Raw genomic sequence first — 111,975 nt, 5'->3', positions numbered from 1 at the left:
GAAAAATGCTAAAAATGCTCCTTAAGAGGACAATAATAATAATTATAAAAAGGTCCAGAAACACTGCCCTAAACGAAAAAATTAAAATGAAAGTTCAAGCACAGGGACGAGAAGGTGGGGGTAGCTTCCAGGGACCTGCCTTCTGCATCACCTGAGACTGACAGCTCAGGAGAGCACGGAAAGGAGAGAAGGAGAGACCAGGCAGCCTGTCCCCCAACACGTGGCCATGCGCTCCATGGTGTGGGCCACAGATGGTGCCAGTCTAGACACAGGCTCCCCGCAGGCAAATCCCAGCTCTGCCACATACAAGTTTAATGACCCTGACAAGGTACTCAGCCTTGCTGCCCTGCTGTGCTCCTCTGTAGGAGGAAGACGGGCTGTAACCACATAGGACAGTTGGGAAGATTAAAGAAGGTTACTTGTGCTAAATGGTGAAATCATGTCTGGTACCCAGTTATCTTACCTGGTTGTCCCATGCTCTCCCTCCTGGGCCGGATTGCCCACTTCTTGGTCCTTCCAATCTGATTGGTGTACATTGACCTTGTTGGAGTTGTGAGCTCAGGCAGAGCCCCTGCCAGGTGCTTCTAGAAGAGGATTTGGGGGAAAAGGCAGATTGTACTTGGGGTGCCTATTAGGGGGTCAAGAAGCTCCTGCCCATCTGTTCACAGTTCCATGGACTTTTCAGTTGCTAAAGTCACAAAGACTTGTGGCCTGAAGAGTGACTTGAACTCCATTTCTAACTAAATTCCTAACTCACACCAATTCTAACTCAATTCCTAATTCCTAAGGTTTATTCTCAACCTTAAGCACCAAATGTGCCCCTCCATCTGATCTAATCCCAAATCCTAACCTGGGGCCTCCCCTGAACTTCAGCTCTAACCCTCACCCTGATTCTAAGCCCACCCCATCCTTACCCCAGTTCTAACTTGGGCCCTATCCTTAGCTGTAGAGCTCACCCTAAGTCCACTGGTAACCCAGTATTTCCTCAAATTAACAGGCCATTCACTTTCACAGTCATAAGTTTTGCTCTACCTGCGTCCCTTCCGAGTGTGGAGTTACTTACTATTCGTCCTAAGTGGATCTTTAAAGAATTCCACTTCAGCGTCATTCTGAGCAACTAGATCCCAGAAATCACATTTTTTTTTTTTGAGATGGAGTCTCACTCTGTTGCCCAGGCTGGAGTGCAGTGGTGCGATCTCAGCTCACTGCAGCCTCTGCCTCTCAGGTTCAAACAATTCTCCTGCCTCAGCCTCCTGAGTAGCTGGGCCTACAGGTGCGCACCACCACACCTGGCTAATTTTTTGTATTTTTAGTAGAGAGAGGGTTTCACTGTGTTAGCCAGGATGATCTTGATCTCCCGACCTCATGATCCACCTGCCTCGGCCTCCCAAAGTGCTGGGATTACAAGCGTGAGCCATCACACCCGGCCAGAAATCACACTTTCGATGAGCTGCTTGTATTGTTTCTTTTTTTCTTTTTCCTTCTTTTTTTTTTTTTTTTTGAGACGGAATTTCACTCTTGTCACCTAGGCTGGAGTGCAGTGGCACAATCGCAGCTCACTGCAACCTCCTCTTCCCAGGTTCAAGCAATTCTCCTGCTTCAGAGCCTCCTGAATAGCTGCGATTGCAGGCACGGGCCACCACACCCAGCAAATTTTTGTATTTTTAGTAGAGACAGGTTTCACCATGTTGGCCAGGCTGGTCTCGAACTCCTGACTTCAAGTGATCCACCCGCCTCGGCCTCCCAAAGTGAGTGCTGGGATTACAGGTGTGAGCCACCGCGCATGGCCTGGTTGTATGGTTTCTAACAGATGTTAAAATAAATATAAAAGGTTTAACATTTTTAAAAAAATGTTTCTCCACGTGCCTCATATCTACAGTTATCTCCCATACCACAGGAAGCACGCACAGCACTTTAGAAAGGACTGAGCTGCCTGAGCTTAAACCGCCAGCACCACCAGCACCACCGTGGCCCACGCCTGTTGCCAGGCACCGTGGTGGGGGCTGCAGCGCCCTCTGCTGGCAGAGTCCGGGAGCAGCCCTAGCTCAGCTCCCCTTCTCACCAGGTAGAGTCCCCCCAGTGTCCTACCCCCTTTGACTTGACATTTGGTGCATCCCAGCCTGGGTGGTATGCACACTAGCCATGGAGTTTCCTTAATTGTGAGGAGTGAGGAAAGATGAGAAGGGAGCCCCTTACTCTAGGCTTAGGTGCTGGAGACACCTGGGGTGTGAGGTGGAGACAAGGCTGAGGTCAGAGGAGGAGATGGGGCCTGCTGGCAGGGCTGGGCTGAGGGTGAGACTCTGAGGCATGGAGAATGGTCAGGGTTGGGGCCAGGAGTCAGAGTGAGGCTGGGATAGGGAGAAGGGTGGACACGGGCCAGGACAAGGGGAAGTGGAGGGTGGGAGAACAGCCTGACCGGGCTCTGTGACAGCTGCTGGAGCTAAGAGCTAGGTTGGGGTTGGGGACAAAGCAGATTTTTAGATGACTTCAGGCCTCAGAAGGAGACCCTGGAGCAGGGCTTCGCTGAGCTGCCACACAGAAAGCTTGTTCTCTACTCCGGGCCCCAGTAACTGAAATGTCCCATCTGGGTGTACTGGGAGCACAGTGCCATCTCCTGCCCAGCCCCTCCATGGTTGGCCCCTTGATCTTGGCTCCCTCAGACCCCAGGACCCCCACAATTGTTTGTTCATCCCAGATCTTGTTCTTTACTACCCTGAAGACAAGCCCATGTTTTTTTGTTTTTTTCTAAGATCTAAAATGTGTTTATTTTCCTATAATTCATAAAGCACTTTATAAAAGCAGTAAGATCTTAAATTTGTACACTTTTAAAATATGCCCAAAAGCTATCTTCACACACATTTTCTCATTGGTTCCCACAAAGATCCCTTGAAGTCAAAAGGAGCCGCATTCTCCCGTTTGACAGAGGCGCAGCCTGAGGATCAAGGAGGGAGATAAATGTGCCAAAGAGGGCCACAGACTACTAAGTGAGGATTGAAACTCAGTGTCCTGACTTCTAATCCAGTAAGCTCCCATTAGTTGACATGTAAACACCTGAGATATAGTCCAAAGATGAAGCACAGGTGACACATTGGGACTGGATCTTCTTGGTCAAAGGATCAAGCTGAGAGAATAAAGCTCCAGGACTGGAATCTGGGCATCTGGGATGGTAGTTGGGGTCAAGGGTGGTGGCACTGATCAATTCTCATTGCCTGGCTGCTCACCCACGCCAGTGGTGGACTAATTCCTATAATGCTTGTGCCATGGGACTCCCTCGGGTTCTAACTGAAGTTCCATCTGTGATGGCCAAGACAACACTTTCATCACCTGTTACCAAAGTCCTGGGCCTCCCACACCTCCCTTTTTAAGGGTTTTACCACCTGTCACTCAAGGAACACAGAGAGAAGTATAGGATTAGCCAGTGAAGGGCAGTGGCAAAGTTCCTGCAGACTCTGGTCTCTAGTTCCTGACTTTCTCTAGGAAGTAATTCTTGAAATCAGTGCTTCTTTCCCTCCACGTGGCACTCCCATTTGGAGATGATCCAAAGGCAAGCCTACCCTGGGTCTCCCCACTTGTCATGTGGGGGGGTTCACATGCTTAAGGCTCACAGCATTGAGCAACAAAGGGCTCTCAGCTCTGCTAAGTCCTAAAAGATGCCCCACAAAACACAGTTGTGCTGGGCAAGTGGCCATAAGCCTATGCCTGGGAGAGCCCCCTCCTATTCAGGCAAAAGGCTTCTCAGTGGTTCCTCTGGGGGTGCTGAGCAGAGTCTGTGATTGGAGCATCAGGCTTTCAAGATTCACATCTTTATTAAAGGCTGTGACAGTGGAGGCAGGACAGAACACCCCTCAATCACATCTGAAAACAGCACACATGGTGGGGCTGGAAATCAGTGGGCCCAGTCTCCCTTCCTCCTTCCATCTGCATCAATCTGTTTCCATCGATGCTTCAGAACCAGCGCCTGCTTTAACAGTCTGGCATCAGAATCTTATTTTAAATGCATCAAAATTCACTGTGAGAGCCAGCACTCCGGTAGCGGGAACAAGACCCTACGGAATTCCTCAGTGGGTCTTCAGGGCCCCCATGGGATGGGGCTGCAGTATGGGTACACAGATTTCACCAGTGTGAAAGCTGAGGTCATCAGCCATGGAGGCTAGAGGCCTGGGCTGTTTGGGAAGCATCCCAGGAGCAGGGAGCCAATGAGAAGGGATGGGAAGGAGGGAGGAGGAGGAAGGGTCCGTCGTTCTGCTAATCAGAGCGGACAACCCTGACCTGCCTGTGTTCTGCTGTTGACCTCTGATGTGACCACAAGGTTGGGGACTAACAGTTTGGAATGGGAGTTAGAATTCAAGGATGAGAAATCTTCCTGTCCACTGCCTCAGAGGCCTGCTTTCCATTCCTAAAAATGCAGGATGGCACAGCCAGATGGCAGCTCTGACCATGGAGGCCAATCAGCCCATTTTACAGATGGGGACACGAGCTTAGGAAGGGGCCTGTTCCTAGGCCACACTCACTGCACAGTCAGAGATAGGGACGGGACTTTCTCTGCTGTTCCACACTGCTTCCCCTTGGACGAGCAGTCTATGAGAGCAGCGGTTCTCAAACTTGAGCATGCACCAGCATCACCGGGACCTGTTAAAACACAGGCTGCTGGGCTCCATCCTGAAGATTCTGATTCCAGAGGCCTGCGGTAGAGCCCACGGGTCTGCATTTCTAAGAAGCTCCCAGGGGATGCTGATGCTGCAGGTCCTAGACTACACGCTGAGTAGTGCTGGGCACTCCTTGGGACGGCTGAGGGTGAGGGCAGTGCAGGAAGAGCCAAGGGCCATGCTGTGAGGGGTCTGGTGGCCTGAGGACCAAAGAGCAAAGCTGTGGCCAAGCAGAGGTGTCTGTGCAGCCAGGAGGAAGGAAGCAAGCTTTGGAAGGTCAGGCTTTGGAAGCAGGGACATGCATGGAACATCAGTTTCTGTCTTTGCTGATGAGGCCCCTCTGGGATGAAAGGAGAAGGGAACAGAGTTGGCCTCTGGGCAGGTGGAGGGTGGGGGACCCTAACCTCATGAGGGGCAGTTTGGTTTGGAAGGCACTTTGAGTCGCCATGGGCTGCCAGGGCTGTAGCCAGCATCACCTCAGACTGTTCTGTGTGGGAGCTGTCAGCAGGTGTCCTGGGGCAGGGGCTGGGGTCAAGGCAGAGCTGTAAGGACACCCAAGGTAGTGGCAGGTGGGATGGATGGGGCAAGACCAGGGCCACCTAGAGAGCCCAGAGGTCATGCCTTCCTCATTCAGGACCTCCCTGGTTCTAGCTCCTGGAAGGAGGGGCTAATAGGGGTCTGGTGCGCACCTAGGGTGATGGGTGCTCAGCTTTAGAACCTTCTCTGTAGGATGTTTAGAGAAGGGAAATTTGGTCCCAGAGAAAGGGAACTGATTCTCAACCAAATGACAACTGAGGGCTGGGTACCAGGATCTGGGAATGCTGTGATGGGTGGGGCCTGGCTCAGGGACCCCATGCCTCTCTGCCCACCAGAGACTCCAAGCTGGTCACCCCCTCCTCTCAGCTCTGCTGGGAGGCCCTCTCTGCCAAGTCATGGCCAACAAGAGGGGTGGAGACTCCTTCTGCCCGTGCCAGCGCCGGACCCTCCAACAGGCCTTCGAAGTAGGTGCCCAGAGCCTGTAGGTTGAAAGCAGGCTGGGCAGGGGGCAACGCGGTGGTCTGCAGGCTTAGGTAGCGGCTGTACTTCTTCAGGCCCCCCTGCCGGTCACGGCGGTGTGCACTCAGCAGCTCCATGAAGCTCACGTTGTGTAGGGCCAGGAGGCGGGCCTCGGCCCGGGGCAGCACAGCCGCCTGCACCAGGGGCTGCAGAGAGGCAAAGCACTGCAGGCTACTGAAGGGGTAGACATGCTGGGCCAGCTGGGGGCCCGGGGAGACCTCGAGGAGGCGGCACAGGTCACGCATGGCCAGCACGGCAGCCATGGCGCTGCGCTCGCTCATGTTTCTCGCCAGGTAGGTCTGGGCCAGGTTCTTGAGTTTGAAGCTGCTGGCCCCGGGCACACGCTCCCGGATGAGAGGCAGGGCAGCCAGGAAGCCTGAGATGGCCTCCTGGAATTCCCACAGCCTGTTAATGTCCTCCAGGGCCCGGAAGAAGTTTGGGAGGCCAGGCCCCCACAGCTTGTAGCAAGCCAAGATAGGGCGCCGCATGGAGCTCAGAAAGCTGAGGAAGTGCTGCAGCCCCACCTCCAGGGACACAGCCTTGGAGTAGATGCTGAAGAAGGCTTCAGGCTGGATGACCACGCGGAACTTGCTTTCCCGGTTCACCGCAGCCAGCTGGCTAATCTTCTGGGCTGGGCAGGAGAGAAGGGCAGGGTGAGGACCCAGGGGCACAGAGAGCTCTGGGGTGGGAGCAGGGGGTCCTCTAGGGCTGCTGACCCACCATCTAGAGACTTCACCTTGGGGCCTGCTGGCAGTAGCCACACATCAGCCCCCAAATGCAGCTCTGACCCTGGTTGTGATGGGATAGCAGTCAGAAGGGGAGGCTCGGCTGCCCTCCAAACACTTTGTTCACCAGCTGGGGATCCAGCTCTCCCCTCCTTCACTACCAGCCCCAGAGTTGGCCAAACCCCATGGATACAGGTCCCTCCTGTCTTCTATCAGCCTCAGCCACCTGCACTAGAGATCCCAGGCTGTTTGAACTTAGCTCTCCATCCCATGCTCCTTCCTCCAATCCCCTCAAGGACTCCAGCCCAGTCAGAGCCCTGGGACATAGACAGCACTCCACTCAGAGCAAGGCCAAGAGCCTCCCACTGAGGTCTGAAAATGACTTTCCTGTGCCATGAAAACACTTGCTGTTTCTGTCTTGCTGGGCTAGCCCCAATGTTGAGTCCATGCCACAGGGTAGGGCCTGGGGCTCTGGCTCAAGGAGGGGCATTTGCAGAGCCAGGGCAAGTACTGGAGGAAGTCGAGGGGCTTCCAGGATAAGGGGTCTGATCCCTCTGTGACCTTGGATCTGTGGGCAGCCCTGTGCAGCCACCTGTGGGATTGGCCCTCTACTCAGAAACGTGTAGCACAGCCAGAGGCCTTACTCGGATGACAGGGCTCACAGCAATGAGCTCACGCATTGTGTTTCTGTCTAGGAGTGTGTTCCCCAGGCTCTCTGTCTAAGAGAAGAACTGGTCAGAGGTGCACTTGTGGAGGCATCTGCCTCCCTCGCACACTCAGGCACTGGATAAAGTGGACATCTTTATTCAAGCCAGCAAATGACACGCCAGGAGCCCAGGTGAGCCGGAGTGCTCTGCCCAGCCTGGCTGCAGTTGTTGGCCAGAGCTCAGAGCTCTCCTGGGCCTGGCAGATGGCTCTGCCTGCACTTCTTTCTGGGACTCAGAGACTAAGTTAGAAAGGGGTGGGGGTAGCCCCAGGAGAACCCACTTTCATTGTCAATCTTGAGGTCAAAGAAAACCAGAGGTCTGTCTTCTGCTCGGGGGTCAGCAAGGTTCTCGTCCAGGACCCTGAGGGTGCTGGGGCCTTCCAGCTGGAGGTCACTGGACTCACTGCTGCTGTCATCCAGCTCTCGGGAGGACTGCAACACAGAAAAACCAAGCGTCAGGGATTCAGAGGGCCAAGGCAAGCACCTGTGCAGAACACTAGCAAGCTGGTATAGCTGGGGGCATCTGCATGCACATGAAGGAGGGTGTACCACTGGGAAAGGGGACATGTGTGCACAAGAGAAGATATGTGTGCATGAATGGGTGTGAACTGGGTGTGTCACATGTGAGGGTTACATGTGTGAACCAGGGCATACACCCTCATGAGTAGGGGAGGGAGGGTGACACACACAGGTTGTGAACGTGCGTGCGTGGGAATGAATCCAAGTGCTAAGTTTGTGTGTGCATGCACAGTTGAGTGTGAGCTGTGAACCTGCGTTGACACAAGCGTATGGAAGTGTGAGAGAAAATGCCAGTGGGTGTGTGCATGAGTGTGTTGTGCTGCTTATGGAGGCTCAGGGAAGGAGCTATCTGCTATGGCAGGCAGGACCTGAGATGTCTGCTCCTAATTTCATCTTTCTGAGCAGACTCAGAAGAAACACCAAAAACTTGGGACGGGAGAAAGAAGCCTCATCTTGAACCCCAGATGATTCTTTGGAAGGGGTCGGGAGCCTGCCTTTTCTTGTCCCCGAAGTCAGCCGAGGTGCCAGTGTCCTACACAAAGGCGAGGGGAAGGACTGCTTGGCCTCCTGAAGGCCCCATCTAGGTGGACACCCAAGTCCTTGGCAGTGAGAGAGCAGTGGAGGCTCTTGGCAACTGACCCAGCAGCTTAGAGAAACCTGAGTTTTGGGAGTCCTTCAGGTGAGGCATTCTCTCCTGCCCCAAGGTCCTGGTGGGAACACTGTTCGAGAAGCCATGGGGTGGGGAGCCAGAGGATGAGGGAAGGGCTCCAGCTCTGAGATTTCCCCAAGGGACTGGGACTACAGAGGAAGGTGGAGCCTCTGATGGTAATACAGAGTTAATTACTTATCATCTGCTCAGCTGCCAAGCCCAGATGTTTAGTTTTTGGTGACCAACTTGGAACCTCCCGTGAATGCCACCTGTTAGCCAGAAACCAGCAAGGAAGAGACATGGCCAGGATCACAGGGCCAATTGGGAGCATGGCTGGGACAGAGTCCAGAGCAGGCCTTGGGTTTTTCCTCTTTATGGACTGCTTCTGGACACCAATGAAGCTGGTGTCACCTGGTGCTAAAGCCTCAGTTAATTCTGGCCTCTGGCTAATGTCCCTGGCCTAGGAGACAGCACATTTCCCCAGACCCTTCCAATGCCCAAGTGAAACATCTGCTTCCAACCAAGCTTCAACTGAGAGAAAAAGCATTTCCGCCCACGAGTAACCTAAGATGTGGTGGGTTTTCCTAGGAGTGGCTGGATTTCACTTGATTTGCATTTCACAGCCCTGCTCCAGGCTCGTTAACTTTCTGCCAGTTATTGTCAGAAGCAGACACGCACTATGAATCCCTCTAGAGCTGGCTTTGCCTCTTCGTATCCAGGGTTCTAGTCAGAGTCTGCCCAGTGCCTCGCATCTCCAGATCCTCATTCAGCCACGCTGTCAAAGGCTGATTTCACACGTCTTGCTCCGGGTGAGCCCACACTGCTGCCTCGCCTTTCCGACTTGGTTTCCTCCCTGTAAGGAGCCTTCTACAAGGTGTCTTCCTAGCTTGTAGCTGGGTGGCTGGAGACTCCACCTTCTCCCGCTTTGGGAGAATCCAGTTGTTTCCTCTCTCCAGGCTTCACCGGGCAGCAGCGCTCTCCCACAAGCTGGCGGAGGGGCTGGGCTCCCCTTCTGGGTCCTCCCTGGTTCAGATCCCTTGTGCCAATAGCTGAGGCTGAGTCCATGCTGCCACCCACTGACACAGCACACAGGACTTTCTCTTTTTCGTTCTTCTTCCTGCTCCAAACCCAACTGCAAATGCCCCTTTGTGTTCCTGAGTGCCTCCACAAAGCTCGGGGCAATGTCCTCGGCCTTAGAACCAGTCTTCTCGCCTTCAGATCTGCTCTTCCAAGAGGAGAGCTCCCTGGAGAGCCACAGTGCTGTCTCTTTAGGCGACCTCTCCCATCGACCTCCCATCGTTACAGCAGGGTCATTTATGGCAGCCACTAGAACCTCATTTTTAGAGCCTTCCATTGTCCCGGGGCCAGGGAAATGTCCTTTGTCCTAAACTTACTTGAGCTGCCTTCTCTAAGAAACCTCTCCTGGCTCCCTTAATAAAAGGACACCCCCTTTCCACCAAGCTTGTTAATGGAGGAGAGGCTGGATCTTTCAGCCCTGACTCACTTCCTCCAAAATTCCTCTTGCCCTTGGGGACTTCCATAAAGTATGGCCACCCATGGAGCTGGTCTCACTGGAACTCCAGCCAGCTGTAAACTCAGGATTCTCCCCTGCCCGGCCTTAAACTCCAACATCACAGCTGGGGAGTGCTGACGCATTTAAACAAGACTTTCCGAAAGACTCAAGTTTGCCAGCAGGGCCATCAGACATAGTGGCCTGGTGCAGGACATACATACTCCCCTCCCTGCTCACTAGGGGAGACTCTCCCATTCTGCCCCCAGGCCCCACACCTTGGCCTTATTCCGCAAATTAGGATAACTGGGTGTCGGGGGAGCATAGAGAGGGACAGTCACTGGAAAAGGCTTAGATTTGCTTGAAAGAGAAGAGGAAGGGGGACAGAAGAAAGAAGATGGGAAACAGAGCCTTGAGCCTGCGTGTGAGGACTGGGAATGAAGGGGGAAAGCTTTGCTATGCAGTGAGAGATGCCAGGTGCCAAAGAAAAGGGGAAGAAGGACTGAAGAGGTGCTGCTGGGGTTATGAGCTGGATTCCCTTTAACGTTCTTTTAAAAGATGCAAGTAAATACTGGGATTTATTTCTTTATTATACTTGGTTAATGGACATTGTTTCTTTGAATGCAAAACTGTGTTCAGGCTGAGCCTCGTGAGAGCCAGGATTTTTTCAGGATATACATGCAACTTGGATACACCTGCAATCTGGCTCATGAGCTACATCCATCTCACTCCCCTTCCTCATAGATCTCACGGCCTGAGCAGGTCAACTGCATTCTAACTCAACACAGCAGGTCTAACAGTCGTCCCAAGCATGCTCAGAGGAAGTGGCTGGATTGGCATTGTAATCACATTCCAAAAGTCCAGGAGGTGCATCAGGGAAGATCCAGCCTCTCCCCTCCTCTGCTGTATTACACTCCGGTATGAAAATGTCACCTGCATTCAAGGCTGCCACATCTATAAACAAATGAGCAGCATTCCTCTACCACACACATGCAATGAATCCCCCTATTCAGTGGTTCTTGACTTTGGCTAGGCATGCATAGCTTTAAGAGAAAACTCTTGAGGCCCAGGCTGCACCCAAGACTGATTCAATTAGAATCTCGGGGCGTGGGACCTAAGAATCTGTAGTTGGGAAAACTCCCCAATATACAGCCAGCTTGAGAACAATTGTCCTTATCGCTGATTCATTCCAGGTTTGCTCATCAGCCAAACACAAGCCAAACTCTGATAGTCAGCATCCAGCGTCTGGAAGATACAGAGCATCTGACATTCATGCTTATCAAGAGCCCTCAAGCTCCTGAAGAACTTTCTGAGCACTTAAGCATCAGCTACAGCTGGGATCAGTTTGGCAAGACACATGCATTGCTATCTTTCTGCAGACACAAACCCTCAGCTCTTGCAAAGCCTCAAAGACCCCAGGAATACTGCACATGTTATCAGTGAACTGGACCATAAACTCAGCCAGCCTGTGGCCTCTGTTGCCCTTCTGCCTAGCTCCAGCCTCTTGGCCAGCACCTCCATTTCATTCTCTCAGATGCACACTCACCAGTGCCATGGCCCCTCCCCTGGATCAGCCATTCCCCACAGGCCTCCCTTCCTCCGCCGTCACCACTGCCACTTCTGCCACAGGCTGCTCTCTCGCCTTGGCCCCCCCCGTTGCTGCTGCCACTAAGGCACCGGAGCCAGTAATCTATCACAAAAGTGGGTGACAACACCTATCTTTTCCACTTTGGATCCTAAAGCAGGGACCCCAGGGCAGGCGCATTGCTGACCCACTCTGGCAGTTTTTAAGCAAAGTCCTCACCCCAGGTACTCCACAACCAGGCCTAGGGGACTCACTGCTCCACCCCATGACTATGCCCTGCTGCCTCTCGCTCCTCCTTGCACAGTCTCTCATTGAATCCCTAGGACACAGCTGAAGCTCAAAGGAGGAGTCCCTAAATGCCCTGATACACTTGGAAAGTGTAATATTGTAGCAGACCAGTATTCTGAAACTTTCCTCACTGCAAGGCTGGATACAAGCTGCAGAGCTGGGGAGGATGGGTTAGGTGGGAGCCAGGATCACCTTGGGAATATCATCCCACCCCCTCCAAGCTGGGGAGTAGGAATGTGCAGTGGTGGTGCTGGGTGTACTCTAGGGGCACCAGGGATCTGGAAAGGGCCCAAAAGTTGGGTGAGAAATGCATAGGGGGGACCTAATTTGTTGGGGTTTTAAAATATATATTTTCTAAAGTTTGGGACTCCTCTAACAATTTTTAAAACCTGTGTCTTAAAGCTACATACACACAAGCAGCGGTCCTCTGGCTCTCTCCCCATGTCTCCAGGCCTGCTCTCTAATGTGAGCTCCTAGGTATTTAATTCATCGTCACCTGAAATGTGCTTTTACCCCCTCCCTTAATTCACTGGATAGCCCCTAATGACTCCTTGCTGCTAGGCGAGCATTACATACTCCCCACCCCACCCCCAATATTGCTGGGGTCCCTCTACTTGATTCTCCATGACATCTGGGGAGACTGTTGGCATTCTAAACCTGTTCTCCACCTTTCCTTCCCAGGCTTCTGCCTCTACCCAGGGTCAGTGGTAGCTTTAATTTTACCAAGATTATGGGATGCAAAGAAGTGCCCAGATTTCAGAGGAATTTACACCCTAGAAAGACAAGACTCAATAACTGGTTGGATGTGAGGAATAATCAAAAGGGGGGTGCCCTGGGTGGCTATGAGGTCTTGGCTTGTGCAACCGGGCAGAGAGTGGGGCGAGCCAGTGAGACGGGAGGAGAAGGTGCTGAGTTTGAGGTACCTATGGGCATCCATGCGGAGCTGTTGGAAGGTCACTGGCCATGCTGGTCTGGCAGGCAGGTGCGAGTGTTGGGTATCAGCTACCCCTGGGCGGTAACTGAAGTCAGGGGCATGGCTGAGAGCACCTGGGAGAATACACAGACTGAAAAGAGGACAGGGCCCAGCAGCAAAGCTGCAGGAGCACCACACCCAAGACAAAACAGAGCCTGCAGAGGAGAGGGAGGAGTGCCCAGAGCTGCATCCGAGCAGGTGATCTTTCCAGGAAAGACCGGGCCTGGCGCCGGTCAAGAATAATAACGACTAAACGCAACACTGCACCTAGAGGCACGGAGGCCACCCTGGTACTGGCGGGGAAGTGCAGGAGGTGGGGTGAAGAAGGGGCAAGGAGGGGGCTGAAGTGTAAACAAGGAGAGCAGAGGAAGGGGAGCCGACAGCTGGAGAGAGAAGTGGGTGGAGTTTTCTGAGATGAGAAAGACCTCATTCAGGGTGTTTAGTTCAGAAGGCAGTGGATACATTAGAAGATGCAAGAGAGATGAGGAGGAGGAGGAGTGAGGCTCCCAGGGGGTCAAGGGCTGGGGCCAGGACACAGGGTGAGTCCTGGAGGCAGGCGGACATCCCTTCCACCCTAATGAGGACAGGGAAGGGGTGCGATGGGGATCTGTAAATAGAGAGCAAGATGTCAACTGTCCCTATGCCATTGGAGAGCTCCTGTCTTCTCCCTGGAGCAGAAGGTGCTGCCATCAGCTGAGGGTGAGGCTGGGACAAGGGCCCAGTGAGGAAAGGCAGGCGGGGGCTGCCCTGCAGAGCGAAAGGACATGCTGGGCAGAGCACCAAGGAGCCCTTAGCAGTCACAGGTAACCATCATAGTTTTCCCAGGCCTTTCTCCTGCAGATCTCGGTCTCCAGGTGGCAGCACAGAGGCGACAAGCTCCTGAGTGCCTCCAGGATTTTCTGCTGGGCAGGGAGCTGCAATTCTGATGAAAGATGGGATGAAATGGGGAGTGCGCGGGGCTGGAGGGAGGCGAAGGTAGGACTGAGAGCTCAAGGAACAGGAGGCTGCGGTCAGAGTCTGAGAGGACCGGCTGAGGGACCGACAGTGCTCAGTGATGGCGAGGTGCAGGGCACGGCCATGGGGCAGGCAGCTGTCTGGGGGAATGGGGTGACGACCCCTGAGAGGTTAAGGAGTGGCGGGCAGGTCGGTGGATGTAGAAGTCACTCAGGAGGAAGGCAGGACCTGAGCAGGGAGAAGAAATCTGGGAGGTGAATGCTCACGTCTGCCCTCAGTGAGGGTGGGCAGGTGGGTGTCTATGAGATGAGCTGGGGAGCATGGGGCCCGCCCTGAGAGGGACAGAGGATCTTACCAGACGGCCAGGAGGGGGCTGGAACAGTCCAGGAAGCAGGGGGCCTTGACCCTACCTCCCACCTCTGATGCCCATGAGTGTGGGAGGAAGAGGGGACATGGTATCCCCAGAGGAGAACCAAGTTCCAGCGTGGGGAAGACAGAACAGCCTGCAGGGAGGAGCTGGATCCATCGGAGAACATGATGGTCGTGGAATAAGGGTTCGCAAGGGTGATGGTTCAACAAGTGTTTATTGAGCAGCCACATCTGCCAGGTCTTGGGATAGCCAGTCCCTGTGCTCATGGGCTTAGATCCTGGCAGAGGCCTGGTGGAGAGGCTTGGGGTGGGGGTCGGGGCATGGAAGGCTGTGCTATTGGCCAGGGACTCAGAACACAGGAGGGTGCCAAGGGTGACAGAAGTTTCTTTCTTGGGCAAAGAGGCCTGGAATGGTGGCTTGAATCTCAGCCATGCCTTAGCCTTCCCCTCTCAGCCAGAGAAGACCCAGGTCTCCCTACCCAGAGGTCCATGCATAGCCATTCATTCATTGATTCATTCCTTAACCAAGAATTAATGAGTGCCTACTCTGTGCAGGGCCTGTAAGAGCATGGGCTGGAGGAGGCAGCTCAGGGGCAGGGCAGGGGTGTACACGGCTGCAAGGTTACAGGAGAAGGGTAGCACTCTCAGAGGCCTGCTTGATGGGGGCCTGGGACTGGGCTGATGGGGGGCCTTTCTGGGGGACAGGGTGGTGGGAATGTAATTGGAGAGGCTTCCAGAGGCACTTGGACTTGAGAGGCCTCCATGGAGCCTCTGACAGAATCCCCAGGGGGAACACCTGCTCCAGGAGTCTGGGCTCTGCCTTCCCCTGCCCCCACCATGGAAGAGATGTCAAGCTGGGAGGCCATGGAGGAGAGGGGGAGGGTAAAAAAGTTGTTGAGCCACTGGGATAAATGGGAGGAGCCCCGGAGGGAGCGGCTGCGGGATCGCACAGCCCCTCGTATCCGGTGGGGTGGGCTGATGCCCCTTTGCAGGTGGCCAGGATGTTCCTGGGCATTGGCAGGATGGTTGAGGGGCCCTGTGGTGGCAGGAGTGCTGGCTTGGACCACGTGGGAAGACCAGGTCCGAATAGGGGCCCGATGCCATTGAGGGTGCAAGCGGAGGGCATGGCGAAGGCGGATGGCTCTCTGTGCTCTGTACAACAGGTAGCGGATCCCACGATGGACGGCAGGGCGCTCCTGGTGATCAGGAGGCTGGCTGTGAGGCTCAGCATCAGGGACGGCAGCCTGCTCAGCGGGCTGGTGGGGAGGCCAAGCTGGGGAGTGGTATGTGCCACGGGGCAGGCTGGAGGCTCCTTGTGCTCTCGGCAGAGACTGGGCTGGCGAGGAGTGGGCGGCCGAGGAGTGGGCTGGCGAGGACTGTGGCTCGGCGGTCTCCATGGGCTCCATGCACTTTCCAATACAGAACCTCAGACTGAGGGCTGGAAGAGACCTCAGGGGCCACCCAGTCCAACCTTTCACTCTATTCAGATCCCCTTTTCCCCTGGACAGGTGATAGTCCAGCCTCTAGTAATAAACCTCTAGGGACAGAAGGGTCACTACCCATGAGGCCACCTGTTTCACTGTGGAATGGATTTATAGTTCTTTCTACATGGATGGAGTCAAACCTCACTTGTTTGGCCCCTGTATAGCTGCCCCGTGGCCTCACACCCCTTCACTGACCCCCACTGGCTGCAATAAACCAAGGAATGGATTCTTGTCCAGCCCTTTTCACTGAGGACTTAGAGGACAGAAAATGCATAAGGAAGCTCCAGACAAAGGCCTTGGACATTCCAGAAAAGAGACAGGGCTCTGGACACATGCTATCAGCATTTCAGAAGAGTACATATGGCTACTGAAGGCTCCTGGCCCCGGTGTAGTGGGAGGGCTGGGGTGGTCCAGGCATGCAGCTGGCATTTGGAGACTGTCCTCAGCACAGCTTGGGACTCAATGCCTCACTGGAAAATTCCCCAGGCGCAAGGCAAGTCTGAGAGTCACCTGCTGTGGCTGTGCTCCCTGGGACCTGAAATGGGGGGAGGCAGGAGTCCTGGGCTGAACTTCTGGGCCACTCACCGAGTTTTCGGCATCTGAGTCTTCCGAGCTGCTGATCACCACAACGCGTTCCTCTGAAACGGGGAAGGGGAGATGCATTATGAACTACCTAGGATGCATGCTGGGAGGGGTGTGGGTGTGCGCCTATGGGAATCCTTGCAGGCCAGTCAGCTGGGGGCAACGGATGCCCTGCAGGGGGATGGGAACAGCCACTGTGTGTGCCAATGTGACTCTGCTTTGCATTTGGATTTGAGTAATTCACAAATGGGTTTCCATAATTTCTTGCTGTGCCTTATCTATGAATATTCAATTAAGTTATTTGCCCAGAATTCAGAATTTGCCCCCTGTACAGGAGGCCTGACAACCGCTACCTGGTCTGGAACCTTCTGCAATCCTAAAGAAGCACACTGTCCCCATTCTCAGCTCCATGAGCTGGGATGTCTAGAGTTAAAAGATGCTTCATTTAGTTAATCAAAACCCATCGATTACCAATAGCATTTGTGGGTAAGGAATATCAGTCAGTGCTCAGTGTGTGACCAGGGCTAGGGCTCAGTCAGAATGAAGAACAAAGCTGTACTCTGGGTGAAGCAGATCCTTAGAACAACTCTCTTGTTCCAGATTTCTCTGGGTTGACCTCAACTCCTGCCCAACTGACTACCTGCCTGGCAGTGTTCACAGAAGATAACTCTGACAAATGAGATACTTAGGTAGGTGGCCTTTGCAGAAACACTTGGGGAAATGATGGGTGTAGACTGAGAGAGCAGAGTTAAGGTCACAGGGAGTCCAGTTTCCTGTGATGGTATGCCCAAGCCCTCTCTGGGAGTATGCTAGGCATCAGCCAACAAACTTCTTGTGGAGACCTGCCCTGTGCAAAGGCACAGTAGTGTTTGGGAGAAAGGACGCAAAGAACTGTGCATTTTAGCCTGTCAGGCTCCCCACACCTCAATCATGGCAAAACACATGGTAAACTGTGTCCACTCTCACCCCCACGCACACTGTGAACTTTCCCTGTCTTATTCAGTGGGAATAAGGGACTCCTGTTGGCTTTGGGCTTTCTGGATGGGGCCAAAATACAGAAGAGGGGCCCCGCCCAGACCCTGGCGGGCAGCACCCAGACCACTGCCCTACCCACCTCCCTACCTGCCTCCCCGGCGCCACTGGCCACGTGGTTGCTGTTGGGCAGGAAGACCTCACTTCCTATGACGGGGCTCCTGGGGCTAGGCGGCCCATCCAGGTGGGGTGGTGAGACTGCCTTGGAGGTGCTGGGCCTGGGCTGCTCCGGGGAGCTCCGAGCCAACCTTGCCTCCTTCCCCTCCTCAGACTCCATCTTGATGACCTTCCTGGGGCACTGGGTCTGGCTGCACTTCCTCTTCTGGGCTGTGGTTGTATTGGAGACATCCTGCACAGAGGGAGTCACAGAGCCAGGTCAGGTGCCTCCAGGGGTGAGTGGGCAGAGCCTGCCCTGACTGCCAGGGACTTGTGGCCACCCTTTTGCTCCTGCTGTCCCCTCTCCTCTGCTCTCAACCACGCAGATTATGTCTCTCTTCAGACAGGAAGCCTTCCCAAGCTGGTACTGTCTGCTGTCCACCAGTCTCTGCTGGCCTCTGACAACCCTGGGTGTCTCAGCACCCCTGCTGGGCTGGGAGTGGGCCATGCTCATGGGGAGCTCCCTGACCATGCAGCCAAGCACAGGGGAGAGCACAGAGAAGGCGTCGAGCAAACACTTTCCCACAAAGAGCTGATCTGATGAAGGCCTGGATTCCCACCCCAGTGCCAGCTCACTTTCCTGGTGGAACTCAGGCCTTCAGGAGGGAAGGCTGGGGCTGGGGGGAACCTTACCTCTCCATAGGAAGGGCCTTTGATGGAGAAGGCGTACACTGGCACGGGGTGTGCCCCGGGCACTGACTGTACCACAGCCATAGGCTGGGCTTCAGCCAGCCCCAGGGCCTGAGCCTGAGCCTTCACTCTCTCTGCCTCCTCGGGCTGCAAAGTTGGGAAAATTGAGTCAGAAATGACTAGGCAGCAGCCCCAGGGCCAGGTACCCCAGACCTGTGGTTGGCCCAATCCCTGGGGCCTCACCAAGTCACAGGTCCGGGCTCCCTGACTCAAAGCTCAGAGCTCACTGGAGATAAGAAGTCCTCCAAACTCTCCATCACATCACCTCCTTTTTTTAAAAAAAATTTTTTTGTAGAGACAGGGTCTCACTATGTTGCCCAGGCTGGTCTTGAACTCCTGGGCTTGAGCAATTCTCCTGTTTCGGTCTCCCAGAGTGCTGGGATTACAGGCATGAGCCACCGTGCCTGGCATCACCTCCTTCTGACTCTGAGTTACTGGAGCCCAGGGACCACTTTGGTTCTTGTGTGTCCTAACAGGGCTGGAAGATACCCCAGGAATCACACTGCCCAACTCAGGACATGCTCAATAATTAGCCCAACTTATACACACACCTCCAGGGACAAAGTGCTCACTACTGGCGAAAGCAGCTCCTTTAACAGTGAGAAAATCCTCCCATTGAGCTGAAACTGGCCTCCCTGGGACCTCGCCTCTGCCCTCTCAGCCTTAACTCTACCTGGGTCAGCTACTACACAAGTTGGATGAATTGCTTAAAACTCCTCAGGCCTCAGTCCCCCTCTATAAAGTGGGAATAATAACATCTACCTCATATGGTAATGTGGATGAAATGTGTTAATACAAGTAAAATATAAAATACCTGGCACTTAGAAAATGTCATTGATGATTATAAATATTACTTATTTTATTACTACCCTGTGCCAGGCACAGTGCTAAGTGCTTCATGTACCTATCTCAAAATGAAATAGAGGCAGTTTCTTAAAAAATTAAATGTAGAATTACCATATGACCTAGCAATGCTACCCCAGGTGTGCACCCAAAAGAGGGGAAAACAGATGGTTAAACAAAAGCTTGCACGTGAATGTTCACAGCAGCACTATTCACAATAGCCAAAAGGTAAAACAAACTAAATGTGCATTAACTGATGAGTGAATAAACAAAATGTGGTATAGCCACATGATGGAATATTATTCAGCCATAAAAAGGAATGAGGACTGAGATGTACAACATGGATGAGCCTTGAATGTATTACATTAAATGAAAGAAGCCAGCCGGGCGTGGTGGTGCACACTTGTAGTCCCAGCTACTTGGGAGGCTGAGGCACGAGAATCGCTTGAGCCCCGAGGCAGACATTGCAGTGAGCCGAGATTGTGTCGCTGCACTCCAGCCTGGGGCACAGAGTGAGACTCTCTCTCAAACACTAATAATAATTATTATTTTTTTTAAAAAAAAGAAACCAGACACAGAATACACAGTGTATGATCCTATTTACATGCAATGCCCAGAATGGATAAATCCATAGACACAGAAAGCAGATTGGTGGTTGCCAGGAGATGGGGGAGGGGGAAATGGGACTGACTGCTTCATGGGTAAGGGGTTTCCTTTTGGGGGGATAAAAATATTCTGGGGCTAGATAGGTGGCAATGGCTGTGCAAGATTATGAAAGTACAGGAGGCTGAGGTGGGAGAATCGCCTGAGCCTCCCACCTAGACAACATAGCGAGACCTCATGTCTGAAAATTAAAAAGAAAAAAATTTAATCATTTGAGCTGGAGCTGCAAAGAAAAAAAAATTAAAAAATTTAAAAAATATTATGAATGTAATAAATACCACTAAATTGCACACTTCAAGAGTTAAAATGGTGAATTTTATATGAATTTTATCACCATAAAAATTATAGTTAAAAAAAAGTAGGTACCATACTATGATTATTGCCAATCTTCAGAGAAGGAGACGGAGGCAGAGAGAGGTGAAGTGATTTCCCAAGGTCCCATACCTCAGGACCCCTGGCCTGACTTGAATCTAGTGTTTTTTGTTCATTTGTTTGTTTGTTTTGAGACAGAGTCTTGCTCTGTTGCCCAGGATGGAGTGCAGTGGCACTATCTCGGCTCACTGCAACCTCCGCTTTCTGGGTTCAAGCGATTCTCCTGCCTCAGCCTCCCAAGCAGCTAGGATTACAGGCCCACACCCCCATGTCCAGCTAATTTTTGTATTTTTAGTAGAGATGGGATTTCACCATGTTGGCCAGGCTGGTCTCAAACTCCTGACCTCAGGTGATCCACCCATCTCGGCCTCCCAAAGTGCTGGGATTACAGGCATGAGCCACCACACCTGGCCAAATCCAGTGTCTTGAAATGGAGGCCTCTTCCTGCCCCGGCGTGCTCTTCATTTTCTTTACTTGATGAGTCTTTTACGTCCCTCCCCACCATCTTTCTCTCTTTTGTGAACTTTTTAAGCGTCCACTGGACCGATTGTTGAAAATGAGTGAGTGGCAGGGATACACCTTCCTCACGGGGACAAGCTCTGTCCCTCCTGTGTGGGCCTTCTGAGAACCACCCGGGCAAGCTGGGGCTGGGCAGGGAGGCTCCCCACAGAGGCTGCTGGGCGTGTGAGTTAAGGCAGGGATGGCCCCAGCACAGTGCTGGCTCCTGGGTGTGCCAGGTACCAGAACCCCGCAGTGGGTCCTTCTCATGGGCTCCACACCATTGGCCATGATGGATTGACCTCCTTCCCTCCTCCCTTCCTTCCTTCCTTTCTTTTTCTCCATATCTTTAAAAAGAAGGAGGATGACCTCTCTGGATTAGAGAGTGTGAGCCTGTCTCGGGAAGGAGAGAGAACAGATGATCTCCCAGGATCTGTCTCTGCCAGGCCTCTAGGAAAGTCTAGTCACTCTTAAGGCCAGTGGTTTTCAAACTGCAGCTTGTGACCCATTAGTGGATCCAACCATGAAAGCAATTTAGTGGGGTCATGACCAACATTTTTATATCAAAAATAATAGTATAGAATAGAAATTGTCAGAGTACATCCCATGTAACAATCATAATTTATTCTGTAAAACTTTTTTCTTTTCTTTTCTTTTTTTTTTTTTTTTGAGGCAGAGTCTCGCTCTTGTTGCCCAGGCTGGAGTGTAGTGGCATAATCTTGGCTCACTGCAACCTCTGCCTCCCAGGTTCAAGTGATTTTCCTGCCTCAGCCTCCTGAGTAGCTGGGATTACAGGTGTCCGCCACCACGCCTGGCTAATGTTTGTATTTTTAGAAGAGACGAGGTTTCATCATGTTGGCCAGGCTGGTCTTGAACTCCTGACCTCAGGTGATCCACTTGCCTCCGCCTCCCAAAGTGCTGGGATTACAGGTGTGAGCCACTGCGCCCAGCCTATTTTATAAAACTCCTTTAGCTACGGTATGTGTGTGCATGTGTATATACTATAAGTTAAGATATAATATATATATTTTTTAATAGAGGATAGTGGTCAAAAAAGAGTTTAACCCACCTCACACACATTAGAATGACTATTATTTAAGAAAAAAAGAGAGAGACAATATAACAGATGTTGGTGAGGCTGTAGAGAAGTCAAAACTTTTACATAGTGCTGGTGGAAATGTCAAATGGTACAAAAAAAAATGGAAAACAGCATGGTGATTCCTCAAAAAAATTAAAAATAGAATTACCATATGATCCAGCGATTCCACTTCTGAGTAAACATGCAAAATAATTGAAAGCAAGGTCTCAAGGAGATATCTGTACACCTGTGTTTATAGCATATTCACAATAGCCAAAAAATGGAAACAAGCCCAGTGTCCATCAACAGACGAATGGATCAACACAATGTGACATATACACATAATGGGATATTATTATTCAGCTTTAAAAAGAAAGGAAATTTTGACACATGCTACATGGATGAACCTTGAGAACATTGTGCTAAGTGAAACTGGCCAGTCACAAAAGGACAAATACTGTGTGATTCCACTTATAGGAGGTACCTAGAGTGGTGAAAATCATAGAGACAGAAAGTAGACAAGGGTCACAGGGCTGAGGGGAGGCAGCATGGGGAGTGACTGTTTTACAGGGACAGAGTTCCAGCTTGGGAAGATGAAAATCCTTCTGGAACAGGTGGTGGTGATGGCTGCATAGCAGTGTGAATGTACTGAATGCTAAAGAACTGTACACTCAGTGTACACTGAACTGAACATTTTGAAATGATTAAGATGATATATTTTATGTTATGTGTATTTTACCAAAATTAAACTTTTTTTTTTTTTTGAAAAAGGAGTTTAAAAGGTCCTGCTCTATCGTTCTGTGTCTGCCTCTGCAAACTGCTGGTATGTAAAAGACCCTCTTTCCAGACAGGCCACGAACTCCCCAAAGGCCGGGCTGGCCTCCTCTCTGCCTCTGTCCCAACCTCCCTGATACACCCTCCATCCACGTTAATAAAACAGGGAACACACCAGAGGGCTCAGTAGAGAAAAACACATCATAATGACTGATTTATAATTTTTATAGCTTTAAAATAATAAATTTATTTTTTTCCATTAAAGTATTATAACACGATTACAAAGAGCCTATGAGAAACAGAGGAGGGAAAATATCTGAGCTGCTGCCGCCCCACCCAAACAATCCTAGTGAAGCCTGCTGAGCTTTCTCTTCATCTCTTCCAGGCATATAGTTGCAATGAAAGTAAACAAACCAGCAGTTTCAAGAGGGATGAGCGCTGGACCTAGATGCCCAACTCCTGCCTTCTAAGGCAGAAACACGGACCCAAGAGCTGCTTCTCTCCTGGCACAGCTGATGGAGCACTTTCCCTTGGGACAGCCATCTGTGCCTGCCTCATCTGTCCTTGCACTCACACTGTGTTCCCCACTGCCTTCCCTCAGCTCCACTGCCATCCCCAGGCAAGGACTGAAGCCAGAGGCTTTGCAAAAAGAGCAACCCTCTGATACTGCAAGTTCAAACTGCTTCCTAGCTGATAGTGAGAGGCCATATCTATCCTGATTTTATCAAGACAAAGACCCAAAATACCTAGACCTTCGCACAAGACAGTGCAGGCTCTCTTGCTGTTCATTCACCAATGACTAGCATCTGGAAGACAGCTGAGTCTGTGGACCAAGAGCATTTCCCTATTATTATTTTGATTTTATTTGTTTGTTTGTTTTTTGAGACAGGGTCTCACTCTGTCACTCAGGCTACAATGCAGTGGTGTGATCACAGCTTACTGCAACCTCAAACTCCCTGGGCTCAGGTGATCCTCCCACCTCAGCCTCCTGAGTACCTGGGATTATAGGCACGTGCCACCACACCTGGCTGATTTTTAAACTTTTTGTAGAAACAGGGTCTCACCATGTTGCCGAGGCTGGTCTCAAATTCCTGGACTCAAGCAATCTGCTCGCCTCAGTGTCCCAAGGTCCTGGGTTTACAGGTGTGAGCCACCACACCTGGCCTTATTATTTTATATTATTTATTTGCAAACATCATCCATTGTAGCATTGTTTGTAATAGCAAAACAACCTAAATATGCAGCAACAAGGAACTGGCTAAATAAAGCCTGCCATATCCATTTAACGGTCCATTATGCAGCTGCAAAAAGGTATCAGGAAGCTCTCTACCTATTGATAGGATAAGAATTCTTGTATGATACTATGTGTACCTGGTATTATCCTACCTTTGTGAAACACAGAAGGCAAAAGGCAAATATCTATAATAATATTTGCTTGTAATTACATAAATAAATTCTGGAAGGATATATAAGAAATGAAAAAAGAGGTGGGGCACGGTGGCTTATGCCTGTAATCCCAGCACTTTTGGGAGGCTGAGGTGGGTGGATCACTTGAGGCCAGGAGTTTGAGAGTATCCTGGCTAACATAGCAAAACCCCATCTCTCCTAAAAATGCAAAAAATTAGCTGGGTGTGGTAGTGCGTGCCTATAATCCCAGATACTCAGGAGGCTGAGGCATGAGAATCGCTTGAACCCAGGAGGCAGAAGTTGCAGTGAGCAGAGATTGTGTCACTGCACTCCAGCCTGGGTGACAGAGCAAGACTGTCTCAAAAGAAATTTTTAAAAAATAGTTATATGGGCATAAGAACTGGGGTCTGAAGTGGGAGTAAGACACTATTGATCACTTTCTATGTTTTTATTTCTGACTATGTGATTGTATTATGTACACATATATTAAAAAATTCCTCTTTTTACTTGAGATTGTGTATATAGGAATGCAGTACCCAAGGCAGTTAAGAGTCAGCTTTTAGGCTGGGCACAGTGGCTCACGCCTGTAATCCCAGCACTTTGGGAGGCCGAGGTGGGCAGATCATGAGGTCAGGAGTTCAAGACCAGCCTGGCCAATATGATGAAACCCCATCTCTACTAAAAAATACAAAAATTAGCCGAGTGTAGTGGTGCGCGCCTATAGTCCCAGCTACTCAGGAGGCTGAGGCAGGAGAATGGCTTGAACCCCGGAAGTGGAGGGTGCAGTGAGCCGAGATCACGCCACTACACTCCAGCCTGAACAACAGAGCGAGACTTCGTCTAAAAAACAAACAAACAAACAAAAAACAGAGTCAGCTTTTAATCTGGCCCCTAATTTGCTGTGTGTAGCCTTGGGTAAGTCACATCCTTTCTGGGTCTTAGCTTCGTCCTCTGTAAAAAAAAGGGGGTTAGACTCCATGCTCTTGCCTGGCTCTAAAACTCTGAGACTCTTAAGTCCTGTCTCTTCCAGGAAGCCTCTCCTGATTGCCTCAACCTACAGCACTCTCTCTCTCCTATGGGTCATGCCATGGCAAAAGCTAGGCCCCTACCCACCACTAGAAGACCTGCTGTCCATGAAGGACTGGCCAGTCCTGGGCCAGATCCTTAATAGGCTAGGTGCATGCAAACCTGAGTGACTAGGCTGGGGAAAAGACCAGATGCCAGGTCCAGGAAGAAACCGAGGATGCTTATTCTGGTGGAAAGGAGCCATACTTGTGAGTGCCAAAGGGGGCAAGTCAAAGGGACACCACTGCATTTCCACTCGGAAAAGCACTTTCTAAGTCAGAGCAGCCCAGAGTTGGGAGCAGCTGCCTCTAGAATGAGCAAGCTTCCTGTCCCTGGAGATGTGTACATGAAAGCTGGACAGCCACAGGTCAGGGGTGCTGCAGAAGGAATGTCAGCATTAGATGGGACATGGATACCTTCCAACCCTGAGACACTCTGGTTTGTTACATGTATGATGGCCCTGGAATCACACCAGCAGAACCCGGGCAACTGGGATCGAAATCTGACTCCTGGCACCATTCCCCATTCCTTTCCAAGAACCATCTGTGGGGAAAGAGCAGGGGAAGGCCCACCTATTCTGACTCCAAGAGAAGGCTCACACATTGGGGGTAGGGTGTAGGAGGGGAGAGGACATCTGCCACATCCCTCAGGGCTGCTGACCCTACATCTAACCATACATCTGACAACCATAGTTTCTCATGGCTGGAAGGCACTCATATGCCATCTAATGCTGGAATTCCCTCTGCAGCAGCCCTGATCTGTGGCTGACTGTCTACCCCACATCTAACCCCCACTGAACCTGGCTCATGGCCCATCAAGAGCAACTTTGGCATTTAGGAGCCTAGAGTCAGAGCCAGCTAGCCAGCCAACCCTTCTTTAATGTCTTCCTTTATTTCCTCTCACTGAAATTTCCAGCCCAGCCACTTACTGTCGCTCACTCAGACACTCTCCCTGCACACACAGGGACAGCAGGACTCACAACCTGCCTGATCTGCTGGGCCCCACCACCTCCCCTTCAGACCTCAAACCCATCTCACCAGGTCAACGTCAATAGGGTCCCTGGGAGTGCTGGCAGCCTCTGGGCTGGCTTTCTTGGATACAGCTGCATCTGTAGAACACAAAGGTCACAGGCAGGTCAAGGACATGCTGGTAAGGGACATCCTGACCTGGGACAGTGATAGAGAGGAGGTCCCTGTTGCTTTTCCGGGATACCTATTTTGCAGGGCATCCCACAGCACTGGACAACTCCCTGGAGGGGCAGCTGGAAGGAGAGCTCTCTCGAATGCAGTGGGCAGGAACCCAGCCAGAAGGGAAAGAGAGGTGGCATTAGAGTGCTTGCTTTTGGCTCCAAACCCCAAGTGCACCTCTCTCCATCTCTGAGCCACCAGCAAGACTAAGTGTGCGCAATCATAAAGCCATCACTACCGGCTCACTGACTCTCTGCATATAGTGAGAGCTCCATGATCTTCCTTATCTGCAGGCTGGTTTTTATTAAATCTAAATCTCTTATGCTTCAGAATAAAATAACCCTTCTCTCTGCTATTGCCCAGTTATAACACCCAAGGCAAGCTGTGTAAACTCTGTGGGGTCATTTCCTTAATATGGGTGACATTCACTGCCTAGGTGGAGAAAGCACAGGTCCAGGCCTTCTAAGATTATCCTTCATGATCCATGTCCAGCTCCAGGAGAAGTAAATAAGCTCTTTGTCACTGGCACCCTACCCAGGTGCCTTCAGATTCCATAGCCTCCCTCCCCTTTCCCAGTAAGGGCATCCTATACTAGCTGCTCAGAGCTCACATTCCAGCTTGGAGATTTAGTCAAAGAGTCCTGGAGACTCTCTAGCGCACTCCCCCTACCTCTTATTTTGAAAGCCCCCCTGTTCCAGCTAATACACAGCTGCTACATCTCCCGGATTTGGATTGCAGAGCTGAGCACTGTCTCATTCTCCAGCTATGTGAAATGGCTCTGGCTCCTTGAGATCTGAAACTAGTTTGTGTCTCCTTACCTCTCAAGTGTCCAACACTAGGCAGGGCGCACAAAGGTTGGCAGACAGCAGGTCATCCTGCAGACAAGGGATCTCCTCCACTGAGCCACTGTATGGTTTTGGGTAAGCATCCAACCATCCCCAGGAGGTTTTCTTAGCCCCCTTCTACCATAACCCCAGGTCCCAATTGACTTCTCTGTTCCGAGACACTGGTGGCTTAAGAGAACCTCCTGAAGTGGTTGGTCCCTCTGGCGCCAAAATGATACTGGGTCTGATTCTCAGCTTTGCAGTTTTTCAACTTTCACGTGTTCCCCGTGAGTCATCGCTAGGTCAATCCATAGAGTCTTGTAAATTAGTAAAACGTGTCCCCTCTGGGTGGCTGCAGCCCTTTGTCAGGGCCTCATCTCCCCCTTATCCTGTGCCCTGGAACCTAAGACCTTACCAACCCCCAAAGACTGAATAAACACCCAGTTTTCTTTTCTGTCAAATGGAGATGATCTCTTCTGACTCGCCTTCCCTAGGGTGCAGCGGAGGCACAGGCCGCCCAGGAAGGTGGCGTGCGTGCTTACCTTTCCCCTGCGTGATGCAAGAGCTGAGGTCCTGCAGGCGCACCTTGAACTCGTCGAAGCCGTCCGTGCGCACGGCGGCTTGCAGGCTCTGGGGCTCCTCCTGGCGCAGGCGGCAGAGCGCCTGGCGCAGGAAACCGTGCATGTCCAGCACCTCCTGGTCCGAGGCGTAGCACTTCATCCTCTGCACCAGCGCGCTGCCCGTGCGGATGCGCTGCAGCACAGCATCCAGGCGGCCCAGCCGACTGGCCATCTCCTCGTAGTCGCGCTGGTATCGCGCATCCACCGCCTCCAGCAGCTCGCGCTCCTGAGCCCGCACGTGAGCTACCACCTGGCGCACGCGCTCGCGGATCAGCTCCTCGGTCTCGGCACGCGCGCGGCCCAGCTGGCCGACGGCCGCGTGCATCTGCGCGTGGACCGCGCCAAAGGCACTATCCTGCTCCTGCAGCGCCTGCGTCATGGCGTCCAGCTCCTCCTGTCGCTGCTGGATCTCTGCGCTGATGTCGCACTTGAGCTCACTGTGGCTGCTGTCAAGGAGTGCGCACGAGCAGCACAGCGGCTTGGAACATCCTCGGCAGTAGATGCTGTGGACACACAAGGTTGGCCTGGGTTAGGACTCTCCTGACTTTTTCCTCTTAAAAAACGTTCGTTATTAAATTCCTCTTCCAAAAATACCAGACTTTGAATCATGGCATGTTTCTAGGTTTCTGCTTTTCCTAATTCGGTGTTTGTGGTTATGGTGATAGTATCCAAAATACCAATAACACATGGGTATAAAAGGTTACTACAGTAACAATTTCAACATCCGGGAAACAATACAAAGATATACGAAACGACAATCATCTCCTTCCACCACTTCTGAACTTCCCTTCCCCACCGAGGAAGCACCAGGTGAGCATCGTGGGGTGCATCCTTCCACACCTCTCTCCACTGAAACCGCCTTACACAAATGCCAGACTGGGCTGCTGCTTGCAGGATGGTACAGACTTGACACATGTCAGCCATGCCACTTAACCTTTGCAAGAGCCCCTTGGGTGAGAATTATTGTTATACATATTTCCCAGAGGAAGAAACAACGTGTTAAATGACTGACCTAGATATCTACAACAATTTTGGGGGCTGTTTGTTCAAGAAAAAAAAAGAAAGAAAGAAATCGGCCGGGCGCGGTGGCTCACGCCTATAATCCCAGCACTTTGGGAGGCCGAGGCGGGTGGATCACCTGAGGTCGGGAGTTCAAGACCTGCCTGACCAACATGGAGAAACCCCGTCTCTACTAAAAATACAAAATTAGCCGGGTGTGGTGCCGCATGCCTGTAATCCCAGCTACTCAGGAGGCTGAGGCAGGAGAATTGCTTGAACCCGGGAGGGGGAGGTTACGGTGAGCCCAGATGGTGCATTGCACTCCAGCCTGGGCAACAAGAGCGAAACTCCGTCTCAAGAAAAAAAGAAATAAATAAATCAAGTCATATAATTACTTTGTAACTTCCTCCTCTTAACGAACTTTCACTCAGAGCATTCCTCTAGGTGCGTAGGCACAGATCAGATGTATTCTCTTTAATAGCTCTGGTATATCCCAGATGGGCCACAATTGATTCAATCACTCTTGTTTTGCTGGCATTCAGGTAATTTCCTGTTTGTGCATTTTCTTTCTTTGCTTTTCCTTTCCTTTTTTTTTCTTCTGGTGCCAATATGGACAACACTTTAGTAATATCCAAGTTATATAGCCTAATCATGGAAGCTTTTGTTCCTATGAAATAGATTATAAATATAGGCTTGCTAGATCAAAGTGTTTGTATTTTAATATTTTTATTTGGTTACTTTTTTTTTTTTTTGAGACCGAGTTTCACTCTTGTTGTCCAGGCTGGAGTGCAATGGCACCATCTCAGCTCACCGCAACCTCTGCCTCCCGGGTTCAAGCAATTCTCCTGCCTCAGCCTCCCGAGTAGCTGGGATTACAAGCATGCGCCACCACCCCGGCTAATTTTGTATTTTTAGTAGAGACGAGGTTTCTCCATGTTGGTCAGGCTGGTCTTGAACTCCCGACCTCAGGTGATCCACCCACCTCGGCCTCCCAAAGTGCTGGGATTACAGGCGTGAGCTACCGCACCTGGCCTGGTTAATATATTTTAGCTAGCAGATACTTCCGTATCATTTATTGTGTGTCAGACACTATTATAAGCGTTGGCAAATATTAACTCATTCAATCCTCCTGACAATCCAATGGAATAGATACCATTATTATCCCCATTTTAAGGATGAGAAAACTGGTGCAAGAGGCAAAATAATTTGTTCAAGGTCACACGATTAGTAAGTGGTAGAGTCTAGATGCAAACTGTGGTAGGTAGAATAGTGGCCTCTAAAGATGTCCACGTGCAAATTCCTGGGACCTGTGAATATGTCACCTTACTATGGCAAAAGGGTCTTTGCAGGTGTTATTCAATTAAGGACCTCGAGATAAAGAGATTATTCTAGATTATCTGGGTGGGTTCAATGTAATCACATGAATCCTTACAAAGGAAAGGGCAGGGAGGCAGGAGAATGAGAGGAGATATGATTGAATGCAGAGGTGGGAGTGTTGTGATGTTGCTGGCTTTGAAGACAGAAAGGGGCCATGCACCAAGGAATGTGCGCAGCCTCTAGAAGCTGGGAAAGGCAAGAAAACATTCTCCCTCAGAGCCTCCCAAAGGAGCAAAGCCTGCTGACACCTTTATATATCTCAGTGAGATCTGTTTCAGACTTCTTCCCTCCAGAACCATAAGAGAATACATTTGCATTGTTTTAAGCCCCTAAATTTGTGGTAATTTGTTACAGCAGCAAAAGAAAATATAAAAACCCAGGCAGTCCAGCTCAGAGTCCATGTTCTTAACCATTACAAGGCTGCTTCTTCAAATATTACCAGGGAAAATACTGTTACTTCCCCAGAAATGTTGCTGTAATTTACCCTCACCGGCGGTGATAAGAATAAGTCTTCGTGGTGTGCGCCTGTAATCCCAGTTACTCAGAGGCTGAGATGGGAGAACTGCTTGAACCCAGGAGGTGGAGGTTACAGTAAGCCAAAATTGCACCACTGTACTCCAGCCTGGCCAATAGAGCAAGACTCCATCTCAAAAAAAAAAAAAAAAAAAAAGAAAGGAATAAGTCAGCCCATCTGAGGCCAGAAGAAAGGGTCTCATCTGGGACCATGTTGAGATCAACTTGTTCTGGAACCACCAACAGAGAGCCTACTAGCCAGCCAGACTGATACATAGTGCTCATCAATGCTATGCTTAATTAGAAATACTAAGCAATTATGAAAAGAACTAATAACTCTGCAGAAGGCAATCTGGCAATACCCATCAGAATTACAAATGCATTTAACTCATCAATCCTCTTTCTATGGATCTGCTCTGCAGCTCTATCTCCACACATAACAAGATGATATCCATACAATATATTCACTGCAGCACAGTCCACAATAGCAAAGAATTAGAAGCTACCCACGTGTCCATCACAAGGCAATTAGTTACATAAATTATGATCCACCCATACAACGTAATACTATGTAGCTGTAAGCCATTGAGGAAGCTCTTTATATACTGATAAGGAAAATTCTCCATGGAGAATTGAGGTTAATAATAGGAGTACTGGAAGGATTAAATGAGTTAATATATGGACAAAAGTTTGAAAAATGACTGGCACACAATGAGTATTCAATAAATGCTATTTGTATTATTATGATGTATATTTTAAGTTAGAAATCAAGGGCAGAAATGTGTGTATCAGATGCTACCTTTTGTGTAAGAATGGGGAAAAATAAGAATATCTTCATATTTGATTGTATTTGAATAAATAAATCTTAAAAGGACATGCAAATTAATAAAAGTGGCTATGGGATGGGTGGAATGAGGGTAGAGTAAGACATTCACTGTATACCTTTTTAGATTATGTTTGAGCCTTGTGAATGTATTCCTTTTTTTGAAATTAAAAAACAGAATACTAATAAATGTGGGCAATTCTATAGGGTATAGGAATAAGGGGAGGAGAATAAGAAACAGTTGTTATTTTCCCCCTTTGGAACTTGGACCCTTGGGGAGAGGGGCTATGTCTGATGTTGGATCCCCTTCCTTGGAGATAGGACTCCAAGCCTGGAAGGGCACACCTCAGGCAGCCTGGCTGGATAGAGAGCAAGACGTTCTGGATGGCCATAGCCTCTGCTGGGTCCTTTTTCTAACCTTCTTTTGTCCTGAATGGGGTCTCCCTAGGGTGACTGGCCCCTGCTCCCCCTCCAGATGGAAATGGGCAGCAAGTGTCTGTGAGGTGGCTAGCCTGAATCAGACACCTGGGTCTAAAAGCCCCCAGCCCTCTGGTAAGACTGAGGTGCAGACCTGAATCAAAGGGCTGCCACCCAGGGCCAGGAATGACCTTCTTAGCCAAGCGGTTCCTTTACCTTCATTCAGAGGACACTCACTGAGTACCTGCTGCATGCTTGGCACTTTGGAGGAGGCAGAGGTGAAGTGGGAAACTGCCCAGAAGGGCTCCATGACAAGAACCCAGACTTAACTGTATCTTCAGAAAGGCAAAATAACATCTATTTGCTTCTGGAATACTCAAAACAATGAGCAAAAACACCACTAACTTAATAAGAAATTGCTCACCAAAGTGGCTAGATTACATAATAATTAAGAAAGAAAAATAGCATAATTCTATCTTAGCAAAGCAAACGAACAGAAATATGGGGAAAAATCCATCTTCCCATTCACAACAGCTATTTAAAAAATTCTACACCATGATTGTGTGCCTATAGTCCCAGCTACTAGGGAGGCTGTGGTGAGAGGATTGCTTACACCCAGGAGTTCCAGGCCAGCCTGGGCAACTTAGCAAGAACTTCATCTCTAAAAGACTTTTTTTAAATTAAAAAAAAATGGTACAAAATACCTAGAAAATGACAAAAACCTACTAAGAGATAAAGTCTAAAAAACAGAAGACTGTATCAAGTTCCCAAAAAGAGAGACTAAATATTATAAGATTATTAATTCTCCTCGAATTAATAAACAGGTTTAAGGCAATTTAAATTATTTTTGAAACTTAACCAAAGTATTCTAAATTTCTTTTCTTTTCCTTTTTTCTTTTCTTTTTTTTTTTTTTTGAGACTGAGTCTCACTCTGTTGCCCAGGCTGGAGTGCAGTGGCACAATCTTGGCTCACTGCAATCTCTGCCTCGCGGGTTCAAGTGATTCTTGTGCCTCAGCCTCCCAAGTAGCTGGGACTACAGGTGTGAGCCACCATGCCTGGCTAATTTTTTTTATTTTTAGTAGAGACGCGGTTTCACCATGTTGGCCAGCCTGGTCTCGAACTGCTGATCTCAGGTGATCCTCCCGCCTCGGCCTCCCAGAAGTGCTGGGATTACAGGTGTGAGCCACCATGTCTGGCAAGCTTTCTAAATTTCATATGAAGGAACAAACAGATAAAATAGCTAAGAAAAAAAATTTTTTAATTTTATAGAGACAGAGTCTCAACATTTTGCCCAGGCGGGTCTCGAACTCCTGGGCTCAAGTGATCCTTCCACCTTGGCCTCCAAAGTGCTGGGATTTCAGGCCTAAGCCACTATGACCAGCTGCTAAGAAATGTTTGAGGAATCAGTGTAAGGAAGGGATAATACATTATAGAAATGCCATTATTAAGAGAATATGGTACTAGTTCAAGAGTCAAGAGAAGGATCAGTAGAACAGACCAGGTAGGCCTGATGTAGTCCCTGGCATCTATAGAAATGTAATATTTTATATAAGAAAGAAAGCAACCCATCTTTTTCTCTTTTTTCTTTTTGAGAGAGTCTCACTGTGTCACCCAGGCTGGAGTGCAGTGGCGTGATCTCAACTCATTGCAACTTCCACCTCCTGGGTTCAAGCGATTCTCCTGCCTCAGCCTCCCAAGCAGCTGGGACTACAGGTGTACACCACCACGCCTGGCTAATTCTTTTGTATTTGCAGTAGAGATGGGGTTTCACCATGCCGGCCAGGCTGGTCTCCATCTCCTGACCTCAGGTGACCCGCCAGCCCCTGCCTCCCAAAGTGCTGGGATCACAGGCGTGAGCCACTGCGCCCAGCCAGCAGCCCAAACTGATGGACATTAAAGGGGTTTTCAACAATTGGAATCAGAGAAATTGGCTAGGGAGGAGGGTAGGAGGCAGGAATGAAGTTAGAGCCTTGCTTCTTGTTTCATACCCAGATACGCTTCCAATGAATCACAAAGTTAAACGTGTAAAATTACATCTCGAAGGAGAAAACATAGTGGACTATTTACTCTCACCATAGTAAAGACACTATAATTACTGAAGAAATGAAAGAAACCATACAATCAATACATGCCACTGCCCGGCCGGGCACGGTGGCTCACGACTGTAATCCCAGCACTTTGGGAGGCCGAGGTGGGTGGATCACGAGGTCAGGAGATCGAGACCATCCTGGCTAACATGGTGAAACCCCATCTCTACTAAAAAATACAAAAAATTGGCCGGGCATGGTGGCACGTGCCTGTAGTCCCAGCTACTCAGGAGGCTGAGGCAGGAGAATGGCGTGAACCCAGGAGGCGGAGCTTGCAGTGAGCCGAGATCGCGCCACTGCACTCCAGCCTGGGCGACAGAGTGAGACTCCATCTCAAAAAAAAAAACAGATGCCACTGCCTAAAAAATTCAAAACTATATATTTTTTGAAAGATATTCATGACTATTTATAAGAAAAGCAAGTTATACAACACTAAATGTTGTTCATTTTGTTTTAGATGATCACAGAGATAGCAAAAAGGAAAGGAAAAGGTCTAGAGGGATAGTAGTTTCCTCTTTCTCTCGTCCCTCCTTTTCACCTATTTAGATTTTCCTAAAGTTTCTATAATCAATTCTAAGTAAAGGAGTTTGGACTTTAAATAGGAAGCAATGGGGAACACTCAAAGAACATCCCATCTAGGTATTACAACAAAGCTCTTTCTCTTCTCTGGGATGTATTGTTTCATTTATCCCTCTATGACTCTTCAGTGAAATAGCCACACTGTTAATTTTTTTTTCAGAGACAGGGTCTTGCTATGTTGCCCAGGCTGGACTTGAATTCCTGGGCTCATGTGATCTTCTCACCTCAGCCTCCTGAGTAGTGTATTTTATTTTATTTATTTTTATTATTTATTTATTTATTTAGAGATGGAGTCTCGCTCTGTTGCCAGGCTGGAGTGCAGTGGGGCAATCTTGGCTCATTGCAACCTCTGCCTCCCAGGTTCAAGCGATTCTCCTGTCTCAGCCTCCCGAGTAGCTGGGACTATAGGCGTGCACCACCACACTCAGCTGATTTTTGTATTTTTAGTAGAGACAGGGTTTCACCATGTTGGCCAGGATGGTCTCAATCTCTTGACCTCGTGATCTGCCCACCTCGGCCTCCCAAAGTGCTGGGATTACAGGTGTGAGCCACCTCGCCTGGCCGAGTAGTGTATTTTAATAGAAGCCTCAACATGTTTCCCGGGTTCTCAGTCTCCCCATCCTAAAGCTGTCCATGTCTAAACTGCCATGCCAAGAGTGGTATGTGTTAGCTCTTCCAAATTTCTAGCTACAAGGCCTTGAGCTAACTACCTTTTCTCTCTGAGTCTTAATTTCCCCATCTGTAGAATGGGAGTAATAATGCTTCCCTTATAGACTGTTACAAGCACAAAGACAAGCTGGTGTATGTGAAGGACTCAGCACAGTGCTATGTAGTCATCGGACATTCTGGAACCATGAAAGAAGAGCGGGTATTACACATGGCACAGGACATCCCTGCTGTTGGGTGAACCTGTTAATATCAGATCTGGAGTGTCCCCTCCCCAGTACAGATAGGCCACGATAGCCGCACCTGTTGGTTGGGCCAGGGGAGCGTGCTACTTCTGCTGTTCTAGGAAACTGGTAGCTCTAAAATGCAAGAAGCAACGATGTTATGAAATAGGACCAGTGAAGGAGAGCTGGTACCACCTGGCTTGCCTTAATGGTGACCAAAAACTCTCCTCTACCTGTCCCATTTCCATGCAGCAACTTGGCACTTTCACTTTGGTAGAGTGGTAAAAGAGAGCTCTTTTGGAAATTCAAGTAACTACAGTTAAAAGGATCCATCAATCCTTTATGCAGTAGTATGAATGCATTTCACCAGATCAGTTTCCTGCTATCTCACCATTGAAAAAACAAGATTTCTGAAACCAGGAGAGGAGATGGGTAATTCTAGACCCTGGGATATTTGAAGAGAGTGAATGCATTATTCCTATGGACCTCCCCTCCAGTGATTTATTGGTTGAGAAGGTGGTGGTGGAGAGGGGAAAGCCTGAGGTCTTGGAGAAGAAGATACCAGAATAGAAAAGCAGCAAGGAAAGCGGTGAAAGGAAGCACTGTTTGAACTCCTGTCTGATGCTGGTGCCACACCCAGGAATGGGGAGGGGAAAGTTTGTGCTTTTTCTTCTCCACTCTTTTCTACACAGGTACCTGCTCCCAAGGAATATGGCTGTGTATCCATGGTGGGCAGTGTTCCCCTGGATCATGCCACTCATTCATCAGGCGGCAGCTACACTGCCACGTGGGTTCCCTCTTTCTCCTGCCATCTTTATGGTGGGGAATGGCACCACCATTCAACGGCCACTCCTGGATGCCTCCCTGTCCTCTATGGCTTCAACGATTTTTTTTTTTTTTTTTTTTTGAGAAAGAGTCTCACTCTGCCACCCAGGCTAGAGTGCAGTGGCATGATCTCGGCTCACTGCAACCTCTGCCTTCCAGGTTCAAGCAATTCTCCTGCCTCAGCCTACTGAGTAGCTGGGACTATAGGCACCCGCCACCACGCCCAGCTAATTTTTGTATTTTTAGTAGAGACGGGTTTTCACCATATTGGTCAGGCTGGTCTCGAACTCCTGACCTTGTGATCCACCCGCCTCGGCCTCCCGTCTCTAATAAAAATACAAAAATTAGCTGAGTGTGGTGGCGGGCGCCTGTAATCCCAGCTACTCAGGAGGCTGAGGGTAAGAGAATCACTTGAACCCAGGAGGCGGAGGTTGCAGTGAGCTGAGATCACGCCGCTGCACTCCCGCCTGGGAGACAGAGCGAGATTCCATCTCAAAAAAACCCAAAAAAACTTACTAAGTACCAAGTAGGTCTAGGCATGCAGCAAGGGTGTAAAGATGATTAAGGCAGAATGCTGGCTCCTAAACCTGTCCCAGCAGTTCCCACTGCTACTGCCTCTGTTCTTGCCTCAGTTATTGCTTATCTCCTTGAGCACGATGTCCTAAGAGGCCTCCCTGCCTCTGGTCTCTCCAGCTCCAATCAGCTCTCCCCAGTGCCACCAGCATGGTATTTCTAAAATATGGTTATCCTCATATGCTGAGGTGATGGCCAGTATGCCTGTCGTAAGTACAGTCCAAATAGTGTCAGCGGTGAGAAATTTTTTAAGCATCATATGTGTTATATGTTATTAAAGGAGATTCAAATTTTGGAACAAAGTACATCATGGGGGGAAATTCATTGACTTTCATAACAAAACACTACAATTATCATAGTATTGAATATTGGTGAACATTAACCAATATTCAATTTGGATTTACATGCCGGTAAATGTTGCAAGAAATAAGACAAAGTTTATCACATAAATACTGATTATCAAGCTATTTTATTTAAATCTGATCTATTTTCAGTACATGAAATGTCAAGAGATGGAAATAACTAAAATAATCAATTAATTAAAGCCATGTATAAGAAAAAAGATAATTTGATGAGTAAGGTAAAAATAACATGGCAATATATGAGTTGAGTAACATATGGTAAGAACGGGCAGCTCTTCTATTCAGTCATGCCAAATTTGAAACACCTCACCTACTGTTACAGCTTTGGCAGAACATAATCAAATTGCAAAATATGCCACAGCAGGAATTTGTTACAGAATTCAAGGAGTAAAGTTAATCATTAAATGTTAATAGAATCTGGTGACACAGAAAACAGGCAGTAACTCCTTATGTGACATAAATAATTCTGATATTCTCAAACACTTTTATAAAAATATATATCAAGTGAATGTATATGGTGGTTCTAATCTTTGTTACTCATTCATTAAGTCATTAAGTAAATAAGTTGCCCCACCCTAAATGGTAGTAGTACTATTATATTACTAAACTGAACACACCTAAAGTTAATAAATTACAAATTGCGATACTATTGGTAATACAGCAAGAAAAAGAAGAAAATGAGAAGGAAGAAAAGGAAGATGGAGGAGAAGTAATTTAAGCAATCGAAATAAAGATAATTTTTAGATTGAAGGAGCATGCTAGGTTCCAGAATAATTTGATACAAAATGTTCAACACCAAGACAGCTTGGTTAAATTAATAAATTTCAAGAATAAAAAATATCTTTAGGCATAAAGACAGAAAAAGCAAGTCAGTTTGGCCCCAGAGCTGTCCTAATGAACATTTGATGCTGGAAGATAATGCAGCAGCGTCTACAAAATTTTGAAAGTGATTGTGACCTAAGAATATTATACCCAGCCGAGATATTATTCAAGTATCAGAGTAACCCAAAGACATTCTCAACACCAAGAGACTCAAGGAATTCAGAACAAAAAAGTCCTTCTTGAAAAAAAAATTGCTTATTGATAACATCTGTCCAACTAAGCTCAATCAAAATACAAAACTTGGGAAAAGTGATGTTAAAGTAAAAAGACCAATGGTAAACCTTATAGTCCTATTGACATGGAACCAAAACTAGAAGGATGGAAGCCAACCATCTTGATCTTTCATTGCAGAGACTCAGTTACTACCATGTAAACTAGAAGCATTTCATTAAAAACAAACGATATGAGGCTGGGCATGGTGGCTCCTGCCTGTAATCCCAGCACTTTGGGAGGCTGAGGTGAGTGGATTACCTGAAATCAGGAGTTGAAGACCAGCCTGGCGAACATGGCGAAACCCCATCTCTACTAAAAATACAAAAAAATGGCCAGGCACGGTGGCCCACGCCTGTAATCCCAGCACTTTGGGAGGCCAAAGTGGGTGGATCACGAGGTCAGGAGTTCAAGACCAGCCTGGCCAAGATGGTGAAACTCTGTCTCTACTAAAAATACAAAAATTAGCCAGGAGTGGTGGCAGGCGCCTGTAATCCCAGCTACTCGGGATGCTGAGGCAGGAGAATTACTTGAACCCGGGAGGTGGAAGTTGCAGTGAGCCAAGATTGCACCATTGCACTCCAGCCTGGGCAAGAGAGCGAGACTCTGTTTCAAAAAACAAAATGACTCCAACTTCTTAATGTCTTGGGGTTTTTTTTTCTTAATCTTAGAGGGATCTTTTAGGAAAATATTTTACGATGAAGAATTATTTCTTTGAAGTTCAGCAAGTCTAATTTCACTTTAGTTTATCTTCTGTAAAAGTCAGGGAAAATTAAGTTCAACATGCTTAAATTGCATGCTTACTTAAGATACGCTCTAAATTCTTAAGAAACAACTTCTAGAATTCTTTTTGCAACTCAGTGCAGTCGTTAGCTGTGGGCTGCCTGAATGTAGAGTCCAGCAGGAGTAGGAAAGAGGCACCCATTCTGCAATCAGGAAACCCTGCATCCTGTTCTGGCCCGGCTCTGGCAAGCTCTCCCTTTTGGGAAGCTCCTGTTAACTCTCTGGCCTCTCGCCTTGTTTGTACAAAGGGAACAGTTCTCTCTTCCTAATAATCTTACAGGAGGGTGTGGGAATTAGGAGAATAGCACAGGAAAAACATCTCAAATGGCAGGATAGTGCTCTACTTTGTCAACAGGAAAGGTTGAATGCAGCCTGAATAGTACATTCCCTAACCTGGTTGGAATAAGGTTGGCTTTCTATTGAAAAGAGTTTACCCAGGCACCAAGGGGTCAGGATGTTTCACTTGAAGCTGGCTTCAAACCTGTCCCCTGCACTTCAGTTTCTGTTCCACTGCCTTCCATACACCTGGAGTGTTTTTTTCTTCTTTGCTTTCATTTACAGTGGCTATTGGACATTTTTTCTAAGATGTATTAAAGGCACATTCTTCTTTCTTCTTGTACCAATATGAAACTGGACTTTGCCTTTAGGCAGCCACATATTCCTGTTCTCAGTCCATGAGCTTTGGGGGAGCATATGACTCAGGCTTAAGCTAATCTGAGAACCCCCCTAGCCTGAGCCACCCTTGCAGGGAGAGGAACCTGACCCAATCAAAGACACACTGAGATTTAGCTTGGAATGCTGGGAGAGATTCACACTCTCTTCCCCTTGAATTTGGGGCTGAGGGTGTAACCTCTGGAGCTGCTGCAATCATCTGGCACCCATGAGGAGTAAACCCTTCTGTGAATGGACCAGTCTTGGAAGAAAGCCAGGTCACAAGAAATACAGAGAAAGTACCTCCTGGTGACACAATCTGAATATCTAATTGGTCAGGTCAGAGGCCAGCTTGACCCCGATTCACTTACATCAGCCATCAATCCAGCTTTTGCTTAAGCTACTAACTAAAGAAAAGTCACTAATTTATACAGTTTGTTTTAGATGCAACTTATAGAGACAAATAAACCCTTCAAGGTGTAGCCCAAATGCTAAAATATCAGGGTTTCCCTGACTCTCCCACATAAATACAAGTTTTCCCTTCTTAAAACTGCCACAGCACTTGATCTGAACGTGTCTTCTGGGACCTCTGGGTTCTTGCCATAGAGTACAAGGCTGCACACACATGCAACTTATCCATAGGCTGAAACTCTCCACAAATTCAAGCTTCAAAGGCAGGCATTCTTTTTCATCTGGCAATAGCTATCATAACACCAGTCATGAAATAAATGCTCAATAAGTGATTGCTCAGTGGCTGTCTGGCTGGCTGGCCGTGGTTCTATTAATAGTTTTTAATTTTATCAGTTAGCAATCAATGAGAAAAGCTTGTTAATTTCTTTTTTTTTTTTTTTTTTTTTTTTAGAGACAAGGCCTCGCTCTGTTGCCCAGGCTGGAGTGCAATATGGCATGATTATGGCTTACTGCAGCCTCAACCTCTGAGGCTCAAGTGATCCTCCCACCTCAGTCTCCCTAGTAGCTGGGACTACAGGCATGCACCACTATGCCAAAAGCTTGTTAGTTTCAAGTCTTGTTAAAAATTATTCTAAAGGCTGGGCGCAGTGGTTCACACCTGTAATCCCAGCACTTTGGGAAGCCCAGGCAGGTGGATTGCCTGAGCTCAGTAGTTTGAGACCAGCCTAGGGAACATAGTGAAAGCCCATCTCTACAAAAAAAAAAAAAAAAAAAAAATTAGCAGGGCATGGTGGTGCATGTCGGTAGTCCCAGCTATTATACTTGGGGGTCTGAGGTGGGAGGATAACTTGCCTGGGAGGTCAAGGCTTCAGTAAGCTGTAATCGCACACTGCACTCCAGCCTGGGTGACAGAGCAAGCCCCTGTCTCAAAAAAACAAAACTAAAAAACCCCAAATTGTTCTAAAACATCCCAGGCCTCCATCCCTGAATAGCAAAGCCCACTCCCACAGCTGCAGAAAGTAGAGGAGACTGGCCTTCAGGAGAAGTGAGAATGGAGCACCAGCCCTAATCCTGATCTTGGCTTGCACTGCTTTAAATTCCCTGCTTCCGGCTGGGCATGGTGGCTCAAGCCTGTAATCCCAGCCCTTTGAGAAGCCGAGGTGGGTGGAGCCCAAGAGTTCGAGACCAACCTGGGCAACATGGTGAAAACTCGTCTCTGCAAATTAGGAAGGCTAAGGTGGGAGGATCGCTTGAACCTGGGAGGTTGAGGCTGCCGCAAGCCATGACTGTGCCACTGCACTCCAGCCTGGGTGTCAGATCAAGACACTGTCTCAAAAATAAACAAATAAATAAATAAACTGTTGCTTCTTTCTCCAAAACATCAAAGGAGACCAGGAGGAAAACCACTTTTATCCACATATTATTCTACAAATCTACCTTCAAGATAAGTTCATAGAAAAACTAGGAAATGGGTCATTTATTGCCCACATCTTTCATCATGTTGCCCAACTCCTGGCAGCAGCCTTTCTTCTGCCCATGTAATGCTCCTTGCAGGCCAGGAAGCAATCCCAATAATATTAATCCCCAATAAAATGCAATTTACCACTAACTTCACAGAGGGCACTAAGAGAGCACCAAGCAGGGATAGGTGCCAATCCTTCAATTACACCTCTTAAACCTGATTAATAGGCCTTTTGTTTCCTCCATTCAATGATAATTCAAGCTCTTTTGGCTGCAGGCCTTGATGGCCCTGGATTAATTCCCCCACTCCATACAGCAAATTTTAGGATCTGACACCCAGACACAGATAGGACTTAGCTCCACCTGCAGCCCTAGACCCACACCATGCTTGGGTGGAAGCACTCCTGAGAATGTCCGGTCAGGCAAATGCTGGCAGTGTGGGACCACAGCTGTCTCCACACCCCTCCATCTCTGCATTCTTGCAGGCCTCACCCCCACCTGGACCTAAGACCTAGTGTACTCATGAGGCTCCCTTTCCCTTGTCCAGATTCTTTGCTTCAGTTTCTATTGGACAAGTATCCCACATCTGGTGACAAATCCCCTCAAATTCTCCATGGAATGGGGTGAAATATAAATAAGTATGCAGCCAAAGAAATACTGATCTTCCTGTTCCCAAACTTGCCCACTTTTGTCAAAGTACCAGAGTGCAGAGAGAGGCTCTGATCATCCCACCACTCCTCAATGCCCATCAATGGGTTTTCTTTTCTTTTGTTTTTTTTTTTTTTTGAGACAGAGTCTCGCTCTGTCACCCAGGCTGGAGTGCAGCGGCGCAATCTCAGCTCACTGCAAGCTCCGCCTCCTGGGTTCACCCCATTCTCCTGCCTCAGCCTCCTGAGTAGCTGGGACTACAGGCACTCGCCACCACGCCCAGCTAATTTTTTTTGTATTTTTAGTAGAGACGGGGTTTCACCATGTTAGCCAGGATGGTCTCGATCTCCTGACCTCGTGATCTGCCTGCCTCAGCCTCCCAAAGTGCTGGGATTACAGGCGTGAGCCACCACGCCCGGCCCCATCAATGGGTTTTCAACAGAACCCTCCACAGGGTCCCATTCCCATTGTCTTCCAGAGGATAGTCACTGGTGAGAAGATTAGGGGGTATGAAGGCATGACAAAGGAGAAAGCTGAGCACACTGAGTGTTCTGGAAATTGTAGCATAGAGTCCTGACTCCTTCCAAGCCTGCCACATCTGACCCCAACTCACCCTTCCAGTGCCTGCCCTCACATCAACCTTCTATTGCAGTTCCTGAGATGCTGCAAACTCACTAGTGCCCCTTCCTTGCATGTGCGGTCCCTCCTGTCTGTGGACTTTCTCTTTCCTTATAAATCACACTAAGTGTGATGGCCTCTTGGAAGCCACCTTCCCCAGCCAATCCCAGAAGGGTAAGTGGCCTTTTCTGAGCTCAGCCACCTTTGTGTTTGCCTGACTTCTTCCTTCCACAACTGACTAAGCACAAACAGGATGTCAGCCCCGTGCCAGATACGACATGTTGCTGAGGGCATGTCATACAGAAGACAGTGTGACAAAGGCAACTATCAAAACGCAGTCACAATAGACAGCAAAGTCATGCAGCCTTCTGCATGGAACCCTGCTGCCTCAATTGTTAATGGCTGATCTGTTTACCAGGCTGTGATCTCAAGGAGGGGCTGTGTCCATTCATATTTCTACCCCACCCCCTAGTAAAGAACATGCAACACAGTAGGTGTGACATGAACATGAAAAAATGGATTCCACAGGCATGTGGAGCAAATACCAATGGCCCCAGGGCAGCCACCCCAGGGCAGACACCCCGAGTCCCAGGTTTAAAGCCACCTCTGGGGCTGCTCCCCAGTGTGAGCTCTAAATCAGCTCAGTGTCAAAGAGCGAGGTGGCTGCTAACTGACTTGTGACCAGAGGAAAGTTGTGAACTCTTATTTATGGCAATGAAGTTTTGTGCAGAAAAAATAAGTTGAGGTTGTCCAGTAACCACTGGTAAATTGTGAAACAATGTGAAATGGGAGTGGGAGCACATGATTTTTCAGGTTTGTTAAGGCCATGCACCGTGCTCAAGGAATAGGAATCCTGCCCTCTTGCTGGCTGAACCTTCCCTGCACATTGTACCTGACATAAGGGATAAAAATATGCCACCCCAAAATATGCCACTTTGGCATATGATTGTTTTGAGCTGCAGGCAAATGAAAACCAACAGACGCAGAAAGGAGCCTTCTAAGAGCTTCTCTCATGACTAAAAACAGAAACTCTCTTGACTCTTAACGCTCTTTGCTCTTATGACTAAAAACAGAAACTTCTGAGAAACAAGAACTACCATAAATCTCCTCTCTCAGGGAAGTTTTACAGCCACGAAGATGGAAAGCTGGCACCAAGTAGGCCCACACAAACAAACCTTACTCCATTAGAGTTCCCATATATTTACCAAATCTCATGTTGAAATGTGACCTCCAATGTTGAAGGTGGGGTCTAGTGGGAGGTGTTTGGGTCATGAGGGTGGATCCCTTATGAATGGCTTGGGGCCATCCCATGGTAAAGAGTAAATTCTCTCTCTGGTAGTTCAAGGGAGAGCTGGTTATTTAAAGGCGCCTGGCATCTCCTTCTCTTGCCTCCTCCTTCTCTCTCTCTCTTGCTCCCTCTCTTGCCATGCGACACGCCTATTCCCCCTTCACCTTCCGCCATGAGTAAAACCTACCTGCAGCCTCACCTGAGGCCAAGCAGGTTTCTGGTGCCATGATTGTACAGCATGCAGAACATGAGCCAAATAAACCTCTTTTCTTTATAAATTACCCAGCCTCAGGTATTCCTTCTAGCAATGCAAAACAGAAACACAACTTCCAACAGTTTGCCACCTTTGCAAGCCTAAAACCCCCTTCTTTTACCCTGCCACTTCTCTAAACATTTCTTTTTCTTTCATTAAGATGCTATGTAAGCTGAAGTTCTAACCAACGCTTTCAGTTACTCATCTCTGGATACTCCCAGGTATATGCACGATTCCCATGCTAGATGTGATACTCATGCTAGATGCACATGCTAAAAAGCTCCTGTTTTTCTCTTTTTTTTTTTTTTTTTGAGACAGAGTCTCACTCTGTCACCCAGGCTGGAGTGCAGTGGTGTGATCTCGGCTCACTGCAGCCTCCACCTCCGGGGTTCAGCAATTCTCCTGCCTCAGCCTCCTGAGTAGCTGGGATTACAGGTGTGTGACACCACGCCTGGCTAATTTTTATATTTTTGGTAGAGATGGGGTTTCACCATCTTGGCCAGGCTGGTCTCGAACTCCTGACCTCAGGTGATCCACCCACCTCGGCCTCCCAAAGCGCTGGGACTACAGGTGTGAGCCGCCGCGCCCAGCCTGCTTTTCTCGTGTTAATCTATATCTTGTTAGTCTAATTTACAGGGACCTAGCTGGACATCTAAAATGGGTACAGACAAAAGGTTTTTTCCATCCCTAATGGAGAGAAATCCACCTCTGACCCCCACAGTAGAGGTGGGACTGCTTACAAGCTGACACAATCTGGGGCTCGTGGGGAGCGGCCCTGTTCCACTGCAGGGATTGAATGTGGGGTATAAATTGTGCTTTACACAATTGCTGCCAGCCCACGCTAGCTACAAACACTGAACAATCTAGTTGTCAACCTTTACATGGGAGCAGATAGCACAGACCACACGACATATGAAGAGAATCAGCAGCCAAACTGAGCAAGTCCCCATTGAAAAGGGGATCATGTAGGAAACACACACCTCTGTAAATGCCAAGTGTGTTTTTCAGGGAGACTTAAGAACATACTACAATGAGAAAACAAGAACAGGCTGCCAAGAAAAAGCATCCTGAGAGCATTAAGCTCTTTTGGCAATTAAAAAAAAAAAAAAAAAAAAAGATTGCTGGGGGGAAAAAACCCACAACAACTCAACAGGGATAGCAGATAGAAGAGTGGAATCAGTGGCGAAAAGATGAGCTGGCGAGTTAGAAAAACAATTCAAGGAGCTCTCTAAGAATCTAGGGGAAAAAAGCAAAGCAACAGAATTAATGGGGAAAAAATTTAAAAGATGTAAAATATGTTCTTGGAGTTCCAATATCCATCTAACAACAGTAGTAAAAATTTTTAAAATAAACAAATGGGCCGGGTGCAGTGGCTCACACCTGTAATCCCAGCACTTTGGGAGGCTGAGGCAGGTGGATCATGAGGTCAGGAGTTCGAGACCAGCCTGGCCAATATGGTGAAACCCCATCTCTACTAATAATACAAAAATTAGCTGGGCATGGTGGTGCGCACCTGTAGTCCCAGCTACTCGGAAGGCTGAGGCAGGAGAATCACTTGAACCCGAGAGGCGGAGGTTGCAGTGAGCCAAGATCGTGCCATTGTACTCCAGCCTGGGTGAGAGTGAGACCCTGTCTCAAAAAAAATAAATAAAAAATAAAATAAACAAATGAAGGGCTATCAGTACATTAAAAACTATGGCCAGGCACAGTGGCTCATGCCTATAATCCCAGCACTTTGGGAGGCCAAGGCGGGCAGATCACTTGAGGCCAGGAATTCAAGACCAGCCTGGCCAATATGGCAAAACCTTGTCTCTACTAAAAAGAAAGTGCAAAAATTAGCCAGGTGTAGTGGCGCATTCTTGTAGTCCCAGCTACTTGGGAGGCTAAACATGAGAACTGCTTGAGCCTGGGAAGCAAAGGTTACAATGAGCCAAGATCATGCCACTATATTCCAAGAGCGAGACTCTATCTCAAAAAAAAAAAAAAAAAAAAATTAAAAAGCAGAATACAATTTCCCTGAGATGAAAAGCTGAAGAAAGACTTGAGTTTTTCAGATCAACAATGGTGATAGAACATTATTGAAAAAAGAAAAAATTATATAAAGATCTTTAGCAGGCTGGGCATGGGCTCAAGCCTGTAATCCCAGTGCTTTGGGCGGCTAAGGCAGGAGGATCACTTGAAGCCAGGAGTTTAGACCAGCCTGGGCAATATAGTGAGACCCTATCTCTATACAAAATTTTAAAAATTAGCCAGGCACGGTGGCAGGCACCTATAGTCCTAGCTACTCAAAGACTAAGGCTAGCAGACCTCTTGAGTCTAGGAGTTCGAGGTTACAGTGAGCTATGATCACACCACTGCACACCAGCCTGGGCAACAGAGCAAGACCCTATCTCTAAACAAACAAATAAACAAATGAAAACCATCCAACTATATTTATTAGCCAGGCATGGTGGCAGGTGCCTGTAGTCCTGGCCACTTGGGAGGCCAAGGTGGGGAGGATTGCTTGAGCCCAGGAGTTTGAGGCTGCAGTGAACTCTGATTGCACCACTGCATTCCAGCCTGGGTGACAGAGTGAGACCCCATCTCTAAAAAGTAAAATAAATAAAAATAAATAAGATCCTTAGCAAACAAAAACAGATTACTCACAGAGAAAAAATAGACCATTAGTGGACTTCTCATCTACAACACCAGAGACTAGAAATTTATGAAGCAAGGTTTATATATTCTGAGGTGAAAGCACTGTGATTGTGACCTCAGAATTTTACACCTAGCTAAACTTTCCCTCATATGTGACAGCAAAAGAAGGACATACAAGTAAAGACACTTAAGGTCTCAGAAAGTAAACTCTGGAATAATTTTTTTAATTACTTGATGGAGTATTCCTGCCAAATGGAAAATTAATCACCTTAAATAATTCAAGAAAGGAGAAGAAAAGCTATAGGAAAAATTATCATGAGCAATGAAACCAATTAAAGTATAAGGTATGGCTAACAAGTACGTTGTAATATGACCATGAAGCTTAATACCTGTTCAGAAAGGAAGTTTACAATAGGAAAAAAAAAAAAACATTAACAATTTGGTAGTAATCTGGAACTAAAAGTTCACATTATTTCAACTAAATCTGAAAGTGAGAGGGAAGAGGGAAGAAGAAAAACTATAAAAATGTGCTAAATGTTTTATTTTCTCTGGAAGACTAGTTATATTCTACTCTTTGTGGTGACAGATGAGATAGGTTCTAGAGTGTGCATGTGTGTGTGTGTGGTTGTGTGTATACACTTTTTTTTTTTTTGAGACGGAGTTTCACTCTTGTTGCCCAGGCTGGAGTGCAGTGGCACAATCTCAGCTCACTGCAACCTCTGCCTTCCAGTTTCAAGCAATTCTCCTGCCTCAGCCTCCCGAGTAGCTGGGATTACAGGCGCCCGCCACCACGCCCAGCTAATTTTTGTATTTTTAATAGAGAAGGGGTTTCATTATGTTGGCCAAGCTGGTCTCGAACTCCTGACCTCAGGAGATCCACCCGCCTCGGCCTCCCAAAGTGCTGGGATTACAGGCGTGAGCCACCGCGCCTGGCCCATTTTTTTTTTCTTTTTTTAAGGCAGAGTCTCATTCTGTCACCCAGGCTGGAGTGCAGTGGCATGATCATGGCTCACTGCATCCTTGAACTGCCAGGTTCAGGTGATCCTCTCTGAGGAATACCTCCACCTCCCGAATAGCTGGGACGAGAGGCATGTGCCACCGTGTCCAGCTAATTTTTGTATTTTTTTGTAGAGACGGGGTTTCGCCATATTGCCCAGGCTGGCCTCAAACTCCTGGGCTCAAAAGATCCACGGGCCTTGGCCTCCCAAAGTGTTGGGATTACAGGTGGAAGCCACCACGTCTGGCCTATATATATGTTTTAATGGGGGAGTTACCACTCTGTAATTATCATTTAGAGAACTGGTGAAACAGAATGGAAGGAAAGGTAGAAAGTTTCGGCCAGACGTGTTGGCTCACGCCTGTAATCCCAGCACTTTGGGAGGCTGAGGAGGGTGGATCACAAGGTCAGGAGATTGAGACCATCCTGGCCAACACAGTGAAATCCCGTCTCTACTAAAAATACAAAAAAAAAAAAAAAAACTTAGCCAGGCATGGTGGCACGCACCTGTAATCCCAGCTACTCAGGAGGCTGAGGCAGGAGAATCACTTGAACCCGGGAGGAGGAGGTTGCAGTGAGCCGAGATCATGCCACTGCACTCCAACCTGGGTGACAGAGCAAGACTCCATCAAAAAAAAAAAAGAAAAGAAAGAAAGGTAGAAAGTTTCAATAGCGTGGAGATACACACACACACACACACACAAACACTAGAACTTACATATATATGGATATATACACATAGATATATGCATATATACATTATATACACATATATATCATATACATATATTTGTGTATGTATATATATGTGTGTACTGTACAACAAACACAACTTTTCAACTCTAAGGATTATTGCTAGGAATATGTGAGTCCAAGGAAATATCCTAGGCCACTAAGAAAATCTCAATATAGTCTTAGATGTAGAACTCATACAAACTGTATAAACTGGCCATAGTGCAGAAATTAACAAGTATGAAATCGCACCATCACATTCCAGCCTGGGTGACAGAGCAAGAAACCAAACATCACAAACCACTTGAAAATTTTAGAAAACACTCTTCTCTGAAACTTTTCAAGAGAAAAAAAAATTTTTTTTTTTTCGACTCAGGGTCTGGTTCTGATGCTCGGGTTGGAGTGAAGTGGCACCATCACAGCTCACTGCAGGCTCAAATTCTTAGGTTCAAGCAACCCTCCTGCCTCAACCTCCCAAATAACTGGGACTACAAGCATGTACCACCGACCATGCCTGGCTAATTTTTCTTATTTTTTGTAAAGATGAGGTCTTGCTATGTTGCCCAGGCTGATCTCGAACTCTTGACCTTAAGCAAGAGAACCTTTTTAAGAAAAGACTGAAATGATATTTGAGAAATGATAGACTATGAGAACACTAATAAAGTTATCAAAGTTATGGCATACAGCCAAAGCCATATACAGAGAACTTATACCTTAAAAGAGTTATTATTAGGCAGGGCATTGTAGCTCATGCCTGTAATCCCAGAACTTTGGGAGACTGAGGCGGGTGGATCACTTGAGGCCAGGAGTTCGAGACCAGCCTGGTCAACATGGGGAAACCCCGTCTCTACTAAAAATAAAAAAATTAGCCAGGCGTGGTGGTGGGCACCTGTAGTCTCAGCTACTGGGGAGGCTGAGGCAGGAGAATCACTTGAACCCAGGAGGCACAGGTTGCAGTGAGCCAAGATCTACCACTGCACTCCAGCCTGGGTGACAGAGGGAGACTCTGTCTCAAAAAAAAAAAAGTTATTATTATTAAACAATAAAGATCGCAAATAAATGAATTATAAGTTCAAGAAGCTAGAAAATGAATAATGACAAAAGTTAGGAGGAAGAAAATGACAAAAATAAAATGATCAAACAGAAAGAAGGAAAACACTAAAATCAGTAAGCGATCTAAGGAAAGACTAAAAGTACAGTACTTTGAAAAGACCACTAAACCACAAATATACAACATCAGAAATAAAAAAAGGGGGTATAGTTACAGGCATATAGGAGATTTTTAAATAATGAAAGATAACTCAGGATGAACTGGAAAATCTTCCAAAAATCTGACACAAGAGCCAAAACAGATTAATGCCATGGCAAAAATGGGAAAAGTCTCAAAAATCTACTATAAAAAAGGCACCAGTTCCAAGATGGTTTTTCAAAAAACTTTTACAAGCCTAAATTTCTCATATTCTTCAAACTGTTCTAGAGCGGAGAAATTATAATAAAATTTTAACATTCACTGAGTATTTAATATGTGCCAGGCACTACGCTAAACAATTTATATGTACAGTTGGCCCTCAGTATCTGCAGGTTACGCACCTGTGGATTCAACAAATCTTGGATCAAAAATATTCAGGGGAAAAAAAATCAATTAAAAAAAGTACAATAAAAAATACAAATTCAAAAATATAGTAAAACAACTCTTTACATAGCATTTACATTGTATTAGGCATTATAAGTAATCTAGAGATGATTTAAAGTATACAGGAGGGGATGGGTACAGTGGCTCACACCTGTAATCCCAGCACTTTGAGAGGCCTACGGAGGGTTGTTGCTTGAGCCCGAGAGTTCTCAAGACCAGTCTGGGCAATGTGGTGAAACCCTGTCTCTACAAAAAATTTAAAAATTAGCTGAGCATGGTGGTGCAAACCTGTAGTCCCATATAATCTGGAGGCTGAGGTGGGAGGATTGTTTGAACCCAAGAGATTGAGGCTGCAGCGAGCCACGAGTGCAGCACTGCACTCCAGCCTGGGCGACAGAGCAAGACCCTGTCTCAAAAAATAAAAATAAAATAAAAAATAAAATATACAGGAGGATATGTAGAAGTTATATACAAATACAATGCCATTTTATATCAGAGACTTGAGCATCTATGAATTTGAACCAGTCTCCCATGGATCCCGTGGGATGGCTGCATTATCATGTTCAAAACATGAAAGCTTACAAATTCATTAAGAAATTAGTATAAGGCTGGGCACGATGGCTCATGCCTGTAATCCCAGAACTTTGGCAGGCTGAGGCAGGTGGATCACCTGAGGTCAGACCAGCCTGACCATTATAATGAAACCCTGTCTCTACTAAAAATACCAAAAAATTAGCCAGGCATGATGGCGTGCACCTGTAATCGCAGCTACTTGGGAGGCTGAGGCAGGAAAATGGCGTGAACCCGGGAGGTGGAGGTTGCAGTGAGCCGAGATCGCGCCACTGCACTCCAGCCTGGGTGACACAGCAAGACTCCAACTCAAAAAAAGAAAAAAAAAAAATTAAAAAAATTTTTTTAAATCCAAAAGATATAACCAGAGATAAAGCCAATTTCTCCTAATTTATTGCAATTTCAATCAAAATCCAATAAATATGTAAGTTTTAAAACTGCATAAATTGTAAGAGCAAAAGAAATGCATACATTTTTTTCGTTCGAGGAATTTGTTCCTGAATTCTTTAATTAGTCCCTTAATTCCCCAAAGGAAACAACAACAACAACAGGCAAAGGACCTAAACAGGCCATTCACAAATGAAGAAACACAATGGCCAATAAACAAGTGGAAAGCCACTCAACCTTTACAATAAGCTAAGAAACGGTGATACCAGCTGTTGAGGAGTCGGAGGGGAAAGCTTATTCTGATAGTGTGGGAAGTTTATCCTAAAGCAGGAAACAAATCACACTCAGTTTAGCAGATATGTAGTTTAGCAGGTATGTGGTTTAGCCATATATAGTTCTGAGTTGTCAAAAACCAGCGAAAAATGCTTTCATTTTGCAAGTGGATCCCTAAGAACCAAGAAGCGCCTTCTATAAACAATCTATTTCTGATGGTGAAAAGTTCACATAGTTATGCTACCTTTTTGGCTAAAAGAGGGAAAATAGGACCTGATAAGACTGCTCCTCCCTGCATATATATTCATAAAGAAACTCTCAGAAGAAACATTCAAAACTAGTAAAAATGGCTACCTGTGGATGGGAAGAGGGAGAAGTGGTGGGAATTAGACAGTTGAGGATGGACAGAAGATTGCACTCTCTCTCTCCTCTTTACATATTTTGTTTGTGAACTGTACGAATGTATTACCTATTAAAAAACTGAATTAAAATCTGTTTAATAAAAATAATTACAACTGGATGTGATTTTTTTCCCCATACAGACATTCTCAGATAGCGCTGCCTGGTGTTAATGGTTTCAACTTTTCAGACAGAAACTAACTACCTGTCTCTGATCCTAGAATCCAGCCTTACTGAGATTCCGTGTCAGTGCTCTCGGAAAATTCCACTAAATTCTAAAGGGCAGTTTGGTAACATTTATCAAATGTAGAATTTCCGTCCCCCTACACCCAGCAGTGGCACTTCTAAAAATTTATCCTAAAGAAGTTACTGGATAAAGATGCAAAGATGATTCTGCAGCATTATTTATTACAGGAGGAAATTGGAAACTTACTATCCATCTGCGTGGGGACTGGCAGCATAAATTGTGGTCATCAACACGGACGCTGCATATCTGCAGACCACATTTAGAGCTGCAAGGCCCCAGAAGCTCCTTGTCCTCAGCTGTGTGACTCTTTGGATCTTTGCTCCTCTCGCCCTCTACCTGGTACTTGGATGCACCACCCCACCCTGTGCCAGCCTACTCACCTGGTCAGCGTAGGGGTGCGGTGGTTGGGGTTGGAGCAGAAGATGTTGTTGGTCTTGCGGGTGCCGTCCAGAAACTCACGCACCGACTGGTTGCGCAGCTCTGCTAGGGGCCGGGCCTCGTGCTTGAGGAACCACTGGTGTGCCTCGAAGCACTTGGCGCAGAGGAGCTGCTCGCACTCAAAGCACCAGAAGTCGGCCGACTCTTTGCAGCGGGTGCACACAGCCTGCGCGTCCACAATCTGCCGGTACACCGACAGGCGCCGCTGCAGACTCTCGAAAAAGACGTTATCCAGGGCGGGTGTGTCTGCACCTACGGGCCAGGGCGCCTGGCAGATGGGACACTGCATGCCCGACGCCTCCAGGCATCCTGAGCACAGCGTGTGCAGACAAGGCAGCAGCTTCGGGCACTTGGCTTCGGCCTGGCATTGCTGGCAGCGCAGAAACTGGAACTCCTCCTCCAAAGGGGGGGCTTGCTGGGGGACCAGAGAGGCAGGTGAGGCCTGGAGAAGTCCCAAGAGCCCCCACCTACCGGCCAATCACCCTTACAGCTGGAGACTGGAGTAGGACCTCATATTCCATTCCAGCCAGTCATTGGATGATGCAAAACCCTGGCTTATCAGCACCCCAATACTCCCATTTATTTAGGCCCTCCAGCTCTCACTGCACCATTTATTGAGCATCTACTTCTTATCACACACAGTACTAGGCCCTGAGATATAAGAGGTGTAGGATACATTCTGCCTTCAAGGAACTCAGTTAGGAAGGTAGATACACTAAGTACCAACCTCATATAAAGTGCTTAATGCACAGTTTAGGGGTTCATCAAAGAGGTAAGCATGGAACAACAATATGACCCAGCAATTCCACTCTTAGATATATAACCAAAAGATCTAAAAACAAGGCCTAAACAGATACTTGTACAACAATGTCCACAGCAACACTATTCACAATAGACAAAATGTAGAAACAATCCAAGTATCCACCAACAGATGAATAGATAAACAAAATGTGGTCTACACATAAAATGGAATATTACTCAGTGTTAGAAAGAAATGAAATTCTGATACATGCTACAACATAGATGGACCTCAATGAAATTATGCTAAGTGAAATAAGCCAGTCACAAAAGGTCAAATACTATATGACTCTGAGGCAGGAGAATAGGGTCTGGAGGCAGGGAACCTAAGGCCGATTCCCTCTGACTTCCTAGAACTAAATCGAAAGGAAAACCACAACTCTCCACGCCTAAGTAACAAAAGGACGAGAGGCTACTCTCTTTGCAAACCACCCCATTTCCTGCCAGGCAGATGGAAAATTGAAAGTACCTCTGGTTGGTTGCTTTCTGCAACCAATGGGGTGAACACCAAGTGGCCAATGGGAAACCTCTAGGGGGTATTTGGAACCCGGAAGATTCTGTAACTGGGGTCCTTGAGCCCTGCTCCAGCCGCTCCCACCCTGTGGGGTGTACTTTCATTTTCAATAAATCTCTGCTTTCATTGTTTCATTCTTTTCTTGCTTTGCTGTGCATTTTGTCCAATTCTTTGTTCAAAATGCCAAGAACCTGAACAATTTGCAGTCAAGACCCTCTAATGGTAACAATTCCACTTATATGAAATATCTAGAATAAGTAAGTTCATAGGGACAGAAGGTAGATTAGAAGTTACCAAGGGCTAGGCGAAGGAGAAAATGAGGAGCTATTGCATTACTGGGGCTCAGGACACACCACTTCAAAGTATGACTGCAGGAGGCTCTTGAAATATACTTCGTTGGCATATTTTAAGCTGGTTATTCTGAGAAACTGCCGATACAGGAATAGCTCTGAAAAGCTCTCCTTTTGTGAAAAAGAAAGGCATTTATATCTTTAAAGAAAATCTACATTAGTAAAATGATCTATATTAAAAGAGGGCTGCTCCAGACAACTTTTATTATCTAGGAACTTTTTATCTACATAGCAAGACAACCTCTATTCACCAAACAGCTCCTCTCCTCACCCTCCCATAACTTGTGTTATCACCACCACCCAGAAGCTCCAAGATCTTTTCCATAGCTCAGGATGTTATACAGGCTTCAATCATCTGACCTTTCTTTGAGTCTCATACTTTGTGGGACTCCTGAGTATACATATGTAATTAAATATGGGTTTTCTGCTGTTAATCTATTTTATGACTATTTAATTCATAGGCTATTTAATTCATAGCCCAGCCAAGGAAACTAGAAGGGTGGAGGGAAGCCATCTTTCCCTTGCCTATGGTTTAAAGAGTACAGAGTTTCTGGAGTAATGAAAAAGTTCTGGAAATAGATGGTGGTGATGGTTACACAATATTGTGAATCTACTTAATGCCACTGAATGGTACACTTAGAAATGGTTAACATAGGAATTTATCCGTTAGGTATATTTTACCACAATTTTTAAAATACGAAAACAGGCCGGGCATGGTGGCTCGTGCCTGTAATCCCAGCACTTTGGGAGGCCGAGGTGGGCAGATCACGAGGTCAGGAGTTAGAGACCAATCTGGCCAACATAGTGAAACCCCATCTCTACTAAAAATATAAAAATTAGCCAGGTATGGTGGCGTGGCTTGTAATCCCAGCTACTCTGGAGGCTGAGGCAGAAGAATGGCATGAACCTGGAAGGAGGAGGTTGCAGTGAGCCGAGATCGCACCATTGCACTCCAGCCTGGGCGACAGTGTGAGACTCCGTCTCAAAAACAAACAGATAAACAAAAAAAGCAAAACAAACAAACAACAACAACAACAAAAAACCAAAGTGCTTAATACAGTACCTGGCACATTTGAAGTGCTCATAAATGTTACCTAGTATTGTTAAGTAATGTTATTCTTAGTTGTAATAATGCTTATAAAAGTTACCGTAATACGGTGGCCTCCGTACTTTCATGAAGGGGAGCAAAAGGGCCTGAAAGGCAGCAGAGCAAGAAACCCAAGTAGTTCCTTTGGGGGTGGAGGTGGGAGGTGGGCAGGAGAGGTGTGGCAAGAGAAGGGTTCGTTGGGGAGGCTTCCTTAAGCAGAAACCACATGAGCTGGGAGGCCTTGGCAAAGATACCTCTTCAGTCTGAGCCACAGTTTCTCACCTCGGATCTGGGAAGTTGGTTTTAGTTTTGCCGTGCCTGGGACATGCCCCTGGCTCCAGGCCAGCGCAACAGGGGTACTACCTCCATCCTCCCTAATCTTAAGTCCTGCACCTGAGGCAGGGTTGAGGCAGGGCACGAGGGTGGGCGGAAGGGCCCAGGCCCGGAGGCCACTGACCCTTCTCACCTTGCCCAACTGCTCAGTGGAGAAACCGTAGCCCAGCGAGGCCGCCCCAACTCCTCCGTGTCCTCTTTTCTTCTCTATCGTACCCTCCCTTCCCTGCCCCAGCCGAGAGGGTCAGGACCCTGGTGTCTGATCTTCCCGCTTTGTGTCACTCTCTAGGGTACTTGACCAAATCCTCCGTTAGACCCTCTCTTCCCACCTCTCCCCACCACAGCAAACCAACAAAGCCTAACCCATCATCCCCTAACCCAATAGTACCTCTGTAGGGCTGGGGCTGGGGCTGGGCTGGCGGCCTTCAGAGGGGGTCTCGGGGGGAGGCATGGTGGGCGCGTGGGGCTGGGCGGGGTCCTGCTGGGGCCTCGGAGATCGGGCGGGTGCAGGCTCCATGGACCCCAGCTTAGTTTCGATTCTCGGTTTAGATCTTGGAGGGCGTGAAGAGAAGCTGAAGTGGAGGCGTGAGCCAGTTGGCTGAGCCCCTTGAGCTGTCCGAAAGGGGAGGTGCCGGCTCAGGGCCCGCCTCTGGAGAGGAAGTGAGACAGAAGCTGGGGGCGGTTCTAGGGGCAGAGAGGCCGACTACGGGTTTTAAAGACACGCCCAGAGCGGGGAGGAGGTAGAGGCGGGAAGCTGCAGACCTACAGCTGACTTACGGTAAAGCGGGAGAGGTAGGGCAGAGCTGCAGGGGGGCAGCCCTGCTCCCGGCTTTGATCCATTCATCAGTTCACTCTGGCACTGCTTCGTGCCACCTCCTGCCAGGAGCTGGGCGTACAAAGATGAGCCACACGCAGCCCCTGCTTTCTAAGAGCCCTAGATGTAATGGAAGAGCAAGCCTGCAAACGGAGACATTCTGGAAAGGAGAGCCCTCAGCTGGGACCTGAAAAAGCAGTGGAAATTCACCAGGGATTTAGGGTTGTAGGTGGTGGGGTACAGGGGACACTTGAAACAGAAAAGATAGCTCTTGCAAAAGGCATGGAAGTTTGAAACATGATAGCCTGTTTGGGAACTAATTTTGGCCATTTTCAGATTTAAGAGGGAATTCATGAGAAATGATGCCCAAGGAGTGTGCTGGGACAAGATCCTAGCTAAGGAGATTGAACCAGTTCTGTGAGTGATGGGAAGTTGGTGAAGGATTTGGAACAAGGGAACAACACTATCAGCTGTGCATGATGGGACAGTCACTCTGACAACCTAGGAGCATGTGCCCTGGTCTAGGACAGTGGCTGTGGGATGCAGAGGAGGGACTTGAGTCAGAGATCCTGGGAAGCCAGTGACTGGAGGTGAGGGAGCAGGATGATGCCTTGAGTGACAGCTGGAAAGGCTGGTGGATCTGAGGTGGTGGGGGCAGGAGGGAGGGGGAGAGCTGGAGAGCGGGTATGAAGAGGGTGAGGGGAGAGCCAGCTAGGTCTTCGCCAATGAAAAAGCATGCCAGACTCCCAGCTGGTAAGGGGAAAGGGACACAGCTCCAGGTGACCTCACTGGGTCAGTGCCCCGGCTTCAAACTTAAACCATTGCAACCACTGTGCTGGCTCCTGTGTACCATTCTGTACTCTGTTCCAACTTAGAAACAGACTAGAAAGGATGATGATAGGGCCTGGCTCTTATAAACCTTACAGTCAGCAGGGTGGAGAGCAGGAGTTGGGCAGGTACGCAACTTCCTAGGGACTGTAAGAGGCCTCAGGAGCCTGCCCTTCCCTCCAGCCTGGTCAGTACTCCCAGGCCTTTAGAGAATCAGTCCATAAAAGCCAAATATGGTGGGCAGCCATCTGCACAAGGGACCTGGAAGTGGGCTATGGCAGGATGGGGCTTCGGAGGCCAGAGGCGATTGGCTGAGGAGGCAGAGCTGGGGAAGCTTTATTCATTTCTTTGCTTGCTTTGGAAGATAGCCTGCTCCCAGACTACCCCAAAGTCCTGTTGGAAGTTAACACTTCTCAAAGTAAATTCACAAGTTGCATTCAGGTTTTCTCAAGCCCTGGAGAGGCAAGTTAATTCCAGGTACCTGGATCAGGGGCATGCTGTTTCTGGACCTGCAGGACTGAGAGCCTCACCTCTGTGGTGCTCTGGGGCCCCTGCCCTCATGTAGCTTTGTGCTATCCCCTTTTTCCTTACACTCCCATGCTCCCCGAGGTCTGCATGTGAAACTTCTTTCTTTTTGTGCCAAATTTCAGGCCTTCCTACTCCACCTTGATCACGGTGACCTGGCTAGGCCATTACTTAAATAAGTACTGAGACCTGCCCTATGCCAGTCCCTGCTTGCTGGGCTGTGGATTCACAAAGAGGAATAATTTGCAGACTATGTCCCAGAGAAACCCAAAGTCCAGATATGGCATGTCCTGCCTCCAGTGTGAGAGAAGGAGTGCTGAGAAGGCTGATATAGCATGTCCTTGATCCTGGAGAAGATTCGCTTCCTGTAAACCCTGATGAGATCTTGCTCTCTCGCTCCGGCTGCAGTGCAGTGGCACGATCATAGCTCACTGCAGCCTCAAACTCCTGGACTCAAGAGATCCTCCCGCCTCAGCCTCCCAAGTGGCTGGGACCACAGGCAGGCATCCCACGCCAGGCTAATTTTTAAAATTTTTTTGTAGAGATGGGCTCTCACTATGTTGCTCAGGCTGGTCCTGAATTCCTGGCCTCAAGCGATCCTCCTGCCTGAGTCTCCCATATTGATGGATTATAGGCGTGAGCCACCGTGCCCAGCTTCCCCTCCAGCTTTTCTAAGGCTGAGTAGGAGAAGAGGGGAGGAGTCGATGACTCCAGCGGGCTCCCAGGAACACCGATCACACCCACTAGCCCTCGGCTGCAGTTCGGTCCTCCCAGCGCAGGGGGAGCCATGCGACGGCGGAAGCGGGCCCCGGCCGGCCTCCTCTTCCTGCGCCCGCGCCGCCGCGGGTGGCCGCGCGGGTGAAGCCGGAAGCAGCAGCCAGGAGGGCGGTGCCGCGTAGGGCCCACTGGCCAGGGAGGGCGCCGCGCGGAGGCGCAGGGCGTGTCTCCTGTCAAAAGCCATGCTCGGCAGGTCTGGGTACCGGGCGCTGCCACTGGGGGATTTTGACCGCTTCCAGCAGTCGAGCTTCGGCTTTCTGGGCTCGCAGAAGGGCTGCTTGTCCCCGGAGCGGGGCGGCGTGGGGACGGGGGCCGGTGAGTGGCCGCCTGGCACGGCGGACCCGGGGGGGATCGGCCGGCAACCCCCAGGCCCGAATCTCTGCCTCCGAGGAGTCGGCCGGCCCAGTGCCGTCGCACCCTACGAGGGGGGACTGAGAAAGGGATACGATGTGGAGAGGGGGCTGGACCCGGCGCCTGGTACTAGCGCCGATCCGCCCTCCCTAGGGTCACGGGGCTTTGGCCCCAGAGCCAGCCAGCGTTGCTCCTATCTTCCAAAACCTCACCTCACCACATTGGTCCTCGGCTCTTATCAGCCCTTTAGGCCTGGGAAGACGTTTCAGGTTTCTATTTCGCATAGAAGAAACCGAGGTCTAGGCAGAGGAGGCCACCAGCACCCTAAAGGCACCTGCTGCAGGGAAATGGAAGAATTTTCACCCTAGGGGGCACCTCTAGAAGCCCAGGAATTAGGCATCTCCTGGATGTGCAGGCCAAAATGACAGGTCCTCAGCTGCCTGTTGGATCTGCCCTGCTTCTGTCTTGCCCTCAAAGTCTTCCGTGGCTCCTTTGGCCTACAGGCCAGATCCCACGCTGTTCAGCCTGACCGCCTAACCTTGGATTTGATCCCTCCCTGGCCTTCCTGTCCTGAAAGCTCTCCCTGTCCAGAACTCTCTTGAGAGGCCTGGTGGATCAGAGCCAGGCACAAAATGGAGCCTCAGTGCTCTGGGAATTAGCCCAGAGGGCAGGGCTTCCTGGAAGAATGGAGCAGGGCTCCTGACTGCTTCCTGTCCAGGGTTGGGAGAAGGAAAGTGGCAAATAACCTCATCCCAGATTCTGGAGCTGTCTCGGCTTCGCTCCCATCCTGGGCTCCTGATTCTCCAGGGGCCAGGACATTTGGCTTGGATAAGCCTCATCTTTCTAGCCCTGCCCCTGACCCCGACCCCTAACAATTTTCTTGAATTGAAATAGGCAGGGGTTTTTTTTGTTTTTGTTTTTTGTTGTTTGTTGTTTTTTTGAGACGGAGTCTCGCTCTGTCCCCCAGGCTGGAGTGCAGTGGCGCAATCTCATGAAATAGGCATTTTTTAATGGTCATTAAGGCATTAAAGTAGCGTGAGGAATAGAAAATAATAATCTAATTCCTCATCTATGGCTCCTGTTGATAAGCTATTTATGCTTTATCCCTGTAGGCTAAGGCATCATCTTCATAAAGACTCCTGGAAAGCACACTTCTGGGGCTGATGGTATAGGAGGCGTGTGTTCTGCCAGCAGTATTCAGTGCATGTTTACAAATGCCCAGGTGCTCCTGGCTCCATGCCAGGTATGGGTAGGCAGTATAAATTAAACGAGAGGATTGACCCCTACTCAGTCCAGTGAGGAGAGCATCATCACCTGGACTGGATTCTGAGATTGAATGGCTGTTGTCTAGCAGAGAATAAGACCTTGTGAGGGTTGTTGGACTTGGGACAAATGAGTGTTGATGTATGGGAGGAGGGAACAGACCCTAACTCGCAGCTGCCCAGAGATACGGAGATATTAGGCAAGGAGCCAGATTGAGAGCCCTGAGAAGGAAGGAGCCTCTCGAGGGGAAGGTGGGCGTGATGTACACTTGCCCAAGTTCACTCCACTTGCAGCTATCATGGCAGGTCCAGTTGACCACCTCTGCTCTCACCTGCAGATGCACCCCAGAGCTGGCCCTCCTGCCTCTGTCATGGCCTCATCAGTTTCCTGGGGTTCTTGCTGCTGTTGGTCACCTTCCCCATTTCCGGCTGGTTTGCCCTGAAGGTAAGGCTGGCTGGGTCAGCCCCCAGGGTGGTTGGGCCACACTGAGAGCTTTGGCATTGATGAATAAATTTGCCTATCCTCTGTCCCCTTTCCCTAAATAGTATTACCCGTTTGCGTGTTGGGCTAGGCAAGAACCATTCACTCACATTGTTCAGGGGAGGAAACTAAGGCTTGGGCTTGTCTAAAGTCATACTGGGAGCCAGTAGGGGGTAGAAACAAGTCCCAAACTCCTAAGTCCTGGGATCTGGACACTGCCTTTAAGGTGCACGCAGATGTCTTTGCCAAATTATCTTCTCTTTGGGTTAGAATAAATTAGAAATGAAAACATCCAACTTAGCCCAGCAGGTAATGCATAATGGGAATTCAGACCTCGTTTTCCGTAAGGGGTGGTACAGTGGGAAGCGGATGAACCATGGAGCTATAGTTCAGCATCACACGTGAAAGCTGTGGGGAAGGTGGAAGCCCAAGGAGGCCTTGCCCTTTGTGTAGCCCTAGGCAACAGTCCCTCTCTAGAAAACCTCTGGGTTTGGTGTGGTCTGCAAGGGCGTCCTTAAATGGCCTTAGATCCTAGTTCTAAAACTGCCACAGAAACAAATGCTGTGTGACCTTGAGCAGGTTTCTTTGCTTCTCTGGGCCTTCATTTCTCAATTTGGACATCACTACTTCTCTAGGAGGTCCAGGGACCTAAAGTTGACAAAGCCCTTTCCCTGGGGGTGCTGTTAGGGCAGCCCAGCCTTTTCTCCTAACTAATCCAAGGACAGACAGTTTCCTGGTATGAGTCATGTCTAGCTTCAGACCACAGAGATGAAAAGTTTCTCTAAGGATCAAGTCAATACAGTGCAGTGGTTAAGACACATGGACTTTGGAGTTATTCAGAACTGTATTCAAATCTTCCCGGTTTCACTTAGGGCTATGCAATTTTTGAGCAAGTCACTTAGCCTCCCTGAGCCTTGGTTTTCTCATCTGGAAACAGAGCTAGGGATACCTAACTGTGACCCAGGTGAGGAGGAGAGAAGTGAGGAAGGGACCTAGGCAGACGGCATTGGCCAGCCTAGGCTGACCACTTTCAACTCTTTCCCTTGCCATTGTGGACAGATTGTGCCCACCTACGAGCGGATGATCGTGTTCCGTCTGGGCCGGATCCGCACCCCCCAGGGACCTGGCATGGTTCTGCTCTTGCCCTTCATTGACTCCTTTCAGAGGGTGGATCTGAGGACACGAGCCTTCAACGTCCCTCCCTGCAAGGTGAGGGGCTTCTCAGCTGCATTGACAGAGGAACTGGGGGCCTGTCCAGAATGTATTGTGGTGCCAGGACCTTGGCCTGTGAGTCACCATCTGAGGGGGGCAGGGGGAAGAAGAGACCAGAAAATTGATGGAGGCTAGGAGGACATCCTTGCTTCATACACCTAACCCTACATACTTGGTGACACCATTTGCCCTTGAGGAGCTAGCTGCCAAGCAGGTGGGTCAAGCTGGGTGGCCCCAGTGGGCCTGACCTCCCTGCACCCCCAACCCCTCAAGTGTCTCTCTCTCATGGCCTCCCCCAACAGCTGGCCTCTAAGGACGGGGCTGTGCTGTCCGTGGGAGCCGATGTCCAGTTTCGCATCTGGGACCCGGTGCTGTCGGTGATGACTGTGAAAGACCTGAACACAGCCACACGCATGACAGCCCAGAACGCCATGACCAAGGCCCTGCTCAAGAGGCCGCTGCGGGAGATCCAGATGGAGAAGCTCAAGATCAGCGACCAGCTTCTGGTAGGCAGCCCCTCACAAGACGGAGCTTGGGGGGTGGCACCGGCCTGGCTCCACCTGCCAGGTCACCTTGAGCAAAGAGTCAGACCACTGTGGGCCTCAGTTTACCATATGTCCCAATAGTGTAACCACCTTCGAAGAGCCAGTGCCTGGGTGGGGCCATGAGTTGAGGAATGGCAGGTGGGCGTAGACCATAACGATCTTGGGCAAACTTGTCCCCGAGAAGAGGAAGTGGCCCCGGCAGACCTTCCTGGGGTCTGCCCCTTAGTTTTTACCCCTCACTGCTCTGCCATGATGACACTGGCCTCTACAGCTCTCATTCCAGGCCTGACTCATGGGGCAGGCAGGTGGGTGAAGGAGCAGGGACCCTCCCAGCCCAGTCACCTGCTGGGGAATTCCAGGCTCACCATGCAGCGTGTGCATGCTTGTGATTTTGGTTTCCTTGTTTGGAACAGAACAAAGGCACATGAGGACATTTGGATCTTTTTCCTGCCTCTTCTCCATGTGTATATTGGAGTTTGCCCTAAATCTCTTCTGCTACAAGATGGGGTAGAAATAAATACACATGCAGAGTCGTGTCCCCTGCAGCCACACTCAACTTGTGCTTCCTCTTGTGTCCTGACAGGGGAATGTAAGTGATGTTTCTCCCCATTCCTCTTGGCTCTGCTTTGCCCTGGGGAATCAAGGTTAGAGGACAGGCAGGGGAATGGGATAAATGCCAGTCCTGGAGTTCCCACTGGAAGCAGCGAGGGGAAATCCCTGAGGAAATACTATTTGAGATCCTAACAATAGCTCTCATGTGCTTAGCAGTTTATGGTTTACAAAGTCCTTTTGTCTAGCCCAGCATTTCTGAGCTTCACATTTTTGCTGCAAGTTGGTACTACTGTTTTATTTTGGAGGGAGGAAACTAAAGCTAAGAGATAATTTGACTTGCCTCTGAGAGCTATGGTCAAGGGCAGAGCTGAGCCATAGCCAGACCACCTGCCTCCATCCCACCATCCCCCCTCAATCCAGTGCTTGATCTAACACAACTCAGATAGCAAGTGGATAACAACTTTTATTCATAAAACCATGTCCCGTGTTAATTCACCTTTAGGAAGAGAAAATTGATCTTGGACTTGTTGCACATTGTTTTGATGTGAGACAGGCAGTTTGGGGAAGTCAGTCCCACACCAGGATGTGAGAGTCATTTAGGCCCCATTTCCTAGACTGAGTGAGAACCTGGTAGAGTGAGAGCTGTGCCTGTGGTTGAGACAGAACCTCAGGAAGTCCAGCACACTGCCCTCAGGCCCTGGTACAGGCATACACTTATTCACATGCCCCTTTTTGCCTGATTTTCTTCTAGAGAAATCAGAGTCCCCACCTCTCACCTGCTGGACCCTCCTTAGCCAGTTACCACTCCTTACCTGCCAGTGCTCCAGGCCAGCTGCCTCAGCCGTTCGCTGCCTTCCTCCAGCCCCACCACTGCCCATTGCTCTCTGCAGCAGGCCTTGCCTCCTAACACTCAGGAGAAAGACTCTAGGATGAGCACTCTGCTTCCTCCAGTTTCACCCCTTCAAACCCACCTGCCTCTGTGCTGCTTTCCTGCCTCCTTGCCTTGCTGCCTCCCCTCTCTGAGGCTCATCCCTGTACTGCGCAGTGCTGTGGGCCCCCTGCTGTCCCAGGATGCCTTCCCTCCACTCCGTGCACTCTCTCTCTGTCACCTCTCCTTTCTGTGTAGAAATGTGCCCTCCCTTTGCCCCAGTGCCCTCTAGCTCCCACTCCCTTTCTCCCCTTTTCTTCTGCAAGACTTTCATCCAAGCTCCCAGCCCCTGCCCCCACATCCTTCATCCTGGCCTCCTTGGGCTCCCAAGACAGCGCTGGCCAACATCACAGTGACCTCCCACATGCCAGCCCAGTGGGCACCTCTCAGCCCTTCCCGTATATCACCTGATGGCAGCATTTGACATGGTCGACCCAGCCCCCAGCCCCCAGAACCCCCTGCATTTCCTCCTTCCCTGTCACCCCTGGTTGCTGCCACTTATTCTCCTGCCCTTAAGTTTCCAGGGTTTCATCACTGGCCTCTTCTCATCTGTGACCTCCCTGGGAGAGCTCATCCATCTGGGCTGTCTGCTGCCTGTGGATGCTGATTATTCACAATGACCTGCCCTAGCCCTGATGCTTCTGTACTCTGGGCCATTTCTCCAGCTGCCTACTGGACAGTTGACTGCCCCACAGACACCTCAAGCTTACAGTAGTAAAAAAAAAAAAGTTGCCATCCCTCCCTTCCCACCCCCATGTGTCCTCTCTAGTGAATGCCACACTCATCCATTCAGGAGCCTGACTCCTCCCCACTCCCACCTCCTCTCATATCATTGCACACATCGAGGCAGCCCCTAGCCTGGTGCTTGCACTTCTCTAGTGCCCTGTTGTGGCTCAGTAGAGTTGATAGAGGCATGCCTCCCTCAGTGGCTCTTGGCTTCACAGCTCCCCTCCACCCTCGCCAGAGCTGCATCATTCCTTGGCTGTATTTTGAAACAATGTCTTCCTTGGTCTCCATCCCTCCCCTCAGCCCCCTATAATCCAGCATCCACAGCAGCCAGGAGGAACTTGCCTTAAAGCAAGTCTGCTCTGTCACCTCCCTGCTCAAACTCCTCCCTGGGGCTCTTTGTTGCCTCAGAATAAATCAAAGTAAGCAGAAACACCCTACCTCTGACCCCTCAGCTGTCTCCAGTCCTCAGCCGAAATGTGAGGGTCCAGCTAAATGGAACTCTGGTTCCTCGCAGCTCCACAAACATGCCAGGTTTTCTTGCCTGGGGTTTTGCACATGCTGTACCTGTTGCCTGGAAGGGTCCTCCTGCACCTGAGGACTCCCTCCTGCTGGCACCACCCTCCTCTGCTGGGGGCTCACCACCGGCCTTGCTTCTGTCTTGGCACTTACCACAGCTGAGAAGTCATTGCCCTCTGCCTGTGTTCCCAGGCTAGGAGCGTCTCAAGGGCAGTGTGGTGCCACCATGTCCATGCACGGCCACACAGTCTGCCCAGAGAAGGTGCTCAGGAAAGGTTTGTTGAATTAATTACGTTTCTCCCCACACTGTCCTCCAGCTGGAGATCAACGATGTGACCAGGGCCTGGGGGCTGGAGGTAGACCGCGTGGAGCTGGCGGTGGAGGCCGTGCTCCAGCCGCCCCAGGACAGCCCAGCTGGGCCCAACCTGGACAGCACCCTCCAGCACCTGGCCCTGCACTTCCTGGGAGGAAGCATGAACTCAGTGGCAGGAGGTGCCCCATCCCTGGGGCCAGGTGAGGAGCCCTGGGGAGGAGGGCGGGGGTGTTTACCAGCTTGATGCCAGCACAGATTTTGCTCGCTATCCCAGCAGCTCTATGCAGTACACACTCTGCACAGATGTTCAGCCCACACTGACCACAGCCAAGGCAGTGAGAGGAGGCCAGGTGTCTGAGTGTGTAGAGGCCATTGGCAGCCTCCATGGGAGGAGGCGACATCACCAGAAGGGCAGCTGAAAGGAGTTTTATATCTGAGGCTGGAGTAGTTTAGAAACTGAGTTTGAGGTTTAGGCTGAAAACTCAGGGGCACCTTTCTGGTAGAGAAGGAAGTTGAACAGAGGCCTGAAGGGGATGTAAGAGGAAACTGCCACAAAAGGTGCAGAGGCCACAGTGAGTGGTCCTGATCTTGGCAACACGATGACCTCTCTGCCTCCTTCCCCAACCCTGTTGGCCACCCCCAGCAGACACCGTGGAGATGGTGAGTGAAGTTGAGCCACCTGCCCCTCAAGTTGGTGCCAGGTCCAGTCCGAAGCAGCCTCTGGCAGAGGGGCTACTGACTGCTCTACAGCCCTTCCTGTCTGAGGCCCTGGTCAGCCAAGTCGGGGCCTGCTACCAGTTCAATGTCGTCCTGCCCAGCGGCACCCAGAGCACCTACTTCCTGGACCTCACTACAGGTGCCGCTGCCCTCCTTGCCTCTACTTCCCATCCAGCTTGCTAGGTTGCTTGTTACCTACCCCAGTGGTGCTCTTGTAGACTGCCCCCTGCTCCTGCCAATAATTTGGGGTGAACCCATGGCAGGCAGGGGCTCAGACACCATTTCCGGGCATTAACTATGCCCTGATCTCCCTGCCATCCGCAGGACAATGCAGCCAGACTTCCAATACCAAGCGGTCTGCCCGTGTTACAGGCCTGCTCCCTGTCAGGCTCTGTGCCAAGTACTTTTTGTGCATTATCTCACCCACTTCTCACCATGAGCCTATGCTTTAGGAATTGTCATCTCTAAAGGAATTATCATCACAGATTTGGAAACTGAGGCTCCAAGAGTTCACACAGCCAATAAGACTCAAACCCAGGGTATTAGAACCCGAACTCTTAACCAGTACTCTCCTCCCAATGGGAAATGCCAGCCCCTCCCACCCCCATAGCTCTCCTTCACATTCCTCCATTCCCCTACTGACAGTCGGTTTTCTTTTGCCCCACAGGACGAGGAAGAGTGGGACACGGGGTGCCTGATGGCATCCCTGATGTGGTGGTGGAGATGGCTGAGGCAGACCTGCAGGCCCTGCTGTGCAGAGAGCTGCGGCCCCTGGGGGCCTACATGAGCGGACGGCTGAAGGTGAAGGGCGACCTGGCTATGGCCATGAAGCTGGAGGCTGTCCTCAGGGCCCTGAAGTAGCAGCCTTGACTGACTTTCCAGAGCCCGGTCCCAAGCCTGGCACCAAGCCCGAGGGGCCTCTTGGAGGAGGAGGTGTTCATCTGCACCATGGAGAGTTGAGGCCCTAACAAGTTTCAGGCCCAGCCAAGAACCCATGGATGGAGGCTGGGGGAGGCTGAGTCCGGCTGCAATGCACGTCTCCCCTACAGTGGTTCTCTGGACAAGTCTTTGTCCATCCCGGTCCCCAGCTGAGCGCCCAGCGCTGAGCTGGATGCACGGTGTGATTCCAGGAGGAGAGCCAGGCCTGCCCTGCCCTGCCCTGCTGGCTTCCTGACTGGAGAGACAGGACCCACAGAAACAGCCTGACAGCAGCTGGTTTGGTCCTTGTGTGAGGGACCAAGCATGTGGCCCAGGCTCTAAGCTCTGCGGGGATTGGAGAGGGATGGGGAGGGAAGGGAAGGCAGCCTCCGAGAAGAGGTCCCTGTGGCGAAGTTACCTGGGGATCCTGGCTGGCCCACCTTCCTGGCTGCAGTCCAGGCCCGTGCTAGCGGGATTGGACATGTGAAGGAGCAGGGCCTGCTGCTTCCTTGGCGCTGCTCCCAAAGATGTCTGACTCATCTGCCAGCTCCGTCCTGCATGCCTGGCTAGCTGGGGCCCAGGGCAGCATGAAGGAGAGCCCTGCGTTCTGTGCTTCCTACCAGACGTTTGCAAGCCTCAGACAAATAAATGTGGTGTTTACAATGTGTAAAAGAGAAGAAGCCAAGCGGGGCTCCTGAGGGCATGGGGTGGGCTAGGAGGGTCCACAAGGTCCCTGCTGCCAGCCCAGGCAGGGATTGACATCCTGGTGGCTGACACAGACAGACCCTCACAGTATTTGAAGCTCCTTCTCCTGAGTGTCTCAAAGCCCCTGGAAGCAGGGGTGGGGCTGGGTGGGGAGTTCTGTTCCTCTTTGTAGTGGGATACAGGTTCACCAGGAAAGGAAGGCATGAGTGTGCCAGAGTGTCCTGCAAATACTGAGGGGCAGACGGGGTGGTCATATCCCATTCAAGAGAGGAGTTGGGGCCACCGTCAGCTTCCCCTCCTGGTACACTCTGTCACTGCTTCTCCGCTGGCTGACGGGAAGGAAACAGTCATCGAGGCCTGGCCCCAGGCCCAGCCCAGCCCTGTTTTCTGCTCCAGTACTCTCGCCCAAACCCCAGGGGCCCCAGAGAAGGGGGCCTCTGACTTCTTGAGTCCTAAGAAAGGAATCTTACTCCTTGGAGAGACTTCTGGGAAAAACAAAACCACAAAAATCAGAGCCTCCCCTTAAGAACAGCCCCAGCCTGTCCTGTGGCACCGCAACTTCCCTTTCCCCCCAGGGGTCTCTGCCCTTCCTGGGTGCCTGGCTCTGTCTTGTTTGCTGTCTGTCCCTGCCTTTGCCAGACACTGCCTTGTCCCTCCTCGTGGAGGTCATCCACATTGCCTGAGGCACCTCCCTAAAGCCCAGCACAGACCCCTCTGTCACTGCCATGGCCATTGAGGTTCAAGTTTCTAAGGCTCCTTCCTAGAGTCCCAGGCTGCTGCACCTGCTGTTGCCCCTTTGCCTACTTGGAGGCCTCTCAAGGGCCCTCCCAGGGCTTTCTAGCTGAGGCTGTCTGTTCCAAAGCCTGCCCTCCAATCCCTGCAGCCACACTGTGGCCACCCTTTGAGGCCCAGTGAGACTTGTCCTCTATGCCCTTGCCTGGCTGTCTGCACCCATTCCACATTGTGTGTTTCTGCTTCTTGCATATATGGCTGCCCTCCCTGCTGGACTGGGAGCTTCCCGCATCAGTGTTCACCTGTGGATTCCTTCCATTGCTATTACACAGTATATGAAGGGCTGCCCAGGAAACCCCAGGCATCTTCACCATGAAAGCTGGCACTGCCCCTTGGCTGGGGTAGGGAAGACAGGAAAAATGAGATCACAACTTAGGGGAAACCTAAACTCTTCTTTGTGAGCATGGGAAGATTAACATAACGTTTAGGGGAAACCGAAACTTTTCTGGATGTCTGTGTGGGTGGAGAGTAAGGCCTGCCCCTGCCATGAATCCCCGCCCTGTGGAGGGGAGCTCGATCCTTGGCCAGCACTCCAGGACTACAGAGGACTGAGCAGACCCTGCAGTCCACAGGGGAGGGAGGACAAGGGCCACCTAAAGGGTTGGTGTGAAGAGGGAGGAGGAGGGTGTGTGTCAATCAGAGAAGGCTTTCCTGAGGAAGTGATGTTCTCCACATCCCAGCTACCAAGTAGGTGGACAATAAGAAGAGACAAGGAAAATCATTCAGCAGAGGAGAAGTCCCTGCAAGGGCACAGCTGGAAGAAGTAGCCAGGCAACTGGGCTTCGGAGAACTAGAACCTGAAGTACGAGACAGGTTGTGTGCGGGCATTTGAGGGGCAGGATATAGAAATAGTAACCATTACTGTGTGCCAAATATGTCCTTATACTGGACTAGACACTTCTTATGTATTATATTTTTCTTCAAGATAACCTGGTGAATAATGATAATAGTTATAGTATCCTAGTTAATATATTAATATATAATGTGTTTTGATGTTATTGAAAAGTATTTATTTATTTTTTTTTGAAACAAGAGTCTTACTCTGTCGCCCATGTTGGTGTACAGTACAATCTCAGCTCACTGCAACCTCTACCTCCCGGATTCAAGTGATTCTCCTGCCTCAGACACCCGAGTAGCCAGGATTACAGGCGCACACCACCACACCTGGTTAATTTTTGTATTTTTAGTAGAGATGGGATTTCACCATGTTGGCCAGGCTGGTCTCAAACTCCTGACCTCAAGTGATCTGCCTGCCTAGGCCTCCCAAAGTGCTGGGATTATAGGTGTGAGCCACCGCACCTGGCCTTATTTTTAAGCATTTAAAAAAAAATTTTTTTAGATGGTCTTGCTTTATCACCCAGGCTGGAGTGCAGTGGCACAAACATAGCTCACTGTAGCCTTGATCTCTGGGGCTCAAGCAATCCTCTTGCCTCAGCTTCCTGAGTAGCTGGGACCACAGGTTGTGCCACCACAACCGGCTAATTTTTAAAATCTCTTTTGTAGAGATGAGGATGTCTCCCCATGTTGCTCAGGCTGGTCTTGAACTCCTGAGCTCGCAGGATCCTCCCACTACAGCCTCCCAAAGTGCTGGGATTACAGGTGTGAGCCACTGTACCCAGCCAATATTTAAATTTTGGTTGGCTAAACATTTAAAAAGATAGGAAAGCATATTATGAAAATTCTCCCTCCACACATATTTCCCATGCCTTCCCCCATTCCCTGCGATTAGTTTCTTGGTAATTCTTCCTGAAGGTTTTGTTTTTTTAAAAAATACATACGCAAGAAAATCCAAATATGTATCTTCTGGGTTTTTGTTGTTCCTGATTTTATACAAATGGCAACATAGAAACACAATGTTGCCTTTTTCACTTAACATCACCCACTGAGGATCTTTCCATGTTACCACAGACAGCCTTTCCCTGTGCTTTCTTGTAGTTACATAGGATTCCATAGTATGGATGTATCATAAATTATTCAACCTGTCCTGGACTGATAGGCATTTCGATTATTTCTTGTGTTTTGCTATTTTAAATGCTTTTGCAATGAATAACCTTTAACATGTGCTATTTGTGGTAGAGTTTATCTATAAGATAAAATCCTAGAAGTGGAATTGCTAAATCAAAGCGTTTATAATTTAGTAAATATTGCCAGAATACCCTCTCTGGGGATTATACCAATTTACACTCCCATTGTCAGTGGTGTTTTTTTCTCATAGTCATGTCAATACACTGTGTTATTAAACTTTTGGATCTTTTGACATTCTGGAAAGTGAAAATTTGTATCTCAGTGTAATCTTTTTGTTTATTGTTCAAGTTTTTTTTTTTGTTTTTTGTTTGTTTGTTTTGAGACAGGGTCTCACTCTGTCACCCAGGCTGGAGTGCAGTACAGCGATCATGGCTCACTGCAGCCTCAACCTCCCAGGCTTAAAGGATCACCATGCCTGGCTTTTTTTTTTTTTTTTTTTTTTTTTTGAGACAGGGCCTTCTCAAGCTGGTCTCTAACTCCTGGCCTCAAGTGATCCTCCCACGAGGCCCCGGCCCCGCTAACTGCTAGGATTACAGGCATGAGCCACCTAGCCAGCCTGTTTATTGTCCAATTGTTTATTGCTTTGTAAGTCTTGGATTTCTAGCTCCAGCAAAGAACAGGGTTTGGTTTGGTTTCTCTCTTCCCCTAGCATTTACATATTTTTTAAAGGTGTAATTTACATACAACAAACACCCTTTTAAAATGTATTATTTGGCTGGCTCATGCCTGTAATCCCAGCACTTTGGGAGGCCGAGGCAGGTGGATCACCTGAGGTTAGGAGTTTGAGACCAGCCTGACCGATATGGTGAAACCCCATCTCTACTAAAAATACAAAAGTTAGCCAGGCATGGTGGTACACGGCTGTAGTCCCAGCTACTCGGGAGGCTGAGACAGGAGAATTGCTTGAACCCAGGAGGCAGAAGTTGCAGTGAGTTGAGATGATGCCACTGCACCTTAGCCTGGGTAACAGAGCGAGACTCCATCTCAAAATTAAATAAAGATAAAATAAAAATAAGATGTATCATTTGAGGTGCTTTGACACATGTGAACACCTGAGTAACCACCACCCCCTACAATCAAATACAGAACATTCCCAACCACTCACGAAGTTCTCCACATCACTTCCCGTCAGTGCTCGCCACCTCCAGCCTTGAGCAGCCACTGACCTTTCCATAACCACTGATCACATTTCACTTTTCTAGCATTTCATATGAATGAAATGAGTACACAGTATGTACTCTTCTGCATCTAGCTTTTTGCCCTCACTGTAATGGTTTTGAGAGTAATACATGTTATTCTGTGTATCTGTAGTTTGTTGTATTCCCAACACATTCCATTGTCTAGATAGAGGCACAATATATTCATTCATCCATTGATGAACATTTGAGTAGTTTTCAGGTTTGGTTATTAAATAAAGCTCCTCCAGAAATCTGTGTACAAGTCTTTGTTTGGACATATATTTTCATCTGGGTAAATACCTAGAAGTAGAATTGCTGGATTGAAAAACTGTCAAACATTTCCAAAGTGGTCCTGTCAACATGTGGTATAGTCAGTCTTTTAAACTTTAGCCACTCTAACAGGTGTGACTGACAATGTTGAGCCACTTTTAATTTGCTTATTGGGCACATGTCTTCTTTTGTGAACTATCTGTTCAATATTTTGCTTATTTAAGAAATGGGCTATTAATATTGTTGAGCTTTAAAAGTTCTTAGTAAAGCTGGATGCAGTGACACATGCCTGTATTCCCAGGTACTTGGGAGGCTGAGGGAGGATCACTTGAGCCCAGAAGTTCGAGGCCAGCCTGGACAACACAGCAAGACCTGATCTCTTAAAAGAAGAAGAAAGAAAGAAAAGAGAGAGAGTCTCGATATGTTGCCTAGGCTGAGTGCAGTGGCACAATCCTGGCTCACTGCAGCCTCAACCTCCTGGACTCAAGCAATCCTCCCCACTCAGCCTCCCAAGTAGTTGGCATTATAGGTATACATTACCAAACCTGGCTAATTTTTATATTTTTTGTAGAAACAGGGTTTTGCCACATTGCCCAGGCTGGTCTCAAACACCTGAGCTCAAGTTATATACCTGCCTTGGCCTCTCAAAGTGCTGGAATTATAGGCATGAGACACTTTGCCTGACCTGTGATCCATTTTTGAATTAATTTTTGATATGGTATGAAGTAAAAGTTGACGTTCTTTTTTTTTTTTGGTGATATCCAATTGTTCCAGCACTTTTTGTTTAAAGGTATCTTTTCCCCATTGAATTACCTAGAAACCTTTTCATTTGCTTCTGTGTTATTTTGAGTGAGGTTGAGCATCTTCTAATATGTTTAAGAGCCATGTGTCTCCTTTTCTACAAACCGTTATTTTATCTACTTTGTTCATTTTTCTAGTGCTGGTTGTTTCTATTTCTGTTTTTGACATTTGGGAGCTCTTTAAATATTAGGAAGATTAGCCATTTTTGATATGAGCTGTAAATTTTTTTTTCACTCAATTTGTTGGTTTGTATTTTGACTTTGCTTATAATATTTTCTCATGAAATTTTAAAAATGTATTTGAATTGATAAATATTTTATGACTTCTGGATTTTGAGTCATAAGTAAAAAAATCTCCATTCTGAGATCATAACAGAATTTAATGTAATCTCATTATTTTATTTTTTACTTGTAAAATTGTAAACTCATTTGGAATTTAAATAAGTACAAAGTATAAAATATTGATCCCCCTTTTTTCAACACCATGAATTTTTCGTGTTGAGGTCTATAGTTGCACTTTCTGCTCTGTTCCATTGGGCTAATGTTTATCCATTCTCTAGGACCACTTTGTTTTAATTATTGAGGTGCCATAAAATGTTAAATATCTATAGGAGTAATTCTTTTTAATGCTTCTTAAGAAAGACCTTCTGCCTTTTTTTGTTTTAAGAGACAGAGTCTTGCTATGTTGCCCAGGCTGGAGTGTAGTGGCTATTCACAGGTGTGATCATAGCTTACTGCAGCCTCAAATTCCTGGGTTCAAGTGATCCTCCTACCTTGGCCTCCCAAGTAGCTGGGACTACAGATGCAAGCCAGTTACCATGGCTGACTAGTGTTTGTTTTTTCAATGAACTTTAGAATTACCTGGTGTAGTTTTTTAAAAAGAATATTGTCAGTATCTTTATCTGACTAGTGTTTGTTTTTTCAATGAACTTTAGAATTACCTGGTGTAGTTTTTAAAAAAGAATATTGTCAGTATCTTTATTTGGATTATATTAAATGTGTCAAGTAACTCATAGAAAATTGCAATCTTTGGCCGAGCATGGTGGCTCAGGCCTGTAATCCCAGCACTTTGGAAGGCTGAGGCAGGTGGATCACGAGGTCAAGAGATTGAGACCATCCTGGCCAACACGGGTGAAACTCCGTCTTTACTGAAGATACAAAAATTAGCTGGGTGTGGTGGCATGCACCTGTAGTCCCAGCTACTTGAGAGGCTGAGGCAGGAGAATCGCTTGCATCCGGGAGTTGGAGGTTGCAGTGAGCCGAGACTGAGTCACTGCACTCCATCCAGTCTGGCAACAGAGCGAGACTCCATCTCAAAAAAAAAAAAAAAAGAAAATGACAATCTGTATGATATTGAGTCTTCCTATCCTTGAACATGGTGTGTTTTTATGTTTTCTTTTGTGTCCTTTAGAAGTTTTGAAATGTCCTTTATATTGTCTGAACATTTATTCTTAGGTACTTTATCCTTTTTGGTACTACCATAAATGGAATATTTCTTCCACTATATTATCTGAACAGAATACAATTTGGTGCTCTTTAGTGATTTTGTTTCTCTGTATATGAGTAGAAAACAAACTCAATTTCTCCTACTATACTCCAGAAACACACTTCTGATACCACATGTGTGGGGTTCCCCCACCCACCCATATCAAGCAAGGAGCCAGTTCTGCAGTGGCCACCAGCTGGGTGTTCTTAATTCAATTCCAACACTATCTACCTGGAGATAGCATCAGATCCCAGTCCCACAAGACTGTCCCCCACTTCCAGTGCCAATTACAAGCCCCAGGTTGTGTTACCTGTACTTCTGGCCAACTGGCTATAAATCGGGATTCCCATGACCCTCTTCTTTGGTTTGATTAATTTGCTAGAGCAGCTCACAGAATGCAGGGAAGCATTTGCTTACGTTTAGCAGTTTATTATAAACCGTATTTTAAAGGATACAAATGAAAAGCCAGATGAAGAGATAAATGGGGCACACTCCGGAAGGGCCTCGAATACAAAAGCTTCCATACAACACCACCTTCCTGGAAAACCCCTGAACTCAGTCGTTACGGGTTTTTATGGCGATTTCATTATGTAGGCATGATCGATTACATCATTGCCCACTGGTGATCAACCTTCGGTTCATCTCCCCTCCCCGAAGGTGGAGGGTGGGGCTCTGAGCAGATGGTTGGTTCCCCTGGCAAGCAGCCACCCATCTTGTGGTTATGAACATAAGCTCAGTTGTGGCTCTAAAGAACAACCCTGTCTTTCACTTTTTTTTTTTTTTTTTGAGATGGAGTTTTGCTGTGTTGCCCAGGCTGGAGTGCAGTGGTGAGCTCAGCTCACTGCAACCTCCGCCTCCCGAGTTCATGCAATTCTCCTGCTTCAGCCTCCTGAGCAGCTGGGATTACAGGTATGCACCACCACGCCCAGCTAATTTTTGTATTTTTAGTAGAGACAGAGTTTAACCACGTTGGTCAGGCTGGTCTCGAACTCCTGACCTCGTGATCTGTCACCTTGGCCTCCCAAAGTGCTGGGATTACAAACGTGAGCCACTGTGCCCAGCCCATCTTTCACATTTATGCTTACTCTGGAGCTGCTCCAGAGCTGTTTCAGGAACGAAGGATGAAAGGCCAAATATTTTAAGGAAAGATACTCTTATCACACTCTAGTCTCTTAGGAAATTACAAGGCTTATATGGGCTGTCAGCCAGGAACTATAGACAAAAACAAAAAATAGATATATTATCACAGTAACTTCTGTAAAACAGAATGAGTGTCTCATTGAGCTGAGCAGAGGATGCAGGCTTTACAGACAGAATAGGCGGAAGAAGCCAGCAACAAACAACGGATCGGTCATTTCGAAGTTACTTTTTTCAAGTAAGGCAGGAATAGGGAAACAGAACAATTGAAAAAGAACTGGGGGCCAGGCGCGGGGACTCACGCCTGTAATCTCAGCACTTTAGGAGGCCGCGGCGGGTGGAACACGAGGTCAGATCGAGACCGTCCTGGCTAACACAGTAAACTCCATCTCTACTAAAAATACAAAGAAAAATTAGCCAGGCGTGGGGGTTGGCGCCTGTAGTCCCAGCTACTCGAAAGGCTGAGAAAGAAGAATTTGAGCCCAGGGTGTCCGGAATTGGTGGATTCTCGGTCTCGCTGACTTCAACAATGAAGCCACGCACCCTGTCGGTGAGTGTTATAGTTCTTAAAGGCGATGTGTCCGGAGTTTGTTCCTTTTCATGTTCGCATGTGTACCGAGTTTCTTCCTTCTGCTGGGTTTGTGGTCTCACGGGCTCAGGAGTGAAGCCACATACCTTCCCAGTGAGTGTTACAAGCTCTTAAGGCGGCGTGTCTGGAGTTGTTTTTTCTTCCTGGTGGGTTCGTGGTCTCGTTGGTTTCAGGAGTGAAGCTGCAGACCTTTGCGGTGAGTGTTACAGCTCATAAAGACAGCGTGGCCCTAAACAATAAGCAGCTACAAGACTTCTGGCAAAAGGTGAAAGGACAAACCCACCCCCAGCATAAAAGAGGAATGCCAGCTGGTTGTCACCGGTGGCTTGGGCAAGCCTGCTTTTATTCTCTTGTCTGGCCCCACCCACATCCTGCTGATTGGCCCATTTTACAGAGAGCCGATTGGTCCATTTTACAGAGAGCTGATTGGTCCATTTTGACAGGGTGCTGATTGCTGCGTTCACAATCCCTGAACTAGACACAAAAGTTCTCCACGTCCCCACTAGATTAGTTAGATACAGAGTGTAGACATGAAAGTTCTCCAAGTCCCCACCAGAGTAGCTAGATACAGAGTGTCGATTGGTGCATTCACAAACCCTGAGCTAGGCACAGGGTGCTGATTGGTGTGTTTACAAACCTTGAGCTAGATACAGAGTGCCCATTGGTGTATTTACAATCCCTTAGCTAGACATAAAGGTTCTCCAAGTCCCCAACAGACTCAGCAGCCCAGCTGGCTTCACCCAGTGGATCCCACACAGGTGCCGCAGGTGGAGCTGCCTGCCAGTCCCCCGCTATGCGCCCGCACTCCTCAGTCCTTGGGTGGTCGATGGGACTGGGCGCCATGGAGCAGGGGGCGGCGCTTGTCGGGGAGGCTTGGGCCGCAAAGGAGCCCACGGAGCTGGGGGGAGGCTCAGGCATGGCGGGCTGCAGGTCCTGAGCCCTGTCCCGCGGGAAGGCAGCTAAGGCCCGGCAAGAAATCGAGCGCAGCAGCTGCTGGCCCAGGTGCTAAGCCCCTCACTGCCCGGGGCTTGCGGGCCAGCCGGCTGGCCGCTCCGAGTGAGGGGCCCGCCGAGCCCACGCCCACCCGGAACTCGCGCTGGCCCGCAAGCGCCGCGCGCAGCCCCGGTTCCCGCCCGCGCCTCTCTCTCCACACCTCCCCGCAAGCTAAGGGAGCCGGCTCCGGCCTTGGCCAGCCCAGAAAGGGGCTCCCACAGTGCAGCGGTGGGCTGAAGGGCTACGCAAGCGCGGCCAGAGTGGGCACCAAGGCCGAGGAGGCGCCGAGAGCGAGGGCTGTGAGGGCTGCAGGCACGCTGTCACCTCTCACCAGGAGGTCGAGGCTGCAGTGAGCCATAATTGCATCACTGCACTCCAGCCTGGGCGACAGAGCAAGAACCTGTCTTAGAAAGAAAGAAGCAGGGACTGAGCTGGGGAGGAAGGCTGGTGCCTGTGCCGTGGGAAGAAGGGCAAGGTGCTCTCAGAGTTGCTCTGGGGACAGGGACTCTGCCCCACGTTCAGAATTCATCCCAACTTTGGTCTGCATGCTGGGTATGAGGAGAAAAGTGGCCCAAGAGAAGCCCTAAGTCTCCATACTGGCTTCTGGACCCCATGGGAGCCCGAACCACAAAGCCATGCAGGTCACTCCAGAGGGCCCGAGTCGCCCCGAGGAGGAGAAGCAGCCCGGGTAGTGGCGTCCAGAGGTCTCCCCGGGAGCCTCGGCTCCTAGGTCAGAGCTCTCGTTTTTTTTTCTGACCGGAACGCAGAGAAAGCCAGTCCCGAGCTTGTGGTGCCATCTTGTGGCGACACGGGAGATAGCTGGTTTCCTCTTTCCAGAGGCTGCTTTCCAGGGCCGGGGAGGGGCGGGGCAGGACAGTGAGCTGCTGTGGTAGAGTGACGGTGAAGAGCGGGGTCTAGGGAATATTCACCCAGCCTAGCCTTTCCCAAATGCATTGACACACACACTCACACTCACACACACACCCCTGTTGTACCTGGTCCAGGTGCGCTTGACAGGGTTGTGGGGGTAGAGAGGAAAGTGGGAGGCTTTGGCCAGGAGAAACTGGGGGAGACGGACTACTGCGTCGCCAGAAACTGCAGATTCTGGATTAAATCTACAAAATGAGACATTCTGAAATCAAACGGCGTTTTAAGACCTTCCTAGGACCAGGTGCTATTACCTTTGGAAGTTCCTTCCCACACCTTATTAAATATTAAAATACACAGAATTCCTACGTTGAATATAACATAGCACTGTAAGATAACACGAGGTGATTTTTGTATGTTTGCCTTGGAAATTACTTGGCTAAGAGTAATTCATTTATGGTATAATTACCTACGCGTTCTCAGCCCTCCCTGGGTATTCATTTGCATTCTTAAAGTACAGTCACACCCCAAATAACGACGTCTCAGGTCAGTGATGGGCTGCGTATACGATGGCGGTCCCATAAGATTATAATGGAGCTGACAAATTCCTATCACCTAGTTACGTCATAGCGGAGCTAACATTTTAGCTGACACAAAGCATTACTCATGCAAATCTATGACGGAAGAAAGAAACAAACTCGGCAAACCACCATGGACATACTTCTGAAAAGACGGACACTTCTTCAAGAAGTGCCTCAGGCAGGTCCTTTAGGAGAGATTCCAGAAGAAAGCACTGTCCGCTGGGTGCGGTGGCTCACGCCTGTGATCCCAGCACTTTGGGAGGCCAAGGCAGGTGGATCGCCTGAGGTCAGGAGTTCGAAACCAGCTTGGCCAATACGGCGAAACCCCGTCTCTGGGCATGGTAGCGCGTGCCTGTACTCCCGGCTACTTGGGAGGCTGAGGCTTGAGGATCCCTTGAACCTTGGAGGTGGAGGCTGCAGTGAGCTGAGATCGTGCCACTGCACTCCAGCCTGGGCGACAGAGTAAGACTCTGTCTCAAAAAAAAAAAAAAAAAGACAGAAAGAAAGGAAAAGAAAAAAAGCATTGTTGCAATAGCAGGTGACAGTTCCATGCGTGTTGTTGCCTATGAAGAACTTCCAGTGGGACAAGGTGTAGAGGTGAAAGACAGTGATATTGATGGTCCTGACCCTATGTAGGTTTAGGCTAATGTGTATATTTGTGTCTTAGTTTTTAACAATAAGGTTTTAAAAGTAAAAATAAAATAATTGAAAAATAAAAAGTTTATAGAATAAGGATACAAAGAAAGAAAATATTTTTGTATAGCTGTATAATGTGTTTGTGTTTTAAGCTAAGTGTTATTATAAAAAGTCAAAAAGTTTAAAAAAATTTTAAAGTTCATAAAGTTGTAGAAAGCTAAGGCTAATTTATTACTGAAGAAAAACTTTTTTTTTTGAGACAGAGTTTTGCTCTTGTTGCCTAGACTGGAGTGCAATGGCACGATCTTGGCTCACTACCACCTCCGCCTGTCAGGTTCAAGTGATTCTCCTGCTTCAGTCTCCTGGGTAGCTGGGATTACAGGTGCCCACCGCCATGCCTGGCTAATTTTTTGTATTTTTAGTAGAGATGGGATTTCACCATGTTGGCCAGGCAGGTCTCGAGCCCCTGACCTCAGGCGATTCACCCACCTCGGCCTCCCAAAGTGCAGGGATTACAGGCGTGAGCCACCACGCCCTGCCGAAGAAAAATATTTTTAATAAACTTAGTGTAGTAGCCTAGGTTACAGTGTCTTTAAAGTCTACGGTAGTGTACAGTATTGTCCTAGGCCTCCACATTCATTCACCACTCACTCACGGACTCACCCAGAGCAACTTCCAGTCCTGCGAGCTCCATTCATGGTAAGTACCCTAGACAGGTGTACATTTTAAATATTTTATATGATATTTTTACTGTGCCTTTTCTATGTTTAGCTATGTTTAGATACACAAATACTTATTATTGTATTATAATTGCCTACAGTATTCAGTACAGTCACATGCTGTACAGGTTTGTAGCCTAGGAGCAATAGTCTATCTCATATAGCCTAAGTGTGTAGCAGGCTACACATCCCAGAGTGTGTAAGGACACACTCTGATGTTTGCACAACATTGAAATCACCTAATGACGCATTTTTCTGATGGTATTCTTGTGGTTAACAGATACATGACTGTGCTGCAAGAGTTAACATCTAGTCTACAAATTCTTTTCAAAAGTAATGAAATTCTTATGAACACTACATTTAATAATTAAAGAGGCCAATAGAGAATTAATGACATAAATTAACAATCGATGACACTTTGTAGACATTTGATTAAACATTTATTAATTTGGATGATTCTGTAGTTTTTACATTTTGGAGCCAAGACTTTTCTCAGGTTTTAAACATTTATTTAGGTCCCTGAGAAGCTCATGGGCTCTCAGCATGTCCTTTGAGACCACTTCACCTGAAAGATAACTGAAAGATAACACCTACCCATAGGAAAGCTATGAAGAATAAAAATTGGATACTAGATGAAAGCACTTAGCATAGTGTCTAGTAAACACTGAGCACCTAATTAAAAGTAGTAGATGTTAGTAAATGAATCTGCACACACATACTCACAAACTCATTGATTCACTCGAACATTTTTTATTGGGCACTCACTATGTGCTGCGCAAGGCAATGTTCTAGGTGCCAAGGATATAGTAGGGAACAAACCCACCAAGAACCCTGTCCTTGTGGAATTTACATTCTAGTTGGGAGAGCTAGACATAAGCAATAAGCATTAAAAATCAGAAAGGAGGCCGAGTGCATTGACTCCTGCTTGTAATCCCAGCTCTTTGGGAGGCTGAGGTGGGAGGATCGCTTGAGCCCGGGAGTTTGAGGCTGCAGTGAGCTAGGATCACACAACTGCACTCCAGCCTGGGCAACAGAGTGAGTCTCTGTCTCAAAATATATATATATCTGTGTGTGTATATATATATGTGTGTGTGTGTGTGTATATATATGTATACATATAGGTATATATGTGTGTATATATATGTATACATATGTATATGTGTGTATATACATATATAGAGAGAGAGTGAGAAACAGAGAGAGAGAAAAATAAGAAAGGCATACAGTATGTTAGAAGGCCATGAATGCCTTGGGAGAGGGCCTAGCATGTTCTAGAACAGCAAGGAGGCCATTGTGGCTGGGATGGAGAGAGGGAGGAGAGTGGCAGAAGACCAGGCCAGAGGGGAAATGGGGCCAGCTCGTGTAGGACCTGGTAGCCACAGGAAGGGCTGTGTGCAGTGGGAGCCCCTGCAGGGTTCTAAGCAGAGGAACATGAGGGACTGAACATACATGTGTATCATGGCCAGACCCTGTGGAAACTAGAACTCTAAGCCTAACCTGCAGCAAGCTGCCCAGGAAACAAACTCCCTCATCTGGAATCCACAGCCCAGGATGCCAGTCTGCTGTAAGTCAGACGTGTAGGAAGCCAGATCACTATCTCCAGTAGCCTTCCAGGAAGCAAAACAATAACTTCTCTAACAATCAGCCCTCAAAGGCCAGGACTTGATTGAAAACTGGCAGCTTCCCTAATTTTTGTCCCAGCTTCCAACTTAGGGTCAGCAAGAGAAAGCCAAATATGCACCCACCCCTCCCCAGCCAATCTCAGAATCCCCTCCAAATTATCCCACCCAGCTTCTCCAGGCCAATAGCCTCCAGTCAGGGCACACCCCAAGCCTTCCCCCACCTCCTCCCCCCCCACCTCCCCCACTATAAGGCTCAGCCTGACTTTGAGTCCCTACAAAAATGCAAGTGATGCTGGCTGACTCCCTTGCTATAGCAAGTTCTGAATAAGTAGCCTTCATGTTTCTCATTTGATTGTTTTTTTTTTTTATTTCTACAAATGGTAGGATCTGTCTTACGAAGCTTCTTTATTGAGAATAGACTATGTAAAAGCAGGGAGACCCATTAAGAAGCTGTTGCAAGACTCCATCTCAAAAAAAAAAAAAAAAAAAAAGAAGCTGTTGCAATAATCCAGGCAAGAGAAGAGGGTGGTGTGGACCAGGCTGGTAGCAGGGCAGGAGTTGGACTCTGGTTATTTGTATTCTAAGTTGTTAATTTTGAAATAATTGTAGGGTCACAGAAGGTCACAAGGAATGTAGAGAGAAGTCCCATGTTCCCTACCCCTCATATGAACAACTCACATAACCAGAGTACAGTATCTAAATGAAGAAATGGAACATCGGCACAATCCATTGAGTTTATTCAGATCTAACCAGTTATGCACGCACCCATTTGTGTGTGTGTTTGTGTGTGCCTGTAGGAAATGGGAAATCATGTATACAGTGAGAAAAATAGAGTTGACTTTTGTCCGTGGTTCTTGGCACAGCTTTTAAAACCCTCCGAAAATTTTCTGAGTTACAGTAATGTCTTGTTATTCATAACAAACCCCTTTCAACCATATCTGAGCTTATGCTAATGAGGACCCTAAATAGTTTCTGGATGCAGGCTGCTCATCAGAAAGACTAAGCCATGATTGGTGATGAGAGGGTTGGAACTTTCAGCTGCACTCTCTGACCTCCAGGGAGTGGATAGTGGCTAGGGATGGAGTTCAGTCACCAATGACCAATGATTTCATCAATCATGCCTCTGTAATGGAACCTTCATAAAGTTCCAAAACAATGGAGTTTGGAGAGCTTCTGGGTTGGAACACATGGAGATGCTGGAGGGGTGACGCCCAGAGCAGGCAGGGAGGCTCTGCACACCCATCCCACAATACCCAGTCCTATGCATCTCTTCACTTGGCTGTTCCTGAGTTGTATCTTTTACAATAGACCAGTAATGGTTAAGTAATGTGATTTTCTGAGTTCTGTGAGCCATTCTAGCAAATTATCAAACCTGAGGAATGGGGGTCACGGGAACCTCCAAATTTGTTGTTGGCTGGACAGAAGTGTGGGTAACCTGGGGACCTGGTACTTGTGACTGGCATGTGAAATGGGGGTTGTCTTTTTTTTTTTTTTTTGGAGACGGATTCACACTCTGTCACCCAGGCTGGAGTGCAGTGGCACAATCTCGGCTCACACAACCTCCGCCTCTGGGTTCAAGCGATTATCCTGTCTCAGCCCCCCAAGCAGCTGGGATTACAGGCACTCACCACCAGTCCCGGCTAATTTTTGTACTTTTAGTAGAGATGAGGTTTCACCATGTTGGCCAGGCTAGTCTCGAATTCCTGACCTCAGGTGATCCTCCCACCTCAGCCTCCCAAAGTTTTGGGATTACAGGCATGAGCCACGTCACCCGGCCATTTTTTTTTGAGATGGAGTTTCACTCTTGTTGCCCAGGCTGGAGTGCAATGGCATGATCTTGGCTCACTGCAACCTCCGCCTCCTGGGTTCAAGCAATTCTTCTGCCTCAGCCTCCCGAGTAGCTGGGATTACAGGTGCCTGCCACCAGGCCTGGCTAATTTTTGTATTTTTAGTAGAGACAGGGTTTCACCATGTTGGCCAGGCTGGTCTCAAACTCCTGACCTCAGGTGATCTGCCCGCCTTGGCCTCCCAAAGTGCTGGGATTACAGGTGTGAGCCACCGCACCTGGCAGAAATGGGGATAGTCTTATGGGACTGAGCCCTTCAGCCTATGGAGTCTGACACTAACCCCACGTAGTTAGTATCGGAATAGAATTGAATTATTGAACACCCAATTGGTATCACAGAATCAGAAAATGGATTGGGGTTGGAAATGATACCACTTATACTTATTTGATATCAGCACAAAGACCACAAAAAAGTTTTTTTTTTTTTTTCTTTTTTTGAGACGGAGTCTCACTCTGTTGCCAGGCTGGAGTGCAGTGGTGCAATCTTGGCTCACTGCAACCGCCTCCTGCCAGGTTAAAGCAATTCTCCTGCCTCAGCCTCCTGAGTAGCTGGGATTACAGGCACACACTGCCACACCCAGCTAAATTTTGTATTTTTAGTAGAGACGGGGTTTCACCGTGTTGGCCAGGATGGTCTCGACCTCCTGACCTCATGACCCTCCCACCTCAGCCTCCCAAAGTGCTGGGATTACAGACACGCGCCATCGTGCCCAGCCAACCACAAAGTAACTCTATGTAAATTTGCCCCATGTGTAGCCTGGAGTAGCCACTGGAATGATCGAGGTGCTCAACTGTACCATCACCACAAAGCCTCTCGTGTTACCCCTTTACAGCCACACCCTCCCCTCCCATTCTGATATGGTACTAATCTGTGTCCCCACCAAACCCGGCGGAGTTCTCATGAATGGATTAGCACCATGAGATCTGGTTGTTCAAAAGTGTGTGGCACCTCCCGTCTCTCTTCCTCCTGCTCTGGCCATGTAAGTGGTGCCTGCCTCCTCCTTTGCCCTCTCCATGATTGTAAGTTCCCTGAGGCCTCTCCAGAAGCTGAAGCCACCATGCTTCCTGTACAGCCTGCAGAACCATGAGCCAATTAAACCTTTTGTCCTTATAAATTACCCAGTCTCAGGTATTTCTTTATAGCAAGAGGAGAACGGACTAATACACATTCCTAACTCCTGACAACCACTAGTCTATTCCCTCTCTAATTATAATATTTGCTATGTAAATAGAATCATGCAGTGATGTATCCTTTTGAGGCTGGCTTTTTCACTCAGCAAAAGTTCATCCAAGTTGTTCACTCAGCAAAAGTTCATCCAAGTTGTTGCTTGTATCAATAGTTCATTCCTTCTACAGCAAAATAGTATCCTGTGGTATCAATATACCATAGTTGTGAGTATTTTCTGGTTTAGGGCTATTATAAATAAAGCTTCTATGAACATTTGTGTACAAGTTCCACCATGAAAATAAGTTTTCATTTCTCTGGGAAAAATGCATGAGAGTGCAATTGCAGGGTTCTATGATAAGTCCATTTTTATTTTTGAAAGGAACTGGTTATATTTTGAACATAGGGCCAACAGGATTATCTGACAAATTGAACGTGGGTTTGAGAGAAAAGAGGAGTCAGGGATGGTTCTAAATGAAACTGTGCTGGAACGCAGTAAGGGCTTGGTAAATGTCAGCTGCACAAGTGGTAGCAAATACAACTGCAATCATGAAAGAAAGGAGAAAAATCACGAGGTACTATAAGCCATGAGACATTGCCCTAGAAGGCATTTAGAGTCACTCATTTGCATATGTTAAAAGTGAAAGAGAAGAGTGTTTTATTTCCTCTTAGGATGTAGAAAATCACAAGGGAACATTATTCCCATTCTTTTTTCGGGGGGCTCCAGTGATCCTCCCACCTCAGCCTCCTGAGTAGCTGGGACTACAGGCTCCTGTCACCATGTCTGGCTAATTTTTTTTTTTTTTTTGGTAGAGACAGGGTTTCGCCATGTTGCTCAGGCTGGCTGGTCTTGAACTCCAGGGCTCAAAGGGTCCACCCACCTCAGCCCCCGAAAGTGCTGGGAGTACAGGAATAAACCACCCCGGCCCCCGACTCTAACAATAACAAAACACCAGATAATTTGCAAAACCATAATTTCTTAAACCAGTCAGAGAGCTGAGGTGGCAGGCAACCAAGAGAACTGAATTCCAAAGAGTGACAAGCCCCTCCGAGGAAAGGCAGGACCAACTGTCTTGGGCAGAGCATGTGGTGGGCAGGAAGGAGTCTGCCCTGCCTTCTGAGCTTTTTGCACAGGCCTTCACCGCAGGAAAAAGACTGGAGGCAGAGGGGGAGCCGGCAGAGACCCCTCCTCTCTTGCTGGTGGCACAAGCACGCAAGCAGTGATTGGCTGCTGTGCAGCGACCCCCACCTGCTTCCCCAGGACAATTCTCTCTGGGCAAAGCCACGTGGGAGGCTGCACTCTCTGGGCTCTAGGGCTGCTGCGGGAGAGGCAGAAACGAAGATCCACTGCATCTGGGACAGGATCAAAGTAAACAGCACTTGCCCCTGTGGGAGGGGCAGGACGCACTCTCCTGTGTTAAACCCACAGGAGATAGAAGGCACGAGAGGAGGGACAGGAGCACTTCGAAGACTCCACCTTCTAAGATCCTAGTACACAGGCTCTGCGGAGGCTGGGCCAGGAGAATGGAGCAACATCCCACCGCCCGGAAACCCTTTAACACACATCCACAAACTGCCTCCACTACCAGCCCAACCAAGAGTAGCAGCAACGGCATTTACCACCAGAGGGCGGGCAAGAGCACACAGAGGCATTTACCACCAGGAGGCGGGCAAGACCACACATCCCCTAGGTGGTGCAGGTGAGCAGGGGCTGCTGAGAGCTGAGGGTGGAGCCGCAACTTCGAGAAAATTTCCGGGACCCCCAGGCTGTCTGTGAGAAACACACTTTAAATATAGAGACCTAGGGCTGGGGCTGGGGCTCACACCTGTAATCCCAGCACTTTGGGAGGCCGAGACGGGCTGATCGCCTGAGGTCAGGAGTTCGAGACCAGCCTGGCCAACATTGTGAAATCCCATCTCTACTAAAAATATAAAAATTAGTCGGTTGTGGTGGCACGTGCCTGTAATCCCAACTACTTGGGAGGCCGAGGCACGAGAATCGTTTGAACTCGGGAGGCGGAGGTTGCAGTGAGCTGAGATCATGCCATTGCACTCCAGCCTGGGCAACAGAGTGAGACTGTCTCAAAAGAAATAAAAAATAATAATAAAGACGTAGATAGCCTAACCAAAGGAATGGAAAAAAGACATGCCATGTAAACACTAATCCAAAGAAAGCTCAAGTGTCTATATTAATGTCAGATGAAGTAGAAACAGAGAATATTTCCAGGAATAAAGAAGGACTGTATATAAAGGGGTTGATTCATCAAGAGGACATCATAACTGTCCGTGCATGTGCACTGGAGAACACAGTCAGGATACATGCAATCGAGACCGTTAGAGCTGAAAGGAGAAATAGACAAATCCACTCTTCTCTCAGTATTTGGTAGAGCGAGTACACAGAAAATCAGGCTGGGTATGGGTAACTTGAATAACACTAATAACCAACTTAATCTGATTGACATTTATAGGACATTCCGCACAACAACAGCAGAATACACATTCTTTTTGAGTGCCCATGGAACTTTAGCAAGACAGACCATATTCTGGGCCATAAAGCAAATCTTAACAAATTAAAAATAATTGAAATCATACAAAGTATGTTCTCTCACCATAATGAAATTAAACTATAAATCAGTAACAGAAAGATATCTGGAAAGTCCCCAAATGTTTGGAAATCAAACAACACACTTTTAGACAACTTATGGTTCAAATAAGAAACCATGAGGATAATTAGAAATGTTGTAATGGAAATAAAAATACAACATATCAAAAGTGTCGACGAAAAGAGTTAAACTCTGTAAAATATTTTAGGAGATTTATTCTGAGCCAAATATGAGTGACCATGGCCCGTGACACAGCCCTCCAGAGATCCTGAAAACATGTGCCCAAGATGGTCAGGGTGCAGCTTAGTTTTGTATATTTTAGGAAGGCATGAGACATCAATCAAACACATTTAAGAAATACATTGGTTTGGTTCAGAAAGGAGGGACAACTCAAAGCGGGGACTTCCAGGCTATAGGTAAATTTAAACATTTTCTGGTTGACAATTGGTTGAGTTTGTCTGAAGATCTGGGATCAATAGAAAGGAAATGTTCAGGTTAAAATAAAGGATTGTGGAAACCAAGTTTTATTGTGCAGAGGAATCTCTCAGATAGCAGACTTCAGAGAAAGAGAGAGAGAACAGGTTGTAAAATGTTTCTTATTAGACCTAAAAGGGTGCCTGGCTCTTAGCTGATTATCTCCTGGATCTGGAAAGGAAGGAAGAAAAACAAAGGGGAAGGGGATTCTCTGTAGAATGTGGATTTTTCCCACAAGAGACTTGCAGGGCAATTTCAAGGTATGGCAAGGAAATATATTTTGGGGTTAAATATTTTTTCCTTGTCTCATAATGTTATACCAGAGTCAGATTGAAAAGTAAGTCACAATATATAAATAAAACCCATCTGATTAGAATATATGATTTGTAGGGCATGACTCCCTAGACCCCTTAGATAGAAATTTGGGCAAAATCAAAAATTAGAACTTAGTCCTAAAAACTCATGGGATACCATTTATTGCAGTGCTTACAGAAAATCTTTGTGACATTGTTTAAGTTAAGATTTAGATAGGACAAAAAACACAGCCCATAAAAGGAAAAAAAAACTGATAAATTGGCTCTTATCAAAATTAAAAACTTCTGCTCTTTAGAAGGTACTAGTAAAAAATGAAAAGACAAACTACAGATTGGGAAAAAATATTTGCAAAACATATAACTGATGAAGAACTTGTATCCACAATAAATAAAGAATTCTTCCAACTCAATAATAAGACAAACAAGCCAATTAAAAATAGGCAAAGGATCTGAACAGAAACTTCATCAAAGAAGAGATATCCTGGCAAACAACCACATGAACACATGCTCAACATTATTAGTCACTAGGGAAATGAAAATTTAAACCAGAATGAAATACAGTCAGCCCTCAGTATCTACCGGTTCCACGTCCATGGATTCAACCAACTGCACAGTGAACGCACAGATAAAAGATATTGAAAAAAATAACAATACAACAATAAAAACAACACAGCATAACAACGATTTACATAGCATTTAAATTATATTAGGGATCATAAGTAATCTAGAGATAAAGTAGAGCAGGGGATGTGCATGGGTTATATGCAAATGCTACACTATTTTATATCAGGGACTTGAGCATCCCCGGACTTTCCTATATTCAGGAGTCCTGGAATCAGTCCCCAGGAATATGGAAAGATGACTGCCACTGGGTACCTACTAAAATGGCTTTAAAAAAGAGGATACAGGCCAGGCACAGTGGCTCATGCCTGTAATCCCAGCATTTTGGGAGATTGAGGCAGGCGGATCATAAGGTCAAGAGATTGAGACAATCCTGGCCAACATGGTGAAACCCTGTCTCTACTAAAACTACAAAAACTAGCCAGGTGTGGTGACACGTGTCTATAGTCCCAGCTACTTGGGAGGCTGAGGCAGGAGAATCGCTTGAACCCAGGGGGCAGAAGTTGCGCTGAGCCAAGATCGCACCACTGTACTCTAGCCTGGCGACAGAGCGAGACTCCATCTCAAAAAAAAAAAAAAAAAAAAAAAAGAGGATATAATGTGTCTGGTGAGGTGAGCATGTAGCCACTTTGTTTTTGTTTTTTTTTTTTGAGACAAGATCTCCCTCTGTCACCCAAGTTGGAGTGCAGTGGCTGGACCATAAATCACTGCAGTCTCAAACTCCTGGGCTCAGGTGATCCTCCCATCCCTGCCTTCTGAGCAGCTGGGACTACAAGTGCCCACCACCATCCCTGGCTAATTATTGTGTTTTTTGTAGAGACAGTGTTTCACTAGGTTGCCTAGGCTGGTCTTGAACTCCTGGGCTCAAGTGATCTGCCTGCCTTGGCTTCCCAAAGTGTTGGGATTACAGGCATGTGCCACCACCCCCGGTCAAATATCTTAAATAATGTACATTTCAAAATTATCAACAGAATAAATTCCAAATGTTCTTACTACAAAAAATAAGAACAGTATTTGAGGTGATGGATATGTTAATTAGCTCAATTTGATTATTCAACATCATATTAATACATCATAACATCACTTCATACTCCATAGATACAACTGTTATTTGTCAGTTTACAATTAAAAATAAGATTAGGCCAGGTGCAGAGGCCCATGCCTGTAATCCTAGTACTTTGGAGGCTGAGGCGGGCCTATCACTTGAGAGACCAGCCTGGCAAACATGGAGAAAACCCATCTCTACTAAAAATACAGAAATTAGCCAGGCGTGGTGGTGGGCACCTGTAATCTCAGCTACTCAGGAGGCTGAGGCAGGAGAATTTTTTGAACCTGGGAGACAGAGGTTGCAGTGAGCTAAGATTGCACCACTGCACTTCAGCCTGGGCAACAGGGTGAGACTGTCTCAAAAATGAAAAATAGTCCTGGCACGGTGGCTCCTGCTTGTAATCCTAGCACTTTGAGAGGCCAAGGCAGGCAGATCACGAGGTCAAGAGTTCAAGACCAGACTGGCCAGCATGGTGAAACCCCGTCTCTACTAAAAATATAAAAAATTAGCCGGGCATGGTGGTGTGTGCCTGTAATCCCAGCTACTTGGGAGGCTGAGACGGGAGAATTGCTTGAACCTGGCAGGCGGAGGTTGCAGTGAGCCAAGATCACGCCACTGCACTCCAGCCTGGGCGACAAAGCGAGACTCTGTCTCAAAAATAAATAAATAAAAATAAAATTTAAATTAAAAAAAGCATTATGTTAAGTGAAGCAAGCCAGATACAGAAGGCCACATACCATATGATTCCACAAATTTGAGATTCTGGAAAAGACAAAACTACAGAAACAGAAGACAGCTTAGTGGTTGCCAAGGGCTGGGGGTGGGAGGTAGAAAACGGACCACAAAGAGGCATGAGGAAAGTCCTGAGTGATAGAGGTATTACACCTTCATTGTGGGGGTATTTATATCACTGCATATATTTGTCAAAACTCATCAAACTGTTCACCTAAAAAGGGTAAATTTTGCTGTATGCAGATTATTTGTTGGCCAGACACTGTGGCTCATGCCTGTAATCCCAGCATTTTGGGAGGCAGAGGCAGGAGGATTACTTGAGCTCAGAAGTTTGAGACCAGACTGGGTGACGTGGCGAAACCCTGTCTCCACAAAAAAATACAAAAAATAAATAAATAAAATTAGCCAGGCATGGTGACACGTGCCTCTAGTTCCAGCCACTTGGGAGGCTGAGGTGGGAGGATTGCCTGAGCCCAGGGAGGTCGAGGCTGCAGTGAGCCATGAGCTGCACTCCAGCCTGGGTGACAGAGTGAGACCTCGTCTCAAAAAAATATATATTTCTTAATATACTTGAATTTTAGTGAAGAAGTGGAAGGGGCAATGGCTGTGAATTAGAAATGAGATGGCCTCTGATGTCACATATCTGAAATAGGGTGTCCTCCAGCTGCAGCAACGATCTGTTCCCTGGTTGAGAAGCTCCCAGGCTGCTGCAACTCCAGCAGAGGGCAAGGTCTCTTTTTCTCACCTGGCACAGGGGCCCTACCAGCTGGATCATGTCCCTTGGGCCCAGGATTCGGTTTCCCAGGGCACCACAGGCACTGTTTCCCAAGTTTTCGGGGGTATGCATGTTGATACAGCAAAGAGGGCATTTATTAGGACTTGCTTATTCAATCATGTTATCAAACCGTGCAGGGAAAAGGTAGAGAAGGTAGCCACCTACCAAAAAAAGAAAAAAAAGCACAAAAAATACTTAAGAACTTCTCAGCAAGGAAAAGAAATAACAGCCGGGCATGATGGTCCACACCTATAATCCCAGCACCTTGGGAGGCCGAGGCGGGTGGATCATTTGAGGTCAGGAGTTCGAGACCAGCCTGGCCAACATGGTGAAGCCCCGTCTCTACTAAAAATAAAAAAATTAGCTGAGCATGGCAGCAGGCACCTGTAGTCCCAGCTACTCAGGAGGCTGAGGCAGGAGAATTGCTTGAACCCGGGAGGTGGAGGTTGCAGTGAGTCGAGATAGCGCCACTGCACTCCAGCCTGGCGACAGAACGAGACTCCGTCTCAAAAAAAAAAAACAAGAAAGAAATGATGAATGATCACTCTAACAGGATATTGTGGTTAACTATGTTGCCAGTCAACAGCAGTAATCCAAGCTGTAGCCTTTCTGCGTATTTGCAAGCTTTGGACACCTGCTTCATTTTACTCTTTGCTTCCTGAGAGGGGGCAGTTAGGACCACAGAAGTGAATGTTGTGTCCAAATTGCCTGGACTCAGATATCAGGTTCCAGTTTTGCCCTAGCACACATCTGGCGGAGGGGAAAGCATGCCAAACACGGGCTGCATCTGGTATTACAATGGTACAGGATTCCACTGGTGGCATTTTATCCAGGACTTCTGTATTCACAGCCAGGAGTAAAATTGGTCTGTGGTTATCAGCGTGAGGGTGGGTGGCACAGGATAGCAATCTTTATCAGAGTTTGGTGTTAGGATTAGCTTCATAAAATCAATTCAGAAGCATAAAATCAATTCAGAAGCATAAAATCAATTCAGCATTTTCCCCATATGCTCTGGAAGAGTTTAAATAACATAGAAATTCACTGTTCTTCCAGTTTGAAATAACTCATGCTAAAACTCTCTAGGGCTGGTGTCTTTCTTAGAGATGATAATTTTTAAATTTTCTTCTGTGGTAATTGGTCTTTTTGTGCTTTTCCCTCGAGTCAATTTTGGCAATTTAGGAATACTAGAAAATTATTATTTAATGTTGGGACACTCCAATTTATAAGCACGCACTAGTTTCTTCAATTTGAAAAGTCATCTCCATGGCTGTGTTCTTATCCCTTCTAATCCCATATTTTTCTATTAATATTTTGTTGACTAGCTGATGATTTATTTATTTTTGAGACACGGATTCACTCTGTTGCCCAGGCTGGAGTACGGCAGCACCATCTCAACTCACTGCAACCTCCACCTCCTGAGCTCAAGCAATCCTCCCACCTCAGCCTCCCAGATAGCTGAGACTATAGGCATGCACCACCACGCCCCGCTAATTTTTGTATATTTTGTAGAGACAGGGTTTCACCATGTTTCCCAGGCTGATCTCAGACTCCTGGGCTCAAATGATCCACCCACCTCAGGCTCCCAAAGTGCTGAGATTACAGGCATGAGCCACGGCACCCAGCCGGTTAATCTATTGTAATTTGCCCTCTCTCACACCCATAAAGAACAATCTAAGTCTGAATTACACTACCACACTACTTCTAGGAGGAATTAGGCTTCTCACCAATCCTTTTCAAGCTGCGGTTTCCAGGAGCCACGCATGATTCTAGAGGGCTCATGGGGGAAGGAGATGACGGGACGGTTTGAACAGTGCTCTGGCTATGTTTCAGAGCACAGACCTATGGCTTCTTTGGTGGTCCCAGATGGCTTTGAGGATCTGGAGGAACCCATGCCCTGTCTCCAGAAATGTGCCTCTGTTGGAATTCTCGCTCTCCCATTCACTAGCTGATGGAACTGGGGCAAGTCACATGACTTCTCTGTGCCTCAGCTTGTCCATCTGCAAAATGGGAATGACAGTGTCTCCCTCATAGAGTTCTTGTGAGGATTAAATGGCCTTAACCTTTGTAGAGCATTTAGACCAGGGCCTGGCCCATGGCTAAGTGTTGAAGAAGTTAGTGAGTATCACTAATATTATTGGCATTCCCCTGCTAGGTCTTTTCCTCTTTCTCATTCCTAGGAGGTACTTGTGACTCCTCATCTCAAGGGCCAGAATCCAAAGCTGATTCCATGAACCAAGGCACATGGCAGGGATGATGGAAGGTTGCCCCAGAGAGGAAGAGGAAAAGAGTGAGTAGTTAGGAGGGAGTGAAGACAGGCTGAGGGAAGAGGCTGGGAGAGTTCCCCAGGCTGGGGAGGTGGTGGCTATGGTCGTGGTGGTGGCTCTGGATTTGCTAGTAGCGAGGACAGTGCCTCCTGGCAGTGCCCTGGGGAGGTGGCGAACCTCGAGGGACATGGCTGCCCATGTGCCCAGGCTTTGCAGGAAGTGGAGACACACCCCTGGAGGAGAGTGAATGAGCCAGGGAGCGGTGACTGGCAGGACTAAATACCACAGGACTCCTCTCTGAAGTTCTGAAGTTCAAGGCATCTAGGGTGGGAGTAAATGATTCAGGACTTTGACTTTCCCACCTGGTAGCCAGGGGGCTCAACGCATATTAAATGTGATTTTGAAAAAGTTTTTTTTTTAAAGCTATTTCACATAAAAGGAGACCAGAATCCATACCTGCTTCCTCTGCCTTCCATATGTTGAGTTTTGTCGTTAAAGCTTTTCCAGGACTTTGCCATCCTTCTCAGAAAAGCTCAGCTGCAACTTTCAGGGTGGTGTGTGTCACAGGCACCCTTGGGTCCCAGCATCTGGCTGCTCTCCTGACCCTTATGCATGGGCTTTGGCGAGGTTCCTGGGTGTGGTCAGTGCCTCTCATTCTCTCTGGCCAGCTGGTGCCAACCCTGGCCAGGCCTGCCCACGGGCACCGCCTGCATGACTCAGTCTGGGGGATGCGAGGGGAAGTTGCAGGGGGGTGTGCAGTTGCTTTCCAACAATGCTGTGGTTGTGGTGTGGACCCGGACGCAGTCGTGGTGAGGAGCGGCTGGGGAGGGCCCATCTCTATGAGTAGCCGGCAGGGACTCAGTGCCTGGACATCCAAGGGGGCGTGATCTCTCTTGCTTTGACCGCAAATGGGTGGAGAGGCCTGGCAAGAGCTGGGAAGTGGGCCCCCAACCAAGGCTGGAGTAAGTAGGGAAAGCGGTAACCACCCCCCACCCCAAGGAGGTGCTGAGGGAGCCCTGGCCAATGCCAGCGGCCTCAGGGGGCATCAGAAGGAGCCATGGCTTGTGGGCCAGTGTAGGGTGCGCCAAGTCAGGCTCAGAGGCCTCCAGTGCAGAGAGGAGGCTCGGGTGGGGTAAGGAGTTGGGGCCCGGGCTCCCGCTTTCTCCAGAGTTAAATGCTGGAAGCTCTGTTTTCAAGGATCTGTAAATGTCCTTACGAGCCCTCCACCCCTAGCTGAGCAGTCTATTAAAAGGCTCTCTTCTGAGTCATTTTTTTTGAGGATGAAGAAGCTCTTCATCTAAAAGTGAGACAGGACATGGGACCAGTGCCACCACTCTCACCTTGGTTATCAGGTGCTTCCCTAACACAGGCCCTGCTAACTTCTCAAAACAGGTGGGATTCTAGTGGAAGGAGAGGAAACAGAATGGGTGGGATTTTAGCCTGGGCCCTCCCTGCAGGGGGCTGCTGCCCTGGGTGGGAGGGCACAGCATAGTGCACAGGGTTTGTGGGCATCTGAGGTGCAGGGGGAGGGAGAAGGTCAAGGCTGTGGCCAGGATGGTAGGCCGCAGAGGGGTCAGGTCTGGGCTGGCTTTCAGAGCCCACCCCGCCCTGCCAAGAGCCCAGGGCACCTCTGTCTCTATCAGCAGGCCTTTCCAAGGGTTTCAGGCCAGCTCTGGTTTGAGGTCCAGTACCCCCACTTCAGGCCTCTGTCTGTGGCATCCTCCAAGCCAGATAACGCCCCAGCCCTCACCAGGCTGCAGCCCCAGCAGTGCCTCTGCTGGCTCCCTGCTCCCCTTTTGAGGCAGTCCCCCTGCTGCTTGCCCACCTTCCCCCAGGCTAGACTTTGCCTACCACTCCCTACCCAGCCTCCTTCTACCTCCCGTTTCCTCCCTCCCTCTCTTCCCTTCCCCTGCCTCCTCTTCTCTGCCAGGTAAGGACTAGCAAGACACTCAGCACCCCCAGGACAGATAGGGAGACTGAGGCCTACTGAAGGACAGAGTCAGGGCCACAGCTGTGCCCCCTGCCAGCTGTCACCTCTGCTGTCTCTGTCCTTCCTGCTGTCCAGTCACATCCACCAGAGTCGTTTACTTAGCCGACCCTGAGGACCAGCCCAAGAGAAGGCTGCGCGGCAAGGGGTGGGGGTCTGTTTTGCCTCAAGGTGTTTCTAACAGCAAATGTCTCGAGAAGCAGTGAGCTCCCCAGCACTGGGGCTGAGCAAGAAGAGGACAGGGAGGGATGCTGGGCAGGTGACTCGAGGCCCTTACAGCCCAGGTGGATTCCTGCACACTAGTGCCCAGCGTACCAGCAGAGACCCTCTTGGTATGTACAGCCCAGAAAGAGGTGCTGGGTCAGGAGTGAAGATGGCATCTATGGTTTTTTGTTTTGCTTTGTTTTGTTTTTGAGATAGAGTCTCACTCTATCGCCCAGGCTGGAGTGCAGTGGCACAATCTTGGCTCACTGCAACCTTCACCTCCTGGGTTCAAGCGATTCTCCTGCCTCAGCCTCCTGAATAGCTGGGATTACAGGCACGTGCCACCATGCCTGGCTAATTTTTGTATTTTTAGCAGAGACGGGGTTTTGCCATGTTGGCCAGCTGGTCTCGAACTCCTGACCCCAAGTGATCTGCCCGCCTCGACCTCCCACAGTGCTGGAATTACAGGCGTGAGCCACTGCACCTGGCTGAGATGGCACCTAGGTAACCTTTGTCCAGCATGCAAGGCCTGGGTGCCTTCTCCCATGCCCATGTGTGTCCATGGCAGGATGGAGGTGGGAGAGTCCTGAGTGAGGCCACACAGTGCACCCCAGTTGAAGGGGAGAGGGGATGGTTAAGGAAGGCTTCAAGAAATCGGGGTTTCAGCTGGCCTTGAAGGGGCAAACGGAAGGGTGAGGGGACCAGTGGGCCTGAGTCCCTGCATCATGTGACCTGTACTCCTGTGGGCCTCACACCCCCCTCCCTGGGCCTGGCTTGGTGGGGTGAGCCCACCAGGTGAGCTCTATCTAGCGAGGGGCCCGAGCCAGGTGACAGCAAGAACAAGGAACAAGCAGGTTGTTCCTCCATGCAGTGACAGCCAGACAGACCTCAAGAGGCTGAGGCCGAGCTGGGAGAGCACTCCTCTCCCAGCCGCCCTCCTCAGCTCAGTGCCTGCCAGGCAGGCCCCTGCCGTCCTGACAGTTTTTCTCTCCCCACTTCCAGGGAGACTCTGCCATTCTACATGGAGTCAAAATACCTGAGGAGACCCTGCCCCCTGAGGTGGGAGCAGCTGCATCTCCTTTCCCAAGGGGCAGTCACTGCTGGGCAGTGCCGTGAAGCTGCACTGATAGGGCCCTGACAGGTCAGCCAGGACCTGTGGTGAGGGCTGCCCTGGTCCCTGCGCGTCATGGCTGTCTTCTGTCTTCTCTCTCTCTCTTCTCTCTTCTCCTTTGGATGACAGCCTCCTCTGCTTTTTGGGGGGCAAAGGGGTATCTGAAGCCCTTCCCCAGAGATCTAATCTCAGAGTCCTCCCAGCATGTGAGGACTGGCCCAGGTGTCCTCACTCTGAGGGCAGGCTTGGGGACATCCACCAGTCCCCCTAGAATCTGAACTTCAGGCCAAAGGTTCATGTGCACGTGGGAGCAGTGTGTCTGGGAGTCTCCTTGTGTGCTCCCCACCTCCCCACACTTTGTGATGTGTGGGCTTTTTGGAAAAGCCACCCTTACTCTCTCCTTCCATCCACTTGTGTGTTCAGGGCCATAGCTCATCTGCTGAGGGTACAGATCTCCCCAGAAAACTGCACACACCCGGCATTTGGCCCTGGCCTAGGGCTTAGAGACGTGAGCTCCAGCACTGTGTCTGCCTTGAACTTGCCTGTGGTCTCAGACAGGCTTCAGTTTTCTGACCTGAGAAATGGGGGCTTTTGTCTCTACCTCATAGGGGCCTCCTGACAGTCTGGAATTGGTTGACCTTGTCTGACCCCCTCCCAAGCTCACTCCTGGGAGTATCTAGGATGGAGAAGGGGTGGGGCTGCAATAAGGACAGCATCTTGGGAGGCACACACCGGCAGGGGATGCAGCAGAATGGCAGCCCTGGATGACAGGAATGTGCGTACTCCTCTCACCCGTCCTGGTCCAGCTCCAGAGGGAGAGCGGCAGAGCTGCGGCACCTACCCTGTCAGCAGGGTTAAATCCCAGCCAGACCTGCAGAGGGAGGGCCAAGAGAGGGCTGCAGCCACACCCACTCTACCCTGCTGCCTGGGCTGGTGAGTGGCCCAAGGGCTCCAGGGACTGGGCCAGGACTCTCCTGGATGCATAGCATGGCTCCAAGAAGCCCTCCCTCTCTACTGCACCAGAAAACCTCCTTGCTACCAGGGACCCTGAGGCAAGGATCACATCAGAGCCAAAAGCAGGGGACACCTCCTTGGAGGACCTCTGCAGATGGGCTGGGGCCCACCAAGATCTGGAGGGGTGGGTGCCGACACCCTGTACCTCCCCCGGCAGCTCCCCTGCAGCAGTACCTCATCAACTCTCCATGTCAGTGTGGGAGCCAGGCAGGAGGGCATTCCCATCTTACTCATGAGGAAACTGAGGCCCAGAGGTGAAGTCTGACTTGCCCACAGTCACACAGCAGTGAGCAGGATTGGCCCTGAAACCCAAAGCCCTGGTACTTGGACAAAGTCTGTTTCCCTTTCTCACTGGTGTTGCCCCCACAGGGAAGCAGGTGGGTCTGGAGGCATCCCGAGGGCTCGTTGGTCAGAGGAGGAGAGGCACCACCCTCTCGCTTCTTCCTGGTCCATCCCAGTGTCCAGGACCTCTGGGATGCCACAGCCAGGGCAGAGGACGGGGGCTGCAGGGCCTCGGGGCCTCCCTCCATCTCCCACTCACACCCTGTCGGCCTGCAGCCCCACCTCACGATCTGTGTTCAAGGCTGTCTCTCTGCCAAGAGTCCTCTTCTCCCCTCCCTGCCTGGAACGAGGCCCTCTCCTATGTGAAGGCTCCCCAGCACCCCTAGGTTCTGCCTCACTGGGCACTGTGTGCTCCCCGTTCCCTGTGGTTATGCGCTCCCTGAGGGCAGAAGCTACGATGCTCCTGTGTGTGCCCTAGCGCAGCACCTGGCCTTCAGGAGACTGAGTTCGGGAGCCTGCAATTGTAAGGGAGTGGGTGGCTGGTGGAGAGTGAACGGTGTGAGAGTGAGAGGGCCGGGAGGGGGACCGGTGGGAGTGTGAGGCTGAAGGCTGAGAAGGGGCAGCAGCGGGCACACGAGCCCAGATAGGAGCAGGGGCTGAGCAGGGAGAGCAGGCTGGCGCCACCCACCCCACTGCAGGGCCCTCCCCTAGTTGGATGTGGTCCCATTCCCATGCGACAGGCTTGGCCAAGGGCTCAACCCCACAGGCTTCCACGATGGGCTCAGCGCCCTCATGGTCACTGTGGTCCTGACCGGGTGGTGGCTGCCCTTTCCACATTTGGCGAGGGGAAGGATGATGTCTAAGGACATCCCCTAGGCCCAAACTAGCTGTGGCTGGCCGGCCAGCCAGCAGGCCGCATGCAGAGCCAGAGTAGAAAAACCTTGTTTTATTCAGCCCAGACCTGGGCAATCTAGCTCTGTGGTATGGCCAAAGTATAAAAAATAAAAACCACCAACAACAAAACAACACTGTAGAGAAAAGTGAAGTATAAAATGGGGTCTGGCATCCGGAATCCCTGTGGTTTTCATCCACGTTTGCTCCCTGAGGCCGGCAGGGAGGGATGCCCCTGCCTGTGGGTTGGGGGCTGGGCCCCTCGGCGGGAGGCTGCCCGGGGAGCAGGGCCTGCTTTGGAGGGGGAGAGATTGGCCATCTGTCCCTCCCAGAAATCAGGATCTGAGGAAGGAAAGACAGTGGGTCAATGAGGGGCTGCAAAGTAGGGCCCCTGTGGCCTCGTCAGCCAGGGCTTTCCTCCCACAGCCCAGATCCCTCGTGGCAGGGCAGGCATGGGCCTACATTTCCCTCAAGAGAAAGTGCCGACCCCCTCAGCCCAGCTCCAAAAGGAGGGGTTTGATGGACTCCCACCCACCCAGGGCACAGTCTCAGCACATTCCCCTCCCCATGCCCTAGTCCCAGATTGTTTTCTAGGCCATTAGCAGAGCTGCTACTGTCTGGAAATACTTTCTTGTTTTTTCTAACTCAGTACTTTTTTTTTTAAGCCTCCTTTTTCCTCCAGAAATACGATGGAAACCCACAGGCGTCAGTCCCGTGGCCTTTCTGGGAACGCTCTGTCCAGCTTCCTGTGCACGCTGGCCCAGCCGCCTGCGGTCAGGGTCACAGAGACTGAGACACTCTAACAAGGCCCGGCCTTTCCAAGCACTTATGTAAAGAGCTCTTGGAAGGAAGGGCTTTGGCTCCCCCTGCTGCCCACAGGCCCCCGGGGAGCTGGGAGGGCCCCGCAGGCTGCTTCTCCATTTGCCCTGCTGAGAGCTCTCCTGGCTGCTCCAGGCTCCTGGGACATGGGATGCTGTTTCTGTTCCCATCCCCCTTTCCCAGCAGCAGGCAGGACTCCCTGCCTCCCTGAGCCCCCAGCAGCCTCCTTTGTTTCCTGGGTACCCCATCCTTCCTTCCTCCTCCTTCCCTAGAATGGCTTCTACCACTTTGGTGACCCCTGGGTCTTCAATGGCTAAGACAGGCCCTGAGGAGCAGGAATGTGCTGGAAACCCAGGCCTGCTAAAGAACCAAATTGCCAGTGATGGGACACGAGTTCATCCTTTCAAACATGCTGTGTGCCCTGAGGAATTCTGATCTCATTGTACTTATGAGGAACCTAATCTCTGCACTGAACTAGAGGCTTCTGTTCCCATTTTTAATATTTGTGATGTGGTGGCAGCATGCTGTGAACAGTTAGGTTGATGGTAGCAACCAAGTGGGAGAGGGCTGTCTCTAAATGAGCCTGGCTCTGGTCACAGATTGAGCCCTGACCCTGGCCACACACTGAACCCTGATCCTGGTCACACACTGAGCCCTGATCCTGGTCACACACAGAGCCCTGACCCTGGTCACAGATTGAGCCCTGAGCCTGGCTACACACTGGGCCCTGACTCTGGTCACAGACTGAGCCCTGACCCTGGTCACACACTGGGCCCTGACCCTGGGTACACACTGAGCCCTGATCCTGGTCACACACTGAGCCTTGATCCTGGTCACACACTGACCCCTATCCCTTGTCACAGACTGAGCCCTGGCCCTGGCCAGACACCACACCCTGACCATAGTCATAGGCTTAATCTCTCATACCTGCCATCCATGAATAAGTATACACTTTTAGGGAAAGATACCTGTCTGGGCCTTGAGATCTCTACCACCTTTCTCCCAGTTGATGAACTAAAGCTGAAAGCTCTAGGACTAATTTTTTTTTTTTTTTCTTAATGGAAAAGGGCTGCTTTGATCTGGAGTGTGGTGGGGTTTCCTTGTGAGCTTGTAAGCAAGGGGTCCCTCTGCAAAGTACTTCACATGGGGAATCAGGAGAAAGACTGAGGACCCTACCCAGCAGCATGTGCCAAAATCCCAAGTCCAGATTTTAGGGACTTCTTCTACAATGGGGGCCTAGGGACTGAAGATGGCTCCTTTTAACCAAAATCACTTCTATCTGTGACTGTTTAATCCAGTCTACTTGATAAGGACACTAACGATCACAGCTGCTGTTCACTGTGTGCCACTGTGTGCTGGGCTGTTGAACATGCAGACCTCAGGCCTATGGATCCTCATCCCCAGCCTATGTGGAAATACCTATTTTATAGTTGAGGAAAGTAGCTCAGGGAAGTGACCCAATGTCACAGAGTGAGGAAGCTGTGGAACTGGGACTGCAGAGCTCATGGCCTTGCATCAAATGACTCTGCCTTCTGCTGGTTTTCACTTGGGACATCTCAGGGAGCCACAGGATGCAGCCTCAGATCAACACCCTACAGCCTGAGCCCCACCGTAAACACTCAGCTTGGGGTTGGCATGGACAAGGCTCTTTTTGATGGGCCCCGCTGCAGCTGCATTCGGCCATCAAGGTGACCTAAAGTGCAGGTATCTTAGGTATCTCAGGTGGCCTTGCCTGCTCCCCAGGCAGGAAAGGGACAGGGCCAGGAAGGGTGGTGGGCAAACTCTTACTGGACAATTTTGCAGTTTGTTGTAGAAACGTAGCGACCTGTGTAGTGAATGTTGCATCTCACCACGTTGTTGGTGAAGTCAGACTCCAAAACAATATACTTTGGGTTCACGTGCACCTGAGGAAGAAGAGAAACAGGGAGAAAGAGAGTCTAGTCAGGGGGGCTGCACCTCAACTGCTCACCAGAGAAGGTGGTAAAGAGGCAGACAGACAGACAGAGAGCTGACAGAGAGAGGGAGAACAGAGACACACTGCTAGAGAGACACAGAGGGGAAAGAAGAGGCAGCTGGTAATCCAAGAAAACATCATCTGATCCCCCTTATCAGAAGATTGGATGTTTCCCTAGAGCTAGAGCCTATGCCAGGTGGGCCCTGCATGGGGCATTTGGGGTCAGAGAGGTTGGATCCTGCCCAAGGGAATGCAGTAATGAGGAGCTGAGCCGGGATTCAACACCTGGTCTCCCCAACTCCAAGGCTCAAAGTCATTCCCTATGCATCCCTGTCTAGGTGACTGATCGAGGGCCTGTCTGATCCCCTGCTCTGGAGCCCCACGTGCCCAACATTCACTGAGATGATGGCCCGAGTATGATCTATGCTTTTTGTCTGAAAAGGAGCTGTTGGGATACAACACTTTTAAATGTTGGATTAACTAGGGTAGGGCCAGCTTTATTTGCAGAACATCTAAGAACAGATGCAGGGATGCAACTTTCAAATCCTGGTATATTCCCAAAGGGCAAGGACTGTGAACTGCATTGCTTATGTGGTTTGTGTGTCTAGTGCCTAGAACTCAGAGGCGACTTCCTACATGTTGATTGAGTGGATGAATGAGGAAAAGAAAAAATATACTGGACAACCCCAGGCCCTGGAGGAGCAAGCTTGGAGCCTGCTGAGGAGCACTCAGGAGGGAACCGCAGAGAACCGCTGCTGGATGCATCTCTCCACCTGCTGACTTTCTGCAGGGAAGGCCTCCGCCTGCAAACCTGGCTTCACAGCTCTGCCTTAACTGAGCTGCTTTTCTGCTTCTGAGTGGGTCCAGATGAACTGGTGGAATGATCCCTACTCATTTCATACCTGTGTGGAGGAGGCTGAGACATGGCTTCCCCAGGTGGGCCCATGACAACCTGGCCTACACAGATGTACCAAGTCTGGATGTGTGTTGTTAATATGCTTTTCTACTTTTCCCTCAACCAAGGGAAGAGGTGATGGAGTGAGTGTCCATTAGAGCAGGAGGGGTTCAGGCTAAAAGGGTCTTAGTCACAGGAGCCCTTGGCTTTGCAGGGGTTCCTATAAAGAGCTGAGGGCCTCTCATCTGTCTCCCAAATGATACAAAGTCTGCCCTGTCCAAAGACAGGAAGATAGACCACATGGCTCTCCAAGTCTTCCTTGCTCTCTCTGGTCCTCTGTCACTTAGGGAGACAGTGTCACCACTGCCTCTAGCATTACCACAGCTGGGGCAAAGGTTTCCTGGGTTCTTTATGGAAAGAGAGGCTATGTCAGCCTGAGACCTAAACCTTCGGCTGGGAAGCCTAAACCTCAAGTGATGCCTCAGATGCTGCCTCTGCTCGGCAGCTGGGGAGAAGGGAACAGGCCCAGAGGCTGAAGCTTCTTTCAGGAACAGGGGGACACTGGACATGAACATCAGGTTGGAGGGAAAGCCCCAGACCCACAGGCCCACCTTGAGGATGTAGTTCCCAGGCTGCACTTCGGTTATGTCGATCCACTGGCAGTCAATGTCCGCATTGTAGGTGTCATAGCAGCCTGGGCTCAGGCCCTGGGAAAGGGACAAGAGGAGCGGCTGTGATGCTGCTTGTTTCCCAGAGCCACCCAACACCCACTTTCAGGAGTTTCGGGCCTACCTTCCCCTGGGTTTCTCCCCTGACCCCGGCCCAGGGCAACTGCTCAGGGTGGGTCCACCCCTTCCTAAAGCCACTGGCTAGATGGACCAGAGGAAAGACAGAGATATCTAATAGCCAGGTGGGAGGGACGAGATGGATGGCAGAATGGATAAAAAGAGACAGGACAGATGGTCAGTTTGTGGATATTTAGGTTGGCTGATGGAAAGAGGGATATGGGTGGGTGAACAGCCCAATAGGACGTGTTGCTCTGCAGACTGTTGCAATGTTTCCTTCTCTCCATGAGCAGATCACCTGGAATAGCATGGGAAAGGGGCTTGAGCAGGGAGGGAACAGTCCCTGCAGGGCAGTGTGGCAGCCTGAGGACTGGTGAGAAGACCTTCACTGTGAGCAGAGCTGAGTGGCCAGAAGCCTTGGCACTAGCTGGGCCTCAGCCGGCTTCAGTGGGCCTCGCTCTTTGCCTCCCCAACTCCTCATCCTCCCATGCCCCAAACCCCATCTCTCCAGCCCAACCTGGGTATGAGAGGTGCATGCATAGCGCTTGAGGTTGCCGAAGTCACAGGTGCTGTCCTCCAGGCAGAAACTGGCCTTGTGGCCCTCGGCCACCTTCTTGCCTGTGGCGGCATCCAGTAGGTCGTAGTGGCTGAACTCGTCCATGCTGTGATAATGTCTAGGGGCAGAGGAGAGAAGGAGAAAGAAGAGGGCCTAGTCTTCCCTGGGCCTCTCATCCTGTCCCCATCCTGAGATGGGCTCAGGTGACCCTGCTGTGGCGCAGCCTCCTGGCCGGTCTAGGCTCTCCTGTCCCCTGAGTACTGTGGGGTGGCCCCCCTGTGCTCCCCACCTAGCTGGGTCGCTCCAGGACAGCACATGCTCTAGACCCCTCACTTCCTTTTTGGGCTCCCACCTGTAATGGCCTCACTGGGCAATGCCCTGTATTCCAGACATTTCCATTCCTTACTGAGACCAATCCTTCTATATCCATCTTCCAGCCTAGCTTTGGCTAAGGCTTCTCTGAGAAACACTTGCCCCGGTGAAAAGAGTTGGCAGATAACACCTCCCCGGGCCCTCTAATCCAGTATCTGTGTCTCCCAGAGTGCTCGTGGTGGGAGGGGAGCTCAGGCACCAAGGTCCCTGGCCCAGAGGAGAAGTGGAAGAGGACGGGCCCAGCTCCTCCCCACTCACTGGTGGCAGCTGTGCCACTCCCAGGTGTGCCGTGGCCGGTTGGGGAGGAAGTCCGCTGTGCCCTGGTTCTTCACACGCTGGGGGAAGCGCAGCAGCACCCGCACGTCGTAGTCGGTGGCCTCAGGGGCATAGGCTGTGCTGCAGGGACAGCGGGGGAGATGAGGGGTGGTTGGGGCACGGTGACACCAGAACCCAGCATGGGCCCCCTCAGCCCCACCCCCAGCCCTTGGCCACTGGTTCTGCAGCCCCACTCCTTGTCCCTGAAGATCTTCTCCTCTGTCTCCTCGAATTGTGGCAGAGGCTCAGGCCTCTTCCTCTGTCTTCTGACCCCGTGAAATCCTGGCTGTCCCCTCCTTTCTGGCCTCCACCATGTGGCCACCAGCTGCCAACAGCATCTTTCTAAAGTGGTACCAGGTATGGCAGTGTCCCTGATACCTGCAGGTGACTCAGCTGGGGTCAGCTCCTAGGTATAGGAACACATAGCAATCTCTGAAGGGCCACTGAAAAACAGCCCTATTGCGGGGGCCAGGCACTTTGGCTCAGGCCTGTAATTACAGAGCTTTGGGAGGTCGAGGCAGGAAGATCACTTGAGGCCAATAGTTTGAGACCAGTCTGGGCAACATAGTGAGAAATTAAAATTTAAAAAATTAATTTAATTAAAGAAATTTTTAAAAAATTAAAAAATTAGCCAGGTAAGGTGGCTTATGCCTGTAGTCCCAGCTACTTGAAGACTGATCCTTTGAGCCCAGGAGTTTGAGGCTGCAATGAGCTATAATTGTGCTGCTGCACTCCAGTCTGGGCAACAGAGTGAGACCCCCTTTCTAAAAAAAGAAAAAAAAAAGTCCTATCCAGGAGATTCTGATAAGTCTCTGATAACAAGACAGAGCCCTAATTGTTGACCAAAGTATGCCATGTCTTGGGTGTGGGCCTGAAAAACAGACTTGAAGTCCTCTGGTCAAAGCCTCTTCACTTTTCTAGTCCCATCTGCCCTTCCACTCCCCCACACACCCTGGGTTCCTGCTTCAAAGCCTATTTTCCAAACAGGCTGAACTTTTTCCCTGACCCATACTTTTGCCCATGCTGTTTGCTTGACCCAGAATTCCAAAACTCACCCAGTCTCCTAGAGTCAACTCAAAAGTCCCCTCCTCCAGGAAGTCTGCCCTGATTGCTCTACACAGAGGATCCGGATTGCCTGTGAGCTCTAACAGCACTGACTGCGGCACAACCCGATACCACCTACATCTTGCACTGGGTCCAGACCACCTCTCCCTGATTGCATGGCTTCAGGCTGGCAACCTGCCCTTTTCCATTCAGGGAACGTGGGTCTGGTATGAATTGCCTGCTCGCAATTCACCTGCTGACTCCAGATTTCCAACTGAGGCAGGCCTTGTGACAAAAGGAAAAGGGTGGAAAGAGGAACAAAGGGCTGCAGGGAGGGGAGACACACACACATGCACACATACACACACATGCACACACATGTGTGGTAGGAACAGGAAGGGGTGGCTGAAGGCCCCTCCCCTCTTCAGCTGACGGCTGACAGCTAACTCTGTTGGCCTCAGGGGCTCTTCCCTGGCACTCATTAAGGTCCGGTCCTAAGGCCAGAGGGGAGCGGTGGCCAGTCGTAGGGATTAGCACTCTCTTTGAGAGAATGTCTGGACAACAGGCGGCTCAGACTGTCTGCCAGGATGAAAGGCCCTCAGCCTTGTCTGGGGGAGGCTTGGAATCTGTCTATGTCTGGGTTGAAACAAAACATCCTCCTTCCCTCTGTTCAGTTAAATCCTGCCTTTCTGTTCAGCTCAGCACACCGTGGGAAACCATAAGGGTCTAGGTTCTAGGCCCAGCTTGGCCACAAACTGGCGGTGAGACTTGGAACGGGTCCCTTTTCTTCTCTGGGTTCTGCCTGCAGCATGTGAACTGGCACCAGCCTGCGGCCCATACTTGAAATGATCTCAGAGGGCCCTCCTGCCCCAGGGCTCCAGTTTTGCAGGATTCTCCAGGTCTGAACTCCCACACCCACCTCCTCTGAGGCCTCAGCCCTTGCTGACCCCTCCCTCCTCTGACCTCCAGCAGCCCTGGCCTGTGAACCAGTCCTTCTGGCTCTTGTCCCATTCGTGTCTTGGTTCTGTCACTGGGGTACAGGTGAGGGCTGTTCTCTCCAGCTGTACCAGGAGACCCTCCAGGACAGAGGACAGGCTGCCTCCTCTCCCCAGCTGGGAGCGCAGGTCCGGGCACTCAGGATCCTTCATGAAGAGGCAGTGATATTAATAGTTTGACTTTGACTAATTCTCTTAAGACTGGAAGGGCTGTCATGGAGGCTGTAAGTTCCTCATTGCTGGAGGAATTCCAGCAGGACCATTATGCTCTCTTCCCCAGGACAACTGAAACAAGACAAGAACTGCCCAGACAGGCTGGCTGAGTGGTACTCAGCCTGCGGTCCCTGGACCAGGGGCAGTTCCCACACTGCTGCCAGTCTGGGATGGGATCGGGAACTTGCACCAGAATGTACATCGACAACATTACTAATCACTGTGCTTAGTTCAGCAGACGCTTTTTCTTTTTTTAAAGCAAGACTTTCTCAATGAAGGAGTGAGTTGAGTTACATTCTGGTTCAAGCTCTTTATCTTGTTACAGACAGATAAGGGTTTATGATCAGCTACTTATAGTGGCAATGAACTAGAAGTTCTAGAAATGAGAAAATGTTGAGATTCTAAAGAGTTTCCTAGATAGTAAAAAGTCAAACTAAACAGAGAGTTCAAATGTCCAAGAAGCAGGTAATTAAGAAAAATAGGTGCTTTCAACATAGAGGGATATTACCAAAAGAAGCAGATAACATCTTAACTAATTATTTTAGCCCAGGGAGGTATCCCCAAAGCACCTATATTCCAGCAAAATATGAACTGCTTATAAATTAGAAGCAAACACTGCAAGAGGATCACCCATGAATAATGGCGAGCCAGCTGTGCTCACCTTCTGGGTTCATGGAAACTGGTCTCCTTCCCCTCTTTCCAGTGCAACATATAACTGAAGCTTCTTTGTCCCCCGGGCTCACTGCCCCTGCTGTGACTAGGCAGAGGCAGCCTGGGCCAGCCAAAGCCACAACTGTCCTCTGTGGACATGGCTCCATAGTCCTGGGCTCTGTCCTGCAGGTACATCCACCCAATAGGACTTCCCTGGGTCCCTGTATGACCACTGGAAGCCTGGGCTCCCAAAAGGAACCTTCTCATTAAATAGCTCAGATCCAAAATGTTTGAGTTCCTTTCATTGCTCCTCAGTTTCCTGAGCGGGCAACCCATGCCTTTAGGGCTCGTATAAAGATGAAGTGCCACAGTAAAAGTGAAGTTCCTTGTGTAGTGAGGTACAGTATACAGAAATGCTGGACCCCCACTTGCTCCCCTCCCCTCCTGACTCCCTTGGGGCAGACAAGGCTCACTGATGAAAAGGTCAGGGTCCTGGGAGGCTGGGGCACTTGGCCAGGGTCATCAGCTTGCAGACAGCCTAGCTGGCAGCCACAGCTAGGCCGGGTTCTGGGTGACTCCTGGGGACTATCCCAACACTCTACACTTCTGCCTCAGCTCCTTACCTGGCCAGACACTTCTCCTCCGCAGCACAGCGCAGGGAGTACAGGTGGGCTCTCTGCACATAAGTGGATGCTTGCACATAGTTGGGGTCTGGGACCAAGTCAGGGAGACCTGGAGTGGGCAGTGGGAGAGAAGCGGGGAGGGAGGAAGAGCATGACATTGAGAGCGTCAGGTTGGCCACTGCTAATGCCCAGAGACCTCCTCACACCCCAAACATCCTCTCATACCCCAAAACCCTTTGCCATTTTCCTTGGGCGTTGGGTCCTGGGCCCAGGTGTGGGGTCAGGGAAGTCAGGCAGCAAGAGCTTACATCTCGAGCTCTGAGGTGTGGGAGCTGCTAAGACTTCCTGGAAAAGCTTGGACATGAACAAGATCTGGGAGATGGGGCAGGATTTAGAGAACCAGAGAGCAGGAAAGGGTGTCCTTGGCAGGGGGAACAGCACGAACAAAGGCCTGGAGGCAGGAATGAGTGAACCACGTAATTTCCTGACAGAGGCACTCCCTCGAGTCCTTACTCCCCAGGCCTCTGGACAGCAGCCCCCAGACACCCTCCGTTCTTCTCATCCCTGCAGTCAGCATTCTTTGTGAACCACCAAGAGAGCCCTGGGCTTCTGGCCTGGAGTGCGTCCCTGAAGGTTCACGGGCAGAGCCAGGTGGATGCAGGCTGGCAGGAGTCAGGGTGGGCGGGAAGGGATGGGCTAGAAGGAAAACACTTCCCCAGAGCAGGCTGCTGACAGGGCAGGATTCTCAGCCTGGGCACCCAGCCCGACCTTCTCAGGATTCCTTTCTGCCTGGTGCAGCCACTCCTCCCCGTACCCCCGTCCCCCATCACCTGCCACCACTTCCTGCCATCAGCCTCCTAGACTTAACCACACCCTCCTCTGTCTGCAACCTCTGGCCACCAACCTGAGGGAGGCCCTGGCTCCCTCCCCTGCAAGGCCTGGGGTCAAGCGCCCAGGGGAAGTCTGGAGGCTGCCCCCGTCCTTGTGGTCCCTTGTTCCCCAGGATGTGCCAGAGCCCGGGGCCTGTCCATCCTGTTCCTGCCCCTCCACCTTCCTCCCTGGGCATGCATTAGTCTGAACAGGAGTTACTAGGAATAAGCAGAAACCAAACTTAGGTGTCCAGACTCCATCCCGCATTGGAATGAAGGAGGAATCTCTTAATGTTGGAGTGACGGGGTGTGAGCTGGGGTGGGTGCAGGCAGGGGTAGGTGTGGGCAGGGGGGACTCCAGGGCCCTGGGCTCTATCCCAGCCCAGCCACTGACTTAAAGGGGAGTGGTCCTGGGGCCTCTAATTCCGTCTCCTCTCTGGGCCTAGGGATTCTGTCAGGTAAGTGATAAGATGAGGCTGTAAGCTCCTCTTAGTTTCTTTGAAGTGCTCTGCTCTTGAGGGATTCAGGAAGGGTGAGAGCAGGCAACGTGGGAGGACTTGAGTCCCATGGAGGGATTTCCCACCTCTTTCCTGCTGCCAAGACCCTCTCATCAGCTTTTAGGTCTGGAAGATGAGGCCAAGGAGGGGAAGGCTGGCTTCTAAGCCATCGGCAGAAGTGTCTGCCTCCATGTCCCCCACCCCACACCACCCTGAGTTCCCAGACCCTAGCTTTGCTCTCCCTGGGGCCTGGGCCTCATGGGGGAGCCTGGTCCAGGCAGCCAGGGTGATCTCACCTACTTGGAATGATGAGGAAGCTTGGAGTGCAAGGGTGGGTGAGGATGAGGTGGCTCCTGGCTGGTGGGGGACTCCTTGGCCGGCCTAGGCCCTGTTACTTGAGCCCCTAGGAATGTTTGCAGTCATTTCCCAAGGGACCCATAGGCCCTCAAGCCAGCTGGGAGCTGGTTCTCACTCTCTGGACCCTGGAAGCCTCTGGGGGAGGGGTGAGGACGAGAGGGATGGGCCCCTTCCCCATCACCCAGTGCCTTTCCCTCAGCTGCGTATAGGGTGGGGTAGCTGGGCCTTAAGACTCAGGAGACCCAGCATTTGACATCAGACAGCTTGCTGCCCCCACCCCAGGCCCAGTTTCAAGAAATACTGCACAGATGGCTCCGTAAAGCTTTTCTGGCCTGACCCTTCCTATCTAGGCTATTTCATGAGCTGGCTATGCAACCCAGGGAAGTTGGAGGAGCAGGGAGGAAGAGGCTAGGTGGGGCCAGTGAGGGCCAATGCTGTTCCTGGCCTGTCCCAGCCCTGACTATGTACACACACTGAGCCCTGTGCCTGATCAGTCTGTGCCCTGACCTTGGTCACAGACTAACCTCTGACCCTGGTCACATTAAGCGTTGACCTTGGTCACACACTGAACCCTGGCCCTGGGCACACCCTGAGCCTTGACCCTGATCACAGTCTGAGTCCCGACGCTGGTCACACACCGAGCTCTGATCCTGGTCACAGACCGAGGTCTGATGCCTATCAGCAGTTCTGAATCTCAGTCTCATTTCTGTTTGTCCCCTGATGATGGACTAAAGCTCTTCAGCTAAAGAAAAAAAAAAAAAAAGGAATTGCTGTGATATCATCCAGCCTTTCTGATTAAAACTGAGTGGGGTAGGGTTATAAGTGCCAGAGTTATGGAGGAGGGGCATTTGTAGAGTACTGCATGTGGAGAATTGGAAGAGAGACTAAGGACAAACAGCTTGGGGCTGCTGGTCACAATCTGAGCCTTGACCCGCGCCACAGATGATCATCTTCTTCCTCTTACTGTTGAGGAATCTCAGGCTCAGGCAGGGGCCTCTTGTTGCGGGAAGTCTCCCCTGATTGCAATGATATCTCAGACTGCACACAATTCTCCTCTCTCACTACCCCATCTGTATTGATCTACACTTAGATTTCACCATACTAACCTGTGTGTGTCTCCTCCGCTCCAGACGGCATTCTATGGGCAGGCCCTGAGTCCTACTCGCCCTCAGTGGAGCAACTTTTGTTTTGGGGGTGACTGGTCCAAAGCCCCTCAGGCTCTGTCAGGAGAGCCTCTTTAATAACTGTTCTAGGCAACCCAAAGTGTTTTCCATGTCCTGCCCCCAAGACACCAATGCACATAATGTCTTTGGAAGCACCGGAGGAAACTGAGGCTCAGGCCCATAAATCTGCGCAGGGTCACACAGGGAGCCGGGGTACCCCAGGAGGAGATCCTAGGTCTCCTTGCCCTCCCAGGACTCCTCTTGTCACTCTTTTTATAAAAATAAACTTTTTCAGCTATAATCTATACACAGTGAAATGCACAGATTTTAGGTGTACAGTTTGGTAAGTTCTAACAAATGTATAAAGCCGTGTGGCTTCCACCACAATCAAGCTGTGGATTGTTTCCAACAAATGTATAAAGCCGTGTGGCTTCCACCACAATCAAGCTGTGGATTGTTTCCGTCACCCTCTGGCCCCTTCCCTGTAAGTCCACTCCCCGCCTCCGCCACCCCAGGCAGCCACTGCTCTGCTTCTAATCATTGTAGATTAGTTATGCCTTTTCTAGAACTTAAATGGAATCACTCTTACCATTATTTTGTAATTTTCTTTGTTCTACATCTCTAACCATCACCGGGGCCTCCTGTGACTCCCCCAACGGCCCCCTCTCTGTGCTCCACCTCTGTCACACCCTCTTGGCCGTGGGGGTGACACAAGAGGCGGCAGCTCGGGGAAGCTGCTGGAAAGGAGCAGCCTCAGGAGTTCAGGCCCGGCCCCCCTGCCTCACCCTCAGGATCCTTGCCGAGGTCCCAGGGAATAGCAGACCCCCTCCCACAGCTGGTATGTTTTTCTAGGAAGGAACAATGGCTCCTTCTCTGGGCAGCTCTCCCAGGGGACATTTCGTCAGCAGCCAGGCCTGCAGGCTTGGGCTCTTGGCCCCTCTGCAGGGCTTGGGGCTGGGGGATAATGTGATGTTGGAAGGGGATAAAGAAGGGTTGATTGAGTTGGGGGCTGGTGGACACGATCAGTGTAGTAGGGAGGCTAGTCTGCAATTTTTGGCTTGTAGGGTACAACAGGCCCCCCAAGCAGAGTGGCCAATGTTGGGTGAAGTCCAGTTACTATCAGACTGTGTGATCAGCCCTCACCTCAAAAAGTATGCATTTTAAAGGAAGATCCTGGACCTGGTGAAGGTACATATCCAGCTCCCCATGCCACTTCCACGTTTTCTTTTTTCTTTGAGACAGGGTCTTGCTCTGTTGTCCAGGCTGGAATGCAGTGGCGTGAACATGGCTAACTGCAGTCTTGATCTCCTGGGCTCAAGTGATCCTCCTGCCTCAGCCTCCCAAAGTCCTGGGATTGCAGGCATGAA

At 49.3% G+C, this 111,975-nt stretch overlaps 3 protein-coding genes across 25 annotated transcripts in view; 1 reads left to right on the top strand and 2 right to left on the bottom strand.

Moving 5' to 3' along the window:
• Positions 1–3,787: 3,787 nt before the first annotated feature.
• PML (PML nuclear body scaffold) lies at positions 3,788–55,957 on the bottom strand. Of its 16 annotated transcripts, none has more exons than XM_054450566.2 (9): positions 55,690–55,957; positions 52,162–52,634; positions 27,178–27,758; positions 25,662–25,732; positions 17,868–18,011; positions 17,169–17,427; positions 16,050–16,102; positions 7,415–7,565; positions 3,788–6,333 (listed from the first exon to the last, which is right to left on the bottom strand). In XM_054450566.2, exons 1-9 carry the CDS (start codon positions 55,816–55,818, stop codon positions 5,546–5,548), a joined length of 2,649 nt encoding a protein of 882 aa, XP_054306541.1. In that variant the 5' UTR covers positions 55,819–55,957; the 3' UTR covers positions 3,788–5,545. The 16 variants fall into 16 exon arrangements, with proteins under 16 accessions (XP_054306541.1, XP_063508812.1, XP_063508814.1 ...); XM_063652742.1 differs by having other exon boundaries at positions 3,788–6,328; positions 55,690–55,925; XM_063652744.1 differs by lacking the exon at positions 17,868–18,011 and having other exon boundaries at positions 3,788–6,328; positions 55,690–55,925.
• A 64-nt stretch (positions 55,958–56,021) lies between these two features.
• STOML1 (stomatin like 1) lies at positions 56,022–67,441 on the top strand. 8 transcript variants are annotated; one of them, XM_054450562.2, is made up of 7 exons: positions 56,022–56,079; positions 60,197–60,303; positions 61,399–61,548; positions 61,854–62,057; positions 65,139–65,334; positions 65,778–65,990; positions 66,519–67,441. In XM_054450562.2, the coding sequence occupies exons 3-7, from the start codon at positions 61,420–61,422 to the stop codon at positions 66,710–66,712; spliced, it is 936 nt and encodes a 311-aa protein (XP_054306537.1). In that variant the 5' UTR covers positions 56,022–56,079; positions 60,197–60,303; positions 61,399–61,419; the 3' UTR covers positions 66,713–67,441. The 8 variants fall into 8 exon arrangements, with proteins under 8 accessions (XP_054306537.1, XP_054306532.1, XP_054306539.1 ...); XM_054450557.2 differs by lacking the exon at positions 56,022–56,079 and adding an exon at positions 58,303–58,560 and having other exon boundaries at positions 65,781–65,990; XM_054450564.2 differs by lacking the exon at positions 56,022–56,079 and adding an exon at positions 58,310–58,438.
• A 31,099-nt stretch (positions 67,442–98,540) lies between these two features.
• LOXL1 (lysyl oxidase like 1) overlaps positions 98,541–111,975 on the bottom strand; it is a 25,947-nt gene continuing 12,512 nt past the window's right edge. The window contains exons 2-7 of the mRNA XM_054451292.2: positions 107,723–107,831; positions 104,140–104,277; positions 103,471–103,627; positions 102,780–102,875; positions 101,108–101,223; positions 98,541–98,842 (exon numbers count right to left, since the gene is read on the bottom strand). Coding sequence (XP_054307267.1) covers positions 98,836–98,842; positions 101,108–101,223; positions 102,780–102,875; positions 103,471–103,627; positions 104,140–104,277; positions 107,723–107,831 — 623 coding nt within the window. The 3' untranslated portion in view covers positions 98,541–98,835. The remainder of the gene's footprint in view (positions 98,843–101,107; positions 101,224–102,779; positions 102,876–103,470; positions 103,628–104,139; positions 104,278–107,722; positions 107,832–111,975) is intronic.

This window comes from Pongo pygmaeus, chromosome 16, assembly GCF_028885625.2.
Source record: "Pongo pygmaeus isolate AG05252 chromosome 16, NHGRI_mPonPyg2-v2.0_pri, whole genome shotgun sequence".
NCBI classification, from domain to species: domain Eukaryota; kingdom Metazoa; phylum Chordata; class Mammalia; order Primates; family Hominidae; genus Pongo; species Pongo pygmaeus.
This window is presented reverse-complemented; position numbering and strand designations above follow the sequence as displayed.

Excerpts from the sequence above, each read along its gene's own strand:
- PML (XM_054450566.2), bottom strand. The coding sequence starts at position 55,818 with ATGGAGCCTGCACCCGCCCGATCTCCGAGGCCCCAGCAGGACCCCGCC. Across the intron at positions 27,759-52,161 it reads CGCACCCCTACGCTGACCAG|CATCTACTGCCGAGGATGTT; the intron begins GTGAGTAGGCTG and ends GTGTGTCCACAG. Across the intron at positions 16,103-17,168 it reads CAGTGGCGCCGGGGAGGCAG|AGGAACGCGTTGTGGTGATC; the intron begins GTAGGGAGGTGG and ends TCCCCGTTTCAG.
- STOML1 (XM_054450556.2), top strand. The coding sequence starts at position 58,428 with ATGCTCGGCAGGTCTGGGTACCGGGCGCTGCCACTGGGGGATTTTGAC. Across the intron at positions 58,561-60,196 it reads CGGCGTGGGGACGGGGGCCG|ATGCACCCCAGAGCTGGCCC; the intron begins GTGAGTGGCCGC and ends TCTCACCTGCAG. Across the intron at positions 65,335-65,777 it reads TGCCCCATCCCTGGGGCCAG|CAGACACCGTGGAGATGGTG; the intron begins GTGAGGAGCCCT and ends GGCCACCCCCAG.